A 144,179-nucleotide genomic window follows, 5' to 3' on the forward strand; every position below is an offset into this window, starting at 1 on the left:
CTCCAGTCTCTACCAACTTTCAGAGTTTTAAACAAGTGGGATTTGTTCTTTTATTTGCTGAGTATCTGGAGCAGCTTTTTTAAGGGATGCCTTATGTCAACATATTGAAGACGTCACTCCCTTGGGGATGTAATTTTTAAAATATTGTTTTAGGAAAAAATTATTCCTATGATCCTGGTTTAGTAATTATTACTCCCAGTCCTGAAAATATCACTTAATTCCTCCCTGTCTCGGTTTTATCACATATAGATGAAGATGGTGGGATAGTTGGTCTCAACCTAAACTTATGTTAGCTTTCAAAAATACTTATGTGCATGTGCTGCTTTAGACTAATTCAATCAGAACTTGGGTGGGGTCAGGGTATCTGGATTTTTAAAAGATCTCTTTGAAATTCTAACCTCAGTCCAGGTTGACAATGACTAGACTAGATTTTATTTATGTTTCCAGTGATTCTGGTATCAAGACTACATAATAGGGACATAATTTACTTTTATAAAAGTATATCCCTATATTAGAATTCTAATTCTTCAGACAAATCGTCTTTTAATTTAGAAACAGTTGGTGGAATCATCATTTTCCTCTCCTTTAAAATGCTTTTTCCTTGATGACACGTATGTATCAAAGTATAAAATTTTGAGTTTTCCAAGGAATATCACAAAAGAAATGCCCAAAACATGATTTCCACATTTGTTGGAATGTTTACTACCACTTTTGATGGGTTCATTTTATTAGGATGAGTTTACTATTGCTTGATGAAAATCACTTTGTGTTTTTATTCCATTAATTAGAGAAATGAACCATGTATCTTACTGGATCACTTTAAGAGATCCCTCATCTCCTCCTTGGGCTTCTATGATGCGTTCACCTAGCAACAGGTTTCTGACATGCCAACACTCTACTGGCAAGTCGTTCAGGGCAGCTATTCATACTGGGCAATTCAGGTCTCTTCTGGGAATTGACCTTGGGTTTGGAATTTTCTCTTGTACCTGATATGGTAAAAATTTAGGGTCCATACTTTCTGCTAGAGGAAACATAGCATACAGTATCTTTATAGCCTAAAGTATTGATAAATCTAATGGTTGTTTAAAAATAGAATAGACATGTACAAACCTAAAATCATTGTCTTTTTCTAAGGTTAGTTTTCTAAGGTTAATTTTTATAAGGTTAGTATTATCCCCATCTTTATAAATTTATTTTACATTAAAATTTTTTCTGTTAGTTGCTTTAGTTCAACCTTTATATTTTGATGATAAGGATGGTGAGATGATACGGATGAATCAGAACTAGATCTTGTACTTAGTCTAGTAGGGGAGATAAGATTTGTGCATAATATACAATATGAAAATGAGATGATAAATAGGAATTTGTATATCACATACTATAAGAAATTGGAGGAGAGAAATTAGCTTTACCTTGTAGGAATCAAGGAAAGCTTCTTGGAGAAGGTGGTACTAAACCGATAATGAAGGATTAATATCTACATTTTCAAGCTTCTGGGGATATAGTTTGACTCACACGGTAGCTTGATGTTTCATAGAGGCAATATTAGTGAAACTCATTAAGTAAGGTTCTTTTTAATAGGGCACAAGATTCACAAAAGAGCTTTACCTCCAGTATCTTTCAATTTCCAGGACTAAGGAGCCATTTCTTCTCCTTTTTCGCTCATAAAATCTGAGTTGTCCTTCTTTGATTATCAGATTCTTAGACAAGGAGTTCTTATAGTAATGATCTCAGGTATCAAATAAGGACAATGGGGAGAGAATAAAGTTTCATAAGAGATTATTGCATTTTAAAGTTGCCATCAATACCTATTAACGTAAACAGTGGATTCATACAGGAATTTCCAAAAGGATTGCAAGGTTAGTGAAGAAACCATCCAGCAAAGGAAGCATATATTGTAATGCTTTCAGTGCCCAGTTTTTAAATTTTATTGTCCTTTTTTTTCTTCTTCCCCACAATACATTCCTTTATCTTAAAGAAAAGAAAAAAGAAATCTTCATTCTACTGCTTAATAAACCATGTGGATATTAGTTTGAGTAATGATGCCTTTCCTCTATTTCTTTCAATTTCACTTTAATAAAGAAAGCTAACATGTTGAGTTGAACCTGTAGGGAAAATGTATTTAAGGTGGTTCTGCAGTTCTTTTGGGAAGGTGAATTTATAAAAATTATAATGTTAAATTTACGTTTTACCTTTCTCTGGAGCAAAAAAGAGCATTGTGCACGTTCACATGCTACATTATTAACTCATGTTTGACTTTTAATCTTTTGGTTGAATCTCGAGGGATATAGTAACTGTTTCTGATTGAATGAGAAACTGAAAATCAAGAAAATTTACAAGTCAGTATCCAAAAATGTCATTAACAAGGTAGCATCAAAGTATATTATGAAGGTATATACATATATATAGATACAGATGATGTTCTAGTTTGCTAGCTGCCGGAATGCAATATACCAAAAACAGAATGGCTTTTAACAAGGGGAATTTAATAAGTTGCAAGTTGACAGTTCTAAGGCTGAGAAAATGTCCCAATTACAACAAGTCTAAAGAAATGTCCAATCTAAGACATCCATCCAGGGAAAGATACCTTGGTTCAAGAAGGCTGATATAGTTCAGGGTTTCTCTCTCAAGTGAGAAGGCACATGGTGAACACAGTCAGGGCTTCTCTCTCGGCTGGAAGGGCACATGGTGAAGACGGTGTCATCTGCTAGCTTTGTCTCCTGGCTTCCTGTTTCATGAAGCTCCCCGGGAGGCATCTTCCTTCTTCATCTCCAAAGGTCGCTGGCTGGTGGACTCTCTGCTTTGTAGTGTTGCTCTCTCTGAATCTCTCTGAATCTCTCATTCTCCAAAATGTTTCCTCTTTTATAGGACTTCAGAAACTAATCAAGACCCACTCAAATGGGTGGAGACATGTCATCCCCTAATCCAGTTTAACAACCATTCTTAACTAAATCACATCAACCAGGGAGATGATCTTATTACAGTTTCAAATATAGAGTTTTGAGTAGGGATTATTCTACCTTTATGAAATGGGATTTATATTAAAACATGGCTTTTCTTAGGGGGCATACTTCCTTTCAAACCAGCACAGATGATATAGATACATAGATATCGGCAGGTTGCTTCGGCCAGTCATAATCTAAACAATATTCTGATGCTCTCTTTAGAAACCAGGTACGTCTTGTCTCCAAGCAGCACATGTTCAACAGTCATCTCCCTCTGAGGTCTGGCTGAGCTGTGAAGGGCTGCAGTGGGCCCTCCCCGAAGACATTGCTGTTGGTGCTGGGCAGACCTCAGCATCTCTGCCTGGCTGCCATATGCAAACTCTCCTTGGGAGCACCTTGTGTCACCATTTCTAGGCCCATTTCATGCTCCCGGTATCTCTAGCATGTCAGACCCTCAGATTTTAAACCACTCAGATCCAGGACGACTTGCTACCATCCAAAGCAAAGGACCCCACAAGGCTACGCCATCAGAAGTCAAGTCATCGCACATATCTTGGAAGAATAGCCCAGGGGTGAGTCCTATGTACTTGGCACTTATATTTTCCCCACTCTTAGAACGTGACGGTAAAACAGTCTCCCGCACAATGGAAACCTAGAAGGAGCAGGAAGGCATGTTCTGTTTGCCCATTTGCTTGTATTAGCTCCCAACCATGCTTGGCTAGTGAACAATGCAAGATATGACATTAAGTGAGCCCCGATCTCTTTTCACTCCTGACTACACTCTAGAATATATAGCAGTGAAATATCTGAATCTAAATGGATTTTATCTTCACCGTTTTTGGTGATTCTGAAGTTTCACTGAGGCCCACAATCACAAAATTATAGAAAAATTGACTGTAAATGGCCTGAGTTAAGTCCACCCAGTCATTTTGCAGATTAGGAAACTACTCACTAGAGAGAGGTCATGGTGGTTTAGTGGCAGAACCAAATAGTTTAACTCTCATTCTCATTTTGGTGTGCCATATTAGTCCCTAGGTTACATCTTGTTTTATTAATGTTGGGCCCTTCTGGAAATTAAATGTCCTCTTGGATCAGAGGATGCCCCTTCCATTGATGTTTTTAAAGCCACTACAAAGGTATACCAGGTTTTTACTTACATTTCCTAGGAGATTAAGTCTGAGCTGGGGAGTGAGGATGGATTAGGGGGTGGTTTATGTCCTTCCCTGGTGGCTTTAAGTGAGTGTAACAAGCCTGGTTTTTTGTTTTTGTTCTTGGTTTTTTTGCCAGAAAAGGAAATGTATTACATTAAAAATGATTAAAAGTTCTTACATTGTTGTTTGTTTAAAATCCAACCAGATTATGCTTATGGCTTTTAATTTTTTATTTAATTTTAGACATATAGAAAAGTACTCTTTACCTACCACCTAAATTTAATAAATGTTGACATCCCCACTCCCAGGCTCCACCAAATTTGTTGCACTTTTTATTTTTAACTTTTTTATTGTATGTTATAACATATATACAAGACAAAGAAATAAAAAAGCAATAGTTTTCAAAGCATTCTTCAACAAGTAGTTATAGGACAGATCCCAGAGTGTGTCATGGGCTACCTTACGATCCTCTCAGATTTTTCCTTCTAGCTGCTCCAGAATATAGGAGGCTAGAGGGCTTAAATTTTTTTTTATCATCACAATTGACTTTTTTCGTTCTTTTTTTTGTGAACGATAGCATATATACAAAAAAGCTATAAATTTCAAAGCATAGCACCACAATTAGTTGTAGAACCTATTTCGGAGTTTGGAATGGGTTACAATTCCACAATTTTAGGTTTTTACTTCTAGTTGCGCTAAAATATTGGAGACTAAAAGAGATATCAGTTAAATAATACAGCATTCATATTCATTTGTTAAGTCCTATCTTTTATACATAATTCCACCATCACCTTTGATCTTTCCATTTTCTTTGATTTTTCTCTTTGGGGTTGTTTGGGCTATGGCAATTCTAAATTTTTTTTATTGGAAGGGTCTGTCACTAATACAGAGATAGGGAGATGGAACTATCTGATGTTCTGAAAAAGTTGGGCTACGTTTCAGGACTTATCTGGACAGGGACCAATTTGGAGGTTGTAGGTTTCTGGAAAGTTACTCTAGTGCCTGGAACCCTTGTGGAATCTTATATATTGCCCTAGGTGTTCTTTAGGATTGGCTAAAATGGTCCTGGTTGAGGGTTGGCAGGTTATGATAGGCGGCAAGGTCTAACTGAAGCTTGCGTTAGATCAATCTCCAGAGTAGCCTCTCGACTGTATTTGAACTCTGTCAGCACCCGATACTTTATTAATTACACTTTTTTCCCCCTTTTGGTTAGGATAGAATTGTTGATCCCAGGGTGCCAGGTCTGGATTCATCTCTGGGAGTCATCTCCTACGTCGCCAGGGAAATTTTCACCCTTGGATGTCAGGTCCCTCCTAGGGGGGCAGGCAATGATTTCACTTGCAGAGTTGGGCTTAGAGAAAGTGAGGCCACATCTGAGCAACAACAGAAGTCCTCCAGAAATAACTTTTAGGCACATTTAGGTAGTCTAAGCTTCTCTGCTACCTACATAAGCTTCACAAGAGTAAGCCCCGTGATCAAGGGCATGGCCTATTGATTTAGGTATCCCTAAAGTTTGACACAGTATCACGGGATTCCCTGATGGTAAGGTTTAATAGTTCTGTATTCTTTCTCCCCTCCCTCCGGGGACTTTGCCAATACTTTTGATTATCTGCATAATATACTCCAGGATGTTTTCAGGCATTACAATATTCCATACAGGATTAAAGGACCTCTTTCTTATTCTGGGTTCCCTGTGTTTCAGTTGTTCAAATGAGCTACACAGATAGGTTAAATTAGATTATACACTAAAGAAAATTTCAGTTCCAGACCAAATAAACCTTTTTTCCATTAGTCCCAAAGAGCATGTGTGGTTCTAAAATATAGACACTGTCTTCCTTACCCCTGTGTTCTGAATTACTTTAACCCTCATCTGTTCAACTTCATTCTTATCTCTAAATATCAGGTTATATATATATAACAGCCTCTCAAAATCCAGAAATAATAATCACCACTCTGGACTTAATGTGTCTGCTGTAAAAGCTTACAATCTAGGCCCTTGTTTTCTTATAAGTATTTTCTAAAGGTGAACATACCATTCTTGTCCTTTTGCTTCTGGCTGATTTTCATTACTTGCATGGGCAGGCACTGGGAATCAAACCTGGGTCTCTGGCATGGCAGGTGAGAGCTGCCTGCTGAGCCACTGTGACCCGCCCCCTGGCTTATTTTGTCTCACCAAATGTCCCACATGTTCATTCACATCGTTGCCTGCCTCACGACTTTGTTCCTTTTTGTAGCAGCACAACTTTGTTCATAAGTATACACCATCATTCGCCAATCTACTTCTCCGTCACTGCATCCTTCAGCTCACACATTCATTGGGCATCATGTAGAGGTCCCAAAGTCCACAGTCCATCAACATTCTCAATTTTAGATAATTCATTGTTCCCAAGAGAAAGAAAACCAATAAACACACCCTCACCAAATAGGAGAGCTAAACCTCCTCCTAACTCTTGTCCCTCCCCCCATTATTTACCTCTGCTGTTGCTGAAGTAGTGCTGATGGTTTCCTTTTGAACATAAGTCATAGCATGCAATAGCAGTTTTCCTCCCTGTACCCTGGACTTAAACACTCTCTGTATAAGAATCGTAACTTTGAAGTACTTCCTACGAGAACTAATTCATATTTCTAATGTTAATCAGTGGGACACGTAGGTCTATACAACCCCTTTCAATCTTGTTCATCTTCAATATGGTAATATTACTTATACACCTATAGAGAACCACCTTCACTCCTGTCTATTCCCTTACATTGGAGTTCAACCTCATTAGCTGACGGTTCACCCTCTCTAGCTTCTATGTATCTCTAAGTTCCCTATATTCAGTATTATAACCCTATGATTATACCTTTATGCTGGTCATAAAAGTGGAATCATACAGTATCTATCATTTTATGTCTGGCTAATTTCACTCAACATTATGTCCTGAAGGCTCATCCATCTTGTCATGTGCTTCAGGACATCATTTTGTCTTACTGTTGCATAATATTCCATCGTATGTATATACCACATTTTGTTAACCCACTCATCTGTTGATGGGTATTTGGTTTGTTTCCATCTTTTGGTGGTTGTGAATAATGCTTCTGTGAACATCGGTGTGCAGATGTTTGTTTGTGTCATTGCTTTTAGCTTTTCTGTGTATATACCAAGTAATGCTATTGCTGGGTCATAGGGCAACTCGATATTTAGTTTCCTGAGAAGCCGCCAACAGTCTTCCATAGTGGCTGCACCATCATACATTCCCACCAGCAGTGCATGAGTCCCAGCTTCTCCCCATCCTCTCCAATATTTATAGTTTCCTGTTTGTTTAATAGCAGCCATTCTTATAGGTGTGAGGTGGTCTCTCATTGTAGTCTTTTTTTTTTAATTTATTTATTAATTAATAATATTAAGAACAAACAAAAACATTAACATATAATTCCATTCTACATATATATTCAGTAATTCTCAATATCATCACATAGTTGCATATTCATCACTTCATAGAACATTTGCATCAATTCAGAAAAAGAAATAAAAAGACAACAGAAAAAGAAACAAAACGATAACAGAGAAAAAAAGATTATACATACCATACCCCTTACCCCTCACTTTCATTGATCACTGGCATTTCAAACTAAATTTATTTTAACATTTGTTCCCTCTATTACTTTTTTTTTTTAATTTTTTTATTAATCAAAAAAAAGAAAAGAAATTAACACAACATTTAGAAATCATTCCATTCTACAAATGCACTCAGTAATTCTTAGTATCATCACATAGATGTATGATCATCATTTCTTAGTACATTTGCATCGATTTAGGAAAAGAACTAGCAAAACAGCAGAAAAAGATATAGAATGTTAATATAGAGAAGAGAATTAAAATAATAATACTAATAATATATATATATATAAAAAGGAAAAAGAAAAAAACAAAACAAAAGATACAAACACACAAACAAACAAAAAACCATATTTCAGGTGCAGCTTCATTCAGTGTTCCAACCTAGTTACATTGCACTTAGGTATTATTGTGCCGTCCATTTTTGAGTTTTTGTATCTAGTCCTGTTGCACAGTCTGTATCCCTTCAGCTCCAATGACCCATTATCTTACCCTGTTTCTAACTCCTGCTGGTCTCTGTTACCAATGATATATTCCAAGCTGATTCTCGAATGTCGGTTCACATCAGTGGGACCTTACAGTATTTGTCCTTTAGTTTTGGGCTAGCCTCACTCAGCATAATGTTCTCTAGGTCCATCCATGTTATTACATGCTTCATAAGTTTAGTCTGTCTTAAAGCTGCATAATATTCCATCGTAGGTATACGCCACAGTTTGTTTAGCCACTCGTCTGTTGATGAACATTTTGGCTGTTTCCATCTCTTTGCAATTGTAGATAATGCTGCTATAAACACTGGTGTGCAAATGTCCATCTGTGTCTTTGCCCTTAAGTCCCTTGAGTAGATACCTAGCAGTGGCATTGCTGGGTCGTAATCCATTCTGCCATTCTATGTCTTTTGATTGGGAAATTCAGTCCATTAACTTTTAGTATTATTACTGTTTGGATAATATTTTCCTCTACCATTTTGGCTTTTGTATTATATATATCATATCTGATTTTCCTTCTTTCTACACTTTACTCCATACCTCTCTCTTCTGTCTTTTCGTATCTGACTCTAGTGCTCCCTTTAGTATTTCTTGCAGAGCTGGTCTCTTGGTCACAAATTCTCTCAGTGACTTTTTGTCTATAAATGTTTTAATTTCTCCTTCATTTTTGAAGGACAATTTTGCTGGATATAGGAGTCTTGGTTGGCAGTTTTTCTCTTTTAGTAATTTAAATATATCATCCCACTGTCTTCTAGCTTCCATGGTTTCTGCTGAGAAATCTACACATAGTCTTATTGGGTTTCCCTTGTATGTGACAGATTGTTTTTCTCTTGCTGCTTTCAAGATCCTCTCTTTCTCTTTGACCTCTGACATTCTAACTAGTAAGTGTCTTGGAGAACGCCTATTTGGGTCTATTCTCTTTGGGGTGCGCTGCACTTCTTGGATCTGTAAATTTAGGTCTTTCATAAGAGTTGGGAAATTTTCAGTGATAATTTCTTCTATTAGTTTTTCTCCTCCTTTTCCCTTCTCTTCTCCTTCTGGGACGCCCACAACACGTATATTTGTGCGCTTCATATTGTCATTCAGTTCCCTGATCCCCTGCTCAAGTTTTTCCATTCTTTTCCCTATAGTTTCTGTTTCTTTTTGGAATTCAGATGTTCCATCCTCCAGTTCACTAATTGTAGCTTCTGTCTCTTTAGATCTACCATTGTAGGTATCCATTGTTTTTTCCATTTTTTCTTCTTTGTCCTTCACTCCCATAAGTTCTGTGATTTGTTTTTTCAGATTTTCTATTCCTTCTTTTTGTTCAGCCCATGTCTTCTTCATGTCCTCCCTCAATTTATTGATTTGGTTTTTGAAGAATTTTTCCATTTCTGTTCGTATATTCAGCATTAGTTGTCTCAGCTCCTGTATCTCATTTGAACTATTGGTTTGTTCCTTTGACTGGGCCATATCTTCAATTTTCCGAGCGTCATCCATTATTTTCTGCTGGTGTCTGGGCATTTGATCAGATTTCCCTGGGTGTGGGACCCAGCTGGTTGAAAGCTTTTTCTGTGAAATCTCTGGGCTCTGTTTTTCTTTTCCTGCCCAGTAGGTGGCGCTCGTGGTGCTCGTCTGTCTGCACGGCAGTTGGCCCGGGAAACCGCGCGTGGAGGTGGGGGTCGCTGGCCGCCGCGGCTTGGGAGAGTGCCGGTCCTAATTGCCCAGCTGGCCCGAAACGCCAAGCGTGACGGGAGGGCCCCGCTATCCAACGTTCCCAGTCAGACCGGGGAGCCACGTGCGTGGAGGGGACCCCAGTCGCCAGCCGCCCCGGCTGGGAAAACGCGCGCCCCTTGGGTATCTCACCGCAGCAGATTCTCCCTGCCCGTTCAGCTGTTCCAGAATGGGGTACGCTGTCTTTTTGGTCTCTGTCATGACTCCGGGAGCTGTTTCATATTGTTTCTGTTTCTTTAGTTGCTTTTCTGGAGGAGGAACTAAGACCCGCGCGTCTTACTAAGCCGCCATCTTCTCCGGAAGTCTCATTGTAGTCTTGATCTGCATTTCCCTTGTAGCCAATGAAGATGAGCATCTCTTCATGTGCTTTTGAGCCATCTGTATTTGCTCTGCAGAGAAATACCTATTCTTATCTTTAGCCCATTTTATAATTGGATTGTTTGTTCTTTTGATGTTGAATTGTACGATTTCTTTGTATGTACAGGAAATCAAACCTTTGTCCAATATGTGATTTCCAAATATTTTCTCCCATTGAGTTGGCTGCTTCTTCACCTTTTTGACAAAGTCTTTTGAGGTGCAGAAGCATTTGATTTTGAGAAGCTCCCATTTATCTATTTTTTCCTTTGTTGCTTGTGCTTTGGGTGTAAAGTTTAGGAAGCTACCTCCCATTACTAGGTCTTGAAGATGTTTTCCTACATTTTCTTTTAGAAGCTTTATGGTACCAGTTCTTATATTTAGGTGTTTGATCCACTTTGAATTAATTTTTGTGTAGGGTGTAAGATAGGGTCCTCTTTTATTCTTTTGGTCATTGACATCCAGTTCTTCCATGCCCAATTATTGAAAAGACTATTTTGTCCCAGTTCAGAGGATTTGGGGGCCTTGTCAAAAATCAGTTGACCATAGATTTGGTGGTCTATTTCTTCACTCTTTATTCAATTCCATTGGTCAATGCTTCCATCTTTGTGCCAGTGCCATGCTGTTTTGACCACTGCGGTTTTATAATAGGTTTTAAAGTCAGGGAGTGTTAATCTTCCCACTTAGTTATTCTTTTTTAGGATGCTTTTACTATTCGGGATCTCTTTCCCTTCCAGATGAATTTGGTAATTAGCTTTTCCGAATCTTCAAAGTAGGTTGTTGGAATTTTGATTCCTACTGTGTTGACTCTGTAGATCAATTTGGGGAGAATTGACATCTTAACTATATTTAGCCTTCCTATCCATATATAGTGTCCTTCTTTGTCTCTTATGATGTCTTTACATTTAAAGTCTATTTTGGCCAATATTAGTATAGCTACTCTTGCTTTCCTTTGGTTACAACTTGTATGGAAAATCCTTTTCCATCCTTTCGCTTTCAATCTATTTGCATCATTGTGTCTAAGATGAGTCTCTAGTAGGAAGCATATAGCTGGATTATGTTTCTTAATCCATTCTGCCAATCTGTATCTTTTAGATAAGTCTGTAAGTTTAGTCTGTTAACATTCAAAGTTATTACTGAAAAGGCATATCTTGAATTCACCATCTCATCTTTTTAATTTTATTTGTCAGATCTGTATATTCTTTTCACTCTTTCTCTTTGTATTCTTTAAATTAGCTTTAGTGGTACTCTTCAATTCTGTGCCCTCCTCCAGACCTCCCTCTCCTGTCTTTTTTTTCAGCTGGCAGAACTCCTTTTAGTATTCTTGTGGACTGGTCCCTTCTTGACAAATTCTTTCATGGCTTCTTTGTCTATAAAAACTTTAATCTCTCCCTTAGTTTTGAAGGACAATTTGGCTGGGTACAGAATTCTTGGCTGGAAGTTTTTCTCTTTCAGGATCTTGAATATATCATACCACTGCCTTCTCACCTCCCAGGTGCTAGTTGAGTAGTCTGAACTCAGTCTTATTTGGTTTCCCTTGTATGTAGTAGATTGTTTTTCTCTTGCCATTTTCAGGATTTTCTGCTTCTCTTCAACATTTGACATACTGATTAGTATGTGCCTTGGGGAAGGTCTATTTGGATTTATTCTGTTTTGGAGTTTGTTGGACTTCTTTGGCTTGTATATTTATGTCCTTTATGGGGGTTGGGAAGTTCCCCCCATTATATTCTCAACTATTCTTCTTAACCCTTAACTTCTCTCTTCTTCTTCTGGGACACCAGTGATTCTTATACTTGTGCACTTTGTTTTGTCTGTCATTTCCCTGAGATCCCATTCAATTTTTTCCATCTTTTTTGCCATTTGCTGTTTTGAGTCTTTGAAGCCAATTATCCTGTCCTCTATATCACTTATTCTTTCCTCTTTCTCTTCAAGTCTGGTGTTGTGTGCCTCTAGTATGTTTTTTATTTGGTCAACAGAGTCTTTAAACGCTGTGATATCTGCTAGTTTTCTATTTATTCTTTCAAATTCCTCTTTGTACTCTTCTACTGTCTTCTTGATCTCCTTTATGCCATTTGCCATCCCACTTATTTTATTAAACAGAGTAGTATGAACGTCTTTGATTAGTTATTCCAATGTCTATGTCTTCTGTTTTGTTTTAATTTGATTAAGCAAGGCTATATATGTCTGCATTGTGATATGCTTAGTGATCTGCTGTGTTTGTGGCATGTAATTATCTCAGTAGATTTACTTTGGGAGTTGATTTCCTTCAGTAGTATAAGGCCTTGTATTTGTGGGATGGATGTACAGCAAGAAGCAGGGCACGGGGTGGAGCACTCAGTATGGTGATCTGTTTCAGGGCAGGTATGGGTGAAGGTTGGGAATATTACACTGATGCTTGTGGACATGGGTGCCCAGTGCCTAGGCAGGATGTAGCTGTGCGGGTGCACCAGTCTGGGGGGGCATAACCCTGGTGTGCACTGGTCTAAGGCACGGGGCCCTTTATGCACATGCGCAGAGCTGTGGCAGCAGGTTAGTCTTATGCCTTTGTAGACTGGGGGCAGATGTGACCTGGCTGCACAGGTCGGCACTTTTTCTGAGCTGGAAAGTGTGGCTGAGGGCCGTGCTCATGTGCAGTTTTAGGACTGCCATAAACTGAGGTTCCCAGAGCTGAAGGACATGATTGGGGGCCCATGTGAATGTGTGGGTCAATTAGTGCCTAAACTGATGTGCAGAGCTTGGGGGGTGGGGTGGGCGGGATGAGCCTGTGCAACACTATGGGCAGGGGGACAGGCGCAGCCTGGGTATGGAGGTTAGTGCCTGCAGCCTTTATACACTGGCAACAGCCTGCAGGGAATGGGGCAGGGGAGGTAGTGCTCAGGAGGGGTGCAGGAGAGGTGGGCTGGGCTGCACTTGAGGGGCAGGTATGTGCATTGGGGGCATCTGGAGCATGGAGAATGGGAGCAGATGATAGGATTTGGGTGTGTGGGGTGCGGGGTGAGTCTCCGGTCACAGGGCTGTGCTAGTGAGGCTAACGTGCCCACAGAATATGGCCTGGCTTACTTCCTAGTCCCTGGCTCCCATCTGCGCACTCCCGCAGGCTTCCTCTGTGCCAGGCTCCAACTTTCTGCTTCTCAGTTCCTCGGCCTCTGCAAGCAGGGCTGCCCTGTGCGGTGCAGGAGGCTCTCCCAGGTCAGCCGCACTCCTGAATCACCGCCTCAGTCACCCTCCTGTCCCTTCTCTAACTTTTCCGTGGATAGGGCTAATCTCGAACTACTCTATTCAACTATCTTCCTGGAAGTCCCTTCACTTATTTTTAAGAAACCTTCGGTGATAATAGTTGAACTTTTTTCTCAACTCCCCATCTTGGGAAGGATTGTGTGCTGCCAGTGAAGCTATGCACAATGTGAAGTGACATCACTTATAAAAGGCACCCAAACTTTAGAGATAAGAAAACATAAAAAAAGTGCCTCTTATAATCAATGAAATATGACAGTTTTCTTTGTACATTAAAGATGTAATTCCACAGTTTTCTGGGGTTTTTTTTTTTTTTGTATCAGCATTGAGAAGTCAGCCATCAATCTAATTGCCATTTTTTTGTAACCATCTGTTTCTTCCATTGACAACTTTTAATATCTCTTTCTTTGGTGTTCTGCTGTTTCATTGTTTGGGTATAGATAATGAATTCTTTTTATTTTTTCTTCTTGGGATTTGGTAGATCACTTAGATTGGTATCTTTCAATAAATCTGGGAAACTCACAGACATTGTCTTCAAATATTGCCTTGTCTCCATTCTCTACAATATGTTCTTTACTACAATTAGAAGTTCTATTTGGTCATTTTTCTAACATGTTTATTCTTTTGGACTCTTGTGACTTGTATTTTCAAAGTTCTCTTTTTATTTCTTTAGATGTTTAAACAATTATTTTATATTCTCTTGTGCAAGTCCTTGTTCATAAGGCATACATTTTCTTTAATCTGAAGACTTCAGAAAAATATATTTTATGCCTTTAGTACATTAAGCACCATGTAATGCATTTATACACTTTTTTTTAGCAATCTAGGTTAATAATTCATTTTTTTCTTGGTTTCAATTATATAAACTTTGTATCAAAAGTTATATCAGTAACTTGTTAGAATATTTATATCCTTTTGATGATGGGGGATATATTATTGTACATATAGATACTCCCTTACTTTGACCCTTGATTTTTTTTCAATTTTATTGAGATAAATTCACAAACTATCCAAAGTATACAATCACTGGTTTACAGTATCATCACATAGTTGTGCATACATCCCCATGATCAATTTTAGAACATTTTCATTACTCCAGAACAGAAATAAGAATACAAAATAAACACAAATCCTCCCCTACCCCATATTTCCCCTATTGTTGACCCATGGTATCAGTGTAGTAAATTTGTTACTATTGATGAAAGAATCTTACTTTATTACTCTTAACTGTAGTTCATAGTTTGTAATAGCTATGTTTTCCCGTATACCCCTCTATTATTGTTTTTTACATTCGTAATCATTCATGCAAGACCATACATCCATGACTTTGAACAACCACTTTCAATCAAATTCACCTATGTCACTATTACTTATAATCCCAATAATGAGCTAACATCACCTCTACCCATTCCCCAAATTTAAGTTCAACCTTGTCAATAATTCTGTACATATTAGGGAACCGCTCCCTCTTCTGTAGCTTCTGTCTATCTCTAGGTACCCTATAGTCTACATTTTAAGACTCGTGAGCTTATATCTTTTAGTTCGTTCATATTAGTAAAATCATACAATAGCTGACCTGCTATGTTTGGCTCATTTCACTCCAACTTTATGTCAAGATTTATTCATGTTGTCACATGCTTCAGTACCTATTTCCTTCTTCCTTCTGTGAAATATTCCATTGCATGTAAAGACTGCCTTTTGTTTATCCACCCATCTGTTGATGGACTTTTGCATTGCTTCCATTTTTGGCAGTTGTGAATAATGCTGCTAGGAATATCAGTGTGCAAATATCTGTTTGTGTCCCTGCTTTCAGCTTTTCTGGGTATATAACAAGTGATGGAATTACTGGGTCATAGAGCGACTCAATATATAGTTTTTTGAGGAACTGCCAAAACTGTCTTCCACGGTGGCTGTACCAATATTATATTCCAACCAGCAGCAACTAAGTGTTCCTATTGCTCCATGTCCTCTCGGACATTTTTAGTTTCCTGTTTGCTTAATAGCAGCCATTCTTATAGGTATGAGATAATATCTCATTATGGTTTTGTTTTGCATTTCCCTAATAGCTAATGAAAATGAGTGTCTTTTCATGTGCTTTTTAGCCAGCCATTAGTATTTCTTCTTTGGGAAAATGTCTATTCATAGATTTTGCCCATTGTATAATTGAGTTGTTCGTCCTTTTACTTTTTAAGTTGTAGGATTTCTTTATGTATACTGGGTATCAAGCCCTTATCAGATATATTCTATCCCATTGGGTTACCAAATATTCTATCCCATTGAGTTGGCTGCCTCTTCATCTTTATGACTAAATCCTTTGAAACACAGAAGTGTTTAATCTTGAGGAGTTCCCATTTAGCTATTTTGTCTTTTGTTGCTTGTGCTTTGACTGTTAAGGTCTAAGAAGCTATCTCTTATCACTATGTCTGAAGATGTTTCCCTATATTTTCTTCTGGGAGTTTTATTGTACTGGCTCTTATATTTAGGTCTTTATCCACTTTGAGTTAATTTTTGTATAGGGTGTGAGGTGTAGTGGTCCATCCCTTTAGATATGGATATCCAGTCCTCCTAGCCCCATTTATTGAAGAGTCTATTCTGTCCCAGTTCAGTGGATTTGAGGGTCTTGTCAAAAATCAACAGACCATAGATCTGAGGGTCTATTTCTGAACTTTCAATTTGTTTCCATTGATCAATGTGTCTATCTTTGTGCCAGTATCATGCTGTTTTGAGCATTGTGGCTTTATAATAAGCTTTAAAGTCAGGAGGTGTAAGTCCTCCCACTTTGTTCTTCATTTTTTGGGTGCTTTTGACTATTCAAGCCTCCTTTCCCTTCCAAATAAATTTAATAACTAGCTTTTCCAATTCTGCAAAGTAGGTTGTTGGAATTTTGATAGGTATTGCATTGACTCTGTAGATCAATTTGGTTTAGAATTGACATCTTCATGATATTTAGCCTTCCTATCCATGAACATGAAATATCTTTCCACCATTTCTTTTAGCAAAGTTTTATAGTTTCCTGAATAGAGTTTTACATCTTCCTTTCTGATTTGGGTGCTTTTATTTCTTTTTCTTGCCAAATTGCTCTGGCTAGAACTTCTAGGACACTGCTGAATAACAGTAGGCATCCTTGTCTTGTTCCCAATCTTAAGGGGAAGGTTTTCAGTCTCTCAACATTGAATACAATTCTGGCTCATATCGAGGAACTTTCCTTCGATTCCTACCTCTTGAAGTGTTTTTATTAAGACAAGGTGCTGAATTTTGTTGAATGCCTTTTTCACATCAATTGAGATGATCATGTGATTTTTCCCTTTAAATTTGCTAATGTGTTGTATTACACTGATTGATTTTCTTGTGTTGAACCTCACTTGCATGTCTGGAATAAACCCCACTTTGTTGTGGTGTACAATTCTTTTAATGTACTGTTGGATTCAATTTACAAGTATTTTGTTGAGAATTTTTGCGTCTATATTCGTTAGAGAGATTGGTCTATAGTTTTCTTTTCTTGTAGTATCTTTATCAGGTTTGGTGTTAGAGTGATGTTTGCTTCATAGAATTAGTTAGGTAGTGTTCCCTTTTCTTAAGGTTTTTTGGAATAGCTTGAGCAGGAATGGTGTCAGTTCTTCTTGGAATCTTTGGTAATTTCCCCTGTGAAGCCATCTGGTCCTGGACTTTTCTTTGTAGGGAGGTTTTGGTAACTGATTGAATCTGTTTACTTGTGATTGGTTTGTTGAGATCTTCTATTTCTTCTAGAGTCAGTATAGGTTTTTCATGTGTTTGTAGTTAAGTGTTCATTTCATCTAAGTAGTCTAGTTTGTTGACATATAGTTGTTCATTGTATCCTCTTATGATTTTTAAAATTTCTTTTTGGTGACCCTTTTATATTTCTTTGGATTTAAAAAAAAAATCTTGGGTGGGCCACAGTGGCTCAGCAGGCAGAATTCTCACCTGCCATGCCAGAGAGCTGGGTTCAATTCCTGGTGCCTGCCCATGCAAACAAAAACAAAAACAAAAACAATACACAACTTTTAATTTAGGTATGAAGAGACATAAAAATGATGTTCATCTTCTAAACTCAGGTTTTTTTTTTTAAGTCAATTTGTGTGAAGATATAGTGCATAGGAATTGATTTATTACCAAAATTAAAGCAAATATTTGAAAATCTTTCATCAAAGACTTTCTAAAAGTTCAATTTTTTGTAAAGCTTTTATTAAATGTATAATTATTTCCTAGATATTTTATGTATATTTTCTTGATTCCTATATCTCAGAAATTATGACTATTTAGATGTGCTGCATTTACTTATGGCTGATGTCATTAATTGTCAGGTGAGTAATAATTTCTAGAAAAAATGTAAAGTAGCCTTTTAGATCAACATGTCACTTGCTATTTTTCCTGAAACCTATTGTGTTTGTTAGATTAGCACCTCAAAATAAATATTTTAAGCTTATATCCTATTTAGAGGGACTTGATTTAGCTTTGTGTAGGCCAAAACACTTTGGTTTTGAGCTAATAAGGCTGCTCAAGCACATGTATAGGTATTTAATTGCACTTTCTCTTTGCAGGTTTGTTTTGACCCACCTCTTGAAGTGGTTCGCACCAGGAAGCCGGTCATAAACAACAAAAAGGCAGCCGACACGGGCGATGCTGATCTTGACGGTTTGTTGGTGAAAAACAAGAATCTTTTAGCTGAGGTATATAGTGTATCTAAATATTAAACACTATGGGAAATTATATCCTCTGAAAAGTAGGGAAAGAAACATCCCAATAAAAGGCTCAAAATACTATCTTAACTCAGTTATTCTTTTTTATCAAGATTGAACTCACTCAACATTGAGGAAAACTAATTTAGACCTAAATTTGTCTTTTTGCCAAAGAACTCTCTTTGGAGATGGTGCATAGCTAAGTATTTTCGAACTGACTGTTAAAAGCTGGTGTGTTACCATTGCTTAATGACTGATATTCTTAAAGTTTATGTTGTAGCACCTAATTAATGTGTATTAGACATTTTTAATGGAAATGATGAGTTCTTAATTTTAATAGACTACTACTATGTATCTGATAGTTTTATTTAATATTTGATAAAATATCTAAGTAACATAATAGATAAACAGGATAGACATATGTAGGAAAGGCCTTGACTTTTATTTCTTGTGATGGAGATAGAAGTGCAGGTAGAAATTCTTTAGCTGAGCCCAACTGCCTTTCAGGACATTTGTTGTAAAAGACAATCTCATAAGTACCTAAGGTTGGAAGTCCAAAACCATTAGACATTATTAATGGTACTATAATATGACTGTTTACATCTGTACTGCCTCTATGGTTACCTGTCAATAAATTTCAGGATGCTTCCATATTTGAGTCACTGACCAGCCTATTGCATAAGTTGCTTTTTAGTGTGGCGTTATTCTCCAGAGCCTCTTTTCTGCCTAGGATTTTATTAAATTTTTTTCTGCTGTCTCATCTACCAATAGCCTGGTTTCAGGTTTCATTTACATAGATGTAAATATAGATATGTAGGTAAATATATGCATCTTACAATTTTGTTTATGCTAATGCTTATCTCATTTAGCATACCTCAGTATAGTGAGGTGAATAGAGCGTGAATTTAAAAGGAGTTTATATAGATACAGTAAATATTACATCTTTTAGAGATTTCTTACTTTTGTTTTTTCATTTAGAAAAATGTGATGCCAATCTCTGAAAACTGACAATTAAAAAAATTATTATTAGCACTCTTCTCCTCTACAGTAAAATTTACTATTAGTGTTTAACAAGTTTGAGTTTTCTTTATAATTTAGAGTTAATTAAACTTTGTGTCTCTGCATACTTCATAAAAAAATTTTAAAAACAAATTGTCATTCTTGGACCATACACCTCCCCCAGCCCCCGAAAAAAAAAAAAAAACACAAATTGCCAAAAAAGATTATAGGGTACCTTTTTAAAATAAAATATGCAAGTTTTTTCAAAACTCTCAAAGTACTTTTTAAAAGCAACTCTGTATGTGCACATAAATAATATAATTATGAACATTTTTTGTCTCTTAGTTAAAGCAGGTATCTAAAAGGCCCTAACAAGGTGACATTGTGGCTTGGTTTTAGATACTATATGTATTTAAAAAGCTTTCCATAATTCATATTGACATTTTCTACATTTAATACAAATCAGTGATGCTTACTGCACAATTTTCCTTTGTTAGTTACTTTTTCTAACTTAACGAAATACTTAAACTTCAGCATACATCATCTTTCCTTTTACTTGTTATTGAATCCCACAGGAACATAATTGTCTTGATAAGGTAGTGTTTCTCTTCATTACATGTATTTTTAATCTTTTACTATAATTAACTTTATCTTTTTGTACATAGCCATCATGTATTTCTTCCCAATAATGGAGAAACAGCTGCAAGAGAGCCTTTTATGATGAGCTGGATATAGAAGAAATAAATATTATATACTCAGTTAGTGATGTGTTGTCTTAGTTTAGGCAAAAAGATATTGGGCTAAAACCCTTGCATAGTGCTGGGTGGGCTGCTGTGATAACATGAGTTAAAATGTTATTGATGTGGTATATTAAAGCCCAGTGTCTTAAATTGAAGAGAAATTTAATGTGCTGTGCCAGTATTTTTTAGTCTTATTTTCATTGAAATTTTTAGTCTGTAGAGAGCAATGTGACTGTGTTTATGCAGATAAGATGTTTTTCTTCCTTTAGCTTAATAATGAGAATAGTAAAAACCTGGTAGGTGCAGGTACCTTTGGAGGAGGTGAATGGAGGCAATATAAATTTTGCAGCTAAGAAAGTACATATCAGACTCTATTGTTATTTTTTAGTTGAAAAATTTATTGAGATAATTATCCATGCACTTACAGTTGTAGGAAATATGCATAGATACTCCTGGTATACTTTGTCCAGTTTGCAAAACTATAATATAATAAAACACCCAGAATATTGACATTACTACAATTCATCCATTATATTCATATTTCCCCAGTTTTTACTTGTACTTACTTGTGTGTGTATTAAGGTCTATACAAGTTTACATTCTGTAAAGGTTCCTATATTCACTATTGCAGTGAAGATGCTCAACAGCTCCAATCCCACAAGGATCACGTCTTGCCCTTTAATATCTACACCCACTTCCCCCGCTTCTCTAATCAAAGGTAACCATGGTTCATCCTTCATCTCTAAAATTTTGTCATTTCAAAATTGTTGCCATGTGACCCAGCAATTCCACTCCTGTGTACATACCCAAGAGAAATTAAAAGATATGTCCACATAAAAACCTGTAAAGAATATTCATGGCAGTATTCATAAAGCCAAAAAGTGGAACGACCTAAATTGAGAAATTGATGTATAGATCAACAAAAAGGAATGATGTATGCTACAATATGGATGAACCTTTGAAATATGGCACAAAAGACCACTATTATTCCACTCATATGAAATGTCCAAAATAGGCAAATCTATAGAGACAAAATGTGCATTAGTGGTTGCCAGGGACTAAGGAGAGTTGAAAACGGGAGAGACTGCCAGTGGGTTTGGGGTTTCTCTTGGGAGCATTGCAAATGTTCTGGAATAGTATAAGTGGTGATGGTTGCACAAACTTGTGATTATAGTAAAACCTAATAATTGTACCCTCTAAAAGGGTAAATCCTACATTATATATCAACAAACAAAAGTGGAAAAAAAAGCAATCCAATATGACTGCACAACTCTGTGAATATACTAAAACCCACTCAATTGTACCCTTTAAATGGGTGAATTTATGAATTATATTGCAATAAAACTTTTTAAATGTTATATAAATGGAATATATCTGTAATCTTTTGGGTTTTTTCATGCAATTAATTCCCTGGAGATACATCTAAGTTGTTGTATGAATCAGCAGTTCTTTCCTCTTTATTGCTGAGCAATAATCCATGGAATGGATGTACCACAATTTGTTTAACCATTCACCTGTTGATAGATATCTTGGAGATTCCTGTTTGGACTATTACAAATAATTACAAAGAAATACTGTGAGCATTCATGTTCAGGTCTTTGTGTGAACATAAGTCTGCATTTCTCTGGGATAAATGCCTAAAAGTGCAATTGCTGGGTCATATGCTCGTTGCATATTTAGTTTTATAAGAAACGGCCAAAATTTCCAGAGTGGTTGAACCATTTTACATTCCTACGATCAATTGTATGAGTGATTCAGTTCTCTACATCCTAGACAGCATTTGGTGTAGTCATGATTTTTTAATTTAGATGTTCTGATACATGTGTAGAGGTATTTCATTGTGGCTTTAATTTGCATATCCCTAATGACTAACAATGTTGAACATATTGTGTTGAAATATGATGACATGATGAAAATAAAGTTATTTACCATCTGTATATCCTTTATGGTAAAGTTTCTATTAAAATATTTTGCCCATTTTCCTAATTGGATTGTTTGTTTTCTTAGTATTGAGCTTAGAGTGTTCTTCCTATATTCTGGGTACAAGTCTGTTGTTGAACAATTAATTTTTATCAACAAGCTGCATCTCAATTTTTTAGGTAGGCTAAGTTTAGTTAATAGTTAAACATATTTCTGGGTTATTATCTCCAAATCCAACATCAAATTATCGAAAGTTTGAGTTCTTTGACATAAAAAAAATAAAGGAATGTTTAAAAGTTTTAGCGTTTGCAAATAAGGAGAAAACAGAAAGCTAGTACTAGCAAGTCCTCTGGAAGGCTAATTGACAACATGCAGTCACTAAAAGTGAAATTAAACTAAATCTAGAAGTCAATGTGGCTAATCTTCTACCTGACTTTGAGATTCCTGCTTTCTTTAGTACTTTGCAAAAATCCAATATAGCATCTTAACCATACTTAATATTACCTAAAAGAGTAAGTAAAAATGAGTGGTTAGCATAGTTCTAGGAAGGCCACTGCATTATTAGCAAGTCCAGTGGGCACGTTTTCCTGGTCTTATATATGAGTGGTAACTCCTGCAGTACAGAGACTCCCCCAACCCAAGCCTTACTTCAAGGTGTTGCTGAAGAACTTGAGCCATGGTTGTGGTTACCAGAAGTTGGGATCCATAATGATTTTGACAGGAATAGAGTTGTTTTTTTTTTAACTGATTAAAAAAAATTAACAAACAAAACATTAAGATATCATTCTATTCTGCATATGCAATCAGTAATTCTTAATATCATCACATAGTTGTATATTCATCATTTCTTAGAACATTTGCATCGATTTAGGAAAAGAAATAAAAAGACAACAGAAAAATAAATAAAATGATAACAGAGAAAAAAAAGATTATACATACCATACCCCTTACCCCTCGCTTTCATTTACCACTAGCATTTCAAACTAAATTAATTTTAACATTTGTTCCCCCTATTATTTATTTTTATTCCATATGTTCTACTCTTCTGTTGATATAGTAGCTAAAAGGAGCATCAGACACAAGGTTTTTTTTTTTTAACTTTTTTTATTAATTAAAAAAATTAACAAACAAAACATTAAGAGATCATTCCATTCTACATATAAAATCGGTAATTCTTAATATCATCACATAGTTGCATATTCATCATTTCTTAGAACATTTGCATCAATTTAGAAAAAGAAATAAAAAGACAACAGTAAAAGAAATAAAATGATAACAGAGAAAAAAAAAGATTATACATACCGTACCCCTTGCCCCTCGCTTTCATTTACCACTAGCATTTCAAACTAAATTTATTTTAACATTTGTTCCCCCTATTATTTATTTTTATTCCATATGTTCTACTCTTCTGCTGATATAGTAGCTAAAAGGAGCATCAGACACAAGGTTTTCACATTCACAGAGTCTCATTGTGAAAGCTATATCATTGTTCAATCATCATCAAGAAACATGGCTACTGGAACACAGCTCTACATTTTCAGGCAGTTCCCTCCAGCCTCTCCGCTACATCTTGAACAACAAGGTAATATCTACTTAATACATACGAATAACCTCCAGGATAACCTCTCAACTCTGTTTGGAATCTCTCAGCCATTGACACTTAGTCTCGTTTCACTCTTCCCCCTTTGGTCGAGAAGGTTCTCTCAATCCCCTGATGTTAATTCTCAGCTCATTCTAGGGTTTTTCTCAGTCACTTAATGCTGAGTTTGAGCTCATTCCAGGATCTCTGTCCCACGTTGCCAGGAAGGTCCACACCCCTGGGAGTCATGTCCCACGCAGAGAGGAGGAGGGTGGTGAGACTGCTCATCATTTTGGCTGGAGAGAGAGGCCACATCTGAGCAACAAAAGAGGTTCTCTTGGGGGTGACTCTTAGGTCTAATTTTAAGTAGACTTGACCTATCCTTTGTGGGGTTAAGTTTCATATGAACAAACCCTAAGACTCGGGGCTAAGTGAGAATATCAAGAATTCAACTTGGGGAAGTTAAATTTCTCCCCACTCTCACCATTCCCCAAAGGGGGCTTGCAAATACTTTTCCAGTCACTGATCAAATCACACTGGGATTCATCGGGGCATCACTCTGGACAAACCAACAATATCTCATGTCCTACCTGAGATTCCAAGTACTTATGACATTCAATCAAACTATCTACATGAGTTATATTAGGAAATGCTCTAGTCAAAATATAAATTTTGTAACAAATAAACATTTTTTGCTTTAGTCTCATGCATAAGGTGACATTTTAATGTATTAATTATCATCTATTTTCAGCACCCTGCAATAATGACATTCCTTTGTTCTTCCTCATTCAAAAACATTTTTTAAATTTGTACATTGTACATTTCACTATTATTATATACTCTAGGCATTCCTAGATTATACCTTGATAAAGATCAAGATTATTCCTTGATCTTTACCAGCTATCTTTCTTTCTGATTTCATTTACGTACCCAGCCCTCCTCCCTCTATCATTCTCACATGCAGCTTCATTCAGTGTTTTAACATAATTACATTACAGTTAGGTAGTATTGTGCTGTACATTTCTGAGTTTTTATATTCAGTCCTGTTGCACAGTCTGTATCCCTTCAGTTCCAATTACCCAATATCTCACCCTATTTCTATCTCCTGATGGTCTCTGTTACCAAGGAAATATTCCAAGTTTATTCATTAATGTCAGTTCATATCAGTGAGACCATACAGTATTTGTCCTTTTGTTTCTGGCTAATCACACTCAGCATAATGTCCTTAAGGTCCATTCATGTTGTTACATACTTCATAACTTTATTCTGTCTTACAGCTGCATAATATTCCATCTTATGTAAATGTCACAGTTTAGTCAACTGTCTGTTGATGGACATTTTGACTGTTTCCATCTCTTGGTAATTGTTAATAATGCTGCTATAAACATTGGTGTGTAAATGTCCATTTGTGTCCTTGGCCTTGTGTCCTTTGAGTAGAGACAGCATATAAATGGGTCCTGTTTTTTAATCCATTCTGCCAGACTGTGTCTTTTGATTGGAGAGTTTAATCCATTAACATTCAGTGTTATTACTGCATGGGTAGTACTTTCTTCTATTTTGCCTTCTGGATTTTTTGTGTCATATCTAATTTTCCTTCTTTTTACCTTTACTCATACTCTTCCTTTCTACACTCTTCTCCACACCTCTCTCTTCTGTCTTTGTATCTGTCTCTAGTGTTTCCTTTAGTATTTCTTGCAGAGCTGGTCTCTTGGTCACAAATTCTCTCAGTGATTTTTTGTCTGAAAATGTTTTAATTTCTCCCTCATTTTTGAAGGACAGTTTTGCTGGATATAGAATTCTTGGTTGGCAGTTTTTCTCTTTTAATAATTTAAATATATTATCCCACAGTCTTCTCGCCTCCATGGTTTCTGCTGAGAGATCTGTGCATAGTCTTATTGGGCTTCCCTTGTATGTGATGGATTGCTTTTCTCTTGCTGCTTTCAAGATCCTCTCTTTCTCTTTGACCTCTGACATTCTGATTAGTAAATGTCTTGGAGTATGTCTATTTGGATCTGTTCTCTTTGGGGTACGCTGCACTTCTTGGATCTGTAATTTTAAGTCTTTCATAAGAGTTGGAAAATTTTCAGTGATAATTTCCTCCATTAGTTTTTCTCCTCCTTTTCCCTTCTCTTCTCCTTCTGGGACACTCACAACACGTATATTCATGCACTTCATATTGTCTTTCAATTCCCTGAGTCCCTGCTCATATTTTTCCATTTTTTTCCTATAGTTTCTGTTTCTTGTCAGATTTCAGATGTTCCGTCCTCCAGTTCAGAAATCCTATGTTCTGTCTCTCGAAATCTACCATTGTAGGTTTCCATTGTTTTTTTTATCTCTTCTACTGTCTTTCATTCCCATAAGTTCTGTGATTTGTTTTTTCAAACTTTCAGTTTCTTCTTTTTGTTCTTTCCTTGCCTTCTTTATATCCTCCCTCAATTCATTGATTTGGTTTTTGATGAGGTTTTCCATGTCTGTTCATACATTCTGAATTAATTGTTTCAGCTCCTGTATGTCATTTGAATTGTTGGTTTGTTCCTTTGACTGGGCCATATCTTCAATTTTCTTAGTGTGATTTGTTATTTTTTGCTGGCATCTAGGCATTTAATTACCTTAATTAGTTTATTCTGGAGATTGCTTTCACTTCTTTTATCTAGGGTTTTCTTGCTGGATGAATTTGTCGTCTATCTGTTCTTTGACATTCCATTCAGCTTTATCTGGACCTTTAGCTTAAATTTGTTTAACAGAGGAGAATTTTTCTGTTCTTGTTTTCTTGTTTCTTGCCCTGCTTGTGTGGTGCCTTCCCCCTCCCTCCACACCTAGGAGGGTCTACTTAGATATTATAGACCCCAGCCGGATTTTCCCAGACCAAACTGGCCTCCTATCAGGAGGAAAGAGTCACCTGCATCGGTTTTCCCTGAGGGTGAGACCCAGCAGATTGAAAGACTTTCCTGTGAAGTCTCTGGACTCTGTTTTTCTTATCCTGCCCTGTGTGTGGTGCTTGTCTGACTGCAGGTCCCACCAGCATAACCCACCAGATGTGGTACCTTTAACTTTGGCAGGCTCTCCCTGCTGGGGGCGTGGTGGAGACAGAGGAGAGGTTGTAGGCTGGTTTTAATGGCTTCAAATTACCAAGCCCTGGTGTCTGAATTCCTTGATGGAGGGCTTCCACCTGGGTTGGGCTTCACCCCTCCCCTGGGGAAGGCACAGGCTCCAGACAAGCCCCCAAAAGAGCTCACTTCTGCCTATGCCTGGGGCAGTTGCAGCCTGAAAAGTCCTGCTGCTGTATCCAGAGGCAGTCAAACCTTTGTAGATACACAGCCACAAAAACCTGTGTTTCCTTCTCTTTTTTCTCCCTTTTTCTGTCAGTCCTGCCCCCTTGGCGCTGGGGCAAAAATGAGCAACCTCCGCTTTGCTCAGGTTCACCTAAGTTGGGGCCTATTTTTAGTAGTCAGAATTTGTTGATTAGTTCCACAATTGGCGTTTGATTGTGCCCAGTCCCTGCTGCTGGTAAAGTCCTTTCCTTTCCCCTCTGGGAAGCGGCCTGTGGGGGAGCGGCGCTGGCCACTGCAGCTTTGGGAACTCACAGTTCGGTGTGGGGGGGAGGGTGCTCGCAGCCGGTCCAGCTGGTCCAGACTGGGGTATGCTGTGTGTCTGGTCACTGACGTGGCCCCAGGAGCTGTTCTGTACTGTTTCTTGTTATTTAGTAGTTGTTCTGGAGGACGAACTAAAACGTGCATGTTGTTAAGCCGCCATCTTGACCCGGAAGCCACTTATCAGGAATAGAGTTTTAACCCAACATTTGTTAAGGTTCTGCCACGTGTAAAGTACTTAAAAGAAGCACTTGTGTTTGTGTGTGGGGTGGGGGTAGGCATAGAAAAATCAACAGCCCTCATCCTCAAGAAAATTAGAAAGTGGGAAGACAGACACAAACAATGAGAGAAAACACAACGGGAGGTATGAATGCCTGGGGTTTCAAGTATAAGATATGCTCCTTGGAGATACTGGCAGTTAAGGTGAGGTTTGAAAGATATAAAGGATTTTACAGAGATTGAAGGGAAGAGTGTAGGGCTGTAAAAGTAGATTGGACCTAATGGAGGAACTAGAATCACATGCTATGTGAGTTTGTAGTCAATAAGGAATCATCCCAGCTTTTGAGGAGAGGAGTGATATAAGATCTGAGGTGACAGCTGAGGGCAGAATTAGATAGCCTTCACGTGTGTTCTTGGGGCATTCTGTTCATATAATATTATTGTATGTATTAGGGTTTATTCTAAGGGTTTTCAAATTGGTTTCTCTGGCCAAGCTTGGAAACTCTTGAGAGTTCTTAATCATCTTTGGATCCTGAAAGCCTAGCACATCCCTGGAACATAGAAAACATTAAAACTTATCTGTAGAATGAATTAAACGATGGCTTAGATACATGCAAAATTGGAACAGGGAGAAAATTGTAGCAGCACAAAGACAAAGGCAGCGGGCCTGGGAAGGAAGGGGCGGATATGAAAGACAGTGTCAAAAACATAGCAGAGATCAAGTTAGCAGACTGGAGCAGAGAGGATAAAGAAAAAGATGAATCAAGGATGACTCTGGTTTCATTAATGTTTTTTATAAAAAATATAAATGAATTTAAAACTTTCCACTTATGAAATATTTGATCTTATTTTTTAAAAAGGTATTTCTAGATAGATGTTTCAATAGAATATTTCAACTATTATTCTAAGGAAATTATTTTACAATTAAATATACATGTCTTAAAATAGGATCTGATCTGTAATGTGCATACAAAGCAAATCATATATTTTGATAATGGAGACTGATGAATGCCCAAAGGGAGAGCCTTGAGGTGCTCAAGAATTATATATTTTATAGCTCCTTTACAATTGCTAAAACTAGGAATGAAAAATTGCTCTCATGAAAAGATAAGAAAAGCAAATATATGTGATTCTAGTGTTTAACAGAAGTTCAAATATTTCAAAGCATTTTATTATCAAATGATGTTATGTGAGACAGTAGTCTCTCCTTTTCTCTATAGAGAATTTGGCTAAGTTTCTTATTTTACTAATCATTGTAGTTTATTCTAAGCAGTTGTATGCTGTAATTTTTAAAAAGTCTCCTGTCCACACTGCTTCAGACATTAAAATTGATTTCAGAATTTTGCCATAATGGCCTCAAAAACTTGATTTCAGATTGAGTCATTTACCATTTTCTCTATAGCAGAAAGGCTGCAATTACTCTACGAGATCATTTAAGGCTGTAACCTCTACAGCAGCTGTTAATATGACTATTTTTGAGGAAATGGAATGATATTTTTTAAAAGAAGATTGGTCATTTGTAGGAAATGGAATCAAAAAGCACTCTAAGTGCTTTTGTATCAAACTGTATTCATATAAAACTGGAGTTTAGTTTTCTCTCTGTTATAATAATGCAGATTGTTAGTTTACTCTTAAGAGAAAGTCATAAAAGCTTTTCTTAACCATCTTGAGTATTCTGTCTAAAAAACAAAGGTTCTATGTCATAGCAGAATAATATCCTTGTTGATGTTTTTGTTGACCTTATCACCCTTTAATTTAGAAAATGTCTTCTCACTTTTAAAGGAACTAAGTCTTTTTCTTACAATCCTATTAGCTGCTATTTTACTATTTCTTATAACTTTAGTTAAATAAGAAACCAGTTATTGTCTTACAGTAACCCATTTTCCTGTTTAAAAATGCTAACCTAACAACTTTTGACACTTTGCCCTCCCTAAATCTAACCCCTAAACGACATCTTTTCCTTTCAAATTATTGCAAAGGATTTGTTCTTCCACCTTGTCAAAGTAATGTGCTAAGGAACTTCCGGGGAGATGGCCAATTAGAGGAGGTTGAGATTAGCCCTGCTCCATGGAAAAGTTAGAGAAGGGACAGGAGGGTGACTGAGGCAGCAATTCAGGGGTGCGGCTGACCTGGGAGAGCCTTCTGCACCACATGGGGCAGCCCTGGTTGCAGAGGCCGAGGAGCTGAGAGGCAGAAAGCTGGAGCCTTGTGCCGAGGCCCAGAGCCCACGGGAGTGCACGCACAGGATTGGGGGACTGGTAGGCATAATGCTGACCTCCTGCCACAGCTCTACGCATGTGCACAAAGGGCCCCATGCCCCTAGACCGGCGCACACCAGGGTTACATCCCCCAGACCAGTGTGCCTGCACAGCTACATCCTCCCTGGCTGCTGGGCACCCACATTCACAAGCATCAGCGTAACATCCCCAACCTGCACCTAGACCTACCCTGAAACAAATCATCATGCTGAGTATCTCACCCCATGCCCTGCTCCCTGCTGTACAACCACAAGGTTCACTGTTAACACTTTCCCATGTTTTAACCTCTAAAGCTAATGCTCTTTTATAATGTCCAGTAAAACGAAATTGTCTTTCATTTTTTCCTATCTTTATTTTGATCCTACTCTCAGAATCACATGCAACCTATTAAGAAATATGATTAACAAACTAGATTAACAGTTAATAGTCAATGGGGAGGGATCCAAGATGGCGTCTTAGTAAGGTACATGCGTCTTAGTTCCTCCGACTCCAAATCAACTAATAGGTGAACAGAAACAGTACAAAACAACTCCTGGGGCTACAGCAGGGAATGGACACACAGCGTAACCAAGTCTGGGCTGGCTAGTCTGACTGCGAAACTCAGCTGCGGTGAGTGAGATCCCCGAGCGGCGGGCGATTTCCCGAGCAGCCGCAGCTGCAGCAGTCCGAGCTAATCCCTCCCTCCTTCCGGGGCTGACTGAGAGACTCGGAGAGACAAGCTTCCCAGCCAAGGCGGCCGGCGCCACACTTTTGCGGGCGTCTTCGAGTCCGCGACTACAAGTCTCGGACCAGAGGGCTATCCAAAGTCTGGGCTGGCAAGTCTGATTCCGAGTCTTGGCTGCGGCGAGACCCCCGAGCGGCCGCAGCTGCGGCGGTCCGAGCTAATCCCTTCCTCCCTCCGGGGCTGGCTGAGAGACTCGGAGAGACAAGCTTCCCAGCCAAGGCGGCCGGCGCCACACTTTTGCGGGCGGCTTCGAGTCCGCGACTACAAGTCTCGGATCAGAGGGCTATCCAAAGTCTGGGCTGGCAAGTCTGATTGCGAGACTTGGCTGCGGCGAGACCCCCAAGCGGCCGCAGCTGCGGCGGTCCGAGCTAATCCCTCCCTCCTTCCCGGGCCGGCTGAGAGTATCGGAGAAGTAAGTTCCCCAAGCCAAGGCAGGCGGCGCCCTTCTTTTGCGGGCGGCTTCGAGTCTCGGCTTTAAGTCCGCGGCTACGAGTCCCGGATCAGAGGGCTATTCAAAGTCTGGGCTGGCTAGACTGACTGCGAGACTCGGCTGCAGTGAGACGCCCGAGCGGCGTGCGATCTCCCGATCAGCGGCAGCTGCGGTGGTCCGAGCTACTCCCTCCCCCCTTTTCGGGCCGGCTGAGAGTATTGGAGAAGCAAGTTTCCCAAGCCGAGGCAGGTGGCACCCCTCTTTTGCGGGCGGCTCCGAGTCTCTGCTTCGAGTCCGCGGATACGAGTCTCAGATAGGAGGGCTATCCAAGCCGCGGAAGCCCCCCCCCACGGGAGGCTTCCTGGTCCGGTGGGGAATCCCCCAGGCCCGCTGCGGCCCGCAACCAGCCACAGGGTCCCCTCAAGCCGCGGCAGCTGACGCCCCCACCACGCGCGGCCCCTGAACCAACGGAGAGATTTGGATCCGAAAGCCCCAGGCCACGGAGATCGGTGACTGGGGGAGACCCATTCCAAACACTTGAGACAAACGTGTGCCACGTGCGCCACGTACTGGGCAAGATAAGAAAAACAGATCCCAGAGATTTCACAGAAAAATCTTACAACCTTGCTGGGTCCAACACCCAGAGAAATCTGAATAAATGCCCAGACGCCAGCAGCAGAAGATAACTGTCCACGCTCAAAAGATTGAGAATATGGCCCAGTCAAAGGAACAAACCAATATCTCAAATGAGACACAAGAGCTGAGACAACTAATCCTGAATATACAAACAGAAATGGAAAACCTCTTCAAAAATGAAATCGATAAATTGAGGGAGGACATGAAGAGGACATGGGCTGAACATAAAGAAGAAATAGAAAAACTGAAAAAACAAATCGCAGAACTTATGGAAGTGAAGGATAAAGTAGCAAACATAGAAAAAATAATGGATAGTTACAATGATAGATTTAAAGAGACAGAAGATAGAATTAGTGATTTGGAGGATGGAACATCTGAATTCCAAAAAGAAACAGAAACTATAGGGAAAAGAATGGAGAAATTTGAACAGGGTATCAGAGAACTCAAGGACAATATGAACCGCACAAATATACGTGTTGTGGGTGTCCCAGAAGGAGAAGAGAAGGGAAAAGGAGGAGAAAACTAATGGAAGAAATTTTCACTGAAAATTTCCCAACTCTTATGAAAGACCTAAAATTACAGATCCAAGAAGTGCAGCGCACCCCAAAGAGATTAGACCCAAATAGGCGTTCTCCAAGATACTTACTAGTTAGAATGTCAGAGGTCAATGAGAAAGAGAGGATCTTGAAAGCCGCAAGAGAAAAACAATCCATCACATACAAGGGAAACCCAATAAGACTATGTGTAGATTTCTCAGCAGAAACCATGGAAGCTAGAAGACAGTGGGATGATATATTTAAAATACTAAAAGAGAAAAACTGCCAACCAAGACTCCTATATCCAGCAAAATTATCCTTCAAAAATGAGGGAGAAATTAAAACATTCTCAGACAAAAAGTCACTGAAAGAATTCGTGACCAAGAGACCAGCTCTGCAAGAAATACTAAAGGGAGCATTAGAGTCAGATACAAAAGGACAGAAGAGAGAGATATGGAAAAGAGTGTAGAAAGAAGGAAAATCAGATATGATATATATAATACAAAAGGCAAAATGTTAGAGGAAAATATTATCCAAACAGTAATAACACTAAATGTCAATGGACTGAATTCCCCAATCAAAAGACATAGATTGGCAGAATGGATTAAAAAACAGGATCCTTCTATATGCTGTCTACAGGAAACACATCTTAGACCCAAAGATAAATATAGGTTGAAAGTGAAAGGTTGGGAAAAGATATTTCATGCAAATAACAACCAGAAAAGAGCAGGAGTGGCTATACTAATATCCAACAAATTAGACTTCAAATGTAAAGCAGTTAAAAGAGACAAAGAAGGACACTATATACTAATAAAAGGAACAATTAAACAAGAAGACATAACAATCATAAATATTTACGCACCGAACCAGAATGCCCCAAAATACGTGAGGAATACACTGCAAACACTGAAAAGGGAAATAGACTCATATACTATAATAGTTGGAGACTTCAACTCACCACTCTCATCAAGGGACAGAACATCTAGACAGAAGATCAACAAAGAAATAGAGAATCTGAATATTACTATAAATGAACTAGACTTAATAGACATTTATAGGACATTACATCCCACAACAGCAGGATACACCTTTTTCTCAAGTGCTCATGGATCATTCTCAAAAATAGACCATATGCTGGGTCACAAAGCAAGTCTTAACAAATTTAAAAAGATTGAAATCTTACCCAACACTTTCTCGGACCATAAAGGAATGATGTTGGAAATCAATAATAGGCAGAGTGCCAGAAAATTCACAAATACGTGGAGGCTCAACAACACACTCCTAAACAACGAGTGGGTCAAAGAAGAAATTGCTAGAGAAGTTAGCAAATACCTCGAGGCGAATGAAAATGAAAACACAACATATCAAAACTTATGGGACGCAGCAAAGGCAGTGCTAAGAGGGAAATTTATTGCTCTAAATGCCTATATCAGAAAAGAAGAAAAGGCAAAAATTCAGGAATTAACTATCCATTTGGAAGAACTGGAGAAAGAACAGCAAGCTAACCCCAAAGCAAGCAAAAGGAAAGAAATAACAAAGATTAGAGCACAAATAAATGAAATTGAAAACATGAAAACAATAGAGAAAATCAATAAGGCCAGAAGTTGGTTCTATGAGAAAATCAATAAGATTGATGGGCCCTTAGCAAGATTGACAAAAAGAAGAAGAGAGAGGATGCAAATAAATAAGATCAGAAATGGAAGAGGAGACATAACTACTGACCTCACAGAAATAAAGGAGGTAATAACAGGATACTATGAACAACTTTACGCTAATAAATACAACAATTTAGAGGAAATGGACGGGTTCCTGGAAAGACATGAACAACCAACTTTGACTCAAGAAGAGATAGATGATGTCAACAAACCAATCACAAGTAAAGAAATTGAATTAGTCATTCAAAAGCTTCCTAAAAAGAAAAGTCCAGGACCAGATGGCTTCACATGTGAATTCTACCAAATGTTCCAGAAAGAATTAGTACCAACTCTCCTCAAACTCTTCAAAAAAATCGAAGTGGAGGGAAAACTACCTAACTCATTCTATGAAGCCAACATTACCCTCATACCAAAACCAGGCAAAGATATTACAAGAAAAGAAAACTACAGGCCGATCTCTCTAATGAATATTGATGCAAAAATCCTCAATAAAATTCTAGCAAATCGTATCCAACAACACATTAAAAGAATTATTCATCATGACCAAGTAGGATTCATCCCAGGTATGCAAGGATGGTTCAACATAAGAAAATCAATTAATGTAATACACCATATCAACAAATTAAAGCAGAAAAATCACATGATCATCTCAATTGATGCAGAGAAGGCATTTGACAAGATTCAACATCCTTTCCTGTTGAAAACACTTCAAAGGATAGGAATACAAGGGAACTTCCTTAAAATGATAGAGGGAATATATGAAAAACCCACAGCTAATATCATCCTTAATGGGGAAAAATTGAAAACGTTCCCCCTAAGATCAGGAACAAGACAAGGATGTCCACTATCACCACTATTATTCAACATTGTGTTGGAGGTTCTAGCCAGAGCAATTAGACAAGAAAAAGAAATACAAGGCATCAAAATTGGAAAGGAAGAAGTAAAACTATCACTGTTTGCAGACGATATGATACTATACATCGAAAACCCGGAAAAATCCACAACAAAACTACTAGAGCTAATAAATGAGTACAGCAAAGTAGCAGGTTACAAGATCAACATTAAAAAATCTGTAGCATTTCTATACACTAGCAATGAACAAGCGGAGGGGGAAATCAAGAAACGAATCCCATTTACAATTGCAACTAAAAGAATAAAATACCTAGGAATAAATTTAACTAAAGAGACAAAAGACCTATACAAAGAAAACTACAAAAAACTGCTAAAAGAAATCACAGAAGACCTAAACAGATGGAAGGGCATACCATGTTCATGGATTGGAAGACTAAATATAGTTAAGATGTCAATCCTACCTAAATTGATTTACAGATTCAATGCAATACCAATCAAAATCCCAACAACTTATTTTTCAGAAATAGAAAAAACAATAAGCAAATTTATCTGGAAGGGCAGGGTGCCCCGAATTGCTAAAAACATCTTGAGGAAAAAAAACGAAGCAGGAGGTCTTGCGCTGCCAGACTTTAAGGCATATTATGAAGCCACAGTGGTCAAAACAGCATGGTATTGGCATAAAGATAGATATATCGACCAATGGAATCGAATAGAGTGCTCAGATATAGACCCTCTCATCTATGGTCATTTGATCTTTGATAAAGGAGTCAAGCCAACTCACCTGGGACAGAACAGTCTCTTCAATAAATGGTGCCTAGAGAACTGGATATCCATATGCAAAAGAATGAAAGAAGACCCATATCTCACACCCTATACAAAAGTTAACTCAAAATGGATCAAAGATCTAAACATTAGGTCTAAGACCATAGAACAGTTAGAGGAAAATGTAGGGAGATATCTTATGAATCTTACAATTGGAGGCGGTTTTATGGACCTTACACCTAAAGCAAGAGCACTGAAGAAGGAAATAAATAAATGGGAACTCCTCAAAATTAAACACTTTTGTGCATCAAAGAACTTCATCAAGAAAGTAGAAAGACAGCCTACACAATGGGAATCAATATTTGGAAACGACATATCAGATAAAGTTCTAGTATCCAGAATTTATAATGAGATTGTTCAACTCAACACAAAAAGATAGCCAACCCAATTACAAAATGGGAAAAAGACTTGAATAGACACCTCTCAGAGGAGGAAATACAAATGGCCAAAAGACACATGAAGAGATGCTCAATGTCCCTGGCCATTAGAGAAATGCAAATCAAAACCACAATGAGATATCATCTCACACCCACCAGAATGGCCATTATCAACAAAACAGAAAATGACAAGTGCTGGAGAGGATGCGGAGAAAGAGGCACACTTATCCACTGTTGGTGGGAATGTCAAATGGTGCAACCACTGTGGAAAGCAGTTTGGCGGTTCCTCAAAAAGCTGAATATAGAATTGCCATACGACCCAGCAATACCATTGCTGGGAATCTACTCAAAGGAATTAAGGGCAAAAACTCAAACAGACATTTGCACACCAATGTTTATAGCAGCGTTATTTACAATTGCAAAGAGATGGAAACAGCCAAAATGTCCATCAACAGACGAGTGGCTAAACAAACTGTGGTATATACGTACGATGGAATATTATGCAGCGTTAAGACAGGATAAACTTATGAAGCATGTAATAACATGGATGGACCTAGAAAACATTATGCTGAGTGAGTCTAGCCAAAAGCTAAAAGACAAATACTGTATGGTCCCAATGATGTGAATGGACACTCGAGAATAAACTTGGAATATGTCATTGGTAACAGAGTTCAGCAGGAGTTAGAAACAGGGTAAGATAATGGGTAATCGGAGCTGATGGAATACAGACGGTGCAATAGGACTAGATACAAAAACTCAAAAATGGACAGTACAATAATACCTAATTGTAAAGTAATCATGTTAAAATACTGAACGAAGCTGCATCCGAGCTATAGGTTTTTGTTTTGTTTTGTTTTGTTTGTTTTGTTCTTATTATTATTACTTTTATTTTTTTCTCTATATTAACATTCTATATCTTTTTCTGTTATAATGCTAGTTCTTCTAAACTGATGCAAATGTACTAAGAAACGATGATCATGCATCTATGTGATGTTTGTTAAGAATTACTGATTGCATATGTAGAATGGTATGACGTCTAAAAAAAAAAAAAATGGTCAGCACAATACTGCCTAATTGTAATGTAATTATCTTGGAACGCTGAATGAAGCTGCATCTGATCTATAGTTTTTTTTTTGTTTGTTTGTTTTCTCTTATATATTTTTGTACTTATTATTTTTATTTGTGTTTTCTCTCTGTGTTATCACTTTATTTCTTTTTCTGTTGTAGTGCTATTTCTTTCTCTAAATCGATGCATATGTAGTGAGAAATGTTGACCATACACCTATGTGATGATATTAAGAATTACTGATTGCATATGTAGAATGGATTGATTTCTATTGTTGTGTTAGTTAATTTTTTTAATTAATAAAAAAAAAAGAGGAAATAAAAAAAAAATAGTCAATGGGCACTAGAATGTAGCTGTACCTTGATTTTTCTTCATCTAATTTACTTTGTTCACTAATCAGACACTTCAAAAATGCCTTTTTACTCAGGTAAATTGCACCAATTCCTAATTCCATAATTCTAACAGGAAAAATAAACCAAATACTTGATGCTTTGGGCCATAGACATTTTACTTCAACATATATGCTAAAGGGCAATGAAGGGCAGACCTTTAAAATGCTACCCAAAGATTAATCCATCACCTCACAGCAGCAGCAGCCCCTGTTCTCCCAGCAGTACTTCCTGGCATCTTCCTCAGACAGCAGCCTGTGCTGGCTCTCCTGTGTCATTTCCCTTCCACAAACCATCACTCTTTCCTCCCTTTACAACTGACTTTATGATCTCTTCTTTCCTTTATTTGCCTTTTAAAAATATGTAGACAAAGGGCACGGGTGGATCAGTGGTAGAATGCTAGCCTTTCATGTGGGAGACCGAGGTTTGATTCCCGGAGCATACAATCCCCCCCCCCCGAAAAATATATATACACATGTAGACAGTTTCAGTCTTGCTTAATTTTTTTGGCTCTCTTCTCCACCCATTTCTCTGATGAGCACAAATAAGGAACCAAGTGGTATAAGCACAAACCCTCCTTAGAAGAAAGGATTGTGAACATATTTTTTTTAAATCATAATTCAAATATAAATAGTAATAAATAATTTAAAGTAGCATTTCGCCTTTCTCTTTAGGTCAGGAATCTTCAAAACAAACTTCTCATTAAAGAAACTTCATTGCAAGAAATGAAGTCTGAACTAAAAAGTTACAAAGAAAATAATGCACAACAATCTTACCAGATAATGTCCCTCAAATATGATATCAAGGACTTACAGGAACTTAATGCTTCTCTAACAAGAATAAAGACTTTGAAAAATACCAATATTCAGATTCTTGAAAGAGGCAACTTGGATTTAACTGAGCGAATTTTGGAACTAGAAAACCGTGTAAGGTAGGGATTCTCTATTGTTTTCAAACGTCTCTTTTATAGCTTGCAATAGTGAATGTACTCTGTATGATTCATCACAGGATTTAAATCTAGAAGAATTTCACTTAATAACTGACCCAACATTACTAAATTTTGTAAAAATATTTTTTATCAAGATATAATTCACATACCATAAAATTCACCCTTTTAAGCGGGCAGTTCAGAGGTAGTGCAACCATCACCATCATCTAATTTCAGAACATTTTTATCATTCCCAAGAGAAACTCCATAGAATATGTAGGCTTTTGTGTCTGGGTACTTTCACTTAGCATAGTGTTTTCAAGGATCATACATGTTATTGCATGTATCAATACTTCATTACTTTAAAAAAAACTGAAGTAAATTCACATAACATAAATGAACTATTTTAAAGAGAACAGTTCATTGGCATTTAATACCTTTACAGTGTTGTGCAACAACCATCTCTTCATATTTCCAAGACATTTTCATCACCCCAAAAGGAAACCCCTACTCAGCAAGCAATTATTCCTCGTATGCCCTCCCTACAGCCCCTCTCAAACCACTAATCTGCCTTGTTTCTCTACAAATGTGCCTATTCTGGACATTACATATAGATGGAGTCACACAATATAGGACCTTTTATATCTGGCATCTTTTATGTAGCATGTTTTTGAAATTCATCCAAGTTGAAGCATGTACCAGTACATCATTCCTTTTTATAGTTGAATAATATTCCATTGTATATATGTGCCACATTTTATCCATTCATCCATTGATGGGCACATGAACTGTTTCCATCTTTTTGCTATTGTAAATAGGGATACTATGAATATACATATACTTGTTTGAGTACCTGCTTTCAGTCTTTTGGGTATATACCTAGGAATGGGATTGCTATGTCATGTGGTATGTTTGTTTGAAAATATTATGTACCCCAGAAAAGCCAGGTTCTAATCCTGATCCAATCTTGTATTCCTCAAAAGAGGAAATATTTTGGAGAAACCTCAGAAATGACAGAGCTAACACAGACACAGATGTCTGGAGATGCTTGGAATGCCAACAAAGAGAGGAAATGCCTAGAAATGGGTGGAACCCAGCAGATGTTGCCATATACCTTTCCACGAGATGCTAAGAAGCCACAACTCAGAGTTGTTTTCCAGAGAAGCTAAGTGAACACCCACAGACACAGAGAAGAAATACCTGACATCAGAAGCTGGAAGCAATGGAATCAGCAACAAGGACCAGCCTGCCACGTGCCTTCCCAGCTGACAAAGGTTTCCCGCCATGTCCCTTTCCAGCTGTCAAAGTGTTCCCGACAGCATTAGCCTTTCTTGAGTGAAGGTAACCTCTTGTTGGTGCCTTAATTTGGATATTTTCATGGCCTGGGAACAGTAAACTTGTAACACAATAAATTCCCTTTCAAACACTTTTCCATTTCTGGTATATTGCATTCAGGCAGCTTATCAAAAATACATATGGTATTTCTATTTAACTTTTTAAGGAACCACCGAACTGTTTTCCAAAGTGGTTTCACAATTTTATATTTCCATCAGCAATAAATGAGAATTGCAATTTGCCACATTCTTGCCAATACTTATTATTTTCCTTTAAAAAAAAAAGTTATAACCATCCTCTTGATTGTGAAGTGGTATCTCATTGTGTTTTTTATTTGAATTTTCCTAATAACTAAAGACACTGAGCATCTTTTCACGTGCTTATCTTCTTTGGAGAAATGTCTATTTGGGTACTTTGCCAATTTTTAAAATATTTTTATTGATAAAACAATGTACAAGCACATACATTCTTAACATACAAACATTCCATACATGGTGTACAATCAATGGCTCACAATATCATCACATAGTTGTATATTCATCACCATGATCATTTTTTAGAACATTTACATCACTCCAGAAAAAGAAATAAAAAGAAAAAACTCATACATACCATACCCCTTACTCCTCCCTCTCATTGACCACTAGTAATTCCATCTACCCTATATATATATATATATATATATATATATATATATCTTTTAATTTTAACATTTGTTCCCCCTATTATTTATTTATTTTTAATCCATATGTTTTACTGTCTATATTGTAGCTAAAAGGAGCATCAGACGCAAAGTTTTCACAATCACACAGTCACATTATGAAAGCTATATCATAATACAATCATCTTCAAGAAACATGCTTTGCCAATTTTTAAATTGGGTTGTTTGTCTTTCTGTTTTTGAATTATAACACTTCTTTATATGTTCTGGATAATATATCTTTTATGATATGGTTTCCAAATATTTATTCCCATTCTATAAGTTTTCTTTTCATTCTCTTGATAATGTCTTTTTTTCCTTTTTATTGTGGTAACATATATACAACACAAAATTTGCCATTTGAACTACTTTCATGCATACAATTCAATGTTATTAATTACATTCAAAATTTTGTGTTACTATCACCACCATCCATTACCAAAAATGTTTCATTACCCCAACAGAAAATGTGTACCTATTAAACAATAACTCCCCATTCTGACCCCCCCCCCGCCACTATCACCACACCCTGGTAAACTGTAATCTACTTTCTGTCTCTATGAATTTACTTAATATAGGTATTTCATATAAGTGAGATCATAATATTTGTCCTTTTTTATCTGGCTAAATCAATTATCATGATAGCTTCAAAAAATGTTTCTATGTTGTAACATGTATCAGAACTTCATTTCTTTTTTGGCTGGATAATATTCTGTTGTATGTATATGCTACATTTAGTTTACCCATTCATTCATTAACATACACTTGGGTTGCTCCCATCTTTTGGAAATTGTGAATAATGCCACTATGAACATTGGTGTACAGGTACCTATTCAAGTTGCTGCTTTCAGTTCTTTGGGGTTTATACTTAACAGTGGATTTGCTGGGTCGTATGGTCATTCTACGTTTAACTTTCTGAGTATTAGAAAGAAAGCCATACCTGAAAGAGAATAAATGCTCACCTGATAATGTAGAAGAAAAGAATTTATTCACAATGTTGCGAGAATGGGCACCCAACCAAATGTGGTGGCTGGCACACCAAGCAATAGAATGCCACAAATTTTATACCTGAAACCTAGCACGTAGGTCCCTCCCCTGTTTCTCTGCTGATTGGATCCTCCAGTGGTTACAGTCTATCCAAATAGTCTAATTAATTCAAATCTCCTGCCGTGGGTTCCTGCTCTTGATTACACTTTACATTTCAGTGACCCTGGCTGTTACTTACTTAAACTAGTTTTTTTTAACCTATATAAATATTTGGCACTGATTCTAGGCTTGCATCAGAGGCCCTCTTCTTTCCCTGCCTGCAAGACCTGTCTGAGCCATTTTGCGGACCTTTGTTTAGTTAGTTCCATTTCTCTCATCCTGCAGCATCTTGTATGAAAGCTAAACTTAATTTTATTCTCAAATGACGAACTGCCAAACTGTCTTCCACAGTGGCTACACCATTTTACATTCCCACCAATAAGGTACTAGGTTCCTATTTCTCTACTTCCTAACCAATACTTGTTATTTTCCACTTAAAAAAATTATAGCCAGCCTAGTGGGGTGTGAAGTAGTTTTTTATTTTGATGAACTCCAATTTATGTGGAGGTTTTTTTTTTTTTTGCCCCTGCTTTCGTGTTATATCTAAGAATCCATTCCAAATCCAAGGTCATGAAAATCTTCCCTAATATTTTCTTCTAGGAGTTTTATGATTTTACCTCTTATGATTAGGTCATAGATCCACTTTGAGTTAATTTCTGTGTATGGTGTGAGTTAGGGGCCCAATTTCTTTTCTTTCCTTTCTTTCATTTTTTTTGCATGTGGAAATCCAGTTTTCCCAACATCATTTGTTGAAATGATTATTCCTTCACCATCGGATGGTCTTGGTACTCTTCTCAAAAATCAGTTGGCCATTGCTGTGTGGTTTTATTTTTGGACTCTCAGTAACTCCATTGGCCTATATAGCTACCCTTATGCCAGTATTTCATTACTGTGGCTTAGTGGTAAGCTTTGAAATCAGGAAGTTGTTTCTTTGTTCACTTCCAACTTTGTTCTTTTTCACGATTGTTTTGGCTATCTGGGGTCCCTTGCAATTCTTTATGAATTTCCATTTATGCAAAAAAGATTGTTGAAATTTTGATAGGTGTGGTAGCTAGGTTTAGGTGTTAGCCTGACCAGGTGCTGATGCCCCGTTGTTCTGTTTCTGTGAACTTAAGTCATCAGTATGTGAAATTCATCTATGGCTGATTGCATTCGCTGTCTGCTAGGCCGTGTGCCTTCTACAATGAGTGAGGTTTAATTTAATTAGCTGGAGGCTTAAAAGAGAGAGGTCAGAAGAGAGCTCAGCAGCTCAGCATACCTCATCTCAGCATTCGCAGCTCAGCCCAGACATTTGGAGATGCAGAAAGGAATCTCCCCAGGGAAGGCTGTTGGAACCCAGAAGCTAGGAGAGGAGGCCAGCAGATGTCGCTGTGTGCCTTCCATGTAACAGAGAGCCTCAGATGAAAGCTGGCTGCCTTTCTTCTGAAGAACTATAAATTTTTAACGAAATAAATCCCCTCATTAAAAGCCGATCCATCTCTGGTGTGCTGCATTCTGGCAGCTTTACTAAACTAGAACAATAGGGACTGCATTGAATCTGTAGATTGCTTTGGGTAGCATTGCTGTGTTAACAGTTTGCTTTTCAATCCATGAACATGGGATGCATTTCTGTTTATCTCTTCTTTAATTTTTTTCATAGTATTTCATAGTCGTCAGCATTCAAATCTTTCATTTCCTTGATTAAATTTATTACTAGGTGTATTATTCTTTTGGTTGATACTGTAAGTGGAATTTTTTCTTTTAATTTCATTTTCTGATTACTTATTATTGGTATATGGAAATATGATTGATTTTTTTTTGCCTGTGAACTTGATGAACTTGTTTAATAGTTCTAGTAGGCTTTTTCTTTGGATTCCTTAGAATTTTCTATATATAAGATCCTGTCATCTGCGAATAGAGATAATTTTACTTCTTCCCTTCCAATCTGGATTCCACTTATTGCTATTTCTTTCCTAAATGCTCTGGCTCAAACCTCCAGTACAATGATGAATGGCAGTTTCAAGAGCAGATATCCTTGTGTTGTTCCTGAACTTAGGACAGAATAATAATCTGTATGATATTAGCTGTGAATTTTTGTAAATGTCTTTTTCAGGAAAAGGAAATTCCTTTATATTTCTAGCTAGCTGAGTATTTCTATCATGAAAGTGTGTTTGATTTTGCCAAATGCTTTTCTGTGTTTATTGAGGTGATCATATCATTTCTGTCCTTTATTCAATTTTTAATTCTTAGACTTGTCCTACTTTGTTGGTGTACAGAGAGGATATTTTATCACATGCCCTTGTCTGATAAGAATAAAATCAAATAACTAATTTCTCTCCCATAATAACAGTTTAATAAGTCACACGATATGAAAAACTATTTTATTCAGATATGAATACTGTTGTAGAACATTTTCGTTCTATAATATTTATGTCAGCTCAATTGATAGGTTGAAGTTTCTTCTGGGAATTGCAGTCATTTTAAAAGAAAATAAATAGGAAACCGAGTGAGGAAACAAACCTGTGCTCAGTGTTTGTGATTGAATTGTATCCCCCAAAAAGGGCATGTACAGGTCCCAACCCCTGGTTGTGTGGGTATGAACCCATTTGTGAATAGGACCTGTGGAGATGTTTTTAGTTAAGATGTGCCCAAACTGAATGACAGTGGGCCTTAATCCAATATGGCTGAAGGCCTTATAAACAAAGGAAATTGGACACAAAGAAGAAGCCATGGGGGGCAGCCAGAAGTGAAAGTCAACGGAACCCAGAAGAGAAAAGAGAAGACACTGTCATGAGTATTGCCATGTGATACAAAAGCCAAAGAAGCCCAAAGATTTCCAGCCAGCCAGAAGATACTTGCCACTGGAGAAAACAAGCCTTCTAGTCTCTAAAACTGTGAATGAATAGATTCCTGTTGCTAAGCCAACCTTTTCTATATTTCAGCAGTGGGAAACTAAATCACTCAGACTGAAAAATTAGGTAAACTCAAAGGCCAGCAAGAGGGAGAGTAGGACGTCCTTTTCTTCTGGTTGTGCAAACATTGCCTGAAAACAGAAATCTGACAAAATTCAAGTGAAGATTAAAGCAATTCATCATCCAAGTATCTCAACAGTTATCTAGCACCTGAGGCTGGCCATAGCTTGACCAAAAGCTGAACAGGCATGGCAAACTCTTAAACATAATCTTGAATACAGCAGCAGAGAGAGGCTCTTGGGACCTTTGGTTTTTGTCTTTTACACTAAAGAGAAAGGTATCTGCATGGCATACTACTTTGTTTTGCTAATGCTGCCAGAATGCAATATACCAGAAATGGGTTGGTTTTTATAGTGAGAGGTTATTAATTTACAATTTACAGTTCTTAGGCTGTGAAAATGTCCCAGTTAAGCCATCAACAAGAATATTTCCATACTCTGAAGGAAGGCTGCTGGCATGTGCTGGTCCTTTGCTCCCAGGTTCTGTTGCTTTCAGCTTCTAATTCCAGGGTCTTTTTCTCTGAGCCCCTGTGGGTCCTCTCTCAGCACCTCTGGGGCTATTCTCCATAAACTCTCTCTGGGTATTTCTCTTTGAGCTCTCTTGGTGTTTCTGTCTTTTATCCTCTCATAAAGAACTTCAATAAAGGATTAAGACCCACCTTGAATTGGGTGGGTCACATCTCCATGGAAACAACCTAATCAAAAGATCCCACCCACAAGGAATGGATCAAAAGAACCTGGCCTTTTCTGGGGTACATATCAGCACATACACCATGATTTTTTTTCCTTTTTAAATGCAATTTTATTGAGGTTTATTCAGTCGCCATATAATCCATACAAAGTATACAATCAGTGGCTCACAGTGACATCACATAGATGTACATCTATAACCACAATCAATCCCATGACTTTTTAAAAAGAGTTCCATTGTTCTGTGTTGGAAGGAGAGGAGAAAAGGTCTGGAACAACCTCCTATGGAGGGAACTCTGGATGATACTCTGGGAAAAGGATTCTTCTTAGGCCCTGTCTGGTTCCCAACTCCTTTAACTGTCCTCTCCTTGCATTGAGTGCAGTTAGGACAAACTTTTATACCCAGCACTTTTTGCTTTTGTTCAGTTGGTTACTGAAAGATTATGTTAAAATCTCCAATTATGATTACTGTTAATATCTCTTCCTTTTAGTTTTATCAACTTTTGCTTTATATATTTTGAAAGTATTTACATCCTAATTTAAGACTTTTATTCTTTCTGTTGAATTGTCACTTTATCATTATGAACTGTTCCTCTTTCTCTCTTATAATCCTTCTTGCTTATAGCACTACTTCATGTGATATTAACATAGCTATACCAGCTTTCTTTTGGTTAATGTTTGCATGGTATATCTTTTTCCATTTTTATTTACATTTTTCTGTGTCCATGTATTTAAAGTATATATCTGCCATTCCATCTCTCTCTAGAAATAGTTGGAAAACTGGACAGCTGTTTTCATAAGATAGATATTTTGACTCATTATATATGTTTAAAAGATTTAAAGTGGGGGCTATTTATTTTTATTATTTTTAGTTGCACTTTGAATATTGGTTAAATTGTTTCATGGTAGTGTTACCTATTGATATCTTACCCAGGGTACTTCTTGTTGAAAGAGAAAAAGCAGAGCATAAATCAGACCTTTTGGAAACAAAGTTGTCAGGTACTAACAGATTCTCATCTTGTATGAATCCAGAAGGATTAGAAGATTCCATTGATATGTTTACAATGAAGGTGAGAACACGTTTTGATTGTTTTTTTTAAAACTTTCTTTATTGTGGTAAAATATGTATAACAAAAAATCATTTGTAACAATTTTGAGTGAACAATTTTGTGATATTAATATGTTGACAATATTATGTAACTTTCACCCACTATTTCCAGAACATTTTATCATCCCAAACAGAAACTCATATCCATTAAGCAATAACTCACCATTCCTCCCTGATCCTACCCCTGCTAACCACTAGTCTGCTTTCTGTCTCCCTGTTTTTGTTTATCCTAAGTATTTTATATAAGATAAATTATACCATATTTTTCCTTTTGTATCTCATTTAGCATAATGTTTTCAAGGTTCATCTATGTTGTAGCATGTATCAGAACTTCATTACTTTTTATGGATGAATAGTATTTCATTGTATGGATATACCACATTTTGTTTATCCAGTCATCTATTGATGGACACTTGGATTGCTTCCACCTTTTGGCTATTGTGAATAATACTACTATGAACATTGGTCTTCAGACATCTATTTAATCCCTACTTTCAATTCTTTTGGACAGATATCTAGAAGTGGAATTGCCAGGTCATATAATAATTCTATGTTCAACTTTCTGAGGAACCACCGAATTTTTCACAGAGGCTGCACTGTTTTACATCCCCATAGACATTGTATGGGGGTTCTAATTTGTCTGCATTTTGTTATTTGCATTCTGTTATTTTCTGTTGTTTTCCTATAGCTATCCTAGTGAATGTGAAATAGTATCTCATTTCAAGTTTTGATAGGTTTTTGAACACATAGGATTTTTTATGCCTTGTGTTACTTTGGCAGATAAGTGGCAAATGCTGAGTAGTTTGTTGGTCACCTTCTAAATGGAAGATCAAAGGAAGCAGTACAGCATGGCTGTCTAGGAACACTTTCTGTGTATGGAAAGAGCAAGGATGGTGTTTTAGTTTGCTAAAACTGATGAAATGCAATATACCAGAAATGGGTTGACTTTTACAATAGGGATTCATTAACTTCCAAGTTTACAATTCTAGAGCTGTGAAAATGTCCAAATCAAGGCATCATCAGATGATATGTGGACTTTTCTGTCACATGGCAATGTATGTGGCTGGTATCTGCTGATCCTTCTCTCCTGTGTTTCATTGGCTTCCACTTCTGGCTTTTCTGTGGCTTTTCTCTGTGAGTTTCTGTATGCTTCTTTTTCTCTCAGATTCTCTGACTTTTCTACCTATGCTTCTCTGCCTTTCCTCTCTCAGCTTCTTGGGGGCTTTTTTCTGTGTCTTCTCTCTTTATTTTATCTCTTATAAATGACTCCAGTAGGAGGATTAAGGCCCACCGTGAATGAGGTGGGTCACATCTCAATTTAAAATCCTACTCACCAAAAGATCCTACTTACAGTGGGCCCACACCCACAAGAGTGGATTAGCTTTAAGAATATGATCTTTTCTGGGGTACAAACAGCTTCCAATTATCACAGAGGGTCAGAGGGTTTTTTGTTTTGTTTTGTTTTTTCTTTTTAGAAGGCAGATTTGGGGGAGTGTTCCCTGCCCTCCTGCCAGTTTGGTGGGTCTATGCATTAAGCTGCATGGAGGTATGAATCCAGATTTGGAGGAGGGTGGGTCAACTTCACCTTCAATTTGGTACAGAAATGATAAAGAGGGAATGGGGCCATAAGATATTAGGAGGATAAGAAAAAAAGATAGTAGGAGAAGAGATTGTAGTTCGAGTGCAATATTGGAGTTTTACATTTCTGATATGGATTAGTTTGTGCTGGTGACAAAATCTGGGTCTTTGGCTCTGCATATGAATGGTTTAAGGATACAGGTAAAAATCATTGAAACTAGGGAAACGTAGGAATCTGAAAGCCAAGTTGTTGGATGGGTCGTTTACATTGACCATTGAAATCTGGGACTATGGCATTGGTTGGATTTAGGAGAGTAGATATCTCCAGTAGATATCTTTCCCCAACAGAATGCAATTCATAGGATGAGAGGAGGGCTTTACAGAAGACTAGTAGGACAGGGTTGGGAGGTGGACTATTGTACATATGTGTTTTTATTCACTCCCCCAACACCCACAAAGCACAGTGTCTTATTACTTTTGTACATCTTGCTTTCTTCACTAAGCAGTATATCCTGGAGATTACTGCATAGGTAAATCTAGATGTTTGTCATTAGTTTCACAAATGCATAGTAGTCCCTTGTATATGGATGTATCATAATTTATTCAATAAGTCATCTACCATTGAAATAGGATTGTTCTAGTTTTAATTTTATTATTATTATTATTAAAAATGGGGCTGCAATGGGGCTCATATGTCAATTTCCTATTTTTGTGTGAGAATATTTATACTGTTATTTTTAATTCATTAATTAAAAAAAAATTTTCTTGATTTCCCAGTCTCGCTAATTAAGATTCAGCTCAAGCAAATCCTAAATCTCCTTTTTTATATTCCTCCCAATAAAGATATATTATTATTTAGAGTCCCTCTCACAAATTATCTCTATGGCTTGAATGGATATATTAAAATTTCTTTCTTCTTCCTTTCACTATTGGTGATATTTTGTTTTATTAAATGAGGACCATGTTTTCTTTACCCTTTGTTTTACTGTTCTGTCTTCCACTCCCTGACTTCTTTAATAATTTTCTTATTAATTTGCTATTACCATCTGGAGGTATGAGAATATACATTGAAAATGCATACAGGCAGAAATAGAAAATTAGTTACACAAAAACAGAGGCACAGAAATATTTTTGAGAGGGACAAATAAAGGATTGAATATATTATCTCATCCCATTTCTACCTTTCTGCAAAACAATTCTAGCTATATCTTAACTATAATGGTAGTATTTTCATTTTAAATCATATTGAGGTCAAATTATGTCACAGAAATAAAACCTTTTTTTATAGACTCATAACCAAAATCTTTTCAATTTCCAATATAGCCCAAAGGTTCTCTTTTTAAAATAATTTCTGTGATCAGTAACCAGTTAAGAACATCTGTCCAATACAAATGCAGGAATACACCAATTAATGACTAGACTGAATACACCAGTTAACAAACAGGCATTAAACGCTTAATACACCGATTAACAATTGAACAAATATCAACTCTTACTATACCCAGCTAACACACTGGCTAGCATTTGAACAGGCTTACTTAACTTCATTAAATACCAATTAATTGTTGGATTACTCATTTTTTAGGAGTATAATCAATAGACAGATTTAGGCAGGGCCTCAAACCCTGTACAGAACATACACCAAATATATGCTGACTTCTTTATTTATACTTCTATATTATCAAGATTATTATCACTAAAAAAAATATTATTATCACTAAATTATGTTCTTTAACCATAATTAAGTCTTTATGAATATATCCAGTTCTCTGTCAACCTTTCATTTAATAGTTTTATCATTCATTGATGACCCTTGTCTGGATTAATTATTGCATTAGTAGTTGCAAAATGCTGAATCTTAAAATTCCACCATTCTTCTACATTTATTTAGCTCACATTTTTCTGTAAAATTTTCAGTTTATCAACTGGAGCTGTTTGGTTAGCTGCTTTTCTAAGCTAACTTACCTATGTTCTCCACATAATCTCTCTCTCTTCTTACTTCAACACCTCTTGCTGTTCCAGTTTGTTTTAAATGCACGTGTTTTCTCTCTTATAACTCTGTAACATTTTCTTTCTACTTGCAGCCTTTTCTAAGACTTTGCACTATGACTGCATTTGTATTTCAAAATAAAGAATGTAGATGTCTTCAAATAAATTTCAGATGGGGTGTTTAATGTGTGTATTGGCATATTTAGGATAAAGACGAAGCTATTCTGGTCAAGAATTTTGAGAAAGATAACATTTTTCACTCCAATGGACCAAAGGATGGGCAGAAACTTGGGGATAAACTTCAACAAGATTTGATCCATAAGGAAAAAGAAGTACTTGAGTTAGAACGATTTCCATATTCATTCATCTGGGGAACTAAAACTGCACAATTTCAGTATCAGAAGCTCCTCGGTCAGTTGGCTACTCTTCTGAGTGACAACATTGTCCCAGTACCAGCCACAGAGGAAGCTGTGAAAGAGAGGATTCAGGAAATGGGTGCAACTGAGCGAGCTTGGAAGTCTGTAAGTATATTGACAGAAAAGATGTTTTTCAAATTGTTTTTTAAATACAGATTCTGATATTATCCAACTTAGTAAACTCTGTGAATGTAGATTTTTTATATTTGAATTTATTTTTATTACTGTAGTCTTAAAAGAAGGGGTTGTAATTGTTATAATGGTAGTGCAGTATGGCAGCTAAGAGCACAGAAAATGAACCCCGATTCTGCCTACGGTGTGCTCTTGGGCAGGTTACCGTTTTCCATGCTCAGTTTCATTTATAAAATGGGGGTGGGAGGAGGTGGTGCAGTTCCCATCCCATGGTGGGGTTGTACAGATTAAATGGTTTAGCACATGATAAGTGCTTAGCACAGCGCAGTGTAAGCTCAGTGACTATTAGCTTAAAAATAGTGTTATGGGGAGCTAGTGTTTGATGAGCAAACACTGGTCAGTTCAGTCTGTGCAATACAATGTATTCTCTCAAGTCAGTTGTTTGAATTTACTTGTCAAGTCTATCAAATAATTGAATCAGCAGGTTTAAGTGGATACATGTCCTTATTGTGTCCAAATCATTTTTATAAAATTCATTTTTGTAAAATTTCACTCTAAAATTAAAATGAAGATAGGAATTGATAGATTCAATGTGTTAGTGAAGCTTGCTACACAGGAAGTGTTCATTGTAGAATTCTAATTTTTTCCTTTATCTCTTAAAATGCATAACACAACTTTATTTCTCAGTACCAACAAAAGTTATTTTTGTATATCAAAGCTTTCTATTTCTCTTTTTGAAAATAACTTTTTTTATGTTACATCTTCTTAGCAGGCCTCCCCATTCATCTATTTAGTAGGTTAACGTCACTACAATTTCAACATAAATAGGACCGGCGTGTGATTTTGAAACTAAGTAGAAACATGGGCCACCAGGAAGGTTTATATATTTTTTTCCTATAGAGAACTAAAGGCCTTCAGCAGGAAATCCAGATGCTTACTAAGCAACTGGAACAGCTGCATCATCTTTATGAAGAAGTTGTTCAAGAATCATCCCAAGCTGAAGAAAAATATAGGGAACCAAAAAACACCTTGAAACGTCTAGAAGGGAAAATCGATATCAATGACTTTTTCCAAGGTAGATTAGACTTCGACAGGAACAAAGTAAGACTTACTTTAAATATAGGTGTTTCTTTGACAGTGAAAATGATCACTTTTAATTATAATATTAATATCAATATCTTTAACTTTATTAATGTATAAAGTTAATACTATTTATCCTTTTTAATTCTGGTAAAAGGAGGAAAATTTGCTGCCAATCCTTAAAGTTATGCTTCTGACTTTATGAAAAAGTCTCTGCTATCTCCATATCTCCCATTTCTGTCTTGTGCACATATTTGACATTATTGTGAAGGCATTTGTTAACGTATTACTTAATGTACTTTAAATAGAGGATTAGAAAGAAAGGAACTCAAAAGAATGACTCTCTAATGGAGGAAATCAGGCAATGACAGCTAGATAAGATGGGTATTGGGGAAGGGACCATCAGTGATATTCCTCAGTAATTACCACCTAGACCATTACCTTCCTATTTTGTTTCCCTGTATCAGTAAGAACTAAGTCAGTACCAAATAGGTAGGATGCAGTGCAATTTACTTTTAAGAGATCTTGATTCTATTTCATTAGTTTTTCTCAGAATTGCCTGTCAAGCTCAAACCCGTATTACACTATTTCTTTAATTACTATGGGCCAAAGTAGAATCCTATTTCTCATTCACTCACTGATTTCAGACCATTCATTCATCCGTTCATTATTCATTATTTATTGAACATCCAGTTTTTAAAAATGTCTAGTGAAGTGCTAATGAAGTGACATCACCCAGAGTCCCACAGAGTCTAAGATGAATCTAACTTCTACAGCTGCTCTTGAATATGCAAATGATGATTCATTCCCATGCAAAATTTTAAAATCCTATATTAATTGTAAAGAATATATAAGAAACATGCTTTCCACAATGCCTGAAGCCATGCTAAAATGTCTGAGGAAAACAATCTTTTCATATATGTGGACAGTGGTGTTTTACATGACTGGGGCTATACTAGTCAAATACTCAACTTCTTATTATTATTTAGTAAGAACTAAGTATCTTATGGTCATCTCTTAGGACAGAAAATACAGATCTAATTCATTCCTTTAATTCCTGCAGAATAGTCTATAGTGTTTATATAACAATTTACTCAGTCATTTCCCTGTTGGTGGATGTTCTAGTTTGCTAGCTGCTGGAATGCAATATACCAGCAACAGAACGGCTTTTAAAAAGGGGAATTTAATAAGGTGCTAGTTTACAGTTCTAAGGCCAAGAAAATGTCCCAATTAAAACAGTCTATAGAAATGTCCAATCTCAGCACAATACTACCCAATTGTAATGCAATTATGTTAAAACACTGAATGAAGCTGCATGTGAGGTATAGGTTTTTTGTTTTTGTTTTTTTTCTTTCTATTATTGTTTTAATTCTTATTCTGTTGTCTTTTTATTTCTTTTTCTAAATCGATGCAAATGTACTAAGAAATGATGAATATGCAACTATGTGATGTTATTAAGAATTACTGATTGTACATGTAGATTGGAATGATTTCTAATTGTTTTGTTAATTCTTTTTTTAATTAATAAAAAAAAAAAAAAAAAAGAAATGTCCAATCTAAGGCATCCAGAAAAAAAGATACCTTGGTTCAAGAAGACTGATGAAGTTTCAGGGTTTCTCTCTCAAGTGAGAAGGCACGTGGTGAACACAGTCAGGGTTTCTGTCTCATCTGGAAAGGCACATGGCAAACATCTGCTAGCTTTCTCTCCTGGCTTCCTGTTTCATGAAGCTCTCCAGGAGGCGTTTTCCTTCTTCATCTCCAAAGGTCGCTGGCTGATGGATGTTTTATTTCTTGTGGCTACGTCATTCTGCTCTCGAAGATTCTCCTGCTTTCTCCAAAATGTTTCCCTTTTTATAGGATTCCACTAAGCTAATTAAGACCCAACTGAATGGGTGGAGACACATTTCTACCTAATTCAGCTTAACAACCACTCTTGATTGAGTCACATCTCCAGGGAGATGATCTAATTAAAGTTTCCAACATGCAGTACTGAATAGGGATTAGAAGAAACGGCTGCCTTTATAAAGTGGGGTTAGGATTAAAACATGGCTTTTCTAGGGTATGTACATCCTTTCAAACTGGCACAGTGGACTATCAAATTATTTTCATGCTTGATGCCACTGTGAATAATGCTGTAATAAGTATCATTATATATTTCTGCACTGGTGCTTCTTTTACCCCTATAGGTTGAGTTCTAAAAGTGAAATTACAGGATTGTAGTGTATGACTATTTTAAATTTTAATAGCCATTGCCAGAATACTACCTTCCAAAAGGCCGAAGGAGTTAACTTTCCCAATAGCAATATAAGAATGCCTGTTTCTTTTTCATATCCTCGCTAACACCTGGATGCTATCATTTTTGTAGATGTGTATCTGTTGGATTAGAATGGTAAATTTTTCTAATGAAATTGAGCATCTTCTCTCTCTCTCTCTCTTTTTGCCTATTTGCCGTTGGATTTCCTCATCTGTGAATTGCTCTCCCAGTCCTCATAATTCATATATCAGATGCAGAAGGTTGAGTTAATCAGTCTCCTTAGGTCATGACACCTTATTAACATTGGCTGTGGAAGTTCCCTTTCATTTATTTATTCCTTTTAAACCCCGTTTCCCACTTCCTTCTCTCCAAAGGCAATCTGTCTACTGTCTTAATGTATATCCTTTTGTTTATGTGTTCTTTTTTTTTTTTTTATGGGCAGGCACTGGGAAGGGAACCCCAGTCTCCAGCATGGCAGGTGAGAACTCTGCCTGCTGAGCCACCATGTCCTACCCTATGTGTTTTTTTAAATGTGATTTTTGTGCATATATGGTATTGTATTAAATATCTCATTCTATTACTCAGCATTTTATATACATATATATATTTTTTTGCTGAATAACAACTAATTTATTCTTAAATGGTCAAAAGTTCACTTCCTCTACATTTGGAAGAAACACTTATAGGAAAAATGTGTACACTCCAGAATTTCAGGAAAGAATTTGTTGTTTTTGATAAAGTAGTTACAAAGTAATTTATTTTATATTTGATGAAGTTTTTGAAGCTCAATTCTTTTATTCATCAAAAATTTGGTGAAGCTATAATTTTTTATTTACATTCCTTTCTTTGCCTCTAGCAACATTTTTATTAGAGGGCAAATTCTGGGAGTATGGTCACCCCAGAGACGATTTTTCCAAGGCAGTATTTCTCTGCCAAAGCAGGGCCAAGGAACCACAAAGGGTCATCTTACAAGCACCAGAGAGTCCTGGAGAGGAAGTCAGGAAAGATGAAAACAGTCTTTGTGTCAGCCACCCAAAGGTGCACTCATCTCACCTGCCCAATATGTTACACCCTTCAGCAAACAATTCCTTATAGACCTAAGGAGGCACTTTGTCTTTAAACCTCCACTGTCTCAATCATGGGTGGGGTTGAAACAATGGCTTCAGCCTACTTTGTTGTGGCAGGTTGAAGCAGTCAGTAGCTCATTTCTGGGAAATAGTAATCTGAATTCAATAATCAAAAGCCTTGATCAATGTTCAGCTGTCCCACTCCAATTCTGAGGGAAGCAGATTTTATGTCCATTTCTGTCTGCAGCAGTTAGCCAAGGCTGGTCCCCAGGGTGGCCCACCTTAAGAGTGAGGGTGAGCCCTGGCAGCCAATGCAGAGCAAGCTAATCACAGTTCTTTACCATAGTTTCTCAGCCTCTTCCTTCTGCTGGTCCCTGGATTCTTTACAGTATTCTTCTCACCTCTGCAGCCCCAGAACAGTTGTCTCAGACAGTTCCTGCATCTTTTCTAGCTGTTCTAGAGGAAGGAGTAAGTCCTGGAAATACCTATTCTGTCATGTTCCAAGAAGTTTTCCCACCTTTCCTTTTAATGTCCTCACATAATAGTATGAGACTTCTCTAATTGTTACAGACAACTCCCACAATTGATTGTAGATGTAATCAGCCAAAGATGTAATCAACTCACTGATTATTTAAATCCATTAAATAATCTCACATTAACAATCAGACCAAACAACTGGACACCACAATGAGGCCAAGTTGACATATGAACTTAACCATCACAGTATATCCCTTATCAAGTTTCTACTCACACACACCTCCTTCAGCTATACTTAATCTGTAAGTAAAATAACAAGTCATATATTTTGGGGGAGGTGCATGGTCCGGGAATCAAACCTGGGTCTCCCATATGAAAGGTGAGCATTCTACCACTGAACCACCTGTGCCCAACAAGTCATATTTTTGCCTAGCAGTACTCAAGTGTCCTCCCGAAAACCTGAAATGCACTAACTTTCATTAATAATGGGAAAGTTTTTGGGTATTAGGCATTCTCATACTGGATATACTATAACTTAAAAGCTGTAACACAAAGTTAATACAACTACCTCAATGATACACAGAAAAGATATGGAATAAAACAAAGATATTTTCTTTATGCATAATTATGATTATATTCATAACAAAACAAGGAAGAAATATTAATAAATGTTAAAAACTTTGCTTCTGTAACTGGTCACATGGTCAAGGTTTCATGTACTTAACAGCGTTTAACTAAACTGACCATACTAGTCAAATGAGGTAATGAGTTACCCGACATATAAATTTTGCATATATAAATAAGCATCACTCCCTTTGGTCTCACACAGAAGTTGAAGTTTTAAAATATGGATGATATCATTGTTTATCCTATATTCTACCTTTGTCCTATCCAGATCAGTTTCCTTCATATCTCTCGTCAAACTCTGATCCTTTTTTTTCTTTAATTTTTTTTATTGTATTGTATAACATATATACAAAACAAAGAAATAAAAAAGCGATAGTTTTCAAAGCATTCTTCAACAAGAAGTTTACAGGACAGATCCCAGAGTTTGTCATGGGCTACCATATGATTCGCTCAGATTTTTCCTTCTTGCTAGTCCAGAATATAGGAGGCTAGAGGGCTTAAATTTTTATCATCACAATTGACTATTTTCTTTCTTTTTTTGTGAAAAATAACATATATACAAAAAAGCTGTAAATTTCAAAGCATAGCACCACAATTAGTATATAACAGATTTCAGAGTGTGGCATGGGTTACAATTTCACAAATTTAAGTTTTTACTTTTAGCTGCTCTAAAATACTGGAAACTAAAAGAGATATCAATTTAGTGATTCAGCATTCATCTTCATTTGTTAAATCCTATCTTCTCTGTATAACTCCACCATCAACTTTGATCTTTTCATCCTTCTCTTCAGGGGTGTTTGGGCTACGGCAATTCTGGGGTTTTTTGTTTTTTTGTTTTTGATATTGGAAGGGGCTGTCACTAATATGGGGTAGGGAGATGGAACTATCTGATATTCTGGAGAGGCTGGGCTAGGTTTCAGGACTTATCTGGATCAGGGACCCATCTGGAGGTTGTAGGTTTCTGGAAACTTACTCTAGTTCCTGGAACTCTAGTGGAATCCTACATATTGCCCCAGGTGTTCTTTAGGATTTGCTGGAATGGCCCTGGTTGGGGGTTGGCAGGTTATGATAGGTAGCAAGGTCTACCTGAAGCTTGTGTAAGTGCAACCTCCAGAATGGCCTCTCGACTCTATTTGAACTCTCTCTGCCACTGATACTTTACTAATTACATTTCTTTTCCCCCATTTGATCAGGACAGAATTGTTGATCCCATGATGCCAGGTCTGGATTCATCACTGGGAGCCATCTCCCACGTCACCAGGGAGATTTTCACCCCTGGATGTCATGTCCCAAGTAGGGGGAGGGGCGATGATTTCACTTGCAGAGTTGGGCTTGGAAAGACTGAGGCCACATCTCAGCCACAACAGAAGTCCTCCAGAAGTAACTCTTAGGCATGCCTATAGGTAGTCTAAGCTTCTCTGCTACCTATGTAAGCTTCACAAGAGTAAGCCTCATGATCAAGGGCATGGCCCATTGATTAGGGTGTCCCTAAAGTTTGACACAGTATCGGGAATTCCCTGATGGTAAAGTTTAATAGTTCCATAGTCTTTCTCCCCTCCCTCAGGGGACTTTGCCAATACTTATTGATTTTCTGCTTAATATACTCTAGGATGTTTCCAGGTATTACAATAATCTATACAGGATTAAAGGACCTCTTTCTTATTCTGGGCTCCTTGTGTTTCAATTGTTCAAATGAGCTATACAGATAGGTTAAATTAGATTATGCACTACAGAAAATTTCAGTTCCAGACCAAATAAACCTTTCTTCCATTGGTCTCAAAGAGTATGTGTGGTTCTAAAATAGACAGTCTTCCTTACCCCTATGTTCTGAGTTACTTTAACCCCAACTTGTTCGACTTCGTTCTTATCTCTAAATATCAGGTTACATATATATATATATATAACAGCCTCTCAAAATCCAGAAATAATAATCACCACTCCGGACTTAATGTGTCTGCTCTAAAAGTTTACAATCTAGGTCCCTGTTTTCTTATAAGCATTTTCTAAAGGTGACCATACCATTACTATTCTTTTGTTTCTGGCTTATTTTGTCTCACTCACAAATGTCTCACATGTTCATTCACATCGTTGCATGCCTCACAACTTTGTTCCTTTTTGTAGCAGCACAACCTTCATTCATAAGTACACACCATCGTTCACCAATCTACTTCTCCATCCTTCAGCCCCCTGCATTCACTGGGCATGTACAGGGCCCAAAGTCCACAGTACATCAACATTCTCAAGTTTAGATAATTTCATTGTTCAAAAGAGAAAGAAAACCAATAAACACACCCTCGCCAAATAGGAGAGTTAAACCTCCTCTTAACTCTTGTCCCTCCCCCCTTTATTTACCTCTGCTGTTGTGGTAGCACTGATGGTTTCCTTTTGAACATAGCTCCTATCATTCAATAACAGTTTTTCCCTGTACCCTGGACTTAAACACTCTTTGAACAAGAATCATATCTTTGAAGTACTTCTTGTGAGAACTAATTCATATTTCTAGTGTTAATCACTGGGACACGTAGGTCTATATAACCCCTTTCAATCTTTTTTTTTACATGGGCAGGCACCAGGAATCGAACCCGGGTCCTCGGGCATGGCAGGCAAGCATTCTTACCTGCTGAGCCACCGTGGCCCCCCCTTTCAATCTTGTTCATCCTCAATATGGTAATATTACTTATAGACTCACTAAGAATCACCTCCACTCCTATCTATTCCCTCACATTGGAGTTCAACCTCATTAGTTAATGGTTCACCCATCTCTAGCTTTATGTATCTCTAAATCCCCTATCTTCCATATTATAAGCTCCTGATTTTATCTTTATGCTATTCATAAAAGTGAAATCATACAGTCTCTATCCTTTTGTATCTGGCTAATTTTGTTCAGAATTATATCCTCAAGGCTCACCCATCTTGTCATGTGCTTCAGGACATCATTTTGTCTTACTGCTGCATAATATTCCATCATTCCACATTTTGTTGATCCACTCGTCTATTGATGGGTATTTGGTTTGTTTCCATCTTTTGGCGATTGTGAATAATGCTGCCATGAACATTGGTGTGCAAATGTCTGTTTGTGTCATTGCTTTCAGCTCTTCTGGGCATATACCAAGTAGTGCTATTGCTGGGTCATAGGGCAACTCGATATTTAGTTTCCTAAGGAGCCACCAAACTGTCTTCCATAGTGGTTGCACCATTATACATTCCCACCATCAGTGCATAAGAGTTCCAGTTTCTCTACATCCTTAACATTTATAGTTTCCTGTTCATTTAATAGCAGCCATTCTTATAGGTGTGAGGTGGTTCTCATTGTAGTCTTAATCTGCATTTCCCTTATAGCCAATGAAAATGAGCATCTCTTCATATGCTTTTGAGCCATCTGTATTTGCTCTTCAGAAAAATGCCTATTCATATCTTTAGTCCATTTTATAATTGCGCTGTTTGTTCTTTTGTTGTTGAGTTGTATAATTTCTTTGTATATACAGGAAATCAAACCTTTGTCTGATATGTGATTTCCAAATATTTTCTCCCATTGAGTTGGCTGTCTCTTCATCTTTTTGACAAAGTCTTTTGAGGTGCAGAAGCATTTGATTTTGAGGAGTTCCCATTTATCTATTTTTTTTCTTTTGTTGCTTGTGTTTTGGGTGTAAATTTTAGGGAGCTACCTCCTATTACTAGGTCTTGAAGATGTTTCCCTACATTTTCTTCTAGAAGCTTTATTGTGCTAGTTCTTATATTCAGGTGTCTGATCCACTTTGAATTAATTTTTGTGTAGGGTGTAAGATAGGGTCCCCTTTCATTCTCTTGGCTATTGCTATCCAGTTCTTCCATGCCCAATTATTGAAAAGACTATTTTGTCCCAGTTCAGAGGATTTGGGGACCTTGTTAAAAATCAGTTGACCATAGATTTGGTGGTCTATTTCTGCACTCTAGATTCGATTCCATTGGTCAATGCTTCTGTCTTTGTGCCAGTACCATGTTGTTTTGACCACTGTGGCTTTATAATAAGTTTTAAAGTCAGGGAGTTTTAATCGTCCCACTTCATTCTTCTTTTTTAGGATGCTTTTAACTATTCACGGTCTCTTTCCCTTTCAGATGTTTGGTAATTAGCTTTCCCAAATCTTCAATGGGGTTGTTGGAATTTTGATTGGTACTGTGTTGAATCTATAGCTCAATTTGGGGAGAATTGACATCTTAACTATATTTAGCCTTCCTATCCATGAGCACCTATTTAGAGCTCCTTTGATCTCTTTTAGCAATGTTATGTAGTTTTCTGTGAAGAAGTGCTTTACATTCCTAGTTAAGTTCATTCCTAAGTATTTGATTCTTTTAGTTGCTATTTTGAATGGAATTTTTTCCTTAACTGACTTCTCAGCTAGCTCATTTCTTGTGCATAGAAATGTTACTGATTTTTGCATATTAATTTTATATCCCACCATCTTGCTGAATTTGTTTATTAGCTCAAGTAACTTTGCTGGAGATTACTCAGGATCTTCCAAGACTAGTATCATATCATCTGTAAATAATGAAAGTTTTACTTCTTCCTTTCCAATTTGGATGTCTTTTATTTCTTTATCCTGCCTGATTGCTCTAGCTAGAACTTCTAGTACAATGTTGAATAATAGTGGTGACAGTGGGCATCCTTGTCTTGTTCTTGATCCCAGGGGGAAAGTTTTCAGTCTCTCTCCATTGAGTACGATGCTGGCTATTGGTTTTTCATATATTCCCTGTACCACATTGAGGTAGTTACCTTTGATCCCATCTTTTAGAGTGTTTTTATGAAAAAAGGATGCTGAATTTTGTCGAATGCTTTTTCAGCATCAATCGAGATGATCACGTGATTTTCCCCTTTCGTTTGTTAATGTGCTGTATTACATTAATTGATTTGCTTGTGTTGAACCATCCTGGCATTCCTGGTATAAGTCCCACTCAGTCATGGTGCATAATCTTTTAACGTGTTGTTGGACTTGATTTGCTAATATTTTATTGAGAATTTTTGCATCTATGTTCATTAGAGAGATTGGCCTGTAGTTTTCCTTTTTTATAGCATCTTTACTCAGTTTTGGTATTAAAATGATATTAGCTTCATAAAATGAGTTAGGTAGAGTTAATTTTTCCTCATTTTTTTTTTTTTTTGGAAATGTTTGAGCAGGATTGGTGTTAGTTCTTTATGGAATGTTTGATAAAATTCCCCTGTGAAGCCATCTTGCCCTGGGCTTTTCTTTGTAGGAAGATTTTTGATGATTGATTGAATCTCTTTACTTGTGATTGGTTTGTTGAGATCTTCTATTTCTTCCTTAGTCAGTGTAGCTTGTTTGTGTGTCTCCAGGAATTTGTCCATTTCACCTAAGCTGTCTAGTATGTTGACATATAGTTGTTCATAGTATCCTCTTATGACTTCTTTTATTTCTTCAGGCTCTGTGGTAATGCACCCCTTTTCATTTCTGATTGTGTTTATCTGCATCCTCACTCTTTCTAGTTGCCCATCAATTTTACTGATTTTCTCAGCGAGCCAACTTTTGGTTTTATTGATTCTTTCTATTATTCTTTTGTTCTCCCATTCATTTATCTCTGATTTACTCTTTGTTATTTTTCTTCTATTTGCTTTGGGGTAAGTTTGCTGTTCTTTCTCAAGTTCCTCCAGGTGTGCTGTTAAGTCACTGATTTTTGCTCTTTCTTGTTTTTTAATATAGGCATTTAGGGCAATAAATTTCCCTCTCAGCACAGCGTTTGCCACATCCCATAAGTTCTGATATGTTGTATTCTCATTTTCATTCATCTCCAGATAGCTACTAATTTCTCTAGCAATTTTTTCTTTGGCCTACTGGTTGTTTAAGAGTGTATTATTTAATCTCCATATATTTGTGAATTTTCTCATTCTTTGGTGGTTATTGAGATCCAGCTTCACCCCATTGTGTTCAGAGAAAGTGCTTTGAATAATTTCAATATTTTTAGATTTATAAAGACCTGTTTTGTGCCCCAGCATATGATCTATCCTGGAGAATGTTCCATGAGCACTAGAGAAGAATGTATATCCTTATGCTTTTTGAAGAAAAAATCAAGTTATTTAACTTCTCTATTTCCTTGTTGATCTTCTGTCTGGTCATTCTATCTATAGAGGGCATTGGTGTATTGAAGTCTCCTACTATTATTTTTAAAACATCTATTGCTCCCTACAGTTTTGCCAACGTCTGTCTCATGTACTTTGGAGCTCCTTGTTTGGGAGCATAAACATTTATGATGGTCATATCTTCTTGGTGAATTGACCTTTAGTTAGTATATAGTGTCCTTCTTTGTCTCTTATGATGCCTTTACATTTAAAATTTATTTTGTCCGATATTAGTATAGCTACTTCTGCTTTCTTTTGGTTACAACTTGCATGGAAAATCTTTTTCCATCCTTTCACTTTCAATCTATTTGCATCCTTGTGTCTAAGATGCGTCTCTTGTAAGCAGCATATAGCTGGATTATGTTTCTTAACCCATTCTGTCAATCTGCATCTTTTAATCGGTAAGTTTAGTCCATTAACATTCAAAGTTATTATTGAAAAGGCATTTCTTCCACAGCAGCCGACCCGCCCGCCCTCCTCTCCCCTCTTTCTTTGTCCGCCGGCCTGCCGTGCAGCGCCCACGCCCCACAGCAGCCGACCCACCCGCCCTCCTCTCCCCTCTTTCTTTGTCTGCCGGCCCGCCGCGCGGCGCCCTCCCCTCTTCTCTCTCCTGCTCCGGCGGCTCTCCAACCACCACCGTGCCCTCTCCCGCCTTCACCGGCTCCTCCGCCGCCAGACTCGACAGCCTTGCCACCCTCACCTTTCCTCCTCCAGAACAGCTACTGGGGGAGTGGAGACAATACAGAGCAGCTCCGGGAGCCACGACGGAGATCAAAGGGACGGCTTACCCCATCCTGGAGAGGCTGACTGTCTGGGAGAACCAGCTCCGGTGAGATCACCGAGGGGCGCGGGTTTTCCTGGGCGGGACGGCAAGCGGCCGGAGTCCCTCCCTTCCTCCTTCCAAGTCCAGCTGGCAGAATTGGACAGGCGGTCCCCTTGGGCCGTGGCGGCTGGCGCCCCTACCACGCGAGGCCCCCTGCACCAACTGAGAGAGTTGGGTCGGAAATACCCAGACTGCGGAGAACGGTGACCAGGAGGTCCCTTCCAAACACGTGACTCCCCGGTCCGGCTGGGAACAGCGCACTCTCCCGGGCTGCACAGCTGGCGCCCTCCCGCCATGCTTGGCGCCCCGGGCCGACTAGGAAATTCGGTCGGGCGCTCTCACGTGCTGCGGAGCCGGCGACCCTCCCCGTGTTCAGACCCCCGGGCCAGCTGGCACTCTTCCAAGAGGCTTTGGCTGCCGAACCTCCCCTACAGCGAGAGTTTTCCAGAGTTAAAGGACCCACAGCACCTTTTACTGGTGGAATCCGCAGACAAACGTGTGCCACGAGCGCCACCTACTGGGCAGGATAAGAAAAACAGAACCCAGAGATTTCACAGAAAAATCTTTCAACCTGTGGGATCCAACACCCAGGGAAATCTGACTAAATGCCCAGACGCCAGCAGAAGATAACGGATCACGCTCAGAAAATTGAAAATATGGCCCAGTCAAAGGAACAAACCAATAGTTCAAATGAGATACAGGAGCTGAAACAACTAATGCTGAATATACGAACAGAAATGGAAAACCTCTTCAAAAATGAAATCGATAAATTGAGGGAGGACATGAAGAAGACATGGGCTGAACATAAAGAAGAAATAGAAAAACTGAAAAAACAAATCACAGAGCTTATGGAAGTGAAGGATAAAGTAGAAAAGATGGAAAAAACAATGGATACCTACAATGATAGATTTAAAGAGACAGAAGATAGAATTAGTGATTTGGAGGATAGAACATCCGAATTCCAAAAACAAACAGAAACTATCTGGAAAAGAATGGAAAATTTCGAACAGGGTATCAGGGAACTCAAGGACAATATGAACCACACAAATATACATGTTGTGGGTGTCCCAGAAGGAGAAGAGAAGGGAAAAGGAGCAGAAAAACTAATGGAGGAAATTATCACTGAAAATTTCCCAACTCTTATGAAAGACCTAAAATTACAGATCCAAGAAGTGCAGCACACCCCAAAGAGATTAGACCCAAATAGGCGTTCCCCAAGACACTTATTAGTTAGAATGTCAGAGGTCAAAGAGAAAGAGAGGATCTTGAAAGCAGCAAGAGAAAAACAATCCATCATGTACAAGGGAAACCCAATTAGACTATGTGTAGATTTCTCAGCAGAAACCATGGAAGCTAGAAGACAGTGGGATGATATATTTAAGTTACTAAAAGAGAAAAACTGCCAACCAAGACTCCTATATCCAGCAAAATTGTCCTTCAAAAATGAGGGAGAAATTAAAACATTCTCAGACAAAAAGTCACTGAGAGAATTTGTGACCAAGAGACCAGCTCTGCAAGAAATACTAAAGGGAGCGCTAGAGTCAGATACAAAAAGACAGAAGAGAGAGACATGGAAAAGAGTGTAGAAAGAAGGAAAATCAGATATGATATATATAATATAAAAGGCAAAATGGTAGAGGAAAATATTATCCAAACAGTAATAACTCTCTAAATGTTAATGGACTGAATTCCCCAATCAAAAGACATAGACTGGCAGAATGGATTAAAAAACAGGATCCTTCTATATGCTGTCTACAAGAAACACATCTTAGACCCAAAGATAAATATAGGTTGAAAGTGAAAGGTTGGGAAAAGATATTTCATGCAAATAACAACCAGAAAAGAGCAGGAGTGGCTATACTAATATCCAACGAATTAGACTTCAAATGTAAAACAGTTAAAAGAGACAAAGAAGGACACTATATACTAATAAAAGGAACAATTAAACAAGAAGACATAACAATCATAAATATTTACGCACCGAACCAGAATGCCCCAAAATACGTGAGGAATACACTGCAAACACTGAAAAGGGAAATAGACACATATACCATAATAGTTGGAGACTTCAATTCACCACTCTCATCAATGGACAGAACATCTAGACAGAGGATCAATAAAGAAATAGAGAATCTGAATATTACTATAAATGAGCTAGACTTAACAGACATTTATAGGACATTACATCCCACAACAGCAGGATACACCTTTTTTTCAAGTGCTCATGGATGATTCTCGAAGATAGACCATATGCTGGGTCACAAAGCAAGTCTTAACAAATTTAAAAAGATTGAAATCATACACAACACTTTCTCAGATCATAAAGGAATGAAGTTGGAAATCAATAATAGGCGGAGTGCCAGAAAATTCACAAATACATGGAGGCTCAACAACACTCTCTTAAACAACAAGTGGGTCAAAGAAGAAATTGCAAGAGAAATTAGTAAATACCTAGAGGCGAATGAAAATGAAAACACAACATATCAAAACTTATGGGACGCAGCAAAGGCAGTGCTAAGAGGGAAATTTATTGCTCTAAATGCCTATATCAGAAAAGAAGAAAAGGCAAAAATGCAGGAATTAACTGTCCACTTGGAAGAACTGGAGAAAGAACAGCAAACTAATCCCAAAGCAAGCAAAAGGAAAGAAATAACAAAGATTAGAGCAGAAATAAATGAAATTGAAAACATGAAAACAATAGAGAAAATCAGTAAGACCAGAAGTTGGTTCTATGAGAAAATCAATAAGATTGATGGGCCCTTAGCAAGATTGACAAAAAGAAGAAGAGAGAGGATGCAAATAAATAAGATCAGAAATGGAAGAGGAGACATAACTACTGACCTCACAGAAATAAAGGAGGTAATAACAGGATATTATGAACAACTTTACGCTAATAAATACAACAATTTAGATGAAATGGACGGGTTCCTGGAAAGACATGAACAACCAACTTTGACTCAAGAAGAAATAGATGACCTCAACAAACCAATCACAAGTAAAGAGATTGAATTAGTCATTCAAAAGCTCCCTAAAAAGAAAACTCCAGGACCAGATGGCTTCACATGTGAATTCTATCAAACATTCCAGAAAGAATTAGTACTAACTCTCCTCAAACTCTTCAAAAAAATCGAAGTGGAGGGAAAACTACCTAACTCATTCTATGAAGCCAACATCACCCTCATACCAAAACCAGGCAAAGATATTACAAAAAAAGAAAACTACAGACCAATCTCTCTAATGAATATAGATGCAAAAATCCTCAATAAAATTCTAGCAAATCGTATCCAACAACACATTTAAAGAATTATACATCATGACCAAGTAGGATTCATCCCAGGTATGCAAGGATAGTTCAACATAAGAAAATCAATTAATGTAATACACCACATCAACAAATCAAAGAAGAAAAATCACATGATCATCTCAATTGATGCAGAGAAGGCATTTGACAAGATTCAACATCCTTTCGTGTTGAAAACACTTCAAAAGATAGGAATACAAGGGAACTTCCTTAAAATGATAGAGGGAATATATGAAAAACCCACAGCTAATATCATCCTCAATGGGGAAAAATTGAAAACGTTCCCCCTAAGATCAGGAACAAGACAAGGATGCCCACTATCACCACTATTATTCAACATTGTGTTGGAGGTTCTAGCCAGAGCAATTAGACAAGAAAAAGAAATACAAGGCATCAAAATTGGAAAGGAAGAAGTAAAACTATCACTGTTTGCAGACGATATGATACTATACGTCGAAAACCCGGAAAAATCCACAACAAAACTACTAGAGCTAATAAATGAGTACAGCAAAGTAGCAGGCTACAAGAACAACATTCAAAAATCTGTAGCTTTTCTATACACTAGTAATGAACAAGCTGAGGGGGAAATCAAGAAACGAATCCCATTTACAATTGCAACTAAAAGAATGAAATACCTAGGAATAAATTTAACCAAAGAGACAAAAAACCTATATAAAGAAAACTACAAAAAACTGCTAAAAGAAATCACAGAAGACCTAAATAGATGGAAGGGCATACCGTGTTCATGGATTGGAAGACTAAATATAATTAATATGTCAATCCTACCTAAACTGATCTACAGATTCAATGCAATACCAATCAAAATCCCAACAACTTATTTTTCAGAATTAGAAAAACCAGTAAGCAAATTTATCTGGAAGGGCAGGTTGCCCCGAATTGCTAAAAACATCTTGAGGGAAAAAAACGAAGCTGGAGGTCTCGCGATGCCGGACTTTAAGGCATATTATGAAGCCACAGTGGTCAAAACAGCATGGTATTGGCATAAAGATAGATATATCGACCAATGGAATCGAATAGAGTGTTCAGATATAGACCCTCTCATCTATGGACATCTGATCTTTGATAAGGCAGTCAAGCCAACTCACCTGGGACAGAACAGTCTCCTCAATAAATGGTGCCTAGAGAACTGGATATCCATAAGTAAAAGAATGAAAGAAGACCCGCATCTCACACCTTATACAAAAGTTAACTCAAAATGGATCAAAGATCTAAACATTAGGTCTAAGACCATAAAACTGTTAGAGGAAAATGTAGGGAGGTATCTTATGAATCTTACAACTGGAGGTGGTTTTATGGACCTTAAACCTAAAGCAAGAGCACTGAAGAAGGAAATAAATAAATGGGAGCTCCTCAAAATTAAACACTTTTGTGTATCAAAGAACTTCATCAAGAAAGTAGAAAGACAGCCTACACAATGGGAGATAATATTTGGAAATGACATATCAGATAAAGGTCTAGTATCCAGAATTTATAAAGAGATTGTTCAACTCAACAACAAAAAGACAGCCAACCCAATTACAAAATGGGAAAAAGACTTGAACAGACACCTACCAGAAGAGGAAATACGGATGGCCAAGAGGCACATGAAGAGATGCTCAATGTCCCTGGCCATTAGAGAAATGCAAATCAAAACCACAATGAGATATCATCTCACACCCACCAGAATGGCCATTATCAACAAAACAGAAAATGACAAGTGCTGGAGAGGATGCGGAGAAAGAGGCACACTTATCCACTGTTGGTGGGAATGTCAAAGGGTGCAACCACTGTGGAAGGCAGTTTGGTGGTTCCTCAAAAAGCTGAATATAGAATTGCCATACGACCCAGCAATACCATTGCTAGGTATCTACTCAAAGGACTTAAGGGCAAAGACACAAACGGACATTTGCACACCAATGTTTATAGCAGCGTTATTTACAATTGCAAAGAGATGGAAACAGCCAAAATGTCCATCAACAGAAGAATGGCTAAATAAACTGTGGTATATACATACGATGGAATATTATGCAGCTTTAAGACAAGATAAACTTATGAAGCATGTAATAACATGGATGGACCTAGAGAACATTATGCTGAGTGAGTCCAGCCAAAAACTAAAGGACAAATACTGTATGGTCCCACTGATGTGAACGGACATTCGAGAATAAACTTGAAATATGTCATTGGTAACAGAGTCCAGCAGGCGTTAGAAACAGGGTAAGATAATGGATAATTGGAGCTGAAGGGATACAGACTGTGCAACAGGACTAGATACAAAAACTCAAAAATGGACAGCACAATAATACCTAATTGTAAAGTAATCATGTTAAAACACTGAATGAAGATGCATCTGAGCTGTAGGGTTTTTTTTTTACTATTGTTACTACTTTTATTTCTTTTCTCTATATTAACATTCTATATCTTTTTCTGTTGTGTTGCTAGTTCCTCTAAACCGATGCAAATGTACTAAGAAACGATGATCATGCATCTATGTGATGATGTTAAGAATTACTGAGTGCATATGTAAACGGTATGATTTCTAAATGTTGTGTTAATTTCTTTCTTTTTTTTCTTTCTTTCCGTTAATAAAAAAATAAAAAAATAAAAAATAAAAAAAGGCATTTCTTGAATTCACCATCTCATCTTTTTAATTTTATTTGTCAGATCTATATATTCTTTTCACTCTTTCTCTTTGTATTCTTTTAATTACCCTTAGTGGTACTCTTCAATTCTGCGCCCTCGTCCAGGCCTCCTTCTCCTGTCTATTTTTTTCAGCCAGCAGAAATCTTTTTAAAGTTCAAAACAATTATGATTTTAAAATCACTTGTGAGATAACCCCAGTGTTAATGTGTAGGTATATTTTCTTCTAATTATTTTCCTCTGCATATTTTCAACATAATGAGATGGGCATGGTTTTGTAATCCTGCTGTTTTCATTTAAGTATAATATTAGTGTTTTTTCTGTGTTAATATTTTTGAAAACTTGATTCCTAGTTTAAGTCTAGTGTATTGACATTTTTATTGTTTTTATTTTTTCCTGTTAAAAAATGTTGCAAAGAATATCTTTCTGCATGAATCTTTATCCAAATCTTTATTTTTTTTTAAATAATATATTCCTATTCCTAGAAGTGGAGTAGTAGTCAAAGGATGTGAATTCCTTTAAAAGATCCTCATATCGATTGCCAAATTGTTTTCCAGAACAGTTGGGCTAATTTATGTTACCACCTGGTGTTTACAAAATTATCTTTTTAACTGTACCCTTTTTAACTGTCTTTTTAAACCATACCATTATCTTTGCTTTTATTGTTATATTTTTTCCCAGTTATTTTAATAAAACATATTTCTGGTGAAAAAATATTTTACTTATGTAAGTATTGTTAGGCCTGCAATTTTTAGTCTAGAATAGGCCTGGTTTTCTGTTAATGTAGAATTCTGTCTTAAAGTACAACTTCTTTATTTCAATATCATTGATTTCTTCAAAGGAAAACTCTGAGACTAAGAATTCCTATATGAATGAGCATATCAAGAAATTAAAACAGCTAGAAAAAGACAACAAGCAACAAATATCCTTGAATACCCAGCAAAATTTGCAGACCACTACAACTCAAATATTGGAGGAGAAAATTAAAAAACTTCAGAAGCAGCTCAATGATTTGAAACTGTCAAATAAAAATATGAAAACTCAACTGACAAAAGTAAATATCCTTAAAGTAAGTAGAGGAAGGGAGACTCTCAAAAATTTACTTAAGCTTTGGCCTATTGCTATTTTAGTTACAGGTTTCTCGTTGGCCTTTTAATAAATTAATATTAAAACTACCTTAAATATGTACCAAAAATACATACATAATATTAAAGCATACAGAATAAAATTGAATGCCTGTTATTCCATTACTCAACTTAAGAAAGTATTACCAACTCCATCAAAGCCCCATGAATCTTCTTCCCTATCCTTTAAAGGTAGCCAGTGTTCTAAATGTTCTGGCTGTAAGTCTTTTACTTTTTTGTTATAGGTTTAACAAAACTATAGTTAATGGTTATACTTTTACTTCATTTAACCTTTCCAGTTGGGGTAATAATGAAAAAGTCAGTCATTTTTTTGGCTTTTCTTTGGATCTTTCCATCTCAAGCTTCAGTTGTAGTATTTCAAACATACAGTATGCCGTAACCCAAAGGTGCACTAAATGCTTATTGATTAACTTATTTGCCAGTTTATCAGCAATATTTCTCTTACTCAAAAGCCAGTTATTTTCTCTATTTCTGTATTTGATTAGCATAGATTGTAAGACCTTTGCAGTCATGGATACATGTTAAATGTCTTTAAATTCCAAGTGTCAGCTTGTAAAAGTGTTCAGTGAATGTTGATTGTCGATGAATATGCTGGTAGAGAAATGCCTTTTTGATTCAGAAATGATAGATTGTGGAGTTTTTTTCTTTTTCATTATCTCTCTTTTCAAAAAAAAAAAAAGGAAGGGAGGGAAGAAAAGGAAAAAGAAAAGGGGGGGGCGGGGAAGCAGGCACAGGAAGCATCATGCCTGTCTGTTATTTAAAAAAAAAGAACTGATTACAGTCATTTCCTCCCTTCCCCCTACCTATCCCCTCACAGGACAAAACAATTGAAAAGTTCAGACAATCTTTAACAAAGGTTGAAACCATGAAACAGAAGGCGGTTAGGAAAATAGACAACTTGAAAACGCCACTGGACTCTGCAGAGCAAGACTTAAGATCAGACAAAGAGAAGCCCCACCAGATGTCAGACGTGGACTCCCGTGGGCTCCGCACAGCAGACAACAGCGCATTTCATTACATATCGGAACGAGAGCAAGAGGTTGCTTTTTCTTATTACTGTATTAAGACTCTTAACTGAAGGATAAACACCCCGCTCAACTAAGACTCTAACTTAGACAAAAGGAAATGCTCTGGCTTATGGAATCAAAGAAAAGTTAAACATCGAAAAACCTCTGCAAGAGCAGAGGTAGATCTGGGCCCCCAGACCAGGACCCTTCTCAGTACCTCCAAGTCTGTCTTTGCCTGTCTTCCTGCCAATCTGTTTTTCTCCATGAGAGGCGGCATGGCCACTGACAAGTGCAGTTTTGTATATAGTGTTTCAGTGACTGAAGAGAGAGCTTTCTAGAAAGGGTCTCAGGGCCCTGCTTAGGTCAGTGCCTATCTCTGCTCAGTGAACAGTGGTCAGGAATGGAATGCATGATTATTTTAGCTGCAGTTGGTGTACATATGAGAATGGAAGCTCAGTGGAAACCATGTGTTTGGGGCTGGGTCACTTCTAGGACAAGAAGGCAGAACTTCTAAACTTGCTTCCCTTTTCACTATTCTTTTGAAGCAGATATTTTAAGAGTATCTCTTAAAGGCTAATTGATAATTTGAGACTATTGCAGAATTATTTGTCACATCTCTATGTATTAGTGGCTTAAGAAATATGAAATTTTAACCAATTACTATAAAAGATGCTTAGAACATAAAGTCATGATATTACCACTTTCTCTCTCTCTTTTAAAACTTCTCCATGCTCACTTTCTTGGCATACCTTATATTTTCAGTCAAATCTCTTATCCTTTGGGCACCTTGTAATTAATTCTTCATTTCTGAGCTGATTTTGTCATATTCTTGCCTAAATTGAGCCATCACATTATCCTTATCAATATCCTGAGACATCTTTATTGTCCAATTCTGTTCTGAATTATTAAATTTCTGATTCAAAAGAAAGGAGTTTGTTTCCCCCCATGTCTACATTCCTCATTTAACTGATATCTAATTCATGGCAGAGCGTGGTGTCAAACACGTTGACCAAAACCCTGCCTGTTTTTGGGGTGGACCATTTCCATCACCTGAACAGTTAGGATATGCTGCCTTCTATTTTTTTCTTAAAGTACTTTTGTACGGCTATAGCGTGCCATTACTCTAATCATTTTAAAATCCTCTGAAATGTCCTTGTCTTGCAATTTCAGGTGTTTCCATGTAGGACAGTAAGTGGGAGGAGATCTGCTTACTAGGTTTAACTCAATATCACCCTCTTCTGCTGGCACAGCAATGTGCAGTTCCTAAATACTAAAGCAAGCCTGTTATTTGGGGGGTGGGAGTCTGTGTGATGTTTGATTCTGTGATATACGCTTGTTTATGTAAGTCCCTAATTTCCACTGTTTCCTTTTTTCTTTTCCTTCCCCTTGCAAACACCTTCCTCTCCTCTTAGAAACCTGGCCTTTAAAACTGCCATTTCTGGTTCCACACGGTTCCAAGGCCCTTCCTCTTTCTTCTCCGGTTGTCAGTGTTCCTACCCACCGATTCTCGGATTCATTCTCAATATTTCCCCATTTAAGGACCCTCCTGATTCTGGAGGGTAAGGTTGTCTGTGCTCTACCCCAGCAGAAGCAGTGTGTACTCTCTGGAGCCACCTCTGTGGATTTAGGGTTTGGGATATTTATTTCTCCACTTAAGTGGTGTTCTCTACTTATGATTTAGGCATAATTCATGGGTTGTTTTATTTACTTTCCTTGTTAGTCATTATGTGTTTGTATGTGGTGTGTGTATTTTTCAGTATAACTTCCATTTTATTTTATTTTTTTTCCCAGAGACTAGTTGTTCTTCAGTCTCTAAAGACTTAGCCTTTTACATGGGCTTTGGTGGAGGTCGTGGGGCTGCACCCACAGTGTAAATCAGGGTGGGATGTTCCATCTTTCTGGGCTTCAGGGAAATGGTCCCTGACTGCCTTGCTGTGAGTAGCACAACTCACACAGTCATGTGGTTTCACCTACAGCTTGGGAATATGCAGACATAGAAGACACTTTAGAAATGTCCCTGACAGCTGCAGCCTTTATTATATTTCAGATGACGAGCTTCTTAGTGGCCTTCTCCTTTGGGCATGCAGCAGGTGTAGTTCAGCAGCGAACAGGCTGCACGTGGCCACACCCCTTTTTGGCACAACTGTTGATTCTTTTCTTTGTCACCTTGGAAGTGAGCATTGGAGAGAGTCACTATGGCTTCTGGAGGATGGGTGGAGAGCTAGGTATTTCAGGGACTGCTATTATCACACAAGTCAGAAGTCCAAAAAGTAATTATCTTATAGATGAACAATACCAAAACAAATAGCATAAAAATTAGAAGTCTATAGAAGTGTAAAAATTAAAAAAATCTTAAAATGTAAAGGAAATTTAAAATAAAGTTTCTTATAATAGAAGAGACCATCTTTTCCCTAGGAGCTTAAAAATATTGTTGGAATATAGAATATGTTATATTTCATAAGGAAATGTTTGATAAGACTACGTTTTTAAAACTAATTTCATTATATGTAATAAGAAGGTTACCAAAACTAATGCTACATCTTGGTGTTTGTGGTGATTCTTATAGCTTGTTGACTTTCGAGAAACCATTATAAAGATGTTGGGATTTGACATGAAAACTGCAGACCATGAAATCATCAATCAACTAAGTCTTATTATACAAGCTTATGAAGAAGCTAACAAATCAAAGATTCCTTCTGATTGTGAGACTCATCAAAATAACAAATAAAGAAGTTCTGCCTTTTCATCCTGCCAGCAAGAACTCAGCAGATATAAATGTTTACTCCAGCATCTTGAATGTGGCTACATTATGAATAAAATGCATTGGAAAATTTTCACTGAATCTCTTCTCTCTTATAATGTTTGGTGTTTAACTTAAAACGGTTAATTTTATGTGAATTAATTTTTTAGTTGTGGTTATATATAACATAAAATTTCCCATTTTACCCATTTTTAATTGTACAATTCAGTGATTTTCCTTACATTCACAATGTCCTGCTAACATCACCATCATCCATTACCAAGACTTTTATTTTTAATTGTGATAACCCCAAACATAAACTAGGTACCCAATAAGCATTAACTCCCCATTCCCCTTTTTCTCCGTTTCTAGCAACCTGTACTCAGCTTTCTGTCTCCATGAATTTGCTTATTCTAATCATATCATATAAGGGAAATTTAGACTATATTTGTCCTTTTATATCTGACTTACTTCACTCAACATAATGTCTTCAAGGTTCAACTATATTGTAGCATATATCAGAATTTCATTTTTTTTTTCACAGTATCACAAGTTATCTACATATATTGTATGCTGCATGGTGGGGTCACTTTTTATTCTTTTTCCCTGTCAGTATCCTGCTATTGTAGCATCATTTGTTGAATTTTTTTTGTTTGCTTGTTTACTTGTTTTTTGGGAAGTGCATGGGCTGGGAATTGAACCAGGGTCTCCCACGTGGCAGGCAAGAATTCTACCCCTGAACTACCCTTGCACCCCCTACAAGTTATATTTTATTACACAATAGTCAGGAAAACTTATCTGCAAATGGCAATAATTGCTGTGGAGTTATATAGCTATATTCTCTGATGAAACAAATATAATCATTTATTGGAAGAATTATTCCTTAATATATTAGATTTAGCAATATTAAAGAAATACATATATTTACAAAAAACAAAGGCGGTGAAATTTTCTCAAGCTATAACTGATAATAAAAGAAAATACTTTAAAAAGTAACTTTTTTGTAGCCATATTACCTTTTGAAACACCAAATAAATGAATGTAAAATAACTATTGAGCTACTTACTACTTACTGTTTAAGGCACTATAAACAAGAAATAACTAAAATTCAGTATCAGAGTCCTGGATTTTTTCACTGATATTTTTCACCTGCTTAATATTCTTAAGACTTGATGACCTTGTTTTGAAACATACTGAAGAAAATTCTACAAACTTTTCCTAACAGTATTCCAGCTACCAAAGCTTTCTCACAAGCCAAAGCTTCACCTGCTTTCCAATCACTTTCTGCCCCAAAGCAGCTGAACTGAAAGGCTGGCCACCAGTTTTTCTTGGAGTTCCACTCTGCTTGAACTCAGGCAAGATGATTTCCCCTTGAAGTCTGTCTCAGATATTTTGTCAAATACTTCCAAGCAGTAACATGCTTATTGCATCCTGCAAAAATCTAAGACTACAAATATTACCTCCAAGCCCAATTTATGGTGTTCTTCTTTTTCTGATTTTCTAAGTAATCTATGAAACTTCAACATTAGTTATGAATGGTACAACCTGTTACAAAGTCTTAATTTTTCTTCTGGTGCCTTCTCTTTCTTTAAAGAGTTAAGTAGATAAGGCATATGGATTTAATGGGGACTTTTCAACATATACATAATTGGTGGGTATCTTTTGGGCTCCCTCATGATCCCCATAGAACTCCAGCATCTCTACCTAAATCTTCACAAAGGGGCCCCGCACTACAGGAATTTGAATCAATGCACACAGATTTATAGATGTTGTCCAGCTGTGGTTGGGCACACTCTGGGTTGCAGCACTGTACGCATAATCATCCTCATCAAGCTTAGATAATTCCATCTTTTTAGACCAAGTATAATACTGCAAAAGGCGTTTATGTGCCTGAATAAGGTTGATTAGTATTTCCTGGGTAGATGTCTTTTTCACCCTATTTCCATGTCTGTGCGTGGCTTAGATTTTACTCTGTATCTTCAAGCATTCCATGATGCAGAAGATAAAATTCATGTTGTAAGAAGGTTTTTAAGTAATTCATGATACTAATATTTTTCATCTGGTCAGTGAAGGTACTGAACGTCTCAATGTTGTTTTGGGGGTGATAACAGAGAATTTCACTTCTTAGATTCCAACTAATCTCAGGTGTGGCCTGCCTTTTGCTGGTATCTGAATCTTCTGAAGTCTGCAAAATAACTGTGCATATATTCCGCAGCTTGTTCCTATTGGTGCTTCCGCAGAGCTTCTTGGAGAAAACCTAAACAAGTACTTGTTATAGCCTGAGCAAAATCCTTCTTTTTGCCTCCAGTCCCCACAATTTCTATTTGCTTCCTGTGCCACAGAGCACAGACATCACCACCCTATCATCCTCTGTCACCGGGCTTGTTAATTTTTCAATGAAATCACCTAGACCTATCCTAAACTAAGAATATCAGTTACTTTCTGTACATCTTAATCCATAGACTTCTGAGTTATAAAGAAAACAGTCGTCTTCTGATCTAATATTGATTAGCAATTTTTTTTTTGTCCTTGGGGGTTCCTGAAGCACGAAGCCCTTCAGTCAGGCTAAGCTTGGTATCCCAACTCCGTGGAACAGCTTGAACAAAACTTCGCACGTAGTGGCATCTTTCAGAACCTCATCTCTCTTCATGGGTGAAAAATATTCCATTGTATGTACATATCACATCTTGGTATCCATTCATCTGTTGATAGACATGGGTTGCTTCCAACTTTTGGTAATTGTAAATAATGCTATGAACATTGGCATAAAAATGTTCAATTCCTTGCTTTCAGTTCTTTGGGATATACCTAGAAGCAGGATTGCTGGGTCATATGATAATTCTAGGTTTAACCTTTTGAGGAACCGTAAAAGGACACACTATTTTACATCACCATCAACAATGTATGAGGGTTCCTATTTCTTTGGGCCCTCACCAACACATTTCTGTTTTCTTGGCTTTTGTTTCCTAAAATAATAGCTATTCTAGTTTGTGTGAAGTGGTATTTTGTCCGTTTGATTTCCATTGCCCTAATGGCTAATGAACATGAGCATCTTTTCATGTGTTTATTGGCCATATGTATATCATCTTTGGGGAAATGTCTATTCAAGTCTCTTGCCCATTTTAAAACGATTGCCTTTTTTGTTGAGTGTTAGGGTTTCTGTCATATAAATTTTATCTCAGTTAAAAAGAAAACAAAAACAGAAGACAGACTGAGTGTGCTGGTTTGAATCTGTGGTGTACCCCAGAAAAGCCATATCCTTTAATACTCATTCAGTATTGTTGGGTGGGGTTTTTTTGATTATCCATGGAGATGTGAACCACAATTAGATGGTTTCCATAGAGATATGTCTCTATCCATTCAAGGTGTGGTTGCTTAATGCAGCCCATTAAGAGGGAACCATTTTGGAAAAAGCTTCAGGGCCCATGCAGCCAGAGACCTTTGGAGATGAAGAAGGAAAATGCTCCCAGGGGAGCTTCAGGAAACAAGAAGCCTGAAGAGAAAGCTAGCAGATACCGCCATGTCTGTTATATGCCTGGATGCTTTCGAATGCACATTTCTATAGCCTTGCTTTAATTTGCACATTTTCACAGCCTCAGAACATGTAAACTTGCAACTTATTAATTCCCCTTTGTAAAAAGCAGTTCCATTTCAGGTTTATCGCATTCCAGCAGCTTGCAAACTAGAACAAGGAGGAAGCACGGTTCTGACTTTGGTGGTCCAAGCAGCCCCAACACGTTGGCAGAAACATTTTCGGGCCAGATAAAGAGGTTTGCTGCACCTTCTGGGGAAGAAACCAGCGCACCCAGCCAGCTGGCAGCCCACCGGCCCACACTAATCCTGCCCAGGCCTCCTCTCCGGAGCACAGGGCACCGGTATCCATGTGTGACAGGCGAAGATGCGCTTCCTTCCCAGAGCCCTGTCCCCCTTCCCTCCCCAGCCAGCTCGGCCCTCCCCTACGGAGCTGCTCCTCCGCACAGTAGGAGCCATGGGTCCTGCACACCCTGCTGGGAGCTCTCGCCCGCAACCTAAGACAACTTAGCGCCGTGGGAGGCTGCTTGGGCAGACTATCCTCACGTTCAGAACGCCCATTCGGGATCCCACCGTTGGGCGCAGCCACACCGAAGGTGGGAGTCCCTCCACTGTCACCCCGGACCGCGGACTCCGCCGGCGAAGGGCCGCCCAGCGACCCTCCCCTACTGCTACCGAGCCGGGCACGACTAGTGGGGTAGTGGGGGTGGTGGAGAGGGTGAAGGAACTTGGAGATAATTGGCTGGAGGAAGTGATTGGCAGGTGAGAAGAGCCAATCCCAACTCGAGCTTTTGGATAAGGCGGAGAACCCTTCAATAAAGAGCGAGTCTGAGAGACGCTAGGCCGGGCCTATTCCAGCCAATCTGGGAGAAGAGCGGTGGGGCGGAGCTGGAGGCGGGAGGTCTCGCAGGGAAAGTCTCGCGGGAGGTGGAGGCGTTTCTCCGGGGTACTTCCGGGTCGGGGGTCGGGAAGAGATTAGATCAGTGGGGTTGTCGGGCTCTGCGGTAGCCGCTGCGCCGGGAGCTTGGCCAGGGCGCTTGCTTGTCTATAGATGTCACTTCTGGAGGGTGGGGGGTGGCTTCCGGCTTATTCGGCCTTCTCCCGCGCCGGCGCGGTCAGCCTTGAGTCGGGCCGCCCACCCCCACCCGAGTTCGCGTTCGGCGAGTTTGGCGCGGTGGCCGTGACTGTTTCCGGTCCGCTGTGGAGAAGCTTGCTCAGCCGGGGGCGAGGGGCCAGCTCTGCAGGTCCTGTCGGGTCCCCCGCGGCGGGTGTGTGGTTGGACAGCAGGCCGGGGCCTCGCCGGCTAAATGCCCGCTGGCCAGGTTTGGGAGGCGCCCGGGGCTTTGCGGCCGGTCAGGGCGGGCCCTGGAGAGGAAGCTGGACTGGGCGTTTGCTCGGGAGCCGCGGCGGGAGGCCGGCGAGGACTGGTCAAGGCTGGGCGCCGAGCCGGGGGCGTCAGCCTGCCCCGCTGCACGGGTCATCTCCGTAGGAGCCCTGACAGACCCTGGGCCGGACTCCTCCGCCGAGACGGCTGGAGTTCTGTTAGATGAACAAGTGTTTGCTAGTTTAAGCCGCTAGGTTTCGAGGGTAGTTCCGGAGGAGCAATAAATAGTGAATTCAGTGCTTTACAAATATTACGTTCGGTTGGTTTAGTTAATAACTGTTACTCCCATTCCTGAGAAAAATCAACTTCTTCTTGCCTCAATTTTATTATGTATAAAATAAAATAGTTGGACAGTCGCTCACAGTCCTATCTTCACATTATAATTAGCTGCCGAGATAATCTGAACTTGCTTCCTGTTGATTCTGCTATCACTAACGTAATTGGGATATACTTTCACTGCTGTAAAAGCATTTTCCTGGAATTAGAATCTCAAATTCTCAGATAAATAATCTTTTGCTTTAGGAATGACAAGGCAAGAAAATAGAAGTAAAGAAGAACTTTGTTTCCAGTAACTTTTTAGTTCTAGCACTGAGGAGCAGTTTCTTCTCCCTTTTCTATCTACCAAAACTTAAGTTCTTTGATTTTCTTCTTTAGTTATCAGTGCCCCCCAGCCAGCAAACATCTGTAGTTGGGCAAGTTGGGTTTCATGCTCATTGGGATGCGGGATTCCGTACACAACAGCAATCCATGGGACATCTCAGTAAAGGTCATTAGACAAGACTTATAGGATGGGGCTTAGATGGTTTTGTGGAAAAAGTGGAGAAACATGGTTTGTCTGAGTTAAATTCTTGCAGAGAGCAGGGGGCATTGCAAGAATAACTTTTATTGAGGAGGGAAAACTAGAGTGAGCCTAAAACTGTAACTAATAAAGCAGTAGTCACTCTTATTAGCCAGGATAGGGAGATACTTGGTTATGTTTGCAGTTTGGGCAGTGTTCACGCTTTTGTTAAAACGTGATTACAGTGAATTTGATCCATTATGGTGCCATGTGGACTTTTTGAATGTAGGTGTTCTTTGAAATTGTTTGTATTCAAAGGGGAATCACCAAGACCTATTAGTAAGGGTCGGATCAGCTCCTAGCGATACTGAAGTCTAGCCCATAATGTCAGGACAGCTCTCAGATGTCAGGGGCAGGTTTTTTTAGGTCCCCTTTTTGGGCCAATGGCAGGAGAAGTCAGGCTACAGGACAATAATCCATTGATACCTGGATTCTCACTATTGTCAGGGTTTTGCTGAAGAGGATCAGAAGGGTATCAAGAACATTTGTTCTGCAATCTGGCCAGGGTTAACCTTTCCTTGTGCTTCTGTTGTAGATGAGTTGTTGGATAATTTGACGTATCAATGGCTGTACAGTAGCATTTAAGACTCAAGACCAGGCACATGGACCAACACAACGCGGTAATTTTCAGAAACAAAATTAGAGTTGTATTAACATCTTGAAGTCAGATGTCTAGATTATAAAATCCAGTCACTGAATATGGCTGAATCTATCTTGGGGCACCAGGTGGCTTTTACTTTTAGTCTAATCACTGACTCCTCTGCTTGTCCTGGAGTCTCTATATAGGGTGCAACAAAAAGTATTTACAATAGCAAAAACTTCCCCTTGGCTAGCTAAGATGAAATCAAGTACTATGTGATTGTCTGTGACAGTTCTGACTAGTGTATTGAACTTTAAGACTTCTCTTAAGGTAGACACATTTCAGAACATCGTTTTAGTTGTAATTCCATTGTGGGGATTGCAGTTCAGAGTACACATGAAGGGGGGAATGGTTATCCCTCCTGGAAGTTTCCTGAATAGCCTGTTTTTGCCTCAATTTGGAGAAATCTGAATATCCTCAATGAAGTATGATGCATTCAGTTGGTGGTAGTCTCAAATATCTGAAAGTGTCAAAATTCCCTTAAATATGCAGCATAAGTTTTTGTGTAGCAGGCCAAGTATAAGCCTGATGTTCGCATAAGAAGCAGTACCCTAGTGTAGACAGACCCTATCTGGAATATGGGGGTCATGCATCACAATAGAAGTAAAGCAAATTTGTGTCCCTTAAGTTGGCATTTTTTTTTTGGTGTAACGTATGTAAGTATGCATTATATTTGTGTATAGTATTGGCAGGCTGTTTCGACCAGTTATGGTCTAAATAGTGTTTTGTTGCTCTCTTTAGAAACCAGGTATGTTTTGTCTCCAAGCAGCATTGTTCAACCATCGGTTCCCTCTGAGGTCTGACTGAGCTGTGAGGGGCTGCAGTGGGCCCTCCCTGAACACATTGCTGTTGGCCCTGGGCAGTCCTCAGCATCTGCCTGACTGCCATATGCAAACTCCCCTTGGGAGCACCTTGCGTCACCATTTTTATTTCATGCTCCTAGTATCTCGGATGTCGGAGTCCTTTTTAAACCTCTCGGATCTAGGACAACTTGCTACCACCCAAAGCAAAGGGCCCCATGAAGCTTCATCATCACAAATCAAGCATCTATTATCTCACACATCTCTGAAAAATGGTCCAGTGTTGAGTCATGTACCCTGGCATTTATATTTTCCCCACTCTTAGAAGGTGGTAATAAAACATAATGGAGAGAGAGAAGGAGCAGAAAGGCCAGTTTTATTTGTCCATTTGTCTGTGCTTACACCCTTACCATTTCTTTGCCAATGAAAGATGCAAAAGATGAGATTAAATGATTTTCCACCTTTTGTTCCTGGATTGCCTCTAGAACAAGAAACAGTGAAATATTTTGAATTTAAAGAAAACTTCAAGGTAAGTTTTATTTATTTTTGCCTTTTTGGTGGCTCTGACATTTCACTGAGGCCCACAGTCACAAAATAATAGAAAAACTGACTATAAAGGACTTTTGAATTAATTTGTTCCAACCCATTCATTTTAAAATTAGGAAACTGACCACCAGAGAAAGGTCACAGTGGTTTAGTGGCAAAACCAAGTAGTCTAACTCCCATTCTCTTTCTAGTGTACCATATTATTTTCTGGTTTAAAACCTTGTTTTATTAGGGCTGGACCCTAGTGAGAATCCTTCTGGAAATTAAACATCATTTCAGATCAGAGGATCCCCCTTCTATTGGTATGTTTAAAATCGAGAGAAAGATCCATCCAAGTTTTAGCTTATTATCTCCTAGGAGATTAAGTTTGAGCTGTTGATGAGTGTGGGGCTGGGGGTGGTTTATGTTCTTCCCTGGCAGCTTTAAATGACTATGACAGGCCTAGGGTGGTGTTTTTTTTTTTTTTTTGTCGTTTTTTTTTTTTCTAGGAAAGGAAATGTATTATATTAAAAATGATAAAATTCAAAATACAGTACAATCTTTCTCTGGTATTTAGTTTCCTTTTCAGTAAAGAAATCTCATGGATCCCTCCAGAAAATTAAAACAATAATTTTTCCATTTTGTATGGAATGTAATAAAGCAAAGGAAGATCTTTTAATATTATTATAAATGCTGAAGCTTATATTAACAATAAATGATAATTTCAGTTTGTCCCCATTTAATTCCTATGTTTAATTATAAAATAAAAAGATTACAACAAGTAAAATTTTAAAATAACATTTAATGTTTTAGTTTGGGATCAAGTTCTAATAAAAGATATATTTTTTAACTGTCATACAGTATGTAAAATAGATAAAATTGCTTTTGTCATCTTATTTGGAGTTCTTACATTGTGTTTGTTTAGAATTTAACTTGGTTATGCTTATGGTTTTTAATTTTTTGTATTTGGTTTCAAATGTATAGAAGTGAACCCATTACCCACCACACACATTTAATAAATATAGACAATTCCCTTCCAAATTTATTTCACTTTTTTTTTTTTTCCCCTTGCATGGACAGGCACTGGGACTCAAATCCCGGTCTCTGGCACAGCAGGCAAGAACTCTGCCACTGCACACCATCACCTGCCCTCTCTTATTTTTTTAAGAACAAAAATTAAGCTGATTATAGTTGAAGATCCTCTTCTTTGACCCCCCCCCTCACTTGGGATGGATGATATTAAAAATTTAACAACAGGTAGGAGAATCAAGCTCCACCATTGAAATCTTTGACACTTCTGGAGCTGGGGCATTTCTTGGTGCGCCCTGCTGTTGAGCATTTCCTATTAACTGGCTTGATTATTGGAGTGTAGGGAATGTGGGGGGACCCAAGTGAGAGTCTGAGGTGGCGAGAGCTAAGGGTGTCAGGGTAGCTGCTGTTTATGGAAATTTCATCCTGTACTTATCCAAGTACTGGATGAACTTCCTGCCTGCCCTCCCTTCTTTTCAGCAATAATGATTATTCTAGAGTGGGTGTGTAGCCTTCCAGTTTGTGAGTTTAATACTTACTGTAGTGGGTTGGAGCTCTTTACCCCAGAAAAGCATGTTCTTAAACTTAATCCATTCCTGTGGGTGTGTACGCGTTTTAGGTAGGTCCCTTGGGTGAGCAGTTCTTCAGTTAAAGTGTGGCCCAGCTTACTCAGGATGGGTCTTACCCCAAATTCTGGAATCCTTTGAAAGCAGAATAAAATTCTGACAGAGAGATAGAAAGTCACAGGAAGCAAGACGCTGAAGGGCAGCAGAACCAGAAGATAAGGGAGGTGCCAGGGAGACCACCACGTGTTCACCGCTGTGACAGAGGAGCCCAGGACGAAGGGTTGCCAGCAGCCAGCTCCAGAACACCAGGCTTTGGGAAGAAAGCTTTGACCTGATGACACCTGCGTATGGACTTTGGCCATAAGCCAATAAATTCCCATTGTTTAAGCCAAACCATTGCAGTGTTTGCTTTGGCACTGAGGAAATTACATAAAGGTGAGTGGTTGTAAAATTTCTTCTCTGTTTTAAAATTTTTATATTAATTGTATGCTAATGCCTTTATCTTTCTGTCTTGCTATTTATTTTTTAGAATAATAAATCTAGTCTATTCACATTAACTGATGCATAAAATTTCATTATATATCACAGATTTTAGGCATTAGTCCCCTATTAATGATCAAATAATTTATGTCATTTTATTTTTTTATGCGCAAGCTACAACAAATACTTTTGAGTTGCCTCTCTCATTGTGCATATATTATGGTCAAGCTATGAAATGAAAGTTGGCTTCAGATTGTCCACAAAAATATATTTCAGGCCGGACAGTTTATTATTTTATTTTTTTATTTCTTTTTACCGTTTTTTTAAATTTTGGTATATAACATATATACAAAAAAGCAATAAATTTCCAAATACATTTAAACAAGTAGTTATAGAACAGATTTTAAAGTTTGGTATGGATTACAGTTCCAATATTTTTCATTTTTTCTTCTAGCTGCTCCAAGACACTGGAGACCAACAGAAATATCAATATAATAATTCAACAGTCATAGTCATTTGTTAAATCCTATCTTCTCTGCTATATTCCTCCTCTTTAAATAACATAATACATAAAAGCAACAAATTTCAAAGTACATTACAACAATTAGTTGTTTATATATAAAGGTTTATTTAACAAATACATTCCTGAAGGATATTTCAGTTAGATATAGGAGTCTGGGTTGACAGTTCTTTTCTTTCAGCACCTGAAAAATATTGTGCCACTTCATTTTCAAAAAAAATTTTTTAATTTTTTTTTGAACATAACAACATACAAACACGAACATTCTTAGCATATGATCATTCCATTCTTGGTATATAATCAATAACTCACAATATCATCACATAGTTGTATATTTATTACCATGATCATTTCTTAGAACATTTGCATCGATTCAGAAAAAGAAATGAAAAAAGAAAAAACTCATACATACCATACCCCTTATGCCTCCTCTCATTGATGGCTAGTATTTCCATCTACCCAATATATTTTAGTTTTTGTTTCCCCTATTTTTTTTTCTATACCCCTTATCACTCCCTCTCATTGATCACTAGCATATCAATCTACTAAATTTATTTTAACATTTGTTCCCCCATTTATTTATTGTTAATCCATATGTTTTACTCGTCTGTCCATGTCATAGATAAAAGGAGCATCAGACACAAGGTTTTCACAATCACACAGTCACATTGTGAAATCTGTATCATTCTACAATCATCTTCAAGAAACATGGCTACTGGAACACAGCTCTACATTTTCAGGCAGTTCCCTCCAGCCTCTCCAATATACCTTAACTAAAAGGGTGATATCTATATTATGTGTAAGAATAACCTCCAGGGTAACCTCTTGACTCTGGAATGTCTCAGCCTTTGACACTTTATTTTGTCTCAATTCTCTCTTCCCCCTTTTGGTCTAGGAGTTTTTCTCATTTCCTTGATGCTGAGTCCCAGCTCACTCCAGGATTTCTGTCTCACGTTGCCAGAAGGTTTACACCCCTGGGAGTCATGTCCCACGTAGAGAGGGGAAGGGCAGAGAGTTTGCTTGTCATGTTGGTGAGAGGCCACATCTGAGTACATCTCTTAGGGTGACTCTTAGGCCTAATTTTTTTGTTTTAATTAAACATACAAACATACAAACACAAACATTCTTACCATATGATCATTCCATTCTACATATATAATCAGTAATTCACAATATCATCATATAATTGTATATTCATCATCATGATCATTTCTTGGAACATTTGCATCTATTCAGAAAAAGAAATAAAAAGAAAACAGAAAAAATTCATACATACCATACCCTTTCATTAATCACTAGCATGTCAATCTAAATTTATTTTAACATTTGTACCCCCTATTATTTATTTTTAATCCATGTTTTACTCGTCTTTCGAAAAGGTAGATAAAAGGAGCATCACACACAAGGTTTTCACAATCACACAGTCACATTTGTGAAACCAGATCATTATACAATCATCCTCAAGAAACATGGCTACTGGAACACAGCTCCACATTTTCAGGCAGTTCCCTCCAGCCTCTCCACTACATCTTGACTAACAAGGTGATAACTATATTGTGAGTAAGAACAACCTCTCGACTCTGTTTGGAATCTCTCAGCCATTGACACTTTATTTTGTCTCATTTCACTCCGTAGGCCTAATTTTAATAGGCTTAGTCTATCCTCTGTGGGTAAAAGTGTCATATGAACAAACCCCGAGATTGAAGGCTTGGCCTATAGCTTTGGTTGTCCTGTGCTGCTTCATTTTAGCCTCCACGATTCCTGAGGAGAAATCGGTCATCCTTCAAGATGGGCAAGTTGCTGTTTTTCTCTAGTTGCTTTCTAGATTATTTTCTTTAGTTTTCAGAAGTTTACTTATATATGTATTGGCATGAATTTTTTTGAGTTCACCTTGTTTGAGGTTCACTGAAGTTCTTGAATATGTAAGTTTTTATCTCTTGCCAAATTTGAGAATTTTTCAGCCATATTTCTTTGGGTACTCTTTTAGCCCTGCCTTCTTTTCTCTCTCCTTCTGGGATTTAGTAACCCCAATAGTATATTTCCAATTCTAGTCCTGTTGGTCCCTGAATGCTCTGCTCATTCTTTTTTCATCTATTTTTCTCTTGTGTTCAGATTGTGTAATATTTATTGTTCTGTCTTCCAGTTCACTGATTTTCTCCTCTGTTCCCTCTATTCAGCTTTTTAGTGCCGCCACTGAGCTTTTAAATTTCATTTATTGTAAATTCAGTTCTAAAATTTCCATTTGGTTCTTTATTTTTATATTTTTATTTTCTGAAACGTTTTATTTCCTTGCTTAGGCTTTCTATTATTAAAATTTGTTTCAAGCATATTTATAAAAACTGTTTTTGATGACTGCTTTAAAATCTTCATCAGATAATTTCATCATCTCTGCCATCTTGGTATTGGCCTCTATTGATCTCTTTTTTTTCAGTTTGAGGTCTTCGTGGTTCGAGGTATAATGCATGATTGTTTTTTTAGTGTAACCTGGACATTTTCCTATTGGCCATGAAACGCTGGATCTTACATAAACCTCCTGCTTTTGCTGACTTTCCTGACGCAGCTCTGGCAGGGGGAAGGGGTCAGGGTAACTTACTGTCAAGTGGAGACAGAAGTGCAGGTTCCCACTCAGAATCCACTGACACCTAAGGGGGCAGGACCCACGTTACTGCTGGTCAGGGGTGGAGCTCTAGCTCCCAGGTGGTCCCTGTGCACGTGGCTGGGTGATTGTGATGGTCCTGCCTCTCCGCCAGGCTGCCTCTGACACCACCCTGTGAGAAGGCGGGGCAGTCTTCCTCATCGCCAGGTAGGGAGAGAAGTCCAAGGGCCCCGTGTGGCCTCCACTGACACCATCAGGTTGGGGTTCATCAGCAGAAAGTGGGAATGAAAATCCTGCTTCCCTACTTACTCTCCCGTATCACCGTTTAGGAAGCCTCACAATTGTGGTGGTCCAGGCTTCCCACCCAGCCTTTGCTGATTTGGGCGTGGGAAGTTTTGTTTTGATTTGTTTTGTTTTTCCTGTGGTGGTTGGCTACAGAATTGCTATTGTCTACAAGTTTTCTGCCTTGCTAGGCTTCCACTTTCCTAGCGAGGGAACAGGCATTTAAATGTTTATTTTTCTTTTCTTTTTTTATTTTTGTCTGCATCTATTTGGCATCTCTGGATTCCCTGTTTCTTCCACTCCAAGTCTGGGATATGTGAGGCAACACAACACAACAAAACACCAAAAAACAGGGAACTTACCACTATAGCACTCCTTGGATCCCAAGGTCCTTAGCCTGTCTGGCTTCTCTTCACCTATCAGGGTCTCATGTTTGTTTTATATACAATTTCCAAGGGCTTTAGTTGCACTTAGTGAAAGGAGTAAGGAAAAGTATGTCTACTCCACTTTTCCAGATCTCAGTTTAATTTTCAAAGGCAGTTCACAGACAGACCTACTTTTGCATAATTAAAGATCTTTCAACCCTGTATCTTATTTCACGGGCAAAATGACAGCAATGTAGAAGAAAGATATTGAAAGGAATATAGATGTGTTTTAAATGATGATTTTAATAATTAGATATGTCCTTGATGCTTTCTGACAAGAATGTCACATCTATTTCATATAGATAAATTGATTGGTCCAGTAATCTGAAATAAATGGTCAGAGATTCTGGGATTATATTATAAGATCCTTTAAATTTAATCAGAGGTTATGACCATCTCTCTCTTTCTCTCTCTCTCTCCTCTCCCTCTCTCCGTGTGCCCACACACACATAAACACATACACATTCGAAGGTATAAAGATAGTTATTCAGCCCAAGATAAAATCCACGTTCTATTTTTCCTAACACAATTTGTTTGCATAGCTTCATAGTGCTGTTTTTATAAACATTGCATTGTTTTACACTTAGGATTAGTATATGTTTTACAGCACAGGTTTGAGACTTAAGTCCCTAATGTTAATCGTCATTGATTATATCACTGTACATTGTCTAGTAGAGAATGTAGACAGTAGGAAAAAATGTGTGCTTTTAAAATGCACAGCAAAATTGTTCTACTAGCTATCACTCAAATAGTTGGTTTTGAAATGTCAAAACCTAAACATGAATTTTTTTAAATATTTTTATTGTAAAAACAACATACAAACATTCTTTTTTTGTCATACAAACATTCTTGACATGCAAACATTCCATACATGGTGTACAATCAGTGGCTCACAATATCTTTACATAGTTGTGTATTCATCAATGTGATCATGTTTTTCAACGTTTGCATCACTCCAACAAGAGAAAGAAAAAGAAAAAACTCATATACCATACCTCTTACCCCTCCTTCTCATTGACTACTAGTATCTCAATCTCTAAACATGAATTTAAGTTAGAGTTTTATAAAGTAATGTGTTTTCCAATGCATTACTATAATTTTCTTAAGTATCGCTTAACCCCTTTAAAGCCAATAAATTTCCATAATTATTTTTAAATCAACCCCTATTCCTCCTCTATAATTTTAACATCTTCAAGCCATCTAAAGCTGTAAATTGAAATTATTCTGGAGAATTGTGAGGAAAATCTAATACCAAAAATGGCTTCATTTTGCAGGGAAGGGTGTACTAGGTAATTGTCAGAGAATGACCAGGAACATTCAGGTAGGAGGAGGTCAGACAGATTCAGTTGTTAAGTGTTTTGAATGCACTGTAAATGAGATCTTGAAATCAATATGCCATTTTGTTGCCTTTAATAAGGACTCCTGAAGACAGAGGCAAGGTGGAAAGATGTAATACTGCTGTGTTCAGCCTTGCTAAAGGAAATTGAAGGTCTGTATGTAAAAGTCCCCCAGAAGCTCTTAAAAAGGGCAAACTGCACTCATATAATTTTACCTTTGGAACAGAAGTTTCTATACTTGTACATTAAATATATGATAAATTGCAATACACACAATGCTCATTTTCATCTTGAACATCTCACTGTCTTTTTATTGCTGTTGTCTGGAGGATTCAGGGTCTTCCGTAACAGCCCTTGGCCAGGGCACAGACTTGTTGAGGTTACTGCATTCTTTACCACACTGCATTCAAATGCAGGAATTCTAAAGGTTCAGCCCCTGCCTGGATCTATCTCAAGGGAGTGGTATCCTAAGAGTAGCAGACATTGTTGTTCTTTATCCAAAAGCCATTTTCCCCCACAACCCCCACTTGTTTTTGGTTTTTGTTTTTTTGCTGTCAGAGCCCTAATTTTGTTAGGGTTCCCACTATCACTCTGCGGTCCTATGCTTAGAGAAGGTATATATCCTGGTAAGTCCAAACTAGTTGACGTGGCCCATTCCCTTTACCAGTGACTGGTGTAGTGGTGTGAATGTGACCCAATTTGGGGTAACTCCTTAGAAAAGTTTCCTTGCTCTTAAAAAAAAAAAAAAAAAAAGACTTAGAGAAGAGATGATCCTTTTTCCTACTGAATATCATGCCTGAATGTGACCCTTGAACAGAAGCATTCAGGGTGAGCTGACCTGGAGACGAGTGGGACACACCAAGTATGGCAGAGCAGATGAAAAGAATCTGGGGCTTTGATGGCGATGTTAAACTTCTTAATTAACCAGACCTGTTATGTGAGATTTACATTGCCCTTTATTTATGCTGCTTGAGTCACGATTCTCCATTACTTGTAACTGAACAGATCCGCTTAAAATAGTATTACACCGCAGTGCCCTTGGTTTATGTCACATCCTTCCATGTAGATAATATAATATTTAAAGCAGCAAATGAGTATTAATTGTGGGGCTGTCTTTGTGGTTTTTAGGGAGTCTACAAATGCTAGACAGTTCCACGTTTACACCGTTGTGGTAATTGAAAGGAGAATTGCCGATAACAGCATTTAGTAAACTCCTACTAAATGCCAATAATAGCATTAAGTAAACTCCACTGTCCTAAATGCTTTAGGTATATTTTCTCATTTAATCCTAAAAAAATCCCTAGGTATTCCCTTCATTATTTACAAATAAATAACTGAGGCTCAAGAACTGTAAGTTACTTGCCAAAAACCAAAAGCTAGGAAGAAGTAGAAAAGGACTGAACATAAGTTTCATAATACTAAGACACGACCTACTCTACTTTTCTGATTCCCTTTTATTGAACATAATGCATTAGTCATTAAGGATAAAAGAGACCATCAAAATTGCTCTGGAATCAAGTTGAAGTGAAAGGGAGTAAACTTTAAATTCAAAATTTTGCTGTACCTTTCCCTAGATCACACTGCCTAGAGCAGTCAGCTACTGTGCTGTCCTGATCACAGCGTCCTAAACACAAATCCTAGAATCCACTGCATTATAATCCCCTGAGGCTCTTGCTCAGATTCTTGCAGCAGAATCCAGGAATTCAGAAACTCTGGACATGTTGGATTTTTCACAAATGCTCCAACAGATTCCGAGGCGGGGGGGTGACTGGTGGGAGAGGCAGCATAGAGTTGTGGTTAAGAACATGGCCTTCAACATCGGCCTTGCCTGTGCTTTTATCCCTAAAGAGATTTTTCTTTTTTAAGAGAAAGGTTTCCAGACAGTTCTAGAAGAATTTGATTGCCTCTCATAGGATAAAAATGAAATCAGGGAGAGAATTCCGTGGGCAGATTTTGTAAACTGATTTTTTCTTTGAAATGGAAGAAGACGTACCAAGAAGGGTGGTGGACCAAGAAGAGATGCATGAATCAAGAATGAATGAAATAACTTCCCTGGCTATTAGGGAAATGCAAATCAAAACCACAATGAGATATCATCTCACACCCACCGGAATGGCCATTATCAATAATACAGAAAACGACAAGTGCTGGAGAGGATGTGGAGAAAGAGGCACACTTATTCACTGCTGGTGGGATTATCAAATGGTACAACTGCTGTGGAAGGCAGTTTGGCAGTTCCTCGGGAAGCTAAGTATAGAATTGCCATATGACCTGGTAATACCATTGCTAGGTATCTACTCAGAGGACCTGAGGGCAAGGACACAAACAGACATTTGCACACCAATGTTTATAGCAGCATTATTTATAATTGCGAAGAGATGGAAACGGCCGAAATGTCCATCAACAGACGAGTGGCTAAACAAACTATGATATATACATACGATGGAATATTATGCAGCTGTAAGACATAATAAACTTATGAAGTATGTAACAACATGGATGGACCTTAAGGACATTATGTTGAGTGAGATTAGCCAGAAACAAAAGGACAAATGTATGGTCTCACTGATATGAACTGACATTAGTGAATAAACTTGGGGAATTTCATTGGTAACAGAGACCATCAGGAGATAGAAATAGGGTAAGATATTGGGTAATTGGAGTTGAGGGGATACTCCTGTTCCACAGGACTGATTATAAAAACTCAGAAATGGACAGCACATTACTACCTAACTATAATACAATTATGTTAGAACACTGACTGAAGCTGCATGTGAGAATGATAGAGGGAGGAGGGCTGGGGGCACAAACGAAATCAGAAAGAAAGATAGGTGATAAAGACTGAGAGAGTATACTCCAGGGATGCCTAGAGTATATAATGATAGTGACTAAATGTACAAAATCAAAAAATGTTTTTGCATGAGGAAGAACAAAGGAATGTCATTACTGCAGGGTGCTGAAAATAGATGGTAATTCACATTTAAAAATTTTAACTTATGTGTGAGACTAAAGCAAAAAATGTTTATTTGGTACAAAATTTATATTTTGACTAGTGCATTTCCTAATATAACTTATGTAGACAGTTTAATTGAACACCATAAGTACATGGAATCTTGAGTAGGACATGAGATTTTATTGGTTTGTCCAGAGTGATGCCCCAATAAATCCCAGACTAATTTGAACAGTGAATGAAAAAGTATTTGAAAAGTCCTCTTCAGGGAATGGTGAGAAAAAGGGAAAAATCAACTTCCCCAAGTTTAATTCTTGATATTCTCATAAGCAGTGTGGACAACCAAAACTATAGGCTGAGCCCCCAATCTTGGGGTTTGTTCATATGAAACTTAACCCCACAAAGGATAAGTCAAGCCTACTTAAAATTAGGCCTAAGAGTCACCCCCAAGACAACCTCTTTTGTTGCTCAGATGTGGCCTCTCTTTCCAGCCAACACAACAAGCAAACGCACCACCCTCCCCCTGTCTACGTGGGACATGACTCCCAGGGGTGTGGACTTTCCTGGCAATGTGGGATAGAAATCCTAGAATGAGCTGAGACTCAGCATCAAGGGACTGAGAAAAACCCTAGAATGAGCTGAGACTCAGCATCAGGGGATTGAGAAAACCTTCTTGACCAAAAGGGGGAAGAGCAAAATGAGACAAAATAAAGCATCAATGGCTGAGAGATTCCAAACAGAGTTGAGAGGTTATCCTGGAGGTTATTCTTACGCATTAAATAGATACCACCTTGTTAGTCAAGATGTAATGGAGAGGCTGGAGGGAACTGCCTGAATATGTAGAGCTGTGTTCCAGTAGCCATGTTTCTTGAAGATGATTGTATAATGATATAGCTTTCACAGTGTGACTGTGTGATTGTGAAAACCTTGTATCTGATGCTCCTTTTATCTACCTTATCAACAGATGAGTAAAACATATGGAATAAAAATAAATAATGGGGGAACAAATGTTAAAATAAATTTAGATTGAAATGCTAGTGATCAATGGAAGTGAGGGGTAAGGGGTATGGTATGTATGAATTTTTTCTGTTTTCTCTTTATTTCTTTTTCTGAATAGACACAAAGTTTCCAAGAAATGATCATGATGATGAATATGCAACTATGTGATGATATTGTGAATTACTGATTATATATGTAGAATGAAATGAAAAAGAAAAGAGTGGGTGAACTACAGCTTCCTGTCTTCCACCCTCTGCTGTTTAAGGACTGCTCCAGGGGCCTTCACAGTTGTGAACCTGGCGATGTGCAGTTCACAAGGGATAAAGCAGTCGCGTGAGAGTTTGGTGCCACCAGTTTCTACCTGTAGCCCTCGGGATTAATGCTGCCCTTTAAATCACTGCTTCTGCTCTCCTGAATAAACTGAGCCATGACAGAATAGTGCCACCCTGTGGAGTAGGCGAAGGGGAGAGCTGGCTCTGCCTGCAACCTTTAATCGCCTGGACTGCTCCTGTCTCTGCCTTTTTCCCTCCATGTTCCCTGTCAGGTACTCTTCCCTGAACCCGAGTGATCTTGGACTCTGGGGAGAAAGCTTCCACCGTAACACCAGGTCCCTGTCTTAGGTGCTAACCACGGCAGTTTATAGACTCAGGCTTGCCATGGTACTATGTGATGCTTTTCTACAAGAGGAAAGCGGTGGTGTCACCCTCCCAGGACGGAGTGTTCCCTCACAAATGATGTTCGTGATCTTTTCATTTATTTATCGCTTTGAGGGTGCAGGACGTGTTTGAGAGCAACCCGGCAGACAGGAGGGGGGAACTGTGAGGAGAAGGTAGATTTCATAAACTGCTTTAATGAAAATGCAGTCAGGCAGGCCCAGAATATGAGATTATAGGAGATTATGTATTTACAGAACAAGAGTCTAATTAAGGAAGTATGATCTAGCTCCCAACAGAATTAGCAGACAAAGACATTAACCGTTATCATGACTGTATTCCCTATGCACCCTGAATTTGAAAAGGGTGATGTACACAGACTTGGCTACACCTAGCTTGTTTCTGTCTCCTTAAAAATACTGCTTGGATTTCATTATGAGGCAAGAGTGGGATATCTAGAGCATGGTCACACGTTTTTAATTTAGTTGACACTGACTAATAATCATGGCATTCTCATGAGAACTGAACCGCAATTCACTTTTTACAAAAACCTATGGTGGTGGCGGTGGTGATGGGGAGAACAAAAAGGAATATTCTTAAATAACATTTTAAGATTAATCTTCAATTGTCTTAAAAGAATAAATGCTTTAGAAGTCTTATCATGTAATTGGTGCACTAATTACAGGTGTGGGAAGCCATGAAGGAAATAGCCACTAAAGATGATTGTTAACTATTGTAAGTAAGGATATCAAAATAGTAAGATGAAAATACTAATTATGTTGTGAGGTGCCATGAATAAAATGATAATTGCAATTCTGATTGCATTTGTGACAAGGGGTTTTGTGATTGAATATGTATGTGAAAAACAGAAAGGGTCAGTCCAGCTGTAGATGTTTCCTTCCCCCAAATAGTTCAACAGGGTAAGTTCCTCCACATTCTCTTGGTTTTTCTAATTCTGGATCTCTTTGTAGAGAAAGACATCAACTGATCCAGAGGTACCACCTAACAAGCTATCCATTTCACTAAAGCTGGGGTGGCAAAATAACATTTCAGACCGCAGATTCTCAAAATTCACAAAATCTGATTGGTGACACTGAGACTTGTTCAGTGAACTTCCTTGAAGTGTAAACTTCCTTGAATTGTGCATAATAGGTTGAAAGTTTTCTGGGATATTGCATTAAAACTGCAGCTATAACTGGGCATTTCTGTTTTTCTCATAAACCCATCATAACTGAATGTAGTATATATAAGTAGAGAAAAAAAACTTTTTTTGGTTAAATCCTATCTTCTTTGTTATACTTCTTCTCTTTTAAAACATATGTACATAGCATGTAATAACATGGATGGACCTAGAGAACATTATGCTGAGTGAGTCTAGCCAAAAACTAAAAGACAAATACTGTATGGTCCCAATGATGTGAATTGACACTCGAGAATAAACTTGAAATATGTCATTGGTAACAGAGTTCAGCAGGAGTTAGAAACAGGGTAAGATAATGGGTAATTGGAGCTGATGGGATACAGACTGTGCAATAGGACTAGATACAAAAACTCAAAAATGGACAGCACAATAATACCTAATTGTGAAGTAATCATGTTAAAACACTGAATGAAGCTGCATCCGAGCTATAGGTTTTTGTTTTGTTTTGTTTTGTTTGTTTTGTTCTTACTATTATTACTTTTATTTTTTTTCTCTATATTAACATTCTATATCTTTTTCAGTTATATTGCTAGTTCTTCTAAACTGATGCAAATGTACTAAGAAACGATGATCATGCATCTATGTGATGATGTTAAGAATTACTGATTGCATATGTAGAATGGTATGATTTCTAAAAAAAAAAAATGGACAGCACAATACTACTAATTGTAATGTAATTATGTTAAAACACTGAATGAAGCTGCATCTGAGCTATAGTTGTTTTTTTATATATATTTTTGTATTTTTTATTTTTTCTCTATATTATCATTTTATTTCTTTTTCTGTTGTCTTGCTATTTCTTTTTCTAAATCGATGCATATGTACTAAGAAATGATGATCATACATCTATGTGATGATATTAAGAATTACTGATTGCATATGTAGAATGGAATGATTTCTAAATGTTGTGTTAGTTAATTTTTTTAATTAATAAAAAAACATATGTACATAAAAGCAACAAATTTCAATATGTACATAAAAGCAACAAATTTCAAAGTACAGTGCAACAATTAGTTGTAGAACAGATTTCAGATTTGGTATGGATTACAATTTCACAGTTTTAGGTTTTTATTCTTTGCTGCTCTAAGGTACTGGAGGCTAAAAGAAATATCAGTATAATGATCCAGCACTCATACTCATTTGTTAAACAAAATCTTCTTTAAATAACCCCAGCATCACCTTTGATCTTTCTCCCAATCTTTAGGGGTATTTGGGCTATGCCCTCTCTAACTTTTTCATGTTGGAAGGGGCTGTTGATAATATGAGATGGGGGGTGGAATAAGTTGATGTTCCGGAAAGGCTGGCCCCTCTGCATTTCAGAACTTATCTGGTCCAGGGATCCATTTGGATGTTGTAGGTTTTGGAAAGTTACCCTAGTGCATGAAACCTTTGTATACTCTTGTATAATGCCCTAGGCATTTTTTAGGGTTGACCGAAATGGTTTTCGTTGGGGTTTGGCAAGTTATGATAGGTAACAATGTCTAACTGAAGCTTGCGTAAAACTGACCAGAATAGCCTCTCGACTCTATTTGAACTCTCTCAGCCACTGATACCTTATTGGTTACACTTCTTTCCTCCTTTTGGTCAGGATGGCATTGCTGATCCCATGGTGCTGGGGCCAGGCTCATCCCTGGGAGTCATATCCTACATTGCCAAGGAGACTTTCATCCCTGATGTCATGTCCCACATAGAGGGGAGGGCAATGGTTTTGCTTGCAGAGTTGGGCTTAGAGAGAGTGAGGCCACATCTGAAGAACAAAAGAGGTCCTATGGAGTTCTTTTAGTCATACTCATAGGTAAGCTAAGCTTCTCCGCTATGTACACAAGCTTACCTCAAGATAAGGGCTTGGCCTATTGATTTGTGTGTCCCTAACTTTTGGCATGGTATCCGGGGTTTCTCTGGTGGTAAAGTTTAATAGTTCTATAATTTTTCTCCTATCTCTCAAGAAACTTTGCCAATACTTTTTGCTTATCTACTTAATATACTCTGGGATATTTCCAGATATTACATTAAACTATACAGGATTAAAGACCTTCATTCTTATTCTAGGCTCCCTGTGTTTGGATTGTTTAAATGATTTATCCAGACAAGTTGAGTTAGATTATGTGCCACGGAAAACCCAGGTTCTGGATATAATAAAACTTTCTTCCTTTGGTCTCAAAAAATAGGTGAAGTTCTAAAATACAAGCAATGTCTTCTTACCCCTGTGTTCTGAATTCCCTTAGTCCCAACCTGACTGGCTTCATTCCTATCTCTGTATGCTAGGTTATAAAACAGCCCCTCAAAATCGAGAAACAGCAATCACTACCTCGAACTAAATGTGAATGCAATAAGAGCTTACAGTCTAGGCCCCAGTTTTCTTACAAGTATTTTCTGTGAGATCATACAATATTTGCTCTTTCTTTTCTGGCTCATTTGGCCTCACGAAATGTCCCACATGTTCGTTCACATTGTTGCATGCCTCACAACTTTGTTCCTTTTTGTAGCAGCACCGTGTTCGATCATATGCATGTACCATCATTCACCTGCCTACTTCTCAGTCAGTGCATCTTTCAGCCACCTCTATCTACTGGTTCTCAGGTATAAGAGACAAACTTTTAAGACTTTTAAAATTAGGATTTAAAGTCTGATCTGACTTTCTTGTATACACTGGTTGAGATCTCATTATGTTGAAGAAGATACCAGTTTTTAATTAAAAAATTAAAAGAAAAAACCTTGGTGACTTAGCCCTTGTCTTAGCTAATCCTGAAAATAGTAATTGCTATTCTTTGTCACACCCTATAATTCTGCTTATCATCAAACTCCGATAGGGGAAAAAATCATTTCGGCTTCTGCTCCTTCCTAAAATGGAGTAATAAGAAGGACAGGATTTACCCTCCCATCTGAAGCAAATAAAATCAGTACAAAATACACGGAAGTTATTTTCTAGATGTCAGTACATTGGAAATTAGACGACAAAGGATGGTGGCAGATACGTGAAACAAACAGGGTGAGCCTTACAATGAGCCCATTTGCTGCCTGCATAGTTTCCAGCCCACCCTGTGGAGGGGCAGCCCAGGCACACCTCAGTGAACTCCCTGAGTCGAAGAGATGGAGTTGAGCGTCTGAGGATGCAAGTTGGCTAGAGAATGCAGACAGCAAAGAGGTACGGTATGGAAATTTGCAAAAGGTACCATTTGAGTATTTAGCAAAGTACCAGTCAGCACAGGTATGTAAGGAAACTACCCGAGGCCAGCAGAAAGAAAACCCACCTAAAAGAACAGAGGGAATAGTACCTGGTGTTCAGAGAGCTGGGTAGAGTGGCTGATCGCACAATTCTCATTGGAAAACCTCATAAATCATAGGGCATAGGGAGAAGTCCTCACAAGGACCTTACCTCAGTAGTGGGTATGACTAACCCTAAGAATTGCCATGCTGGTCCTATAAAATAAAGTTTTAATTCAAGACCAAAAAGTTAAAACTATTTGCAAGTAACTTAACTTCATTCCAGAGCAAAGTTCAAGATTATTCAGGAATGCAAATATGTCTAGCACCCAATAAGGTATTATTTACAATGTGAGGCATCCAATAAAAAATAATACGGCACGTAAAGAATAAGAAACTATGACCCATATTGTGGAGAAAAATAAATAATAAATAAATAAAAACTAACCCAGAATTGACATGGTTGGTAGAATTAGCATACAAATGCATTAAACATTTACTAGACTGTATTCCATAGGTAAAAAACTCTAGAATGAAGAAAGAATATAATAAGTAGAAATATGGAAGATACAAAAAAGACCCTAGTCAAACTTCTGGAGATGAAAACCATAATGTCTGAGGTGAAAAATGCACTGAGTAAAATCTACTGCAGGTTAGACATTGCAGAGGGACTAATTAGTGAATCAGGTGATGCAGCAATAACGACTAATCAAAATCAGAATCAGAGAGAAACAACTGAAAAATAAAAAGAACAAAGCATTAGTGAGGTGCAAGAAAATGTCAGACAGCTTAATCTATGTGTAACTGAAGATATAATGGCTGGATCCAAGAAGATGAACAAAGCATAAACAGAAGAAACAGGAAGAAAACCACGCAGAAGAGGACTGTAATTAAATCGGTGTGTTTTTTGTTGTATGCAGGATAGCTGCACCATGATTTTGTCATTGTCTTCATTTGAAGATTAGGTATGGTTTAAGTGGAAGGATATAGGTACCAAGTTAACAATGGCAAGACTGTGATGTCCTTTTTGAGGTGTAAACTTAGGTCCGTTGCAGTCCCCAGTATACAATCAAACAATAGTCCAGGTGTTGCTATGAAGGCCTTTTGAAGATGTTATTTATATCCATAATAAACTGACTTTCAGTAAGGGAGATTGTTTTGGATTACCTGGGTTGGCCTGATTCAGTCTGTCAAAAGACTTTAAGAATAGAGCTGAGGTTTCCCTAAAGAGGAAATTGTGCCTGTGGAAGGTAGCTTCAGCCTGTTCCTACGTCTGAGAGTTCTGATGTGCCCTTCCTGATTCACTTCAAACCTACTTAGCAGGCCCCACAGCTGCGCAAGCCAAATCCTTGTATTCCTCTGACTGTCTGATTCTCTGGTTGAATCATAACTGATACTCAGCAGGAAAGAGAAACTCTTAAAGCATCCAGAGAAACAGCAGCAACAACAACACATTGTGAACAGAGGAGCAAAGATAAGGGTGGCCACAGATTTCTAATCAAATACAGTGCAACTGAGAAGACAGCACAGCAACATCTTTAAAATATCAGAAGAAAAATCCGCCCACCTAGCATTCTCTACTCAGTGAAAATACCTTTCAAAAGTGAAGGTACACGGGTGGTTCCGTGGTAGAATTCTCACCCTTCATGAGGGAGACCCGGGTTTGTTTCCCCGGACCATGCACCAAAAATCAAAAACAAAAAACGTAAAAAGTGAAGGTAAAGGGCTGTGCAACGGTGGCTCAGTGGCAGAGTTCTCATCTGCCATGCCGGAGACCCGGGTTTGATTCGCGGTGCCTGCCCATGCAAAAAAAAAAAAGAAGGTAAAATAAATAAGCACTTTTCAGACATTAAAAAGCTGAGAAATTAATCACCGGAAGTATATACTTTAAGAAATCTAAGGCAGAAGGAAAATGATACCAAATGGAAATCTATATCTATATCTACACAAATTTGTATCTACAACAGAAATGCTAACTACATAGGGAAATATATAAGATCTTTATTTTGTTATTTAAATCTCTTAAAAAGAAACTGATCATTTAAATAAGCAAACAAGCAGAATGTTGAGTAGAGTTTATAATGTATGTAGAAGAAAAATCTGCAACAACAATCACACTAAGGCTGGGGTAGAGGCAGGGGGAGAAATAGCAGTATACTGCTGGAAGGTTCTGGAACTCTAAGTGAAGTGAAATAATATTACTTGAAGGTAGACTGTGTTGAGGTAAAGATGTATATTATAAATGCTGAAATGAACACTAAAATATGAAAACAGAGTTATAGCTGTTAATTCAGCAAAAGAGATAAAATGGCATCATTATATTCAATTAATCCAATAAAACACAGATGAAAGGGAAAAGAAAAAATAAATCACAGGGCGTATAAAAAAAAAATAGCAAGATGGTAGCTTTAAAGATTTAAACCCAGTCATCATATTGTTGGGGATTGAATCGTATCCCCCGCAAAAGACATGTTCAAGTCCTGTGGGTATGAACCCATTTATAAGTAGGATCTTTGAATATAACAAATATATCATTAACTCAGGTGAGTCAAGGTGTGAATGTGAACTCAGTTGTAAATAGGGCCTTTGAAGAGGTTTTTAACTGAGGTGTGTCCACACTGAATGAGGGTGGGCTTTAATCCAACATGGCTGAAATCCTTAGAAGCAAAACTAATTGGATATGGAATAAGAAGCCAGAAGTGGAGACAAACATCACCAAGAGACAGAGACAGAGATCAAGCTGAGAGAAAGCATGGCCTGGAGAGACCTTCATTTTGGATTTCTAGCCTCCAAAACTGTGAGACAGTAAATTCCTGTGGTTTAAGCCAACCATTTGTGGTATTTGTCACAGAAGCCCTGATAAACTTAAGGCACATTTCAATGGACCACATTCAATGTAAAGAGTCTAAATCACCAATTTAAATTGGGAACTGTCAACTTATATTTTAAAAAAGAAAGAAAAAACTACCTATGAGAAACCCACTTTAAATATAGAAGTACAAATAGGTTAAAGTAAAAAGGATGTAAAAACAGATATTGTAATAATACTAATCACAAGAAAATTGGAATGGATATATTGATATCAGGCAAAATAGATTTCACAGCAAAGAATATTAACAGGAGTAAATGATACCATTTCATAATGATCAGTGGGTCGTTCATCGAGAAGACATAATCCTGATTATTTATGTACCAAAAAAAGTGTCAAAATACATGAAATAAGAATTGATAATACTGTAAGGACAAATAGAAAAATCCATAATTATACTAGGAGACTTCAATATCTCTTTCTCAATAACTGATGGAACATGCAGAAAAAAGTTGGTAAGAATTTAGACCTGAAAAATATTTTTAACCAAAATGATCTGATATTTATACATGATATAACTGACATTTCCAGAATAATTTACCCAACAACAGAATACACATTTTTTTTCAAGTGCAAATAAAACATTTATCAAAATAGGCCATAGGAAAAAAAATTAGTCCATAACATTTTTCTCAATAAATTTAAAATTATTCCAGTCACACAACATATGCTGTCTGACAACAGTGGACGATAAAAAGATATCTAATCAATAAGTAAAAGTAACTTGAAATTTTCTAAATGTTTTGAAACTAAATAATACATTTCCAAATTACCTATTGGTAAAAACAACAACAACAAAAAAAAAAAACCAAAGAGAAATTAGAAAATATTTTGAAAAACCTGAAATGAAAATGCGAGATATCAAAATTTGTGGAATGCCACTGAAACAGTACTCAGTGGGAAATTTATAGTGCTAAGATCCTTATTTTGGAAAAGAAGATCTCAAATCAATGACCCACAAGTATCACCTTTAGAAATTAGAAAAAGAAGAGCAAGATAAACAGAAAATGAATAGAAGAGAGGAAATAATATAGAGTAGAGCAGAAATCTATAAAACGGAAAACAGAGAAAGTTAATGAAAACAAAAACTAGTTCTTTGTGATGATAAAAAAATGATGTAAGAATGAAAGAGGTGCCATCAATATTATGACATATTTTATACCAATAAAATTCAACTACTTAGATGAAATGGATAAATCTCTTTTGAAAAACATGAACTACAAAAAGTTATGTAAAAAGAACGATAACTTGAATCTTTAGTCTATAACATGGAAGAAATTGAATTTATAGTTAAAAATCTTCCCACAAAGAAAATTCCAAGCCCAAATGGGTTCAGTGGTGAATTCTGCCAAATATTTAAGGAGAAATAATACCAATTTTACACAACATTTTGTCAGAAAATTGAGGAAGAAGGCAAAAGATACTTCCCAATTCATTCTAGATAATAGCATTACTTTGATACCAAAACCTGATGAGATTCCAAGAAAAGAAAACTACAAATCAATAATCTTCAGAAACACAGATGCAAAAATTTTCAAGGAAAACTTTATCAAATCAAACTTAGCAATACATAAACGTAATAGTACATTATGCCCAAGTGGGGTTTATCATAGAAATGCAAAATAGGTCTGACATTCAAAAAACCAGTCAATGTAATTCACTATAAAATAACAAACTAAAAAAGAAAAAACAAAAAGCACATATTTTCATCTCAGCAAGACCAAAAAACCATTTGACAAAATCCAGCATTCATTCCTGACAAAAAGTCTCAACAAACTAATAGAAGTGCTTTTAATTTGTCATTTTCTGTGCCCCATGTCCTTGAAACAATTCTATGTCCAGATGTCATGAAAGCTTGTAGATTATGTTGCTGCTGGTGGCAGAACGTGGACACTATTTTAAGGACAGAACAGATTTTGAGCAGCAGAGCACCTGGGCAGAAAAAGGTCAAATTAACTTGTCCAGTTCTCAGACAGCCAAATTGCAATAGTTTCTTGCTTAACAAACCATCCTTTTCCAGTAGTCCCATTTTCTTGCTTCTCTTCCTGTTCCAGTGCCTGGATTCTGGGCTACTCAGGAATTAACAAAGTCTTGGAACAGCTGCATATAGCAGGCCGGTACCATTCTGCAACACTGAACACTTCATATTAACTCTTCGTTTTGTATATATGTAGGTCTAGATGTAGCATGCATTATCCTTTACTGTATCAACTGGGGGGACGTTAAATGCTAGAAATGTGACTGATTTTACTTTCATGAAAAATTTGTGCAATGTAATCCATTTTTAAATGTAAATAAAATGAAACATTAACCGATTTTGATTTAAAATCTTTATATTCCTTAATTATGATTTGTATTTTGGCTTTTAATTTGCATAAGTGGTTTTTAAATACGTTTAAAGAAAAATAGCTCTTCTGCAAACATGTTAAATAATTTAACCTCTTTTTACACTTTAATTACTTTTTTCAAAAAAAATGTTCAAATTTTATTCATTTTGAAAAACATACATTTTATTTTTAATCCTTTAGATGATAGAATATAAATTATGGAAAAACTCAATTATGACAAAATAATTAGTGAGTTTCTGAAACAAAGACAAGAAATACAATTTTATGAAGTAAATGTGAATTATATGTGTTTTCATGTTATTACTTAACCAAACTTTGTTGCCCCATCAACAAATTACCCAGACATGCACAATAATAAAATTCAGTCATCTTTGATATTTTACCTTCTGTTCTAGCAAACCACAGCGTTATATAAACTTTTCAGTTTTGTTGCTTCAAGGGTATATTAACTAAATATATTTACTAGACAAAAATACACTTTAGCAGTTTATCATGATTTTTAATGTTTAAAACTTAGATTAGAGGATGGGAGCCCTTTGTACGCTTGCCTGAGTCCCTCAAACATTAGTGGTGAGCTTGAAGGAGGGACCCTGCCGGTTCTCGAGGCTGCCCTGATAGTAGTTTTCTGCCCTGGTAACTCACCGCCCTTACTAGTTACCTCTCCTTCCTTCCTTCCTGTTTTTGTTGTAGAAAACTGGGCAAGGGAGGAAAAGTATCTTCTTAAAAACAGCTTATACACTTTCCCTTTCCAAGAAAGACTCAAAGGGGATGAGGAACTCCTGGAGCTGCAGCAAAGTGGGCCAGCGAAGACCTTCTTGTATGTAGCCCTGCCTTGACCTTCAAGCAGCTGTGCCTTGACCTTCAAGGGGTTTGGTTGACTTCCCAGCCCCACCCAGTTCTCCCCAACACTGGCCCCTTCCTTCGAACTTCACCTGAAGATTTCAGTCTTTCTCTACTTTTGTGTGTTGGTGGTTCCCAAGAACAGGTTGGAGTTTGGAAAGCAGCAAAGATCTGGGTCTCCACCTTAACTGGAAGGGAAAACCACAAAGCAGGGATGAGGGGCTCCGAAGGGGAGCTGGGATGGGGATGAGGAACACCAAGTTGGAGTCAGTAATGGAGCTGGGAAGGAGAAAGTCCAATTGTCTCTTCTGTTATTTTGCCTAGGGCAAGCTGGAAGAAAGGGGAATATTTTAGAAGACAGGTTTGGCAGTGAGAGTAACTGGGCTTCTTGTTGAACATCTCATAGGGAAACCCTGTGTACATGGTGATGCTGAGGGCATGGAATCAGACAGCTGGGCTGAAATGTACCCGCCAGTTTTAGCTATGTGATCTTGGGCAAGTTGATTAACCCATTTGAGTTTCAGCCTTATCTGTAAACTTTAGTTTAAATAATAGTACTTACTTTGTGAGATTATTGTGAGGATTAAAAAGATATCATTTGTAAAGTACTTGGCAGTATGCTTAGTAGACTCCAGTTAATTTAATCTCCTCCCCAGACCAAGTCGCCTGGGCCTGGGACACAACATCTTGAGTTAGGGTCCATGCGTCTTTAACCTGGACTTGACCAAACCTATTCCCGATCTTACCCTGAAAACATTCTGACTCTGGATAACATATCTTTGACGCAGTGATATCATGGAAACGTGCTGATGACGCTTTACTTTACCTGTAGGCTAGAACTCTAATCTGTCCTCCCCAACCTCCCCAAACCCTGCCACCAGAATGATCTTTCAAAATGTGAGTCTTCTTGGTGCTCTCCTGCTTTACATCTTTTGATGGCTCCCCGTTACCTATAGAATAAAGTAAAAGGTTTTTAGCTTGGCACACAAGGTCCTCCCTGACCTGGCCTCCAGTGAATTTTCCTGCTTGGATTCTCTCTCCCACCCCCACCCATCTCCTTACCCACCCCCAGTGCTCCTGGCCTTCTCAGTAGTGCATAAGGTTTCATCTTCTTTCTTTGCACATGCTCTCTCCTCTCTCCTCCCTCTTCTCTGCTGGCTTGTCCCCCTCCTGGCCTCACCCAGCACTGCAGGCAGTGTCTGCTCCCAGGGATATGGCGCAAATGGGTGTCTGTCTCGACACTGGTCACACCACACTGCTTATGTGAGTGTGTTTATTCTACTAGACTTGGAGGAAGTGAATGCTGGACCTGCCCACTCACCTTCTGAACAGGAAACGCCTTCACTTGGTTCAAAATGTAAAATATATAAAAGCAATACAAGGAAAACACTCTCTACCCCTATTTTCCGGATGCTCTGTTTCCCTTCTAGGAAGAAAGCAATGTTAATACTTTTTTGTGTATTTTTCTAGGGATATTTTACAAGTGTATATATATTTTAAAAAATGGTAGCATTTTATTCCTGCTGTCCTTCACCCAGATTTTTTTCACCATAATATATATATTTTGGCAATCTGTCCATATCAGCATAACTATAGCAAACGTTCTCATTGTTTTTCACAGTTGCATGGGCATTACTTCTATATTTATTTAACTTCATCTTTATACCTCAACGTTTGATACATAGTAAGTGAATCATACTTAACTTAATACTTCATTAATGAAATATTGAAGGAAACTTTGGTGCTGCTCTTAGAAATTAACTGAATAAGCTACTATATTCTGGTTTTTTTTTTGCATGCTGTATGGCAAGTCACATTTCATTATTTTTCCATGTGAGTATCCCATTATTGCAATACCATTTCTTGAATTTTTTGTTTGCTTGTGTGTTTGTTTTGCTTGTTTGTTTGTTTTTGCGGAAAGTGCATGGACTGGAAATTGAACCCAGGTCTCCCGCATGGCAAGCGAGAATTCTACCACTGAGCTACCCTTGCACCCCCTATATTCTGTTTTAATACATTACACATACCACACATAATATAGAAAAATCATTTATAATAAATGATTATTTATTATAAATGATTGGCTTGTCATATTCCTTTCCATCCACTAGAGAGAGATGTGACCCTATTGGGTAGAGTCAACACATTTTTCTAGAGTAGAAAATCTGAACCAACTCTGTAACAGTTGGCCCTTTGTAGAATCTGAGCCTGTAATAAATCTGTCCAGGACTGGCACTTTCAGGGACAGTAAAGGAGGATAAATTCAGGAGAAAGCACCTGGACTCAGACTCTATTATTAACAGCAAGACAAATTACTTTTGTTCAGTGGTGTCCTGGTAAACTGGCTCTCAAAAAAAAAGCCTGGTTTGTGATGTTTACAAATTTCTCTGGGTGGGGGGGGGAAGACCCTATCCAAATTGAGCCATGGGCCCTAAACCAGAGAACAGTTGAGAAATGTTCACTTCAATCAATGTCTTGTGTATTCCAAAGAAAACAGACCCCGGCATCCCTGAGTGCCTCACTGTCAGGAGAAATTTGGAGTGTAAATACTCTCACCACGGCCAGGTAACAAGTAGATTGCAAATATTTAACAGTAGGCTCTCAGAGCCAATGAGAGCAGGCTTCTGCAAAAACTGAACCTGGTTAAGCCTTACTTACTTTTCCTGTAAAATGGGAAAATAGACCTGTCCTGCCTCCTAGCATTGTGTAGATTCAATTATGTAGTAGAAATAAGTATTTGAGAACCTTAATGCATTTTTTCCCAAACCTCCCTGGTCTAGTCTACCAAAGCTGCTAAAATGCAACACAACCAGAGATGGATTGGCTTTTAATTAAAGGGGATTTATCTAGTTAAAAATGTATAGTTCTTCAGAGGAAAGGCAGCTAGCTTTCAACTGAGGTTCTTTCTTATGCAAGAAGGCACAAGGTGATTTCTGCTGGCCTTCTCTCCAGGCCTCTGGGTTCCAATAACTTTCCCCAGGGTGACTTCTTTATGCATCTCCAAGGGGCTGGGCTGAGCTGCGAGTGCTGAGCTGAGGTATGCTGAGCTGCTTGGGCTGTGCTACGTTGTGCTCTCTCATTTAAGCACCAGACAATTAAATCAAACATCATTCATTGCAGCCGGCACGCCTCCTAGCTGACTGCAGATGTAATCAGGAACAGATGAGGTTCACGTACCATTGGCTCATGCCCCCAGCAACACAACTAGGCACCTTCACCTGGTTAAATTGACACCTGAACCTAACTACCACACTCCCTGATCACAAAATTACCCAGTAGCTTGTGGAAAATGCCCATTTCCAGGACCTGCCCCTAAGCTCTTGCTGCTACACTGCCTCTCAAAAAGAATGAAAATATATCTATATAGTTTGAGTACAATTGTAAAAATGTTCTTTGATGAATTATAACAAATGTACTACATTAAGGCAAGGTGTTAATAATAAGGTTGTATAGGGGTATTCTGTGTTTTAGTTTTTCCTGTAAACCTACAGCTTCTCTAACTAAAAAAATAAAGAAGCTGAAGGAAAAGAAAAAATATGAGATTAGAAGAAGAAAAAAACCCCAAAACAAAAAAAAAAAGGCCTTATTTGTAATGTTTACAGATTTCTCTAGAAGGAAAGATACTATTCAAATTGAGCCACGTGCCCCAAACCAGAGACTAGTCAAGAGCCTGCTGGAGCGGGTGAGGCATTTGGGGTGTGGGAGGTGTAAGGAATCTATACTTTAAACAGGTAGCCCAGGGGAACCTTCTGATCCAGGAAGGGGTGAATTCCTCCTACATAGGCCACACACCAATGGGTCCTTCTCCGACTTGAAGTTTCCAGGCCGAGCCCAAGCCCAGGGGAACTTTCTGACCCAGGAAGGGGTGAATTCCTCCCACAACTAGGCCACACACCGATGGGTCCTTCTCCGACTTGAAGTTTCCAGGCCGAGCCCAAGCTGGGCCTTCCTCTGCTACCTCCCCCTCGGAGTCCACACTGCCCTAACTAAGAAACCTGCAACGTGCCCTCTCCTAGGCCAAGACCTCCTTACATCTATGAAGCCCTTTATTCCAAGGAATCTTGGGTTGTTTAAAAACATACTCTTCACAGAGAATTTTTTAAATGTCACAGGCACCTTACAATTCATTATTTCTTTGAATCCTCACAACAATCCTGTGAAGCAGATTATTGTGTTATTTGCATTTTACAGACAAAAAATCAAAGCTGTCAAGAAAGTATTTAAGAACCCAGAACTCATAAATGGTTGGGCCGCAAACCCAACCCTGGCCCGACTGATCCCGCGTCTGGGCTCTATCCCTACAGCAGGCTCTTCTGGGCCGCTGGTGCTGGTGCCCGGTGTGGCCCACTCGAGCACTAGGAGTTCTGTGCCCTTCCCTCCAGCCTCAGGGTACGGTTGAAAGGCAGAGCGCACGGAGCCTTGGTGTCCAGTTTACAGGTGTCCTGAATGCAGGTTCCGGAGCACCAGAGTGGGTGCAGGAGGGACTCGGAGGAAAGGATGCAAGGCTGGGCATGGGGACCCTCAGACTCACATGGCGTGGTGACTAGAGACCTCCAGGTCTGAAAGCTACTCGGGTCAGGTAAGGAGCTCTGGGCGTTACAGTAAATAACTCCGAGAAGAACCCAAGTTTACAGGGAAGTGACTTCTTACCCTCTGAATGTCCACTAAGCTCCCATCTCCTCTATTTCATCTGTCACTTGCCATTCGTCACAGGTAGTGCAGGTCTTTTCTTACACATTTGTCTTCTCTCCTGCACTAGAGTGCAAAAAGCTCTAGGGACACCAGCCTTTCAGAGACTGGTTTGGGAAGCGAAATGAATCTGGTTTGACCCCTTTCCTACTTATTAGCTGTGTGATGTTGGGCAAATGACATAAATTCTCCATGCCTGTCTTCTCATCTGTAAAATGAGACTATAACTAGAACCTACTTGTGAGATTGTTTTGAGGATTAAATGAGATGATGTAGGTATAGGGTTTATAAGAAGTTGCCGATTGAGATTGAATGGTAGATGTATCATCCTCATCCTTATTTTCACCATCACCACTATCATCATCATGTAAGAGCAAATATGTTTCTATTTCCTTGTGCCTCAGATAGGTACTTAAAGCATTGAGGGGCATTCTCACAAGGAGAGAAATATACGAGGGCCAGAATCATTCTCATAGAATGTTTTATGAAAGCACAAGTACAATGTTTAACGTCAAAATATTTTTTTAAAGGTGAATATAACTAAAGAAGTTAAGAACCTGTCAAGAGGTTTCTCTCTTGGGTGGTATTTTAGACTGTGTAGGGACGGCAGAGGTGGGATAGGCAGGAAGGGATGGAGCAGGCTGAAAGAGCCTATGAGGCAGCAGTGAAATTATGGTGGGCATATATAAAATCAGATGGCCTGTGTTCCTGTAAGTGTGAACCTTGAGAACTCATTTACGTTTCCCTATCTTCAAAATGGGGATAACCCCAAACTCACAAGGTTGATATATAAAGTGAAGCATGATGTGGTTATCTAAGAACTTTGATAACTGTAGAAGCCAATGTGGGGTGCACGGGCGGTTCAGTGGTAGAATGCTCTCCTTCCGTGTGGGAGACCCGGGTTCAATTCCTGGACCATGCACCCTCCCCTCCCCCCAAAAAGCCAATGTCATCATATGACATCAGTTCTGTTAGTTGTGGCTGGTGGCTGGTAGAAACGTGTGTGTTAGTTTGCTAGGCTGCTCAAAGCAGACATCATGAAATGGATTGGCTTTTAACAGTGGGCATTTATTAGCTTACAGTTTGAGAACCATGAAAATATCTAAATTAAGGCATCATCAAGACAAGGCTTTCTTCCCGAAGGCCCAAGCCTTGGGTCCTCTGCCACATGACAAGGCACATGCAAGGCACATGGTGGCATCTACTGGTCTCTCCCTTCTCTTCATGGTTTTGTTGCTTTCAGCTTCTGGCTTCTGTGGCTTTCTCTCTCTCTCTCTCTCTCTCTCTCTCTCTCTCTCTCTGTTGTCATCCCATTTGTAAAGGACTCTAGTAGTATGATTTAATCCCAGCCTGGGCCACGCCTTAATTGAAGTAATCTCATCAAAAATTCCCTCTTACAATAGTTTATACCCTCAGGAATGGATTAGCTTTAAGAACCTGATTTTCTGGGGGTACATACAGTTTCAGACCACCACAAGGTGGCAGCAAATTAAGGCATCGAGGGAAAGATACCTTAATGCCAAAGAAAGGGCTGGTGAAGTTCAGGGTTTCTCTCTCAGCCGGGAGGGCACATGGCATTGTCTGCTAGCTTCCTCTCCTCATTTCATAAGGCTTCTCCCAGGGCATGTTCCTTCTGTCCCAAAGGTCTCTGGCTGCGTGGGTCTGTTGGATCTGGTGACTTTTACTTTTTCCAAAGCGGTTCCCTCTTAAAGGGCTTCAGGAAGCAAGACCACCTTGAATGGGCGGAGACATGTCTCCATGGAAACCACCTCATCAAAAGTCACTGGGGTGCAAGGGTAGTTCAGTGGTAGAATTTTCTCCTGCCGTGCCGGAGACCCGGGTTTGATTACTGGCCCGTGTTCTTCCCTGAAACAAAGAAGCAAAACAAACAAAGGAAAAAACAAACAAAAACCAAAAATTCAACAAATGGTGCTGCAATAACGGGATATTCACATGGAAAAAGAATGAAATGTGACCCCCGGTAACAACATACAAAAAAAAAAAGTTACCACCCACAGTTGGGTGGGTCACATCTCCATGGAAATAATCTAAAGGCTCCCACCCAGCAACATTGAATGAGGGTTAAAGGACATGGCTTTTCTGGGGTCCACCACAAATTCAAACTGGCACAGATGGGGAAGAGTGTGAGGAGAGGAATGTATATTCTTCATGTTGTTTGGTTTTGAGTGGATAGAAAATTAGAAACACAAGAAATGCAAGAGATTTGTGTTGAGTTTAAGTCCCTTCAAGAAGTACTAAAAAAAAAATCACGCTCTCTTGCCTTTGATAGGGTTTTGTTCGTTTGTTTGGCCTCTTAGTTGTTCCTTTCATTCAGATATTTTCTTTCTTTCCCCTTTGATCTTTCTGAACTGAAGCCTCCCACAAGTGTTTGATTCTTGGCTGCCTGTACTAGGTGGTTGCTGCAGGTGCTCTGGTGTGGACTGAGGGGTATGACGTTAGAGATGCAAGACGTGCACTGTGTAGTAGCCACAGTACAGAGCAGTGCTGGAAGGCAAGGTGAGTGCCACCGAGGGGGCAGTGTGCACAATCGTCTGGCATGGGCAAGACTTTATTCAGGGTCTTGGCTTTGAGATGGGAAAGACTTCACTAGACAGAGAAGAGGTGAGACTAAGAGAAGAGGAAAGTGCAAAATGAGTCTCATTTTGCAGACTCATCTCTTAAGTGTAATCATAAATGCGATCAAATTAATGTTACCCACCACATACGATATGTTTGAATTTAATAATCCAGTGCTTTAACCCTAAAGGATGACTTAACAGTGAGGATTTCAGTCCCTGTTGTGGGATGTTTTGGGGAGAGGCAGGCATTTTGATGTCAAACCGTGTGGATAGTTCCTCAGCCAGATCATGAGTGACGTGGAAATGAGACCGGGCCCCTGCTGAGCAGAGGCATGGCCCCCAACCTCAGATTTCAGGGTGTTTTGCGGTCTAGCCATTGGTATTAACTGTCCCCAGGATCCCTTCTTAGTTTTGGTCACAGTTCAGATAGGGTTGGAATAACCACCCTCCCACACACACTGCATTAAACCCAACAAAGGGTTCATCCCTGGGTACCACCATCTTTCTCCATAGACAAGATGAGTCAGAAAGAGTTGTCCTCACCCCTATTCATTCTTTGCTTAGTATTTTCTGCAGGGATGTTTCCTTGTGTATTGTGGGTGTTTGATGGTCTTCAAAAAGAGAACATGATTTCCTGTGAGTGGAATGCCTTCCCGAGAAGCATCACAGCAGTCACAGAGCTTCTACTTCCTGCATTAAGCAGAAGTTTGCTTTGCCGGTATCAGTGGGCTCGAGGCAAGACTTGTCTGCAGGCTGCATAGTGCCCTGCATTAGAGCAGACATTCCAGCCATCTTCACTTCCAACCAACTTTAGTCGTGGAGGAAAACAGGGCCATGGTCCCTGTCCTGCATTCAAATCCTTCTCAGCCGCAGACTGGCCATGTGACCTTAGGCAGATTACTTAACCTTCCTGAATATATATCTTCTCAACTATAAAATGGAGATAATTAATAATAAAATTCACCACATAGGCTTGTTATATATAATATGAGATGATGTGTAGAAAGTGGGGCATGGCTAAATGCTCTATAAGTGGCAGATGCCTATAAAGCCACGGCTGCTACTGGTTCCTTTCTTACCAACTCAGTGGCTTTGAGCAGCTGGTATAAGCTCCATGAGCCTCCGTATTCTCATCTGTAAAATGGAGTCAATATTATTTCCTGCACAGAGCTGATGGAAAGATGAAATGGGACACTCCGCAAGCACGCAGCACAGTGCTGGCATGACACAGCTACCTGACACGTGTCAGGCTCTTCCCCCTTGCCCTCTTCACCTTCCTTGTCTAGCTGTTGACTCATGACTGAAATTCCTCTGTTATCATTTCCATTCCAGAAGTATTTTGTTAACAACCAATATCACTAAATGGAAAAATGTTCAACTATCTCATCAAATTTTCATCGTAAATTATAAAAAGAAGAAAGAGCATATGGTTACTGAGAACCTGCAAGAGACACCTGGGAGAGGGACTAGGGAAGCTGAGATTGGCAAGGATAGACGTCTTGTCCTTTATAGTTATTCAAGGGCTGGACCTCACCTGCTACGCACTCTCCTGTCCAAACTAACTTCTACCTCAAGAACCTGCCGTGGAACTTGAGAGAATCCAGGAATCCAGTTTTTAATGGAAATTGCACTGAGGAAGCCTGTAGGGACTTTTGACGACCATCATTTATAACAGTCTGTCCAAGTAGGTGTTTCTCCATTTCTGGATCCTGTCCACCATCTGTGGACCTCACTCTTCTAGGACCACAGCACACTATAGTCCCTCTAGGCTACTTTTAGCTAAACCCCAAACACTTGGAGCTGGCACTTGTAAAGGGATCTCTCCAAATGTCCCCTTGTCCTGAATCAGAAACCTGGCACACAACCAGACCAAGAACCATGTTCCTTCTGCGTGTGGGGATGCTTTGATGACTAGGACACTGAGGGTCTCACAATGGCCTGTGGAACAGCTGCTGCTTTCCTGTTGCTTTGCGCTGCCCTGAAGGCAGTTGCTCCTTAATGACTATCAGTAGCTCCAGTCCTCATACTGTGGGCTTACTGCCCAGGCGTGCTGGGAGGTGAGGAGAGCGACTCTGCAGAGTTGGAGGAATCCGAGCTGCCACCAGGGCGCGCAGCGGACGCTCACCTGCAGACTGGGCTAGACAGAGGCTTCTGGAGGGAAGAGGGGCGCCCTGGCCTTCTGGGCAGAGATTTTCCTCCTGCTGCTACGTCCCAGGGGCTGAGTTTGGGGACACGTCTCGGCGTCTATGATCTATCACAAAAGGCTCTCGCAATCAGCCCCTGAGAGTTGAGAGCGCACAGCCTCCATCTCCGGTCCATGGCCACTTGGCTTCGCCTCTCAGGACCACAAGTTGCATTTACTGCAGGGGATTTGGCAAATCCAGAGCCCTCTAGTTTCAGAACTAGATTCTTAAAAAGTCAGAAATGTGTATTTAATGAGACCGAAGCGTCCAGCCCTCGCAGACCCACGGAAGTCAGGGTCTAGAGCCGTGATCCTCAAACTGTGATTCCCAGACCGGCCGCAACAGCTTCCGCGTCAGTAGGGACCGTGTTAGAAATGCACATTCTCGGGCCCCACCCCAGTCTCCTAAATCCGAGACGCCGGGGACGGGGCCGCGCCTGGGGGCTTTACGAGGGGACCGCCAGGCGGCTGGGGGCGCGAGCCCTCCTATCCTGGGGCTTCCCCCTTCGCCCGCCTGACCTTGGATCGTGAGGGAGGAGGGCCCCGGGGCCCCCCTGAGCTCACCTGGCGCTCGGCTCTGCGGTCACGTGGACTCACGGAGCCATCCTTTCGCCCCACTCCCCTCCTCCGGCCATTAAAAGGAAGAAGATGCTCGTCGCTGAGTCGTTTGTGGTCTTGGCAGTCTCTCCGGCTGCCGCACTTTTTGACCCCCGCAGACACGCGCCCCGCCCCCGCCGGGGGGCCACCGCAAGGCGGGGGGCTGCAGCAGCCGCCTCCTGCAACTTGCGCGGCGGAGCGGAGGCGGCGAGCCGGGGCCGGGACTCGCGGGGCCGCAGGTCGGGGCTGGCCTTCCCGGGCCGGGCTCAGCTAGGCCGGGTCACCTTCCACCGGGGAACAGACGTCCTCCGGGAAAACCGCGGGTCGGCATTTCAGAGAGAGGAAGAGCGGCTCCGCCTGCAGGGTAGGTGGTCCCTCCGCTCAGGGCGTGGCGGGTCCTGACCGGTTGGGAACCCTGCGGCGGGCAGCCCGCGATGCTGGACGGGGAAAGACCGCGGGCTGCGAGCGGGGAAAGACCGCGGGCTGCGGGCGGGAGCGGTGGGAAGCCCGCCGTCTCGGGACCTGCTGGAAGCAGGAGTGTCACGCCCTTGGCAGAAGGTGCTCATTCCAGGCTCCGGCAAGCTGACTTGCTGAATTAGTTTGCGCGTGAGAGCTGCAGGTGGGTTGTGCTCACGTAAGTATCTTTTTAGAGGAAAAACAATGCGTCTGGGCTTTCGGTGTGTTTCCGGACAGTGGGCGGAATGAGGACGGCGGGAAAGCTGAACACAGAGCTTCAAGCTTGAGTTTTGTGGACCTGGAAAGATGGACCACTTATTAGGCGGATGACCGGTTTTTAAAAATGTTTTCATTGGCCTTCCGTTAGTCTCCCAGAAAGCAGATTTACTTCTTTCCTAGGTGAGTTGAGCAAGATTATGCTCTGGTCTGTTTGATTCGCTGAAGAGGAATCCAGCTGCGGCAATCGTAACTCCTTGTATTATCCTAGGCCCGTGATTCATACTGGAAACAAAATTCAGTCAAGTGAATATTACTGTTGTGAAAAGCAAAAATGTGCATTTCTACTTAGGAAAATAAAGTTAACTCGATTTTGCTAGTGTACTATTCCTAGAGTTTTAAAAAGAACAGTTTTGTGCTGTAGGGTGTGGTACACAATATTTGAAGAAAGGTTTTGCCCTTTTTTGTTGTTACAGGTCTGGTACTTAAAGGGAAAAATTTCTAATAAAATTGTGAGTTAAACTTTGTTATAAGTTTTTAAACTCACAATGGCTTTTTTTCTTATATGTGTGGAGAAGGATGCTTGTATTTTTAGAACGTGTACCTATGACAGAAAAAGTTTGCACTGTGAATATTGTAAAAAAGTAAATGTACTGTGACCATGCAAAGAACGTGACAAACTTGTTCTTTGACTCCTCTTTTCTTTCTGAAGAAAATCTGTTCCTACATACTGACTAGAAGAAGGAAAATGTAGAGATCTGTTTATCAATAGGTGTTAAAGCATAAGCTTAGGATTTCATTTTACTTTTAAGTATTTTTCAGTTGAATTATTAGAAAATTCTTCAGCCAGTCTCCTATAACACCTAAGCCTTACATATAAGTCTCTGAAATCAATTAATACTACATTTAGGACACATTTCACAGTGGTTCTGAGAGTCTCGAATGAATCTAATCAGATTTTACATTTCTCAAAATTCATTTATGATACGAGAAAGATAAAATTTAGTAGTAAACTCAGCCCTTAAAATATGATTATATTTAATAGATATTAGTATGTCCATTTTTAAGAATAAAACTAATTTTGAATAAAGGTAATGATTCAGAAATACATCTTGGGGTTATTTTAGTTGAGTTTTAAGTCATTTTATATAAAATGTATAAATGTATATAATAAAATAATTATATAAAATACTGAAGGCTGGACTTGAATAACTGATAAGTTATTTTTCCACTTACTGATAATTTTTAAATTTTATTTTATTCATTTATTTTTTTTCTGTTAGTTTTTAAAAAATGCCCTAAGGGAATTTAATGATAGTTCTCAATGGATATGACATTGATACAATAACATACAGCCCATATTCAAAATTTCCTTGCTCTGCCAATACTGTCTCTTAGAGCTGTTTTCTTCCTTCTTCCACCGTCCATGTCAAGATTGCCCTTCTTGTCACTAAGATCTCGCTTAGTTGTCAGGTGTTTAGTGGTCAGGTCTTAGTTTCCTTTAATTAAGAACAATCCTTCACCTCTTTTGTCTTTTATATCTTGGCATCTTTGAAGGGTCCAGATCAGTTGTCATGATTAATTAAGTTCAGGTTATCTGCATTTTCTTTCCCCACACATCTTCAGTAGTGTGGTTTCACAGAATCATTTCAGAAAAAGTAAGGGGTATGGTATGCATGGATTTTTTTCTGTTGTCTTCTTATTTCTTTTTCTGAATTGATGCAAATGTTCTAAGAAATGATCATGATGATGAATATGCAACTATGTGATGATATTGTGAATTACTGATTATATATGTAGAATGAGTGATCATATGGTAAGAATGTTTGTGTTTGTATGTTGGTATGTTTAATAAATAAAATAAATTAAAAAAAAAGTTATGGAGACTTGTCAGAAAACTAGGATCCTTGAGAGCTGCATGCCTAAATGTTGGACTTGACAATTTGCTGCCTAGCTCATTGCTTTAAAGAAAATAGCGTTTTTTTTAAAGTCAGGCTTATTGCAGTATAATTTACACATAGTAAAATTCAGCCTCTTTCAGTGTGCCAGTCTAATTCCGACACACACGTGGTCAGATCACGACCACTAACAAGACACAACAGTTCTCTTGGCCCCTGAAGGGTGGCTCCGGCTTCTCTGCAGGCTCTGTACATCCCCAAGCCCTACAAATCACTGATCTGTACTCACGTTTTACAGTTTTGCCCTTCGGCATGTTTTTAACTGAGCAACACTTGTCTTCCTTCTCTTTTATCAAAAATGAAACTTATCTCCTCTTTGTATGGGGCTGAGGTGGGGTTGTGGTATTTTTGCTTTAGTCCTACCTACTTTGGAAAAAAAACTGAGAAGACAAAGCTGTTTTGCAAATGAGAAACCAAAAACTTGGATTCTGTGTTAAATTCATATTGATCTTAAATAAATAAATGGGAGTCTCCACATATTTTCATTGTTTGTACAGGAAAGCATAAAGGCAAAAATTTTATATAAACAATTACTGATGATTAAAAAAAAATTCATAGATTTAATTTGTAGTAAATTTGCAGTCCACTGTGGTTTAAGCATTTGATAAGGGTGTGCATTATTAGCTATCCCAAACTGAAATACAAGGCCATTTTAAAAATATTTTTTACTTATATAATATTAATAGAACATATTGTTGCTTTATAATCTTAGCATTTAAAACATACTTCTAGTTTGTTTGGGATTTAAAAAGCTGCCTGAAATGGCACATTGTCAAATAGTGAGAAGCAGAAGAGAGACTGAAAACGACAACTTGGAGACATTTACATAAAGAGTGATTGTGACTGCTTAAGTTATAACTTTGACGGGGACTAAAGACTGTGCCCAGTTTAGGTGTAGGTATCAGGGCTTTTTCATTTCTGTGCCGGTGTGTTCAAATTCAGATTATGCTGCAGGACATGGGTGCAAAATCTTTTGTAAACTAACATTCTTTACTGTTTGCTGTATTGTTCAATTCAGTAAACACTCAAGTAGGGGCCTGTAATTGCTAGGCACTGCTAATAAAGATGTTCCCGATTGATGTCTTTTCTTTTTTTCCTTTTTCCTTTGTGCTATGAAAGCAAAAGCTAGTATTTTACATCTACAACTTGCTTCTTGAAGAACTACAGAAGCAGTAACTAGGATATGCAAAGTGGCAATCCTATAGGTACCTGCAAATTGGATAGCTGGAACTGCTACAGCTCTTGCAAATTAAGGGCTTTTAAGCCTGAAATCTTTGTGTGGGTGGACTTGAGAAGGCAGGAGAGTGGGGGTCACTTGGAAAGATAGATTACAGAGCCTGCATATGTTTCCTCGAAGAGTCCTACTGCAGCATTCATTGTAAGTGTTCGGTGTTCCACTGTTAAGTTCGGGGCTGGAAGAGTTGAGTGGATTGCGTCTAGGCCCTTGGTTGGTCGCGTCCCTTTGAATCTCTTCACCCAGAACTCTCCACTTCTCTAACTCAAATGAAAATTTGAATTTGGTCGAGTTTTCCAAGTGTAGAGCCTCCCCTACGATTGCTGTCGGTATTGGGAAAGAACAGGGACTTGCTTGTGGGAGAGAAGGCACAAACCTCTCCACACCCTGCTTTAGGGTGTGCTAATCTTATTGCTGGGACTTCCTCCTACCCTATTCACGTCCTCAGAAGTCCATTTCCTATCCCACTTAATACACTCCAGTGGGCCCCTAGGGGAAGTAACAGTCTAGAATCTAGGCTTTTCTCATTTTGGAGGATCCATGTACATATTTTAAAAGCAATCACTAATGATTGCTTCTCTTGTGATTTCGGAGCAGTTTTTATTTGGTCTTAAATAGTATTAAATTGTCTGAAAGCCTTAATATTTTGCTTTGCAAAAGATAAATTTGAAGACAAATAACAACCATCAGGGATGCTTGATGCTTTAAAAAATATTTTTTACCTTTTCCATGAAATCCCTTTTAGTTTCTGCATTGTGGGTGTGGACATATGACAGGTTTTCTTTCAGTGGGGCACACCAATCTCAGTGTTTGAGCTGAATGCTTGGGGAAGTGTTATGGGTAGGTGGGAGAAGACTGGGCATGAGCTATCCAAGCCCTCCGTGTCTGCAGACTTGAGAATGCAGTAGGATTCGGAGGAGGATTTGGTGTTTTATGTTCCACACGATGATTGACAGGCTGTCATCCGTCCCGCTAAGTTTTCTGGCCATCTGTTCGGACCAGTGGTAATGGTTCCTCTAGCAGAAGTTAAGAAAATAAAATTCGGAGGCAAAAATCTTCGGAGAAGCCCTAAAAGCATTTTAACTTAAATTGTCTGGAAATTCTGCCCAACACTTATCCGGTGGCATGCCAGTAGATCCTTTTGAATATGTAATAATAGCTTCCAGAACACTTCCACATGCATCATTTCATCTGATCCTCAAAGCAATGGGAGAGAGGTGTAGTCCGTTTCTACCGAAGATGTGGAATCTAAGGGAGCTTGTGTGATCTGTGCACGACCACCTGGCATTAAGGCAGAGCTAGGACTAGCACCAGTGCTCTGCTCTGCCTGCTGGGCCAAAATATTTATAAAGGCAGGCTCTTCTTATTCTTTAACGAGATTTCATAAATACTTTGATAAAATCCCTCTATTCTTTTTGGAGTATCTGTCATTTTTAGTGCTACCGTTTATCTTCTCCAAAGAAAATCACTGTCAAAGTCTAGATGTTTTTAATAACTTTTTTTTTCTGTTTAACAGCCATAATGTGTTTCCAGCCAGTATGTTAGAACACCATATATAATTCCATGTGTACAAAAAGCACAGACGTGTGACCTGAGAGGGCCAAACACAAGTTTGTGGTTCTAAGGTCGAGGGTACAAGAGAGAAATCTTTGGGGCAAAAGACAAGGCCATTTAGTCATGATGAAGGATACGGACCAGCTATTTCTTTAATTAGTGGTGACTAATTAAAGAAAACTGACATGCAGGGAAGTGATCAATTATTAAAATTAGGATATCCAGACACATCCTCTTTTCTTGGCCACAGGAAATGCCACCCTACCAGGCCCAACAATTAACCTCTTTAGACATTATTTTCCCTGTTGTACTAGATGCTGTCGTCCCTGGAGCAATGCTTGAACGCTAAAAGAAAAGTCCTAGGGAAAATGCTGCCATGTACTGTGGAAGGAATTTGATCTTTTGGGGAGTCTTTCCTTCAACCCATTTACATCTCTGTTACAGAGCAGCACTACTCAAAGTAGAACCAAACAGATTTGTTTATTGACTTTTATAGACCTCCAGTGGAGAAGGCTTTTCTTTTGCTACCTGTTCACTATCTCCCAGGACTCCTAAGGTGATTCAAGTTCATTCCTTCTAGTTGAGGCTTTGTTTCAGGAAAAAAAAACAAAAAAATCCCTTTGCATTGACTAAGCCACTCATTATCTAAGATACCGCTGATAAATATTTGTCACAGGAATCTAGATACATCTGAAAGATATCTGACCGAAAGGCAACATATCCTTTTAGTCACTGCCCAGAGATCAGTTTTCTGACGTTAGTTATCATTGTACTGTGGACATTCTAGAGCATTTAATTGGTCTATACATGCGAACTCTGATTTTCTATGCAAAGTCACCGTGCCACCTGATTCATTTATTGCTTGGATGAATCCTGGCATTCACTGTTTGCTGGTGTGAATTTGACAGGTCATTTTGGTGTTGCTGGGCGAAAAAAGAATATTTCAGTGATAGGTGAAAATGAGTGATTGCATTGATTCTGTGCCCACTCAGAGAGAGGTCATATTCCTTTTAGATTTGGTGTTCACTTTCCAATTGGGAAAATGGGAAATGTTATTTCAACTTCATGAATTTCTGTGTGACTCTTCATCTTTGTGTCAGTAGAAGCTTTATGTTTTTAAGAGCCCTCATAAAAGGAAAAGATAACAGTGGGTTTTTGAAAATTGTTGTGTTTGGCTTTGCCGAACTACTTATGCTATCATGTTGAATATATTTCTTCTGGCAAAGTAATGTTGAGACAGCGTAAAAGTCAGTAAAATCTTGATTGACTAAAATTAAAACTTTTGTCTAAACCATTTTTTAATTGATTTTTTTTCACTTACTGAAGATTGACTTGAAGTCTCTTGTCTGAATTCTTATTCTAAAATTCACTGCTTTCCTGCCTCATAATTTCCTGAAGATATTTAATCTTCACTTGATGATCGAGAGTATTGATTGTGTCCTCTTTTCAATGTGAATTTATACTGGCCAGTTCTCTGTATGAGAAATTGGCGTAAAATGCATGCTGTTAGATAAGCTTTTTATGTATTAAATTTGACAGGCCATCTTATTTTCTTACACTTCTTTTTTTTTTACAAGTTGAAAGAATGTAAAATTTAATTATTGCCTCCAGACTACATTTTACTATTCATAAATATAGGGTACATGGTACCCTAAGTATTTTGTTCTCAGTTGTTATAATGCATGTTATTTAAATCGTGCTGTTAAAGTTCTAAAACTGTCTTTTGATTAAACATTTCCCTGCACAAGATAGGCTAAGATCACACAGCAAAGGCAGTGCACTAGGACATGATCGCCTAGGTACAATATTCGAAACGTAGCCAGTGTCTGTGTAGATGGACTGAAATAAGACAGGCATTTCAGGGAAGGTCGAGGAATAAATGCCTCTCAAGAATACTGCCTGTCTGTCCTGGAGCCGCCATCCTCAAGGCTGCAAGTGACCATGTTACCAAGCCTGTGGTCTCTCCTGTATCCAACAACTTCCCTAACCCAGCTCGTTTCCTTCGTATATAAATGTTCTTCAGCATCTCTTCTAAAACACCTTCTTTGAGCCAATGTTCTTCTCTAACTACTATTCTCTTTCTTCTTCATTGTCAGATTTTTTGGAAAAGTTGTTTATCCTCATAGTACGATGTTGGTTAGAGGTGGTGCCACCTTCTTATTCGTTCTTTACCATTTCATGGGATCTGTCCTCCTTCCTTCAGCAGGCACATTAGATCCCTCGTGTGGGTCTTGGGATGCCATTAAACCCCTCTCTTTAGCACAGAGTCGTGCCTACTGAAATGCTTCCATTTTTAAAAAATTAATACTCTTGTCCATCCACCTCCCCAAAAACAAACAAGCAAAACAAACAAAAACCAACCAAAGAAACAAAAATTCAACAAATAGTGCTGCAATATTGGAATACTCACATGGAAAAAGAATGAAATGTGAGCCTATCATACAGCATACAAAAAAAATACTCCTGACATGCTGAAGTCTTATTTTAAGTGCATTTCTTCATATTCCTTCCTTACAACAAATATTTATTGAATTGTACGAGAAGGTGAATAAGAAACAGTTTGTGCCTCCAATGAGGACAACACCTAGTTTTCTTACTTCTTGCTATTCCACCTCACTTGTACCATTCCATGAAGGAGTCCAAGTAGTTATAATATAATAAGGAGGATTACATTTGTATGTAAGTGATTATTACGATACTATAAGTAGATAAATGCTAAAGTTTAAAATGCCATTTGCATTGCATTTTTCACAGTTCTTACGGACATGGTTTTTTGTAGGAAAATAGCAGATTAGAGTGCAATGATTGGTTGGGACAACGTAATGGAGCACCTTGAATGCTAGAAGAGTTTCTTACTGCAGAGGTTGATGGGACTTTTTAAAATGTTAACCTGGCGGCTATAAGGAACTGGAGAGAAGAAGCAATACGGAGCTCACGTAGAGATGCACAGCCAAGAAGTAGTGGGCATTTGCCTCAGATGGTGGCCAAGACAGAACCTGAGAAAGGCACTGTGAGGAAAAAGCAGTGCGTCTTGATTAAGGGGAGAAGTTAAAGATAATGGTAAGGGGGCTTTGTTGTTAGCACAAGTATGAAAATAATGGGTCATTTTGGGGAGGTAAATGCTGAATCACACCTTGGTTATTGTATGTTACTTATTGCTGTGAAACAAATTACCTTAAAATTTAGCAGGGTAAACGGCAGACTTTATTATTTCATTATGTTTATGAGGGACAGGAACCGAGGAGCAGCTTGGCCGAGTGGTTCTGATTAGATTCTCTCACGAGGTAAAGATGTTGGGCTGCAGTCATCTGAGCTTCTTCCAAGATGTCTCACTACGTAGCTAGTGGCTGGAGACCACAGTTCTTTGCTGGCCATTGACAGAAGGCCTGGGTTCTTCGGTACCTCTCCACAGGGCTACTCGAGTGTCCTCACAGCACAGCAGATAGCTTCCCCTAGAGCCAGCAATCCAAGAGTAAGAGCTGGGAGGAGGCCGCAGGGTCTGCTCCTTTTGATCTGCTCTTAGACGTCACACTCCTTCACCTCTGCCTTAATTTATTCACTAGGAGAGAGTCGTGCAACATTAGGAGAGTTCATCAACATGGATGAACCTTGAGGACATAATGCTGAGTGACAGAAGTCAGACACAAAAGGATAGATACTGTATGATTCTGTTATTATGACTGATAAAGCTGCCAGTGTTTTGGAGCAGCTAGGAGGGAAAATGTGGGAGGAGGGCATGGTGGTCCACGACAGACTCTGGAACTGTTCTGTAGCTGCTTATTGGGGTGTGCTTTGAAAATTACTGCTTTTTTTCCTTTCTTTTCTATTTTACAACTAAAAAAGTGGTTTAAAAATTATAGGCAGTTATAGTAATATTAGATAAAATAAATTCCTGAAATAAAAAGTTTGAAAACATTTAGTAACATGGCTCACTACTATAACAAAGTTGATATTTGTAGTAACTTTTTACTTGATATTGTGAGAACGCACATAGTTTTGATAGTTAATCAAATGGTATTTAAGGGACTGTGCAATATTTAGAATTCAAGTAATTCTGCCATCTGTGTTTATAGATTTTTTTCCTTCCTTGATTTAAATTTAAATTGATTTGTGAAACATACTGTGCAAACAGGCTTTATGATGATTAGTTAGATTTTTTTTTTTAATTTGCTTATGGATAAGCTAACTAAGATATCCGTTTTAGGTGGTTAAGATTTCCATGTGTTAATTGTTAAAAATATTTGTATATTCACATTTTTCTGAAATCAGGAAAATATTTAGTAACATAGGTCACTACTATAACAATGCAGACATTTGTAAGAACTTTCTACTTGATATTTTGAGAACATTCACAGTTTTGACAGCTGGTCAAAGGGTATCTAAGTTAGTGTCTAATACTTAGAATTTAAAAACTTTGCTATCTGAATTTGTAGATTTTTTCCTTGTTGCCTTAATTTTCAATTGATTTATGAAACTTACTACACAAACACAGGCTTTACGATGATTATATGGATGCTTTATTTAAACATGCCTCTGGTTAAGCTAAGATATCCATTGTTGGTGGCTCTAAGTGAATTGTTTGTTTTCTTACATTTAAACAAAACGAAGAAAACACAAGAAGAGAGTCATTAAGTCCAGCCTGTACTCAAAGGGGATGGAGTAGGGTTAGGCTCCACCTTTTGAAGAAAGAAGTATGGAAGAATTTGTGGGCATGTTTTAAAACCGCCATAGTTATATTGTGATGTGAAGACAAATGGAGTGAGCATTCAAATGAAAATGTCAAGAGGAAACAATTGGAAGCTCTAAAGAGCCAAGGAGTGAAAACAGTAAAGATGGAGAGCGTCTCAAGACAAGTTTCTTTAATGTTCTCTCTCAATCAATTCCATTATTAGTGATTATTATTCTCTTCTCCAGATTATATTATTCCAATTATTCTAATTTTTTTCTTAAAGATTTACATTTTTGATCTCTCATGTTATTTTGTAACATAGATTCTTTTGGGGGGGGAGCAAATAATCTTTAATGGCCTTTTTTTCCAAATACACGGGAAAATGAGACAATGCTACGCGCATTGGATGCAATCCTGGGCCACAACTCTGCACACTCCTTGGCAACTGATCCTGTGAAGGCAGAAGCTTTCATCTCTCCTTCACTGTTTACTATGACACGAGCATTATCTTCAAAATAAAGGAACACGCCATCTTTTCTCTGGTATGACTTCTTGTCAAATTACCACTGCCGGGTGTTCCTTCTCTCTGAGTTCTGGTTTGCCCTTCCTGCCTGTGGCCACATAGCAACAGGAACCCTATTCAGCCGCCCCTCGATTCCCTGTGCTGTCAGCAGAGTTGATCACGGCTCCTAGCGAGAGACCCAGGGAAACCCTGAATTTTGCACTGGAGGATGCACTGTGTCCTTGCTTCTACATCTTGCACGTTGGAAAAGGACAGAAAGGCACCATAGATTCTTTCTTTTTTAGCAAAACAAAACTGCGTGTTTTATTTATCAAAGAGTGAAAAAAATAGAAAATACAGATAAATACAAAAAAAGGTTACAAAGCATAATAAATTTTGTTTTTTTCACAATGGAAAAATGCCCCTGAATAGTTGGATATACTTTTTAGTAGTCAGTATCTAATAATGAAAAGCAACCAATTTATATGTTCTGTATAGTTGCAGTAAATGATTTTTCAGTTTAAAAGATGTAATTCCCATCATTTTTTATGTTGGCATTCAAAAGCAAAAAAATAACTGAAAAGAAAAATGGGTGAGATACAAAATGATCTGCAAGATGCAAAATGTAGTAGCTTATGCTGTGGTCTATTTTTAATTTCTCCTCCTACACACATACACTCTCTCAAAACACTTATACACTCCACCCATATCATCTACAAGCACACACATTTCCATAGCTTGAAAATGGATAGTTTGCATCTCTCAATTCAGGATATGATTTTAAGAAGTTATTATACTACCATACATCAGGAAACTATTAACAACACAAGTTTTAATTTGCAAGCCTAACAACTTAAAAACTTAAGGAAAAAAATATTACAGTGACACTGAAAGATACTTTTATTGGCTTTTTAAAAGACAAATACAAAAATAAAAATAAAAGACAAATACAAATGAGAATAACTTATTCAGAAAACTAATTTTCAAAACGGTCTTAAATGAAATAAATATATCTAATACAATCATTTCCTACAAAGTGGGCAGTGCTAAAAACTAAGTTCCTCATTTGGAGTTCCTAAAACCGGTATATCCCTTTAAAAAAATATTTTCTTATATAGAATATTTAGTACACTCACACTTTCTTAAAATTTGCCCTAAAACAATCTATATCTTTAACATCCAAATTTCCTAAATATATATTAAGTTCATTTAATTTAAAATTAAGGAAAAGATATCTAGACGCAATTTCTAAGAAAACAATGCAGAAAGTAATTTATGCATGGTTATTTACAGAAAGAGTTTTACTGACTAATGTAAATAACATGGTCAAAAATCTGACAGAACCTTTCTAATAATCTGTACTTCATATATAACAAAAGATGTTTTATGTGCAGTTACTACATGAGTCTAAGAGCCAGACACTAAGGCATTTGACATGGTAATAATTTCGTTTTTATTATACTAAATGTCAGGTCAAAAGTCAGTGGGGGGCGGGCCGCGGTGGCTCAGCGGGCAAAGTGCTTGCCTGCTATGCCGGAGGACCTCGGTTCGATTCCCGGCCCCAGCCCATGTAACAAAAACGGAGAAACAGAATACAATAAAAACAAGAAAATGTTTAAAAAATGTTTCCCTTTCTTCCTTCCTTCCTTCCTTCTATCCTTCCTTCCTTCTCTCTGTCTTTCCTTAAAAAAAAAAAAAAAAAAAAAAAAGTCAGTGGGTTTCCTGGAGCCTGCCCAGGCAAGGAAAAAAAAAAGTCAGTGGCACTCACATGCTAGAAGTCTGTAATCACTCAGATTTCTCAATTATATCAAACACTGATTAGCCAAATGAGACTGGACATTATGCAATCAACTTTATGGTTTCTTTCAAGTATATACAAATCTTTTAAATGGGCATATATGCAAATGCACAAAAGAAATGAAATAGAAATATTTAAGAGACTGAACAGAAATGGCTTTTAATTATAAATCATCCTGCCATTCAATTATGAAGCCGCATCTTTTTTCCTTAGTTTGTCTTCTATTATTAGTAGTCTTCTATCCTATTGTAGGCTTACAGAGCATCCGAAAATTTCACGTTGGTAAAGGACAGGAATGTCTGGTCAGTGCAGTCTGTATGATGAGAAGGAATATCTTCTTCTGTGAGCAGCTGCCATGCTTTCAGACATGCTTCTGACTGTGAGATGATTAACAAATCCTCTGAAGAAAAGGAGAAGACCGGGCACAGGAAATATCCACCAAAGCCAATGCTGTCCACTGAAATATCCAGTAAAGAATCAGAAAACCTGATGATAAGGATCCATTCAATCAATGGAAGGCCGAATCCACAGACAGCACCATACCTTCCAGCTATGGGATTGGCTGTACAGAAGGATAAATAAATCCAAGCCAGCTGAAAATAAATGCCACGAAAAACACCAACGTGAATATGCCGTCATTCCCCACTCTAAGCTGGTCTGCATAATTGAAGTCATCTCTTGGTGGGTACTGTTCCTCCTGAATTCTTTCAGATGTAACTGCATTGCAGCAGCTTTGGCCTTCTCAGCCTCATCACATGTTGGAAGGGAGGTAGCAACACTGTAGGGGGGTGGCACAGGATAAAACTCATAAACGTCTGCATCAGAGGTTGTAGCTACTTCCAACACCCTGTGCTGCTAGGTTTGAGGTTGATGGCTGCTCCATAGCAGATGATTCTGAATTATCCTCCCCATCGGGAAGCACTTGGTAGTGGCCAGTACCCGACTGGTGAAGACCCATCCTCCCCAACTCGGGATCCGGCTTCCCAGTGCTGCCACAGTTTCTTAATATGAAAATGTTCATACTTTTAGAAAAAGTGAAAGACTAGTATAATGAATATCCATATACCTGCCATCTAGATACAGTACTTGATAACATTTTGATTATTTACTTTGTCAATATCTGTATGCATATATATATATATATTTTTTTTTTTTTCTGAACAATGTATTAGGTGGCATCGTTTGGTAAAGAAGAATTTCCCCTATCCCTCACCTTGAGCTAAACTACAGATCCTCTTAAAAATGCAGGATACAGGCTTAATTCTTTACCCTTAATTACCGATTCTCAGAGTGAGGAACTGACGCAGTGGTCATGTGTAAGGTAGCAAATAATTCCTTTTCTTTTTCTCTATTTTTGATTATCATCAGGGACTCATAGTCCAAAGTGTAAAAGCACATGGAATTTGCTATCTGCTTTTGAATACCCATGGAGTTTATACCACTTTACCCTCCCACCAGCAGTGTTGGAGAGTCCCTCTTTTTCCATAGCCTCCCCAAAAGTATGTGTTATCAAATTTTTGAATTTTTGCCCAACATGATAGGTGAGAAAATGCACCTTAGTGTAGTTTTAATTTGGCTCTCTCTAATGAGTGAGGTTGATTACATTTTTATGTTTTTAATAGCCCTTTGCCTTCCTTTTTCTGTATTCAAGTTCTTCGCTTATTTTTCTAACAGATTTTTCATCTTAATTGCTCTCTATCAACTAGAGAAGATTAGCCACTTGTTTCTAATAAGCTGAGAATCATTTTTTTTTCTAAGTTGTCGTTAGTCTTTTGGCTGCAGTTATCATGTTTCAGTGAAATGCAAAGATTTTTTATTTTTTTGCACGGGCAGGCACTGGGAATCAAACCCAGGTCTCCAGCAGGGCAGGCGAGAACTCTGCCTGCTGAGCCACCATTGCCTGCCCAAAGATTTACTTTTATGTACTCAATTTATTGGTCAATTTTTTATTGCTTCTGTATTTTGAGTCATAGTTAAGAAAGTTTTTCCCATACCAAGGCCATAAAGGAATGTGCCTATGTTTGTTCCTAGTATTTGTGCAGCCTCTTTCTCTCTTCTCTCTCTCTCTCTCTTCCTCTCTCCTTATCCTCTCATCTCTCTTTCAACATTTGGATCTCTGAACAATTTGGTGTTTATACTTGCATTCCACTTGAAGTATGAATCCAGTTTTCTTTTTTCAGTGGCTATCCTGTTGGTCAATGTTTTCCCAGTGACTGGAGATACACCTTTTTTTCATAACCCATATTTCCGAAAGCTTTTTTGTTATTATTTTACCATAGCAGGAGACAGAAATGCAGTGAGTTAAACAAGGGAAGCGTAATCTAACAGTTGACTATGGTATATGTTATAAGATATAAGGAAACACTGAATGACACCCTGGGGCAGAGGGAGAGTCCCCAAGGAAGGACAGACCCGTTGGAGAAGGAAGGGTTCTGCTCTGAGGTAGCAGAGAAGTTTGCTGTTTCAACCAGACCAGAGCTGGTTGGAGTTGCTGCAAGCAGTGGGCCCCCTCCGGAGTGCAGGAGGGGAGCAAGCAGTCAGAAACCAGTATCATGCGGTGCAGTGGGGGTTCAGAGGCGGTGAACACGGAGGGAGAGGGGTTGCAGAAGGAGTAGTTCTCAGTGTGAGACTCTTCGGGGGGCAGGCTGGACAGGTGATTGTGGAAAACTTCCATCAGGCTGAGGCTGGAAGGTCTCAGGGGGACAGCGTTCTGGAACCTTGGCTGGGGTTGGCTGTACTGGAGTCTCCCCCACACTGCCAACCCCTGGGGGTCCAGAAATTAAGAGACTCCTCTTCCTCCTGCAGTGTCCCTCCAGCGCCCTCTACTGAGAAAGTTTACCATTGGAGTCCCTTTGAAGAAGAAATCCTTAGAGAAATTCCATCTTCACAGCATCGCATTCGAAGCTGAGAGGTGATAAACTGATAACTGAGCAAGTTAAATCGGTCAGTTAATGTGCTAATATTCCATTTCAAAAAATTATTGACAATTCATAGTGTGTATGAATATCTGTTAATGCAGCCCTCCTCAGTGATCCTTCACTTTTAGGATTTTCCTCGTTATTCTTGTTTATTTTTCTGTAAGAATTTCCAAATAAACTTATCTAGCCCCAGAAAAAAAATTGTTGGTACTTTTACTTAAACTTTTGTTTTTAATTTTAGAAGCTATTTCATAATAAATTCTCATGGTAAAACAATTCTTATAGTTTAGAAAGTTAAATAATATAAAAAAAGGGGGGTTCCATGCCTCACATTCCCAGCCCACTGAGGTTAATATTTTCAGGCATGTCTTTCTGGATGTATTTCTAAGACCATACAAATATGCGTGCATTTTTTTTTAAATAAAAAATGTTTGGAATCTTTTAACAGTTGAACCTAACTGAAGACTGCAGCTCTAACTTTGTGATTTTTTTTTCCCTTCCAGCCAGTATACCTGCCTTTAAGTCTTTGAAAACATTATAATGTCCCTTTGTGCCTCTTCTCAAAAGGACTTTTCTCTACTGTTACCTATTCGAGACATGGATATAAAAAACTCACCATCTAGCCTTAATTCTCCTGCATCCTACAATTGCAGTCAGTCTGTCCTACCGCTGGAGCATGGCCCCATATATATACCTTCGTCCTATGTGGAGAGCGGCCGTGAATATCCGGCCATGACCTTCTATAGCCCTGCCATGATGAATTACAGCATTCCCTGCAGTGCCAACAACTCAGAAGGAGGAACTGGTCGGCAGACCACAAGCCCTAGTGTGCTGTGGCCATCTCCTGGACACCTCTCTCCTTTAGCTCTCCATCGCCAGTCGTCACTTCTGCATGCAGAGCCTCAAAAGAGCCCTTGGTGTGAAGCAAAATCACTAGAACACTCCTTGCCTGTAAACAGGTAAATGCGCTCTTCCTTCTGCATTTTCACTCATGGGCATTATTCAAGTTACTTTGACTTAGGGAGAAGAAAGATATGCTTTGTGCTTTATACAAGGTCTGTGTTTAATTTATTAGTCATAGAGTTTACTTCAAACACCTAGAACATATGATGTACTATTCTGGCAGTCTAGGCCTCGTTAAAAAGTTGGGTCTGTGGATGGGTGTTATAGGGAGAAAAATTCAGTATCATGACTACTGTTCTTAGACAATAAGGATTGAAGTTTAAATAGCTTTTCTCTTTGGGTTCTTTGAAAAATGAACTTTTTTACTTTACCGTTAGGTTAGGTTCTTCTTATTCTTCACAATTTCATGTTCATGACAGATTATTTATGGGATAAAAATAATTGTACAGTATTTCAACTTAAATGAAATCCTAAACCTTTGAAGCCTGAAAAGAGAGATAGTAATTGGCTTAAATACTGGCTTTTTAACAATTAACTAAGATAACATTTTATAAAGCTAGATGGGAAACTAGTTAAATGTAGACTTCAGTTGAAACGTCCCTAAAGTGACAGAAAAAAATACTGACACTACTTAAATTCAGAGTAACATGATGGATTACCTTCATCTAATTTGTAATATTTTTCATGAAAATTATGGCTGTGGAGAGGGGGTGACGTTGGGTAAGAGTGAGGAGGACATTAACTTCCAAAACAACCAAAGAACTAAATTTTGACTTATCGGATGTTGAAATGCATTACTTTAAAGTGTTGTCATAAAAATTTGAGAAAGCAGTTGTCATAGTTTCCAAGCTACCAAAACAAATACCATACGATGGGTAGGCTTAGCGACTGAAGTGTATTCGCTCCCAGTTTCAGAGCTAGGATGCCTGCTTCCTCTCGGGGTAGGTCATCTTCTGGATTCCTTGGCTTTTCCATTACATGGCAATGCACGAGGTGTTGTCTTCTCCTTTCCTTTCCGGGTTCTGCTGGCTTCCCACTTCTATTTCCCATGGCTTGTTCCTCTTCTGTGTCTAAGCTCTTGGCTTGTCAGGACTTCAGCTGTGTTGGATCGAGGCCCACGTCACTGAGTTTGGGCACGCCTTCACTAAGAGCGTCTTCTAGGTCCTGTTTACAAATGCCTTCACCTCACCTCCTCAGGACCAGGGCTGGGCTCCGAACATGCCTTTGTGGGGGACATGGTTCAATCCACAACAGCACTGTTACACAGTAATTTCATTTTCTTCTTGAAAAAATCTTTTTTTTTTTAAGGATTTAACATTTAATTATTGGTTAAAATAATTTTTAAAAATTTGTTTAAAAAAGAGTAGAAACATTGTAGATAACTTTTTAAGCATAGTGTTTTTCATTCAGCTTTAATAGGAAGATATTCTGTTTCTGAACATGAATTCTCATCAGAGTTTTGCTAATATTTGGACAAATTAGACCAGAGTATAATTACATAAATCAATAATACTTCTACCATTTTCTTTCCAAAAGAAACACGGCCTAGCAAATTTAGGAACTATCTGGGAGTGGTTTTGGTGCCCCTCAGCCCCTCCTTGCTGTACCCCCCTTCCCCTGCAGAGCCCCTTTGCCCAGCACTGAATATCAGCTTCCTTCAGACACTCGCCCGCTCACTCTCCCCCTCTCTTCTCTCTTCTCCTCCCTTGGTTATTTTATTTGCTCAGTTACTTACCTCAATGCAATTTAAACTTCATTGGTTGCTCCTCTTAAGGCTATTTTCTTTCTAGACCTTTATCTGAAATTATAGAATGAAATAAATGCATCCCCTATTTAAATGGGAACTTCAAATATCCAATGGGCTGGTTAGGTTTGTATTGAGGGAGAGCCTCCATGATGCACTTCCATATGACTTTATTATTATTATTTTTAATTGTGAAAAATAACATATACAAAAGTACCATAAATTTCAAAGCACATCACAACAATTAGTTATGGAACAGATTTCAGAGTTTGATATGGGTTACAGGTCCCCAGTTTTAGGTTTTTCCTTCTAGCTGCTCCAAGACATTGGAGACTAAAAGAAATATCAATAGAATGATCCAGCAGTCCCTGTGATTTTAACAGCCATCATACACCCTGCCTGTGGCCCAGACCTGTGGGATCACTTCCTTCTCCTTTTGCTTATTTTACACTCAAAAACGTGCATCGTGGTTGTTTCAACTGGCTTCCATCGTTATCGGAGATCTCTGCATGGATGGGTATAAATGCACCTAAACGTTTTAAAAGGTTGGTCTCTCCGAGCAGTGTTGCTCTTTACAGCTCTGACAACAGTAACAAAGGTTTAGTTTTGTGAGATCTCCTGGAAGACGTTCATCGTGAATCCTGGAGGGCGAAAAGATGAGCTGAGGCAGTACTCATGTTTTGTTTTGTTTTCCTGGGAAGCCCCTCGTGTGCTTTTACAGTGGATGTTTTCTTTGCTACCAGACAGACCCTGCAAAGGGAGGTTGATGGAAGCAGCTGTGCCAGCCCTGATATTAGCCCAAAGAGAGACGCCCACTTCTGCGCAGTCTGCAGCGATTATGCATCAGGATATCACTACGGCGTCTGGTCGTGTGAAGGATGTAAGGCCTTTTTTAAAAGAAGCATTCAAGGTACAAGAGTATCGTCAGCTGCTTTTTCAATGGTGTGTGTTTGGGGGGTGGAGTGGGTGGCAGGGTGGATTGTTTCAGGTGCAGAGGACTTCATCTTTAATTGCAGGTTTTACCTCCCAGACCCTAGACTGTAGTCCCAACTCAAACAGGTGCTGCCCCCCACTCTCCCATCCACCAGGTATACTGGGGAGAAAGAAGATTTCTACTTATACCCCTTGTGATGATACTTCCTGGGGAAAAAATATGTGTCATTAGGAGTTGCAACGATTGTTTCTTCCTGTGCTTGTGCTTGCTGCCTTATGTTTTCTGTCTGGCCTGCTTCGCGGCCACGATGATGGGCTGGCTCCCGAGGAAGAGAGAATAAACGCATTTCATGGTAATGGTTAGAAATCAGTAATTCCACTCCAGTGGGCTGTCCTGTCTTGAACCAGAAGCGCCTGTGCTTACACCTTGTTTTCTGGTCTTTGTTTAGATTATTCCTCTACCCCGCTCCACATTCCTGTTGGGATCAGTGCATGTGTATAATTGCCTTTTTAATCAGCTTGTGCACACCTGGATTCAAGGCCAATCCCCCAGGCGTATCTCCTTGCTGTTCTCTCTCCCTTGCCAGCTCTGATTGGCTGAAGTCCCTCTCCTCTGCCCCTCTGTCCCGTAACCCCCTCCCTTGGCAGCCCCTCACCCAGGAAACATTGGGTCCCATCTTAGAGCCTCCTCCTCTTTTCTGACAAGGATTCAGTACCTTGTTTTTGACCTGTTAAGAAAAGCAATCTTACAGTAATTCATAGTGTGCGCATGACAAATAGCAATGTACTAAGTTAACTCAGCCCTTGATAACTCTCCATTAAGAGAGCATGTTCCTTCAAGCAGAGCAACACTGATGGAAGCCAGCTGGGTGTTGGTGGACAGTTGCCTTCCTGAGTAGACCTCACGTTCCCCTGAATCAGTGACTACCTTTTGTCCTGAATCTCCACTTCCTGGTTTTGTGATTTTTACCTCCTGTCCTGAAATGGAGGAACTCACAGAGTTGTTCTAAAGCTGATTTGAGGTTGGTTGTGTGAAAATATTTGGTCAGTTATAAATATCGTGCAAACACAAGGTATTCTTGATGGTTTTTTTTCGAACTCGTCCTTTTTTAGACAGCAACATCTTTTCTTTCTTCCTGCATTTCTGTTCTAATCCTGATTTCATTTAAAGCTTGGTTTAAACCTCCCTCCTCTAAGAAGGTCGTCACAGGGCTGAGGGCCCTCTGTCATCTCCAAGCTTACCTTTCATCTTATGGAAATAAAGACAACCCAGATAAAGAAAGCGTATGATCAACACATGATCAAAGGATAAGCTGTGTTGTTTACTAATTTTTGCTTTTAAGACAAAGCTTTTCATGCCATATTGAGCATACCGAGTGCTAAAATATTTTTATATTTGAAATGTTTTTAAAATGTTTAAAATATAAAACAGGGTTTTTTATATTTTAAAAAATATTTTAAAATTTTAAATTTTTATATTTAAAAATTTTAATTTTTAAATTTCTAAATATTCTAGTAGTGCATTATAAGACTGTGTCCAATTCCCCCCTATATATAGGAACAATTAAGATTTTCTGAAATTCAGAAGTGAATTCTTGATATGATGACAATTCCATATCATGCTGAGGTTTCAGTGTTTACCTCTTTGAAAATAAAACTAAGCCCAGTTTTAAAAAGAGACATTTCCTGTTTGTTGTTGGGAAAATGTCCCTGGCCTGAATTATCTTTGAACCCTAAGACTCTAGTTGATAACAGTCGAAAGTTTCTGCATTCCCATGTCATTCCTTCTTACTGCATCAGCCAGGGAACTGTTGGAAAAGGGGAATGGATTGTTGCACTCTAAATCTGCCTAAAGGAAAGAGGTACTGCTCTGAAAATCATTTAATGCCTAAATGATTCTTTCTTTGGACCCTTCTTTTTTTTGGCACCCTCTAACACAAATGCATTGCAGTAACTGAAAATGGCCATTCAATTCTTTAACATTTTCTCCAATAGGTCTGGAAAAGCCAAAATTGTCGGATGGTTCAATTAACTTGAGAAATTCAGCATACTTAACATTCTTTGGATTTTAGAACAACTTTAAACTTGTCTTGCTGACTTGATTTGTAAGCTTCTTGACCCTGTGTTATTCATGTTATATCCTCTGCACTGTGCAACTGCACAGGAAATTCTGTAGTGCTTTGCATTCCATAAAAAGTGGCTGAGCTGGCTTCACACATCAGAGTGATGAATGTTGCAGTTCCTCTCCCTGTCAGTCTGGGGACCCGGTTACAGAGCGCAGGTTATGAAGCTCCTCAGCCACTCCTCTTGAGTCAAGTTCGTTCTCTACATTCATTCTCTTTTGTATCGGTACTCACCAACAGTTATTTATGGAGTGCTGCTCTAGACTCGGCAGATACTGCAGCGAGCAGGGCAGACGGAGTGCCTAGCCTATGCCATTTATGTTCTCGAAGGGAAAAATAGAAGCACATAAATTAATAAGAAGCTATTTAATAATAGTGCTAGGAAAGAAAATACAGTGCAGTGGGGTTGGCGGTGCCTGTGGAGAGGGAGGAACTGCCTCAGGTGAGGCTGTCGGGGAGGCTGGCACTGAGGAAGTGACATTTCACCAGGGAGGAGCTCTAAGGACCGGAGACGTCTCTAGGGCAGGGGTCCCTCATCTTCACACGGGTCAGGGAAGCCCACGGCCTGTTCTCCGACCCGTATTGAAAGTTGCTTCAATCGTTGCCGGAGTTAAACTGCATTTGTTTTACAGTCACCTCTTTAGGTGACTCCTAGAAGGCTGAGACTTCATTTGTTTGTCTTTGTATTCTTCTTGTCAGACCCATAATATTAAAAAATGTTTGCACAGGTGTATGTCTGAATATTAGATGGTAAAATAGGTACAGCTGTTTGTTAGACATTCCGTTATTCTATTCCATTCTAGTCTAGTCCATTTATTTTTTCCAGTTTAGTTTTACAGCAAATTCAGGTGGTGAAATTGTGAAAAAGTATTTTGCTCCAGACGTGAGTGAGATTAGCCCTACCTAGATTTGCATGGGTTCTTTTTTTTCCCCCTTAAAAACACATATTTGCATGTAACATAATGCTGTGTATCTAACTCTTCGTTTTTTGACCGTGTCAAAGTAGTAGCTCCAGCCTGGTCTTGCTCGTCCTCGGCTTTATGGCCAGGATGATCCTGTGACGTGGAAGCAGAAACTTCACGCTCTGCTCTCCAGGGCCTCCCTTCCTACTCGGGGGCAAAGCAAAGTGCCTACGGGGCCACAGGGGCCTTGTGGTGTGCTTTCTGGTACCTCTGTGACCTCCTCGCTTGCTTCCCCGCCCGCTTTCACCCCCCTCCGCACGCTCCTGTCTTGCCTGTTCCTTCTGCTTCGAGCTCGTCCCCTCGCACAGCCGCCTTCCTCGCAGCAGGCCTGTCCCCCACTGTTTAAGCGGAGGCCGGGAGGGGTCCCCTAGACCCCATGCACACTCGTGTTCACCTTCCAGTTTTCTCTCCGTCCACAGCACTCACACCTTCTAAGGCCCACACCATTTACTCATTCGTTGTGCTTGTCTCCTCCCTGCCGCGAATTATAAGCTTCCTGAGGTTTTTACGTGTGTTGTTCACTGCTGGCACTCAATAGTTCTTTGAAAGATGATTTTTAAAAAATGAATGGGGTTCATACCATATGTAAGAGTTCAATATTATTTTTACACCTAACTGTTGTTTGATAAGCATTTGCTCGCATTGTTAAATTTCTGGAAACATTTCTCACAACTGCGTGATATTCCACCTTGTATCTGGACGTAATTTATTTACCTCTATTGTTATATGTTTACTTGATTGTCTGTTATTTTTATTGTTTTAATATGTTTACTTGATTGTCTGTTATTTTTATTGTTTTAAATAATGCTGTGATTAATACTTGTTTATAAAGCTTTGTGAAAATTTCCTAATAATTTCTCTGGATATATTTTTAGAAGAAACCTATCATATCAAAGTGTATTAATGTAATGTATTAATGTTTACAATTCTTGATAGAGGGTACTTTCATTTGTTTCTCAGAAAGGTTTTACCAACTTATATTTCCACTGGCTGTGTACAAAAGTGTTGATATTATTGAACTCTTGGTCGCGTTGAGTGTTTCATTAGAAAGAAAAAAATCTCGATAGAGTGGTAGTGATAAATGTTATCATTTGGTTTTTAATTTGCTTTTCTTTGTTAGTAACGTAAATTTTTCCCCGTAAACTTATGTCATTTGTACTTTGTATGCCATCTTCTTTATTCAGAGCTTTTGTCCATTTTTCTATTGGATACTGGCATTTTCCTTATATTATTGTGTGTTCTATATATTCGTACATTAATCTTTCATCATATGAACATCAAATTTTTTTCCATTTGACTGCTACTGATTTATGATCTTGACACGCAGATATATTTAATCTGTATATATTCCAATATAGTCGACTTTGATAGTTTTTTATGTAATTTTTAAACCTAACAAGTCTAACATCCAGAGATTACATAAATGTTTCCCTACATTTTGTTATATTAAAGTTTGTTTTTCCATTTAATTACTTAATCCAAAAAGAATTTATTTTTGTGTTTGGAATGAAATAAGAATCAAATGTATTTACTTCAAAATAATCAATTTTCTCCAGGTCATTTTATTGAATAAATTCATCTATTCTTCATTGATTTTTTATTTTATTTTTTTACACCTTTTCTTTTTATTTACCAGTATGTGTTACCACCATTTTAAGCAGAACAGGATTTGGGCACTATATATCCCCTCAGAAGCCTGGCTAAGTGTTTCCCTTGCTTTGCAACAGCATAGGCCGTCTTAGAATTGTGCTACTCTGAACAATACTTTTCTTTGGAAAACAAGCCCTAGGATATTTGCTCCCATTGAATTGGTTTAACATACTAATTTCTAGAGGCCTAGTAATGCAGAGTTGTAAACTACAAGAGATGGAAGGTTTAAAAAGTAGGTCCTCAAAGATGAAACAAGTCATTAAAGAATTCCTTTAAACATCAAGGTATGTGCCTCAGAACACACACTTCAGTGGTAGATTTGGTCTTTGAGGAATCCACTTGCTAGCTAAATGCTTGAAACCACAAAGTTAACATTAGGTTACATACATCTTACAACAAATGCTTACCTCACTCAAGTTAAAATAAGCGAACATGAAACAAGAAACCCAGGGGAGTTGGCTTGACTGCCTTATCAATTGTCCATAAACGAGAGGGTCTACGTCTGAACACTCTATTCTATTCCACTGGTCAGTATATCTATCTTTATGTCAGTACCATGCTGTTTTAATCACTGTAGCTTCATAATACGCCTTCAAGTCAGGTAGCGTGAGACCTCTGACTTTTTTTTTTTTTCCTCAGGATACTTTTAGCTATTCGGGGTACCGTGCCCTTCCAAATAAATTTGGTTATTGGTTTTTCTATTTCTGAAAAGTAAGCTTTTGGGATTTTAATTGGTATTGCATTGAATCTGTAAATCAATTTAGGTAGAATTGACATCTTAACTATATTTAGTTTTCCAACCCATGAACACAGTATGCCCTTCCATCTATTTAAGTCTTCTGTGATTTCTTTTAACAATTTCTTGTAGTTTTCTTTGTATAGGTTTTTGTCTCTTTAGTTAAATTTATTCCTAAATATTTTATTCTTTTGGTTGCAATTGTAAATGGAATTTTTTTCTTGATTTCCCCCTCATATTGTTCATTACTAGTGTATAGAAACACTACAGATTTTTGAGTGTTGAACTTGTAACCTACCACATTGCTGTACTCAATTACTAGCTCTAGTAGTTTTGCTGTGGATTTTTTGGGATTTTCGACATATAGAATCATATCATCTGCAAACAGTGAGAATTTTACTTCTTCCTTTCCAATTTTAATGCCTTGTATTTCTTTTTCTTGTCTAATTGCTCTGGCTAGAACTTCCAACACAATGTTGAATAAAAGTGGTAACAGTGGACATCCTTGTCTTGTTCCTGATCTTAGGGGAAAGTTTTCAGCTTTTCCCCATTGAGGATGATGCTAGCTGTGGGTTTTTCATATATTCCCTTTATCATTTTGAGGAAATTCCCTTCTATTCCTATCCTTTGAAGTGTTTTCAACAGGAAAAGATGTTGAATTTTGTCAAATGCCTTTTCTGCATTAATCAAATCATCATCAAATGAGATGATCATGTGGTTTTTCTGCTTTGATTTGTTGATATGGTGTATTACATTAATTGCTTTTCTTATGTTGAACCATCCTTGCATACCTGGGATGAATCCTACTTGGTCATGGTATATAATTATTTTAATGTGCTGCTGGATTCGATTTGCTAGAATTTTGTTGTGGGGTCATTGGTTATGTCTCCTCTTCTATTTCTGATTTTAATTATTTACACCCTCTCTCTTCTTCTTTTTGTCAACCTTGCTAAGAGTCCATCACTCTTATTATTGATTTTCTCATAGAACCAACTTCTGGTTTTGTTGATTTTCTCAATTGTTTTCCTGTTCTCAATTTCATTTATTTCTGCTCTAATCTTCATTGTATCTTTCCTTTTGCTTGCTTTGGGGTTAGTTTGCTAACCCCAAAGTTCTTTCTTTAGTTCTTCCAAATGGACAGTTAATTCCTTGATTTTTGCCCTTTCTTCTTTTTTGATATAGGCATTTAGGACAATAAATCTCCCTTTTAGCACTGCCTTTGCTGTGTCCCATAAATTTTGATACATTGTGTTTTCATTTTTACTTGCCTCGAGATATTTACTGATTTCTCTTGTAATTTCTTCCTTGACCTACTGGTTGTTTAAGAGTGTGTTGTTGAGCCTCCACATATTTTTTAATTTTCTGGCACTCTGCCTATTATTGATTCCCAGCTTCATTCCTTTGTGATCTGAGAAAGTGTTTTGTATGATTTCAATCTTTTTATATTTATTGAGACTTGCTTTGTGACCCAGCATATGGTCTATCCTTGATAACGATCCATGAACACTTTAGAAAAATGTGTATCCTGCTGTAGTGGGGTGTAATGTTCTATAAATGTCTGTTAAGTCTAGCTCATTTATTGTATTATTGAAATTCTGTTTCTTTATTGATCTTCTGTCTAGATGTTCTGTCCATTGATGAGAGTGTGGAATTGAAGTCTCCAACTATCATGATAGATATGTCTATTTCTCTTTTCAGTGTTTGCCTCACATATTTTGGAGCATTCTAGTTCAGTACATAAATATTTATGACTGTTAAGTCTTCTTGTTGAATTGTTCCTTTTACTAATATACAGTGCCCTTCTTTGTCTCTTTTAACTGTTTTACATTTGAAGTCTAATTTGTTGGATATTAGTATAGCTACTTCTGCTCTTTTCTGATTGTTATTTGCATGAAATATCTTTTCTCAACCTTTCACTTTCAACCTATGTTTATCCTTGGGTCTAAGATGTGTTTCCTGTAGACAGCATATAGATGGGTCCTGTTTTTTAATCCATTCTGCCAGTTTATGTCTTTTGATTGGGGAGTGTAATCCATTAACATTTAGTGTTATTACTCTATGAGTAGGACTTTCTTCTACCATTGTGCCTTTTGAATTTTATATGTCATATCTAATTTTTCCTCTTTTTACCTTTACCTTTAGTCTTCTTTTCTACACTCTTCTCCACACTGTCTCTCCTGTTTTTTCTCGTATCTGCCTCTAGTGCTCCCTTTAGTATTTCTTGCAGAACCAGTCTCCTGGTCACAAATTCTCTCAGTGATTTTTTTGGTCTGAAAATGTTTTAATTTCTCCCTCATTTTTGAAGGACAATTTTGCTGGATATGGAATTCTTGGTTGGCAGTTTTTCTCTTTTAGTAATTTAAATATATCATCCCACTTCTTCTTGCCTCCATGGTTTCTGCTGAGAAATCTATGCATAGTCTTATTGGGCTTCTCTTGTATGTGATGGATTGCTTTTCTCTTGCTGCTTTCAAGATTCTTTCTTTCTCTTTGACATCTGACATTTTGACTAGTAAGTGTCTTGGAGTATGTCTATTTGGATCTATTCTCTTTGGGGTATGCTGTACTTCTTGGATCTGTAATTTTAGGTCTTTCATAAGAGTTGGGAAATTTTCAGTGATAATTTCCTCCATTAGTTTTTCTCCTCCGTTTCCCTTCTCTTCTACTTCTGGGACACCCACAATATGTATATTATGCACTTCATTTTGTCATTCAATTTCCTGAGTCCTTGCTCGTATTTTTCCATTCTTTTTCCTATATTTTCTTTTCTTGTTGGATTTCAGATGTCGCATCCTCCAGTTCACTAATCCTATCTTCTGCTTCTTAAAATATGACATTGTAGGTTTCCATTTTTTTTTTTTATCTCTTCTACTGTGCCTTTTATTCCCATAAGTTCTGTGATTTGCTTTTTCAGGTTTTTGATTTCTTCTTTTTGTTCATTCCTTGCCTTCTTTATATCCTCCCTCAATTCATTGATTTGATTTTTGGTGAGGTTTTCCATATCTGTTCGAACATTCTGAATTAATTGTTTCAACTCCTGTATCTCATTTGAATTATTGGTTTGTTCCTTTAACTGGGCCATATCTTCAGTTTTCCTAGTGTGATTCATTATTTTTTGCTGGCATCTAGGCATTTGATTACCTTAATTAGTGTACTCTGGAGATTGTTTTCACTTCTTTTACCTAGGGTTTTCTTGCTGGATGACTTTGTTGTCTGTCTGTTCTTTGACATTCAGTTCAGCTTATTCTGGACCACTAGCTTTGTTTTTTTTAACAGAACAGAATTTTTCAGTTCTTTTTATCTTGTTTCTTGCCCTGATTGTATGGTGCCTTTCCCCTCCCCCCCTGAGGAGGGTCAACATAGGTATTATAGACCCCAGTCGGATTTTCCCAGACCAAACTGGCCTCCTGTCAGGAGGAAAGAGTCACCTGCACCAGTTTTCCCTGAGAGTGAGACCCAGCAGGTTGAAAGACTTTCCTGTGAAGTCTCTTGGCTCTGCGATTTTCTTGTCCTGCCCAGTATGTGGTACTTGTCTGCCTGCAGGTCCCACCAGCATAAGATGATGTGGTACCTTTAACTTTGGCAGACTTTCCCTGCTGGGGTGTGGTGGAGACAGAGGGGAGGTTGTAGGCTGGCTTTAATTGCTTCAGATTTCCAAACCATGGGGTCTGAATTCCTTGAGGGAGGGATTCCACCTGAGCTGGGCCCCACCTCTCTCCCAGGGAAGGCACAGGCTCCAGACAAGCTCTCCAACAAGCTTGTTTCTACCTATGCCTGGGGCAGTTGCAGCCTAAGAAGCCTTGCAGCTATATCCAAAGGCAATCTAGCCTTTGTAGAAACACAGCCACAAAAAAAGAAAGAAAGAGAAAAATCCTTCGCAGAGCAGGACCCCATTCCTCAGGTTTGCCAATCAAGAGCATAAGTTGGTATGTTGCTTTGTTTACTTCAGATCCTATGTGCTCTCTCCTTTAATTCAGAGCCCAGATCCTTTCAAATATCATGTGGTATCTGATCCAAAAAACCTCTGTTTCTTCTTTTCTTTTTTCTTTTTCTGTCAGCCCTGCCCCCTCGGCGCTGGGGCAAAAATGAGCGACTTCTGCTTTGACCAGGTTCACCTGAGCTGGGGGCCTATTTTTAGTAGTCAGAATTTGTGAATTAATTCCACAATTGGCGTTTGGTTGGGCTCAGGCCCTGCTGCTGGTAAAGTCCCTTTCCTTCCACTCTGGGAAGCAGCCTATGGGGGAGGGGCACCAGCCACCGTGGCTTGGGGAACTCACGGTTCTGGGGGGGCTCACAGCCAGCCTAGCTGGTCCAGACTGGGGTATGCTGTGTGTCTGGTCACTGATGTGGCCCCAGGAGCTGTTCTGTACTGCTCTTGGCTATTTAGTAGCTGTTCTGGAGGATGAACTAAATCCCACACCTTACTAAGCCTGCCATATTGGCACTCTCTCCTCTGGGCATTTCTTCGTTGATTTTTTTAAAATATGGGAGTTGATTTTTTAAGTCGAGTTTGAGATATGATTTATATACAATAAGATTAAACTGTTTTAATTGTATAGTTTTATGAGTTTTAAAAATGCATGCAGTCATGTAATCCCAAAATATTTAAGTTAGAGAATATTTCCATCACCCTAAAAAGTTCCCTCCTGCTCCCAACTTCCCAGGCACCAGCATTCACGGATCTATTGTCTGTTTCTATGGTGTTCTAGATTGCTAGCTGCCAGAATGCAATATACCAGAAATAGAATGACTTTTAAAAAGGGGAATTTAATAAGTTGCTAGTTTACATTTATAAGGTCGAGAAAATGTCCCAATTAAAACAAGTGTATTTAAATGTCCAATCTAAGGCATGCAGGGAAAGGTACCTTGGTTCAAGAAGGCCGATGAAGTTCAGGGTTTCTCTCTTGGGTGGAAAGGCACATGGTGAACACGGTCAGGGTTCCTCGTTTATCTGGAAGGGCTCATGGCGAGCACGGTGTCATCTGCTAACTTTCTCTCCTGGCTTCCTGTTTCATGAAGCTCCCTGGGAGGCATTTTCCTTCTTTATTTTCAAAGCGCTGGCTGATGGACTCTCTGCTTGGTGCTGCTGCAGCATTCTCTGCTCTTTCCGAATCTCCTTCATTCTCCAAAATTTTTCCTCTTTTGTAGGACCCCAGAAATTTATCAAGACCCACCCAAATGGGTGGAGACACACCCCCAGCTAATCCAGCTTAACAACCACTCTTGATTAAATCACATCTCCAGGGAGATGATCTGCTTACAGTTTCAAATATTCAATACTGAACAGGGATTAGAAGAAACAGCTGCATTTACAAAATGGGATTAGGATTAAAACATGGCTTTTCTACGGTCCATACATCATTTCAAACCAGCACATATGGTTTTGCTTCTTCTTGAATATCATATCAACAGTATCATAAAGTATTTAATTATTTGTGTTTGGCTTCTTTCACTTATTATGATGCTTTTTGAAGTTCATTAGTATTCTTGACTATATTAATAGTGTATTCCTTTTTTGTTGCTGAGTAATATTCTAATATATAAATGTGCCATGGTTTGTTTATCCATTCAATTAGGTTGTTTACAATTTTGGGCTATTTTAAATAAAACTGTCATGTGCACTTGTGCATGTCTTTCTGTGTATACAACTGTTTTTGTTTCTCTTGGGTAAATACCTCAGAGTAAAACTGCTGGTTGTATGGTGTGCTGGTTTGAAAGGAAGTATGCCCCCTAGAAAATCCATGTTTTAACCAAAATCCCATTTCATAAAGGTAGAATAATCTGTGTTCAATACTATATGTTCAAAACTGATTGGATCATCTCCCTGGATGGTCAAGAGTGGTTGTTAAACTGGATTAGGTGACAACATGTCTCCACCCATTTGGGTGGGTCTTGATTGGTTTATTGGAGTCCTATAAAAGAGGAAACGTTTTGGAGAATGAGATTCAGAGTGAGCAGAGAATGCTGCAGCACACGAAGCAGAGAGTCCACCAGTCAGTGACCTTTGGAGATGAAGAAGGAAAAATGCCTCCAGGGGAGTTTCATGAAACAGGAAGCCAGGAGAGAAAGTTAGCAGATGATGCCGTGTTCACCATGTGCCCCTTTCAGCTGAAAGAGGAACCCTGACTGCATTAACCATGTGCCTTCTCACTTGAGAGAGAAACCCTGTACTTCATTGCCCTTCTTGAACCAAGGTATCTTTCCCTGGATGCCTTAGATTAGACATTTCCATACACTTGTTTTAATTGGGACGTTTTCTCGGCCTTAGAACTGTAAATTAGCAATTTATTAAACTCCCCCTTTTAAAAGCCATTCTGTTTCTGGTATATTGCATTCCAGCAGCTAGCAAACTAGAACATACGGTAAATGTTTATGTTTGAGTTAATAACAGACTTCTCCAAAGTGGTTGTATCACTTGCATCCCCAACAGCAATGCATGAGAGTTCCACTTGCCCTTTATCCTTGCCAAAATTTGGTATTGTCAATCTTTTTATTTTTAGCCATTCTAATGAGTATGTAGTGATATCTCTTTATGAGTAGTGTGCACTTGAACATCTTTTCATGTATCCCATTGATTTTTTTTTTGCATGGGCAGGCACCAGGAATAT

General features: G+C 38.4%; 3 protein-coding genes and 3 pseudogenes across 20 annotated transcripts in view; 3 read left to right on the forward strand and 3 right to left on the reverse strand.

Moving 5' to 3' along the window:
• Positions 1 to 861: 861 nt before the first annotated feature.
• On the forward strand, positions 862 to 73,246 carry LOC143651698 (coiled-coil domain-containing protein 170-like). 12 transcript variants are annotated; one of them, XM_077122403.1, is made up of 11 exons: positions 874 to 994; positions 1,838 to 1,859; positions 3,168 to 3,517; positions 18,040 to 18,168; positions 37,644 to 37,900; positions 45,593 to 45,728; positions 49,540 to 49,854; positions 50,782 to 50,982; positions 69,101 to 69,328; positions 70,222 to 70,443; positions 72,978 to 73,246. In XM_077122403.1, exons 3-11 carry the CDS (start codon positions 3,389 to 3,391, stop codon positions 73,137 to 73,139), a joined length of 1,779 nt encoding a protein of 592 aa, XP_076978518.1. In that variant the 5' UTR covers positions 874 to 994; positions 1,838 to 1,859; positions 3,168 to 3,388; the 3' UTR covers positions 73,140 to 73,246. The 12 variants fall into 12 exon arrangements, with proteins under 12 accessions (XP_076978515.1, XP_076978521.1, XP_076978523.1 ...); XM_077122402.1 differs by having other exon boundaries at positions 875 to 994; positions 1,796 to 1,859; XM_077122404.1 differs by having other exon boundaries at positions 902 to 941; positions 1,796 to 1,859.
• Positions 73,247 to 74,282: 1,036 nt separating this feature from the next.
• LOC143652720 (TATA box-binding protein-associated factor RNA polymerase I subunit A pseudogene) lies at positions 74,283 to 77,034 on the reverse strand (annotated as a pseudogene).
• A 512-nt stretch (positions 77,035 to 77,546) lies between these two features.
• On the forward strand, positions 77,547 to 89,791 carry LOC143651699 (uncharacterized). Of its 7 annotated transcripts, none has more exons than XR_013160150.1 (5): positions 77,644 to 77,926; positions 79,440 to 79,524; positions 80,830 to 80,873; positions 81,950 to 82,899; positions 83,399 to 89,791. XR_013160150.1 is itself a non-coding variant. In XM_077122413.1 (4 exons), the coding sequence occupies exons 1-2, from the start codon at positions 77,734 to 77,736 to the stop codon at positions 79,487 to 79,489; spliced, it is 321 nt and encodes a 106-aa protein (XP_076978528.1). In that variant the 5' UTR covers positions 77,644 to 77,733; the 3' UTR covers positions 79,490 to 79,524; positions 80,830 to 80,873; positions 81,950 to 82,126. The 7 variants fall into 7 exon arrangements, 1 of the variants encoding a protein (XP_076978528.1); XR_013160154.1 differs by lacking the exon at positions 83,399 to 89,791 and having other exon boundaries at positions 81,950 to 82,126; positions 82,609 to 83,011; XR_013160152.1 differs by lacking the exon at positions 83,399 to 89,791 and having other exon boundaries at positions 81,950 to 82,126; positions 82,612 to 83,011.
• A 23,689-nt stretch (positions 89,792 to 113,480) lies between these two features.
• ESR2 (estrogen receptor 2) overlaps positions 113,481 to 144,179 on the forward strand; it is a 76,352-nt gene continuing 45,653 nt past the window's right edge. The window contains 4 exon segments of the mRNA XM_077122424.1: positions 113,481 to 113,579; positions 128,408 to 128,545; positions 129,024 to 129,479; positions 131,911 to 132,077. Of these exon segments, the coding sequence (XP_076978539.1) occupies positions 129,061 to 129,479; positions 131,911 to 132,077 (586 nt within the window). The 5' untranslated portion in view covers positions 113,481 to 113,579; positions 128,408 to 128,545; positions 129,024 to 129,060.
• On the reverse strand, positions 123,653 to 124,058 carry LOC143652721 (large ribosomal subunit protein uL14 pseudogene; annotated as a pseudogene).
• Positions 125,906 to 126,560, reverse strand: LOC143652722 (NEDD4 family-interacting protein 2 pseudogene; annotated as a pseudogene).

The sequence above is a fragment of the Tamandua tetradactyla genome, chromosome 12 (genome assembly GCF_023851605.1).
Source record: "Tamandua tetradactyla isolate mTamTet1 chromosome 12, mTamTet1.pri, whole genome shotgun sequence".
Taxonomy (NCBI): domain Eukaryota; kingdom Metazoa; phylum Chordata; class Mammalia; order Pilosa; family Myrmecophagidae; genus Tamandua; species Tamandua tetradactyla.

Bases quoted from the DNA above. Each gene is read 5' to 3' on its own strand.
- LOC143651698 (XM_077122400.1), top strand. From the start codon at position 3,389: ATGTCAGACCCTCAGATTTTAAACCACTCAGATCCAGGACGACTTGCT. The intron at 3,518-18,039 runs GTGAGTCCTATG...TTCTCTTTGCAG, and splicing joins CTTGGAAGAATAGCCCAGGG to GTTTGTTTTGACCCACCTCT. The intron at 49,855-50,781 runs GTAAGTATATTG...TTTTTCCTATAG, and splicing joins CTGAGCGAGCTTGGAAGTCT to AGAACTAAAGGCCTTCAGCA.
- LOC143651699 (XM_077122413.1), top strand. From the start codon at position 77,734: ATGTCACTTCTGGAGGGTGGGGGGTGGCTTCCGGCTTATTCGGCCTTC. The intron at 78,005-79,439 runs GTTTGGGAGGCG...CTTCTGTTGTAG, and splicing joins GCTAAATGCCCGCTGGCCAG to ATGAGTTGTTGGATAATTTG.